Below are 143,293 nucleotides of genomic sequence, written 5' to 3' on the forward strand. Positions count from 1 at the left end.
GGGAAAATATTAAATCAAAGGAAAAGGAGGATGTATGTACATATGTATGCACTTGGAAAGTCTTCTGCTGAATTATGAATACCTTTGAATCATAAACCCCAGAGCCTGTCAGTGGTTTCTATCGAAGTTTGAACATGTATTTTCACTTGTTCACAGCACAGCCTGTGTGTGCCATCGCATTAAAACCAGAGAGGAGTAAGAAAGACGCAGAAACATCCTGTAGTTAAAACCAACACAACACAAACCTGACTGACAGCCTGAGTAATTATTAAACAGAATCTCAGCATAGATAGACATGTAGAGCAGACTCCTCGAGGAACTGGCTTTTATTACACAGTAGTCAGTAGATGAATTGCAAGAGGTAAGGTTCTTCCTGCCCTGGGAAATTCAGGGAGGTTGAAGATGTGAAGGGTTACCTACAGCAGGGTAGATGTAAGCATGCAGCAGCTGTCCCAGTGCAGTATAGATGCTGTGATGGGACACTGGTGCTGTGCTGGCAGAAGCAGTGGCTTGTGAGGCAATCCTATGGGCACTACTGCTGGAAATACTTGAGGGGGGCACCTGGTCCTGAGGAACAGTGTGTTGGGGACCAGCAAAGCACACAGAAGCTGTGGGTTTGGGGAGGGTGGTGGGGGCAGCAAGGCCTCTGGGTGCACCATCAACCTTGACACAAGCATCAGGAGGAGTGATGTAAAGAATCAGTCTGTTACATGGAATATGTGTGAATGGATGAGATGTGCTGGGTGGCTTTTCCCATCTGCACACAGAACTTGTCAGCAGCTGCTGTTTAGGGACCCAGGAGGGATGCCAGGGATGCTTTGCTGCCATGGTGGAGGATGCAGGATGGGAAGTGGTCCCATCCATCCACAAAGCCTCCCCTTATGGTCACAGTGATTCCCAATGTGCTGTCCCAGCCCCAAGAATGTGCCTTATGCCTGGGGCTGCCCCCAGTGCCTCCTGGCCTGCCCTGCTCACTGGCTGGGGTGGTGGGACACATCCTGCCTGCTGGGTGCTGCCCTGCCACCCCAGGAAGCTCCCTCCCAGGGCTCCATGACCTGGAGGGACAGGGAACCAAGATGCTCTCATGAACTGCAGGCAGCAAAGAAAAGCTTCTGGCAGGAACTGTGTCAGTGAACCTCAGGTCGTGACTGTTGTCTGTAATGCAGGGAGGGAAAACCGTGATGGGAGCTGAGACAGGGTGTGCAGAGCAAGGAGGGTGATGCTGTGTCTGCAGCCTGAGGAGCACAGAGGTCTGCCCAGGAAGGAAGAAGTGCTGCAACGCGAAGGTGGAGGAGGAAGCAGCTCTGACACAAAGAGTGACCTGGATTCTCAGATCAGTGAATTGCAGGAAGACTTGGAGTGTGATTGAGCAGCCAGCAGAAAACAGTAGGAACTCTAATGTGAGCCCAGTGGGAAACTGGAAGCGTTTCACCCAGCAGCAAAGCTTTTTGGAAGGAGAAAAAGGATGGCACTGTCTGAGAAAACAACTTTGGTGTTGTCCAGCTTGACCTCAGAGGCTTTCCAAAGCACTGAGAGGAATCTGGTTGAACCAGAACCAGAAGAAAGTCTCTCAGCTGGACAATATACGGGAGCAGATCCTAAGGGCAAGCCTCAGCATGTGGCCAAGGTAGGCAGAGACAGTTACACTGCCCTGGAATTGCAAGGGACAAAGCAACTGTCGCCTAACTCCGTGGATGCTCCTTCTATATTATTAAGGCTGTGAAGCTTCAGTAAGTGGAAACTCTGTCATTCAGTAATTATATGTCATTATTACATACCATTGTATCATATGGGCATCTTCTATTGATTTTTCATTGCTGCTAAGAAGAAACTAGTGTGAGATGAAACCGTTGGTTCAGAGAGATGTATGGCTTTCCAGCAGCAGTGCTTGGAAATCAGATTAGAGCTCTGCAAGGGAAAAACCCTCTTGCTCTGGAGAGTGTGTGTGCATGTTGGTGATGCCCGGGAAGGCCTGGAGACAAGGCATCTGAATGACTGGAAGGCCTGCAGGAGGGGTTCATGTTGCAGCACTCCTTCCGAGCTCTACAGTTCACTGGTGCAAACCCTTACGTGGATGCACTTGCATTGACTGCAGAGATTCCCATCTATTTAGCTTGTCTTCATGGATGTAAGGAGCAAGTTAAACTCGGTTAATATTACCAGGATTCAATACACATCATGTTCAGAGTTAGCTGGTTTGAAGCAGTACCTTGAGGCCAGATTTCTTGTGCCCCCCCTGCTAACAGATTGTGCTGCTCAGAGCAAAGGCCTTTGATGAAGCTGTGTCCCTTACATGGCATTTGTCTATGTAGAGCTGACAAGCTGATGGGAATCTGGAGAGATCTGGGGCTTGTTTCCCCAGGCTGAGTGCTGGGGAAGGTGAAGAGTTTTCCTGGTAATGCGTGTCCAAAGCAGGCTGCTTGTGCTGCTCCATTTACACAGAGCACACAGAGGTACTGATGCTGGAGCCTTGTGCAATCCCAAGGAAGATGTCCAGAATTACTGGATGTACTGTTAGTGATGGACGGACACACATAGCTGAGGTAGGTGACCGGCCCAGGCACAGCAATGCCCTTGGGGAGACCGGGCCAGCAGCACAGAGTGCTGTTAACAAAGCACCATAGTAAAAAGCTGTAGGTAGGTAGCACTTCATCCCCAAATGCTCCTGCTAAGCAGATATGTGCTGCCTCTTGGGTCCCTCACGCCGAGCCAGAGCGGGTGATGCTGTTCAGTCATGGGGTAGCGCCCAGTCTCCACTTGACACTTGGGAAGGTATCAGTATGGAGAGATGCTATAGAGAGAACACGGGATCCAGGAGCTCGCTGGGAGAGCACCGCAGCCCCAGCAGCGGCCGGTGCCGCAGTGTCACCTGCTGTCGGGGACCGGCAGTGCCACCGCTCCGCTCGGCGCCTCCTTTGTAACCCCTTTGCCACCGGCCGGGGACGGTTTGGTTCACTCCCCCCTGCAGATGCTGTAGGATTCAGGCTGGGTTGCCCACTGAATTCCTTGGTTTCGGTGGGAGTTTTGCCTGCCTGAGGATCTGAGCCATTAACTGAAGGGTCAAATGGATGCAGAAACACCTACTTCCCACACACACTCAGTGGATGGCAACAGCTCATTAGGATGTTCTGCATGGAGCCCTGGCCCAGATCAGAGAAGAGTTGCAGCTTGACAAGAGTTTGCTTCCAAAGCCCAATCACCTTTGAAGTATCTCTGCAGTGATAGACAAAGCAGACATTTTTCCCTTGCATTCACTTCCCCAAGATAAGGAGGACATGGAGCAGTTGGAGCAAGGCCAAGAGGATGATCAGGGGCTGGAGCACCTCCCGTATGAAGACAGGCTGAGAAAGCTGGGGCTGTTCAGCCTGGAGAACTGAGGTGCTGGCATAGGCTGACCAAGGAAGTCGTGGCTGCCCCATCCCTGGCAGTGTTCAAGGCCAGCTTGGACGGGGCTTGGAGCAACCTGCTCTAGTGGAAGGTGTCCCTGCCCATGGAAGGAGGTCGGAACTGGATGATCCTAAGGTCCTTTTCAACCCAAACCATTCTATGATTCTACTTATTCCAGTTGTGCTGGTAGAGTGGCCTCATGGAAAAGGAACGCTTTCTTAGGAGTAGGATAAAGCAGTGGTTTTATAACAACTCTTGGAAGGTACCAGTCAAAGGCTGCAGTCATCTCTGCTCCATTTCAGAGCATGACAGAAAGGGTCTTACTGGTTTCCTTTGCTCTTCCAGAGAAGTTACCTATAACCAGGTCCCGAGCACGCTTAGTCCAGGCTGCTCCATGTGCCAGTGGCCAACCCCAGCCATTGTATTGCCATGTGGCCATGATTGGGGTGTTCAACTGTGCTTTTGTCTTCCTTTGCAGGGCTGTTAAAACCAGAAGATGGTGCCAGGTGAGCAGGACAAAGCTGGGAATGTGGCACATAGCACAATCAAAACCCAATGAGCAAAGAACAAGGCACTTGCTTATCCCTGTGCCCTGGGAACACCACTAGCAGAGGTGATGGATGGAGAGCGGGTGCTGGGGAGCCTGGGATGTGCTGAGGGTGCCAGGCTGGATGAGCTTGCTGCCTCCTGGGTGCTGCAGGGAGTTGCCTCCCTCCTTCCCCACCTCCTGTGAGGGAAGGTGGGATGCTGGGTATGGAAAGAACATATTAGTGGCCATCTTCCAAAGACCAACTTTATTTCCTTTGAGGATCTGGTCTCTCTTTTCTGCTAAAGCATATGGAAGTTGACTGCATTGTGTCCTGAAGCCATGTGGATGTTGGGTTTTTTTTGATGTAACTAAGGATTTAATAGTGTGTAGCTCCCTGTAATGTGGTCTGATAGGGCATCTTCAATTTGCCAATGTAGACAAGTTTCTTTGATTGCCTTGTGCCTAGTGCAATTGGAAACATATTCCTAACACAATGATGGGAAGAAAGGGAGGCCTACATTTCCCTTTGGCACTCCCCATGTGATCTGTCTGGATTCTGTACCCATACGGTTTTCTGTGGTTCTTTTGCATACAGCTACCCATTGAGTGAAGCAAGAGTCTCCTTTCTTAACATAAAAAGAGCTGTTCTTTCAGAGCACAGGGTTTTACAGGTTAGTAACAAAAGTATCGTTGTGTTTTTAAAGGTAGAGCTTCTGGAAGTGCAGTTCATAAACGACAGTGTCATGGGATGTTTTCAGAGTAACTCAAGGTCTGCTCCACTTTCACAGAGATGACATATCTTGCTGTTGACAATATCCTGCTTCACCTCCCATTGTTATCCCAGCAGAAGAGAGGTCTCTCATGGTCCTATGTCACATCTGCAGGCTCTTCTGGCTGTGGAACCTTGCCCTTTGTGAAGCTGTGCCAGGCACTGATTTATCGGAGGTGCAGTAAAATGCTGCAACTCACCTTAAAATTCCTAAAGACAGAAAACTAATTCATAAGCTTTGGTCTGCAGGTGTCAACATAGAAACTCGCCTGTGTGGATGGGAGAGCTCAGTCCTCTCCATTGGCTGCATTCAGGGATTTCAAAGTCCTGCATCAGCATCTTTTCAAGCCGATACACACTTGAATGGGAATAGGAAGAGAACATCCATCAAACTCAGATGGAGTGGGGAAAATACCTTGGGAGACCTTGGAGTGGAGATTCAGGGAATGTGTCTGATCCAGTCTGGCTTTTCCATACACTACCAACCACATTATCTTGGAGTAGTCCTAAATCTGCACCAAGCAAAGACACGGCTGTGGTGTCCAAACCAGGTGGTACATGGCAGGTTGGCATCCCAGAGGTCCATATACTGCTACACACACTGCATGTCAGCAGCACAGTTTGGATTAACTTTGAGACAAACTACAAACTATAATCCAGCTATGGGCCTGCTTCTGAGAACACAACGAGCTTGTCTATGGATATGGTTGCTTGTAGCTCTTTTCCAAATGATCCGGTTCTGGGAAAGGGAAATGTAAGGGTCTCGCACTGATGCGAGCTCAGGGATTTGGGGATTTTGCTGTACTTAATGGCTCTGCTGATTGAGCCGAGTGGAAAGACCATCACCCCTCTGCTTCTGCTCCTCTTGTTCTCTCCAGGCCCAAAGGGAGGAGGTGAGGGCACAGCCTACCTCCTGTGTGAAGGCAAATGAAAAGGGGAAGAGACCATGCTCTCTTGCTTATGTCTCACATATCCATGGCACCAGCAGTGTGAAGGTCACCCTCTTTTTCCCCCTTCCTCAAACGCAGCAAACCAGCCAATACTTCTGAGCCACGTTCTGATCATTCAGATTTAGGAACTCCACACAACAGATAACACAAAAAGAGTGCAACTGAGTTGTATTTAAGTGTTCTTCAGCTTCCCTCACTCCCAGGTTGCTCAAGTTGGGACTTCATCCCAGATCATTACATGCTTAGCCAGGCAGAGCAGAGATCAGCTCTTCCTTCCTGTTCATGCAGCCCTGGGCAAACGAGTTGTACTTTGTTCGGAAGAATAAACAGCAACCAGCATCACGGTCAGCTCATTCCTACCATCATCACCCATCTCCATCTGTCAACTGCTTTTGCTGCCTCTTATTTGCTGGCAAAGACACTCAAGCCAAAGGTCCTTTGGGAGATGCAGAGACAATAGAAGGAAACATTTGCCTGATGTCTGATGTTACCGCAAAGGGCCGGCCAGTGCACATAAAAATATTGGGCTTAGGATGGAAAATGGCAGGGATTAGACCTGTGCTTCTAAGGATCTATCTGCTCCACTGGTGCATGCTCCAGTTCTGTTTGGAATCAGCCTTTCTGAACAAATTCCCATCCCTAAAGCTGAAAGGTTTTTGGGCTCAGGTAGGGCAGGGTATGAGCCACAGCGTTCCCTGTTTTCCATTCCAAATCCCATCTTGTCACTGAGACTTCTGAAAAAGGGCAGCTTTTCCCATCTGACTAGTCCTGACATGAAGTACAATTCAAACCCAAGACACCATCCAATCCTTCCTGGAGTCCTTCCTTTGGTGTATTTTGGACTCTTCCCTCTTGCACCAGAAGCACCCTAGTTCAGACACAAGCTGTGACTGTTCTGTGCAGCTGATGATCCTTTTGTATCAAATAGACCCTGTCTGTGAGTGAAATGAAACCCAGTTATAAAAGAAGATGAAAATGTGGGTTCCCTGGGGTTGGGGATGAGGCTGTGGGACTGTCTTAAATTGTGAGAGGTTCATCTCTGGTTCTGCAAACAAGATCTGAGTGGGAAATGTTGCCTCCTGGAGCCAGTTCCTCCAGTTACAACTGATGTGGTGTATGTGAAAGTGTTGTGATGGACCACTGTCAGTGCAGGAAGCCTACGGAATGTTGCATGGTCAGCGGGTGTAAATTGGAAAAGCCAGCCTGTTTTCAGTGAATTTACTGTAGATTTAGTAACATTTCATTGTTATTTTCTATGTATTCAGATTTAGCAATCAGTCATCCAAGCAAAGGGGTTTGCAATGGAATCAACTGCAGATCAGGAGGACAAGGTATGAGAGGACGAGCCAGAGCTCACATCCCAGCACCAACAAGCAGAGGTTCACATGAGTTAGAAGTGTGGGTACCTGTCTCCCACCCTCTGTTGCACTAACCTGTATTTGTTTTGCAGAAGAACACATACAGGAAAGGCCTGTGTGGCTGTTTTTAAAGAGGAAAGACAGAAGAACTAGTTGATAGCATGATGGCAAAGGCACAAACGCAAGGGCAGATTAAAGATGGGTTCAACAACAGGTATTCAGATGTGAAGAAGAAATTCTACAGTAAGCACAGCTGAGACAAGCTATTCTATACAGGGGAGCTGAGAATGAAAAAGGCAGCACAGAAAGAGGTATTTTTGCAGAGGTTTGGAACTAAAAGAGAAATTTGATATAGGGAAAACCAGGACTATAGAGCTGCCAGTCTCCTCCAGGCCAGTATCACCACAAAATATTTGGAAACTAGAGAGATATCAGAAGCTTCCTCAGATACTGGGAATCGGGAAAGAGATGGTCACAAAGGTAACTTCAAATGTATCCAGGATGCTGTTCAAATAGAGCTGGAAATTTGGAGTCCTCACATATGGATAACAGGACAACGCAGTGTGCAAAAAGCACCTAAAAGAACACTGCAAACAGGCTTACAAAAGACTTGGTAATGTGCTGATCTTGGGTCCAGAGGTGCCACTATGAAATAATGAAGTGCTGTCTCGCTTTTGCTGACTTGAGAACACACATGCAGATTACTCCAGGCTGTATTAACAAGGAAGTGTGGACCTGAGACTCCAGCAATGCATAACAACACATGCCAAGCTAGCAGCCAAATGGGTTCGAGAGTGGCAGGGCTGGGGGAAGGCTCCAGGGCACATTCAGCTATGAGACCACCTTGTTGTAAAAAAGAGATGAGCAAAATGGGGAAGCACAAGCAGACTGTTAGCGTTTTGCTGAGTTCTCAGATCTGAGCCTGCTAAACGAATGTTTTAAGTAAAATAGCAAGGTTTTATAATATGTTTCCAACTAGTAATTTGTCAGCTTTCCACAGATGGTCTGAAGAATGTACGAAAATAGAATACAAGTAGAAAATTCCTTGTCTAACTTGCAGCATCCTTATGTGCTCTCTCACATGCGCATCATCTGTACGTCCCACAGCAACAGTCTAAATGTAATGATTTCGTGACTAGTGGTGGTGGCACAAGGCTGGAGAAGTGGAAGAATAAGAAACCAAGGAAGAAAGAGTGATGTTCCCAGTAAGAAAACAAGGGACTTACAAGGAAAAGCGAGGGATCAGTGAAGATGGCAGCAGCACTCAATATCTGGGAAGGGGTAGAGGTTGGCTGAGGTGCAAGATGGGGAGACACCCAGTGGGAGCGGGGACCAGCACAGCTGCAGATGCTAGCTGAAGCTCTCTAGGCAGATGAGATGGTTTCCAAAAGGAGCCCCAGGAGACATCTGTGTCCTTCACACGGGAGGAAGGAGAGGGTAGGGGTGCTGGAGGCTCCCAGGTTGACAAGGCAGGGCACAAGGAAGGATGGATAGTGTGCTTGGTGTGGGGATGGAGGGAATACACCAGGATCCTGGTCCAAGGGGCTATGTGGAAAGGGAGAAGGTGGCAAAGAGGAAAAGCGACTCCTAGAGGGGGAGTAGGACTTCGAAGGGAATTTGCAGTCAATGGCATCAAAATCAGCAAGACAGCCAGGGGAATGGGGATGGAGGAGTGAGAGGCTGTGAAACTAGGTGGCACAAGCACTGGAATAAAGGTGTAGACCAGGGCCGCTAGGGCGAAGGAGGAATTGGCTGTGGTGCTGGCTGGAATTTCCCATTCAGAAGACAAGCAAGAAGAAAGGTGGGCCAGGGAGGGATCTGGGGACAGTGAGAGATTATAATGTGCTTACATTTGAGGGCTTGATGAAGGACCCTGGAGGAAAGTGAGGATTCCAAGAGGTAAAGGGTGGAGTAAGGCTAGAGGTACAAGCTATTAGGAAGTGGGAGGAGATTCTGTTTCTGGGGTGTTTGGGTAGACAAGAGCAGAGAATGAGAGATGCTGTTGACTGTATAAGAGCCAGACAGTGCAGGAGAAGAGCAAGCCTGGCTCAGCTTCAAAGAAGCCGGCACAGGGGTAGAAGAAAGAGAAGAACTGTGTGAAGGAGTAGCCTGATGTAGTGGGCAGCAGGTCTAAGGGGAAAGAAACTGGAGGAGGAAGACTGAGAGAGAGGGTGGAGCAAGAGGCACTAGGTAAGAGCACAGGGGAAGAGGAAGGAAAGGGTACAGCAGTGCAAACAAGGCTTTGTGTGGCGGAGGAGTGTGGAAGAAAAGGGGATGGGAGTCAGAGAGCAGAGCTAGCGTGAAGGTGGAAAAGGATGGAGACATGGAAATGTTCCAAGGTGGGAGGGAGGGGGAGAGACAAATGAATAGGCTAATTATAACTAATGCAATAATTAGCTGCTACAGCAGTAATCTGATTGTCACCCAAACTGAGAGGATGAGGCGGGGAGCTGGTGAGTGAGGAGGCACGAGCAGAGATGGGTGAGCACGTTGGGCGCAGCAGGCAGCAGATGCTGGGGCTGCAGTTCCTATGGCAACATGTGCAGGCGAGTGTGAGCAACAAGTGTGCAAACATGGTGGTGTGAGCAGGGCACAGCATGGCACGTTCCCATGTCACGCTCCTCCAGGTGGGAGCAGAGCCGGGCACCATCCCTGCGTACCAGGGTGCACAAGATACAGGCATGTTTTGAGGCCAGGCCCCCTCAGTGCTGAGAAATGGATTTCTTGTGCTTTTTCTCCTCAATCCTGGCATCCAGGAGCCCAGCACAGTGATTGCTGCTGAGCATCTTGTCAACAGCGCGTGTGTGCTGCATGGCGAGGAGGCAGCTCTGCAGCTCATCACCCCTGGAGAGGGCAAGGGGACAGCAAGCATCCGTCCCTCTGGCAGGTCCCTCATGCCCAGGCACCATCTCCAGTGCCCTGCTGCAGTGGCACATACCTCCAGGCACCTACACTGTGTAGCTGCATTCCAGTGAGGCTGCCATAGTGTGCTTACAGGAGGCAGAAATAGTACTCTATTCCTGCCTCCTGTAAGTATTCCACAGGCTGGGGCCTTATTCTTCACTCCTCAGCCATTTTTGCAGAATTTTCCCTTCCTTTCCCACTGTATATCCTGTAACCAACTTTATGCTTTGGGTGTGCAGCTACCCCGCAGCGTTATGCTGATGTCCTACACTAAATAGTTGGAAGCGGAGCACAAAGGCCAGGTTTTCTGTGCAGAGAAGCAGTGTTTCCTAAAGCACTGACACTCCCAACAGTAAAGGACATCCCTGCAGGGTGCTGAGCAAGGATGCTGCTCCTTTTGCCTTCAAGAGGCACTGCGGCCTTGCTCAGACGCCCCAGAGCAGCCGTGCTCCTGCATGGGCTGCATCAGTTCTGCATCAAGCATCAATCACTCAAGCATCCAAGCGATGCTTGGGGGTTCTGATGGTTTAAAGCCGTGTTTCCAAGCGCAGCTGCATCCAGCAGCAGAGGGAGCTCTGGGAGAGGAAGAGGAGCAGAGGAAGCCTGGCTGCAGCAGCCCTGGGAGGGCGGCAGGCAGGGGTTGGCAGGGTAACTGCAGGCAGCTCTGCTGCACCAGGTAGAGACCTTTTCAACAGTGTAAAGGAATGAGGAAAAAGGGGGCCTGAGAGAGGGAGAAGCGGTTGAAAAGCAACGACCATGGAAACAAAATGCCAGAAGGACTTTAGGTATAAAAAGACGTGAAAGAGGCAAGCAAAAGAAGTGTCTGGGTGCTCCTTCTCTTGCGAGATTTAAGACTTTGGCTAACTTCAGGGTGTCTGGTGCTAAATAGCTATAAGGGGGAGGAGGGCATCTTGGTTACTCAGGGAGTGTTTTCTGTGCATTTAAATGTTGAAAAGGTCTGGCTACATTTATTTTGTTGAGCACTGTTCTCATGTCAAAGTAATTTCAGCAAGTTTCAGTAACGTTTTGAGAAGCTACAGTGCCATCGTTTCACACCAGGATCAAAGCACAGTGATGAATATGCCTTTGTGGTTGTGTAAATGCAGCCATTAGAAGATGATGGCCATTTCTACCACATGGGGGATGACAGCAATGCCAACCAGCCACATCACAGCGCCTACAGAGCCAGAGCATGGGTATGGCTCTCTAGCCACAGACATCAGAGCTGGAAAATAAAGATCCTGCTCTTCCCATCCCTCATTCCTCATGGTCTGGGGTGCAGCACAAGAGCAGGCATGATTCATTCTGCAGTCTCTGGGCAACCCAAGGCGAAACCGCCTGCTAATTTCAGTTCCTGATGTCAGAAGGTATAATTAATCTGACAAAGCAAAACCTTATTTTGGGCTAAGGCATGATCAGACCTTCCTTCTCCTGCTACCTGTTTCCCTGTGGTGATAAAATAAGTTGGAGGTGTTTGGGGGGGCTGGGGGAGGTATAGGTTTAGTTGTGTCTATACAGTGTTGGCAGTAAATTCACTGCTGTGTAATACATAAAAATAGCTCCAGTGCTTTCTCCAGTTAATTTTCATTCAAGGTAAACACAGAGAAGATGGAATGATTTGGAGATTACAGTAACCTACTTCCCTACTGCAGCACATATGTGCAATACTCCTCCCTTGCATGTCTTTGGAGCAGGAGATGAAGCAGGTTTCAAGTGAGCATGCTGGCTGTGGATAAGGGATCACAGGAATACTTGGGATCTTTAAGATGTGCCATGTTAAGTAGAGGGGGGAGCGTGATGCTAAACTGATGGTAGATATTTAATCGTAGAAGCTCAAGGGAATTGAATACTTTGGTTTATTGTCATTGTATTTGAAAAGGCATTAGGATGAGGACCTCAGAGGTGGAGTTTTATCATCTTGTTGGTATGTTTTCCCTCGGGTAGAGTCTCTAGAACGGAGCACTTGATTTTTTTTTTGATCTATAATATGTGCACCTAACTAGAAGGTGCCACGGTTAAAATGAGAAGATTAATCTAGCCACTTCAAGCAAAATTGACTCCCCTCAGTGCTGTGTTGGCAAGCCTGGGTTCTGCAGGCTCCCAGGCACAATCACAGCAGCCCTGTTGCAGTTCTGAGGTAGGAAATGAGCTCCAAGTCTCTTATTAAGGATCCCCATTTTAAAACAAGCTTTCTCTACTCTCCTACAGAATGACCGGTGGTTTCTTTGTTCCTTGGGAAAACAGGAAAGCAGAGAGAAGATGCAGCTTGTAAAAAGTAAATGATATATTAGTCCCTTGCCCCTTTTTTTTGCTGTTTTTGCCTGGTCTGCCTCAATTTTACTTTATTTTTAATGGTCCAGCTGTGCGAGTCCTTAATCTTCAGCCATTTGAATGAGTGGGGCTCAGTCATTTCCAGGCTCGGAGCATTTTGGTCCCACATATGTTCTTTCTTTTTTCTCCTGCTGCTCAGAGAGCTCTGTCCAGCTGTGCACCTCATTATGCCCTTGTGGCTAGGCTATTTTAAGGAAACTTCTTCTAAAGGGTAACAAAATCAGCAAGCTCTAACTACCGTAACTGTGGGATTGGGGAAGTGAAGGTTGAGTGCTAGCACAGGTATAGCTAAGCACTCTGAAGGTAACTGGCTTTCCATTTCTTTAAAGACCACCATTTATAGGTTCAGGTAGGGCACTTAGGGCTTGTGTCATGCTCTGAGAGCCATTTCACTGAGAAGCCAATCAAGACCTGAAGAGGCAAGAAGGGCTTTCAGGCTTGATTTGAATAAGGAAATAACAGACTGAAATGTCACAGGGAGAGGCAGAGAAATCATTCCAGGGAGCTGGGCTGGATGAGCTGTGACAGCTGAAAGCTTCTTTTTGTCTTACTCTGCTAATTCTGGCTATGACAGGATTTTAATCTGCATTTCCTATTCAGCCTCTATGCTTAGTGTTTAGTGATTGTGGGAAGCAGGGTAAGCATAAGAGGTGGAGATAAGAGAAGTAGTAAAGTGCAAAAAAATGGGAAGAGCTAAGTAGATGAAATGGACTAACTCAGTCCTAGACTAGCCCCCAGCCCTCTGGCTCTAAAGATCTGAAGGTGGTACCTGGTGTGTTGCTGGGCTGGGATATGAGTATGGAGATGCCACGTTACCAGGCACTACATTGAACTGACATAGCCTCTATCTCAGGCTGACAAAGCAATGCATAAGCTTATCCCTGCTTCTGCCAAATTAAAGCCCTGGTCAGGCAAGCAGCCAGGGTGAAGGGCAGGTGATGGTGTTTGCCTACAGCACAGCTTCCTGCCTTCCTGCCATCCCTTCCACCTCGGATGATGCTGTGTGCTTTGGGAATTTATAGTCCTTTATTGATAAGCACAGAATGAAACAGGTTGGCCATCTGCTGGTATATCCATTAGATGAAAAGTGATTATCTCATGAAAACTAGACCTTCTGTATAATGAGAAGCAGCCAGCAGAAGTTGTTCTGTCGTTCCCTGCCATCACTTGAAAACTGTGCTGAGCTGCAGTGTGACAACACACACTGCTTACCATGCTCACCATCACGGCTGCTCCTCTTCTTGTTTCATAATACAAAGGTACTTGCTAAGAATGTGGCCTCATCCCCCAAATCTCCATTCCTTTTTTAGATGGCTGCATTGCACATTGAGTGGCTGACTTTGAATTATAGCAAACAGAATAAAAGAACCGGTGAGCACATTGTGGAGCTCTGGATATAATTAGAAGGGGAAAAAACCTGCTTTTTATCTACAATAGTCGTTCCGACATTGTAAGATAGAGAGGCTCCTCCTTTTTTTCAGCACAAAGACAAGATAAGGAAAGAGGGACTTTTTCCAACCAGGAAGTTTAGAAGATGGGAAAGAGTCGCAGCTCTAGAGCAGAACAGACTGGCTCACAAGGCCTCCAAAGGTCACCATGCTTTTAACATAGAGGCTGCCATGCCATGTGTTTGAAGACAAGCAGACAAGTGAAGAGTCTTCAGAAAAACATGGTAACATGGGTCTGGATAACTATTTCAGATGGAGTTATAAAGCAGTAACGAAAGTTGGTTGGCAGGAATTTAAACCAAAAAGGAATGATACGTGAATCTAGCATGGTAGGAACAATGTTTGGCAATACTTTTTACAGTGGGAAAACATGCTGCTTTGGTTTTGTTGGGGTTGCCAGTAAAACTGTAGCTAATGGAGGATTGTCTGACATAATCTAGTTAGACCTCCTGAAGGCTTTGCCATGGTGTTCTGGTCACAGGGCACACTGAGCTACAGCTCAGTGCAGGAGTGCAGCCCATGGGTGACAGGTTTCCCTCTCCTCTCTGGAGTCCCTCACCTCTGGGCTGGCTCTCCAAGCAACAGCCTCTCCACAGCCAGCTGCAGGCACAAGCAAAGCTGGCCCTTGCCAACATAATCTGATTGCAGGGCTATAGAGGAGCTGCCAATACATTGCCTAATTCTGCCTGGAAAGCTGCTGTGGGAGGACATGGGGCAGAGGTGGCATTAATGGTGGGTGAGTGGCAAGTGGTGGATAGGGGCTGAGGAGTGTGACTGCATCCCCAACCCCATCTTCCTGCCCACACGTCCTGGGTGAGCACCAGGGGCTGAACTGCTTAGCATGTAGAAACCCATTTCTTGGGAAGAGGTGGCCAGTATCCAAATGACTCATATGCATCCTCATCCTGTATTTAAATTGGAGTCTTCCCCTTCAAGCATTGCCCATTCCATGAAGCCAAATTGCTGTGTTTCAGGAGAGGGGAAAGCCAGTTCCCTGCCCATATCTCTCTTTGATGTTGCCATCTGTACTTTTTCCCAAGTAACTACCTCATCTACCTCTTAATATTCCCCTTCATCTTAAGTACGCTTGAGAGAAAAACCCATCAGCTCACTCAAAGCCAGGACTGAAATATTTTCCAGTAGGCTTTTCTAAGGAACCACGGGTACTCACTGTTTTTGGCGCCAGCTCTTCCTTATGTTCACCTTCAGCTGGTGTCCTTCCTGTGCCTGGTTTCCTTGGACTGAGTTTGGAGACCTGCTGGACAACATCAGGCAGGCATATCTGGGCATGCACAGGATGGCCATTCGAGTGAAAGAAGGAAAGAACTGGAAAACATCTTGGAGTAAACTGTCAGCTTTTCAACCTTGCCAAAACCATAACTCTATTGGAGGATAGGTATTTACTAAGAATTTGTAATGATACAAGGATGGGGTTGATGTTAAGGTGGAAAAATCTGACATCTTTGGGTTGGTCAAGGCTAGGGAATTTGAAAACTATAAGCTAAAATGCAGTCATAAAACCAAACAGGACGAATTCATCTTAGGAGGCATATGGCTGCATTGCCATTGCTTGTCAATGTAGTCGCTAATTCAGGCCTCTAAGCCTCAAATTAACAATATTCATTTATTTCAATTGTAAAGGGCCAACATCAAAACTGTGCAAGTGGAAAGAAGCCATTTTTCCTCTGCTGTCCCCATTTTTTCTGGCACCTCTTCTATCACATGGAGTAACTTGGAGCTGGCTGACTTGTACTTCTCCTGAAACAACCCCATAGCGGCATAACAGAACAGCTGGGAAATAGATTTGCCCCAAACTGAGCTCTTTCAGGTTTTAAGCTCCCCTCCTCTCTCTTCTGTCTCACCTCAGCATGTCCTAGGTAGCCAGAGCCACAGTGACCTAGGAAGAGCTGCCAAGCACCGAGATGCGAACCCAGAGAAGACCAAGCCTGAGACAGTGGCAGAGGCCTCTGCTAAAGAAGCTTTAAAGGCAGGAATATAAAGAGTATTAAACTAAGTCAATTTGAGTTACCTTTAAATACATATCACAACAAGGCAAACGGGGGGAAAGGCAAACCAAGCAACCCAGCATATGTTCTGTAGGAGGTTAGTCCTTCACGCTTGTGTTTGCCCCATCAAAAAAGGACTCTAATTGGATCTGGATCTATCCAGTTCCAGGTGTCTTCTGCCTCGGGTCCTCCAGAGCTATTTGCTGGAGTGCCTCAGCTTGGCAAGGTGTCTTGATTGCCAAGTGAATGTGGATTCAGCTAGCTCTGACCAGCTCTGGCATCTGAAATGATCTCTTTTCTTCCGCTTGAATCTCTCTGCCAGCTGCCTGCGAGTCAGGAGTTCCCAGCCAGCAGCTCCTGTTATTATCTGTTTTCAGTTGCCTTGATGTTTACCAGATTGGGCTGCTTTTATCTCTATTAACCCTACATCACTGCCCCAGCGATACACACCCCTTTGTGGCTTGGCCACTGGGTCAGAGCACAAGTAAATAAACAGACAATAAATTCACCTTAGTGAGGAAAGAGCGAGGTCTAAAATGCTGTCCAAAAATAACACAAGTGTTGGTGATCTCAGGGAAGAAAATAACTAAAAGGCCAAATGAAGGTATTAAAAAATCAAAGCTTAAAATAACTGACAGCTCATTAGACTAAATCGGAACTCTGCTAAAATTCTCCTCCAGATGAAAACTCTGGTATGAAAATAGTGTTGAACAGCTGAGAGCAGGACAAGCTGGCCTGATTTCCTCTGGTCTCAGAAGCTGAATTGCTGCTAAGTGCTTTCATTTGTAACCTTAGATACATCTTACAGTCATTTAGACCAGAAGGTCTGATTAAAAATGCATCTAAAAATATAAAGGGGAGATTCTCGAGCTTTTAAAGGGCCATAAAGCTATTCTGAACAAGCATCTCAGATCACTTCCCATCTCCTCTCATTCCTAGAAATCGTGGGAATGAAGTAAAATTACGAGGATGAGCCACTTGCCAGGTCAGCTTAAACCACGACAGTCAGTGTTCAACAAGGACTTCAGGATATTGGTGCCTTTTCAGTTAAAGGAGGAAAACCCCACGTTCTGTTTCCCTCCAGGGCTCTAGACAGATGCAATAGAAGTAACTTTTTTCTTTCTTTTCTCAGATAATATTTGAATAATCAAAACACACAGTTTGAACTTGTGGCTGTTTTATTTACCTTGTGTACTACAGTTCATTTACCCGCACAAAGAGAACAAGCCATGGCTTCGCTACCAGATGTTTCCATATTAGGGTCAGTGCTGTTTAATATCTTCATTGATGATCTGGATGAGCGGATTGAGTGCATCCTCACTAAATCTGTGGATGACACCAAGTTGGTGGGAGTGTTGATCTGCTGGAGGGTAGGAGGCTCTGCAGAGGGATCTGGACAGGCTGGATTGATGGGTATGAGGTTCAATCAGGCTCAATGCTGGGTCCTGCACTTGGGCCACTACAACCCCATGGAACGCTCCAGGCTTGGGGAAAAATGGCTGGAAACTGCTCATGGAAAAGGGGATGCTGATTGACGGAGCTGAACATGAGCAACTTGTGCCCAGGCAGCCAAGAAGCCACCAGCATCCTGGCCTGTATCAGCACCAGTGTGGCAGCAGGACCAGGGCAGTGACTGTCCCCCTGTGCCGGGCACTGGTGAGGCTGCACCTTGAATCCTGTGTTCAATTCTGGGTCCTTCACTGCAAGAGAGACATTGAGGTGCTGGAGCGGGGCCAGAGAAGGGCATCGGAGCTGGTGCAGGGCCTGGAGCACAAGTGTGATGAGGAACGGCTGAGGGACCTGGGGGGGTTTAGTCTGGAGAAGAGAAGGCTCAGGGGGGGACCTTATTGCTCTACAACTGCCTGACAGGAGGATGGAGCCAGGAGGGGGCTTCTCTCTGATCCCAAGGAACAAGGGATGGGACAAGAGGAAATGGCCTCAAGCCGCACCAGGGGAGGTTTAGATGGAGATGAGGAACAATTCCTTCCCCAGAGGGTGCTCAGACATTGGAACAGGCTGCCCAGGGCAGTGCTGGAGTCACCGTCCCTGCAAGTGTTCACACACCGTGTAGCCGAGGCCCTCAGTGCCATGGGTTAGTGGTGGCCTTGGCACCGCAGCCCGGCGCCGTGCGGAGACCAGCCGGCGGGACACCCCTCCCCCCCCCCGGGGGGCACCTGAGCGCGGCGGCTGCGCGGGGGGCGAGCGGGCGGAGCGGCGGGGCCAGGCCCGGCCCTCACATGCGCGGCGCCGCGGGAGCCATTGGCCGCCGCCGGGCCGCGGGCGGTGCTGTGGGCCGCGGGGCCGGGCCTCGCCGCCGGCAGCCGGTGCTGTCCGTGCGCCGAGCCATGCGGGTGTGCGCTGCAGGGCGCTGCTAGGAGCCGAGCCCGCCCGGCCCGGCCTCCCCCTCCGCTCCCCTCCGCGCCCGCATGGCAGCGCCGCGGCGGTGACCGCCCCGGAGAAGGTCTGCGTCCCTCGGCCGGGCGGCTCTCGGGGTCCCTCAGCCCGCGGGGCCGTCCCTGAGGTGAGGTGAGGCGAGGCGAGGCGAGGCGGGCGCGGGGCCGGCGGGAGGCGGGCGGGGATGGGGCGGCACCGGCACCCCAGCCTCTCCCTCCCGGCGCTTTGCCTTCCTTCTCCCCCTCTTTTCTGCCCTCAGAACGGGCTGGTTCGGCCGCGTTGCTGCCATCACCGGGGTGCCCGGTGGAGCCGCTGGCGGGCCACGGATAGCGGTAGTAGCCGGCCGCGGTGTCTCCGCTTCGGGGTGTCCGGACGCGGAGTGCGGTGTGCTCCGGGGAAACGCGAGCCCCGAGTCCCGCTTCCGAGGCCGGGGGTGTTAAATGCATGTGGGGACCGCCGGCTGTGTGCCTTTTGTATGGGGTCAACTGCTCCGGCGCTGCACCACACGCAGATTGGAGGGGCCTAAAGCGGTCCATAAAACACATCTTCATGAGGAAAACAGCCGTTGTCACAGAGAATCATGTGTGGTTTAGCGAGGCACGGCTCCTCCCTTCCCTCTGCTCCCCAGGACGTGGCAACCCCGGTTCCTGCTCCTCGAGGATCCCTGAGCTTGGCACAGCAGCTCTTCTGTCTTGCAACCTCCATTTCCCCCGTTACAAGTGCTGCCACTGCTGTTAAACACGAATTGAGGCGCAGAAAGCTCGTGTCTTGCCCAGCATCCTTTAGGGAAGCTGGTCTGTGGTCGGTGGGGGGGATGCAGGCTGTGCATTCGCAGCACGCCAGCAGCCCGTGGCAGGTTCTCCTTTGGGCGCTCCCAATGTGTAAGAGCCATGAGGTAGGTTACTCAGACTTGAAAATGGAGGACGGTAGTGGTAACCAGCCTGTTGTTTGGTGGAATAAGTCTCAGCGGTGCTTCCTGTAATGGTGGTGCTGAAAGTGATGTCTTACTTGGCTTAGCTGCTGGGGTGGAGAGCAAAACATCTTCGGTGCTGGCTTTGGGGTACGTGCTGCTCATAAGCGTTGTCAGTTACAGCTTTAAAAAAGAGAGATAGTGTAGGGAAGTATTTGGTGGTGTTCTTTTTCAGCGTGATCTCTGTCAGCCGTGATGGGAAAGGATCATCTTTTCTGCCTCTAAAAATGGAGGTGGGGAATAGCCATGCCCCCTTGTCTGGGGGAGAGGGCTTTAGGATGTGAGAAATTTGCAGGAACAGCACAGAGATATCAATCCCACGGCTCCGAGCTATCAGAAAAGCACTCTTATCCCAGATGGGGTAGCAAAGTCCCTTTCTCTGAGTCTTTTTTTCCTTCCTTTCATTTTTTTTTTCCCCTCCCCTTTTCGTGGTGGCAGAAGAAACCCCCTATCTACCAACTTAGGGTAAAGATTGGTAGTATAGAAGGTTAGTGTTACGTTATTTGCTCTTGATTGCCATCTTAAATTAATTCACCAAGCCTTGCTCAGAGGCCAGGATCCTATTCATTCTTTGTGATTCTTAAATCCCCTATAAACCCTTTTATTGTTAGTTGAAACTGATTTATGAGGTCCTGATCTGGGAATATGCTACTGTGGCTATTTTGTCTGTGGCTCTACACCATTTTCTCCTGTGTTTCCGAGCAAGCATTACCTTCATAGTAAACTCATCTGGTGCTTTGCCTGTGTCTTGCTTAGTGTGAAAAACACTTGTCTGTTGTGTCTGCTGTATCTGTTTTCTCGCACGTAATAAGCAAGGAATATTTAAATAGATACTGTTATTTGCAATCAAGATCACTTTGATAAAGATCCAAAGTTTACATGAGGTAATGTGGGGAAGGGAGCAGCATTAAGCAGTAATACTGTAAGCTGCAGATATGCACAGTAGATATCCATACCAGTCCTGACATCCTTGGGGGGACGATAATCTGTCCAGCGTGTTCAGACCTGGAGGAGGAATTCTAAAGCAGCAGCACCAGCAATGGAGAAAGTCTGCACGCTGCCATCGCAGGAAGGTAATTATTAATGGGAACAAACCTCTGTAATAACAATGCAAAGAGAGTGAAAGCACTTGGATGCTTGCTGTGGGAAGATTATCTAGTGTACGTTGCACTAACACATAGCTGCACACCTGAAATAGAGTTCTTATATTCCAGTTCTTTCTTAGTCCTGTGTTCCTGTCACCTCTGACAAGCCTCTTGTCAGCAGCAGTGGGTAGGTGGTGGTATGGAGATTCCACAGCGTCCTGTATATGGACAGTTTTCTTGACTGTGTGTCTGGAGAGTGAGAGAAAAGCTAATGCTGTTGGTGATATGCTTGCAGTAGGTCCTGCCAGCGACAGGAGGCTAAGAAAGTAAAGGGTATGTACATCCCTGTGGTCAAAAGCGCTTGTGGCAATGTGTGTTGTGGCTTGGTGCAGTTTTGTGCTGAAATTTCCCATCTTGAAGTTAGCTCTTTTAATTTCTCCAGGTCTTCCTGTTCCTTCTGTGTATGAAGGTGCCATTCAGAGTCTGTTGCAGCCCATGTAGTAAGTGGATTTTGAATCGGGTCCTGTACCCCTGGCTGAGTTTCTTCCCCTCCTTGTGTTTTCTGATGGCACTGGCTGCTGTGTCAGTTCTTCTTTTTGCTGCTTGGGATGTCTTGCAGGCACAATGCTGACTCAGTGCCTCAGCCCAGCGTCTCCCTTTGTCCCTTTGCTTTCTCCTGCACCGCTAGGAGTCAGAGGGAAGTTTTGATGCATGGACACTGTGATCACTGAGGATGAATCAGTGTCCTGAGGCTTAAAGCATTTAATCAGTGTGAGGCTGGTGGTGGCTGTTTTACTGAGGAGTAGTTTGAGCCACAAATGTCGTGCAGGGAACCCAGTAAACTGGTTTCTCAACTGGACGCAAACAAAAGGGAGTTCCAGAGTTAGTATTTTACCAAATAATGAGCTCGGAAGGTTTTTCATTTGTTTTCAAAAAAAACCAATCTCTCTCTTCCAGTTAATTCATAAACTGGTGTAGATCCCTAAATATTCACAAGACACAACTAGCAGTATTTACATGATACTCAAATGTTACTCTATAAAGAGGAAAAAACACAACACGTTGTTTCAGTTCCTGCTGTTTAGATTTCTCCATTTCTTGCTAGCATTGAAATGAGACTACACAGTTGGTTTTGGTTGTTTTGGTTTGGGGTTTTTTTCTCCTTTCTTACTATTTTATTTATTCATTTCTTGTCTCTTGGTGCTGGGAAGATTATATCCTAGAAAAAAATCCCAAACCAACAAAACCAAATAAACCCCCCAAAAGCTATTAAGAAAAATGGAAATAGTTTCCCCTAGAAACCTTATACTGTAAGACTTGTGTCTGTTCTTTTGCATAACTGACATTTTAAATGCTTTTTTATAACAAGCAGTGAAAAGTGTGTGGACTTCACCATGCAAAGGCTTGTGCACATGACTAATTTTCCTCACATGTATAGTCTCATGAGTACGCACGCATGCATAAGGCTCTCTGGTGTCACGGTAAAGATGTTCAGTCTTGAAAGGGTTTATTCTTGGCTGTGATGTTGAGGTGCTGTGGATCTAACCGTGTAAGTATTTGCCAGACAAGGACTGAAATACGGAGAAGGATGTTCGTGAAATGCAGTTTTCTAGCAGCCACCAGCATTTTATTTGTTAAAGTGTGTAAATATAATCTGTATAAGCGTGTAAAATGAGTGTTTCAGAGCTGTTCTGTACCTCTTACCTTGAGAACACTTTGAGCTACATTTTTTCCCCAAAGTTTGGCTTGCTTGTGTTGGGGATGGGTTTGGCTCGAAATCTCTTGGTCTAAGCAAATTGAGTGCAATTTTCTTTTAACCATGTAACAAAGAATAGGTACTGGTTGCTTGCCAAACAGTTTTTCCCCTCGGAGATTCCAAACAAATTTAGGAAAGAACAAAGCCGGTATTTCTAGCGTTTAACTTCTTGAGAATCGTCTTGGGTTTTGGCATGTTAAAAAGGAAAGTGCATCACAAGTCAAGTTGGCACTTTCTAATACCATCAGTAATACTAATTTCCACATCATCAATTTTAACTGACACTGCTTCAATCTTTCTCTCAGCACAGATATCTGTAATTAAAGGAATTGAAGCTCTCTTCACTTACTTCTGTATTCTCTTCAGCTCTGTTCTTCCAGTCTTGCAAGAACAGGTTCCTGTTCCCTGTCAGGAAATGGATAGGAAGAGAAGCTCAAAGCCCTTCATGTGGCAGCTGTCAGAGTGTTCAGGGAGATATCCTTGGGAGGAGGAAGTTTGTGTTCTTGGGATCAAGCCAGCAAAGTGCCACTTTTGCCCAACACTTGAAGGCAAGCAGCGGTGTGGGAAGAGAGTGTGGCTGCACCAAGGACCTGTTTGTTGGCACTGTTTTAGAAGAAATACCTTCCCTTCTTCCTCCCCCTCAAGTATAAATCAGGATATGAAAACACGCTGTTCATGTAGTCTCAAAAATGTTGCTACCTATAATTTCCCTTCTTTCCACTTGAGCTCTTTCCTCAGAAATGACTTGTTCTAAGACTGAAGGAGTTGTGATACTCAAGACTTCAGGAATAGTCATGGTGTAAAATACAGCCACCCTTAGGGGAGGAGCAAAGTTATCTGTTGCTCAGATTTCTTGTTTCAGAGACCATTTCCTTGGTGAAGGTAACTGGTTAAGAAGCAGACAAAATAACCAGGCCGAAAGCATGTGACAGCCAGCAGTGGGTGAGAATAGCAATTGCCTTCATTCACCATGGTCCTGCATTCTGTATTGTGTGATCAATAGAAAACAAATTGCCTGGTTCGTGTGATGAGAGTCACAGGATATGTGCTACTTGTTAAGAGTTTTGAAATCCCTCTCTCTTCGTTAGCTCAGTATTTGTCTGTCTGAGTCCCATCTCCTGATGATTTCCACTGTATGTCGAGACCATGTGTGGGGCTGCCTAAATACAGGTGTCTATTGCTCTTCCAGATGGCTTATTAATGACACTTACATGGAGCTGGTAAATATGACAAGACCTACAGCAACAGGACCCCTTCCCTAGATTCATTATGTAAAGATATGCCACAGGAACAAAAAAAACCCAAACACAAAGGCTTTTTATAGCCCTTGCAGTGAAGCAGTGAGGCAGGCTCCTACCCACCTCCATGCAGCCCAGTGGCTTCAAATCCACAGCCAAGGTGCAGGGTTGGGTTTTGTTGTTTGTCTGGGTTTCTTTCTCCCTTGGACTTCATTCTTTAAAGTCACGACTGAGATAAGTTTCTCTATAAAAGGTGTTCCTGATTGCCCTTGGGTTCTGCAGAAGCCAGGGCTGCTGCACCTCTAGTGTTTTCAAGTCTAGCCAGTGCCACAGATACCAGCATGCTCACTAAAAGCAGCACTGTTTTTTTGGGTGGACTTTGTTTGAAGCACTTTACTCTTGCTGCAGTGATTTTCCAATTTGGGCTTATAGCTTTTAAGGACAAAACAAGTGCATAGGATGTGACATGAAGTCTGAATATCTGCGTGTTCTTTGGCTATTTCAGGGTATGAAGGAGACAAAACTCATGCACTTTCAGCTGGTGTGAGAACTCGCACAAAGAGCTACCCTGGTGCAGGCTTGCTGAAGCTGTGTGTGCTAGAGATGGAGGCAGTTCCATAACCTTGCAGTACTTTAAGGTCAAAAGAAAAGCTGATAACCCTGGGGAGATCTTTCATATACCTTTGATGAGTGCACGTGCAAAGTTGATTTTGTCCTATTTTGTCAACAGAAAACATAGTCTGTTGCCTGTCTCAAATACTCTGATTGAAAACCCACGCTTATACAGTGCTGATTTGCTAATGATTGAAAATAACCTTTCAGTGCAAAGGCTTCCTCTGTGAATATGAATATTTTATAAGAGGTATTATGCAATAGGTATTTTGTCGCCTTTGCAGCCCTGCACAGAGGAACACAGAGTTAAGCTGAAATCATTTGGATTGTTCAGTATAACTTTGTCCACTAAACCAATGAAAATGTCAGTGGATGATTAAAAAGTGTCTATCTTGCATATTTGTACATAGTGTTTTGTGTACAGATCATGGAGGGGAAGGGTGGGAATTGGTTTGGTCTGACAGTCTGTGCATTGAAACTTGTGGTGAGAAGTATGAAAGGCAGTGCACTAGCTTGCTTTGTTGTTTAAGCACAACTATGGTTACAAACACTTTCCACATGCATTAGCAATTGCCTTCATCAGAGATGCACAGAGGAACCAGACTTCACGCTTAATCTGACTGGTGCTTAAAAATACAAACTGAGAAGTCTACATACAGGGTTCCTCTCAATGGCTGCCATCCAGAAACTTTCATGGACTTGCTTTCTGTCTAATTGAATTAAGAAGTAAAGCCTAAACTACCTAGCTTAGGAGAGGAACTGACAAAAGGGAAATGAAACTTTTCATGCACTTGATTCTTTTGAAGTCATGTTTGCTGTTTCATAACCCATACTAATTTCTTTGCTGTTTTTCCCTCATTGGCATTGTTAGCAGGGAGAGAGGGAAGACTGGCTTGATGATTTCGCTCCAATCCTTTCTTATCGCTCTGACAACAAATCTCTTGGCTCATGAAACAAGGAAGTGGAGGAATGCAGATACACAAATGCTCGTGTGTGCTGCAGAAATTGAGCTGGGTCACTGCTAGTGCCCCTGTGGAAAGTGGGTAGGAAAGAGTCTAACAGGAGAATAATGGGAGAAGAGTAGACTGAGAATGAGACAGAATTGTACTAATAATAAATCAGGAAAATGAATGATGCAGTGGTTTGGACAAGACTATTTCAAGTGGTTGAAATTTGTGGTTACACTTTGTTTATTTATTGTGTAATTCGATTTAGGATGTACCTAGATTGAAAGGTGAATTTAAGACTGTCCTTGTTAACGTCAGTCAGAGTAATCAGAGCAGACTTTAAAGAAAGAAACTGCTGGGGCCAGAGTTATAGAGAACAAAAACAGTAAAACACGTAGAAAAGCCAGAAGATAAAAGCATGAGAGGCATGCAACAATGCAAAAGAAGAGAGTAACAGTGTGGCAGAGGAAAGGAGGTTAAAAAATTGAGATAAGTATGAGTAAATATAATAGAAAATCTTAAAGCATGAAGTTGTACATACTGTTCTGCATGTGGAAAGTGTGTGAATTCTCTTTGTTTGACATCTCCAGAAGCAGGGCTTTAATGCTCACAGATGAATGGCCAGGTTTGCAGTCAGCTTGAATGCATGTTGCAAATACAGACCCATGTGTGGACTTAAGAATTCATTACAGGCACCTATAAACTTTACAGGGTGAGCTGGTACGAGTGTGGTTTTAGCTGAATGGTTTTGCACCTGCCTAATTTGAGTTGTAAAACCATGGTGTGTCCACGTGTACAGCAGGCTGGTCACAACCAGTGTGCAGCTGGTCAATGCGAGGAGCACAGAGTGCTCCTCCTCTGCTGTCTCTTGTGAATGAAGAGGGGATGGTGGCCTTCCATGCTCTGATAGCTGCTGATTTCTGTCACCTCATCCATGTTAAGTGTGATTATTTACCTGCTTGCTGTCTGAACTTGTAAGATCTTACATTTCTGGCTTGCTATCTGCTAAAGAGTGTAATACCAGAGCTACCAGCAGCAGCCCCCTCTCTTATTGCTTGTGGATCAAACGACAGGTTACCTATAGCACCGGGAAATTCTGCCTGCTTGCCCAGCAAGGTTTGATTCGTTTATGTCTTGGTTAGATTCTTGACATCTGCCACAGAAGAGAGGAAGTGAGGAGAAGCTTGCACATAGCCCATGGAGAGGGGAAGAGGAGGTGGCCACAAAGGGAAGGAAAGAATTACAGGGAGCTGCTGAAATAAAGGGGGTGTTGGGTGGCATGCGAAAAGCTGCAGTGAGGCTCTAGCATGGACAATGAACTCTGCAGGGAGCAGCAGTGGGATCCTGTGAGCTCCCTTGGAGTAGGAGCAATGCCTAAGGTGCTTTCCAAAGGGAGTGTGGTTTCAAGACCAGCTGGAGCAGATTTGAGCTCACACTACTGTTGAAAGGGGAAGTCCTGCCTCCTGCCCACCCGCCTGTGCCTTGGTCAGGCAGGAGGCTTCTTCCAGGCACACACCAGGGGACAGAGTGGGAATGTTAAGCAGCAGGGTGGCCACAAATCAGCCTGAGCTGATTGTGAAACCTCACTCAGATAGCAGCAAAATCTGGTGTTTATCTGGTTATGTTACATGCTACTCCTGACAATGCTTCTGCAGTAGGTTTCTGGGCTGGTTTGGGGTTTTTCTTCTCTCTTGATGGCATGACATTTTTCCTGTGTGGTGGTTTGTTGTTGTTATGCAGCAACAAGGGAGGAAGATGGCATTTAACCAAAGTGATTGTCAGAAGTCTGCTGTTGGCTGGGTGCTTGGAGATACGTGTAGAACGGAGTCGTGCTGAAATTAAACCTCTAATGACTGGAACTGCTTCATTTATTTTATTCCCTAAAGTTTTTTTCCAAGATCTCCACTTCTTCCTCAAAATACTGTGATTTCCCTCCCCTGCTCTTTACAGAATTCATAATTTGCTCTGTTAGTGCATCATCTTATTTCTTTCACTCTGTGGCCAGTGATTGTTTCCCTGTTAAATTCAACCTCAGTTAAGCACGACAGAAATAGGGTTTTCCTTAGTGGAAAAGATGTTTGATCAAGTGACTGTACGAATGGAGGTGGCCACATGTAGGCTTCAGTATATAGGATGTGGCATTTGGAGGTTGAACATTTTATGTGCCAAGTGCCTGGCTGTGGTTCAGATCAAACTGGCACTGGGTGATGCCAACACCCCAGTGTAAATGGGGTGTAAATCTTTCCCTGTGCTGAAGGGGCCTCAAAAATAGAGGATGAAAGGGAATGAGTGCCAGAAGGGACTAGGTTATAAGAGAAGCAGTACATGTGCTCCTTATTTAATCTCCTTTGTACTCACTGTGCCCCATACTGGCTCTTTAACAGTGGCTATGTATTCTTGTGTCAGAGCAGATGTTTCTGAAGTTGTTGCTTTGTCTTAATAAATTGAGGTTGTCACTTCAAAAATGGGAGGGAGAGCTGAAGGGTGAAGCATAAAGAGAATGCAAATGGGATTGGGAGCATAATCCAGGAACGTTTCAGTGGCAAGAGCTGTGGGGAAGACTCCTTCACTGGCCTTGGCTCTGCCCAAGCATCTACTTCTGCACTGTTATGGTTTATGTGAGATTTTCTGCTTTAGGTAGGGTGTTTTTTTGTTTGTGGGTTGGTTTGGGTTGTTTTTTAACCACTATCTGATGAGTGTGCTTTGTTTCCCTCCATCTCTCCTCCAGGTATGAGCCAACTCTTGTGCTCAGTCTGTTCTGGGCAGGGGAGGGTGGTGGTGATGAACCTCCTCAGTCCTTCAGATTGTGATACAACTCTTGACAACAGGTTCTCCTGTTCTTCCATGCCTTACCAAGTGTGGTGGTGGTGCTGTTTGGCCTCTCCTGACACCTTTTCTTAAATGCTGATGCATTTTCAAGAAGCACAGCCCTCCTACTCTGGAGGTGGGAGCTGCCTTTGCCTTCTGGTTTTAAAAGCTGCTTGTTGCCTTTGGGGTGGCTGCCAAGGAGGGGTTGGAGGGCATGGTGACCTCTGTTTAGGCTCTTCTTACCTGGGTCTGTGACCTCGTGAATAATCATTACAGAAACTACCAAGGTGAATGACCCTGTGGCTATTGAGAGTGTTTTCTGTCAGGATCTGGAACATCCAAAGGTCTCTTTGAAACCTGCGTGCAATAGACCTTATGTAAAGTATCTAGGCAGAACTTTTTCCCCTCCTTGTGTATTTAAAAGACAACAGTCTCTGAAAACTACGGTTCTTGGTGATACATGCTGCAAAAAGGATTTAGTTCTCTTGAATACTTGACCACCCCAACCCCTTTGAAGGAGGGAATTCTTTAAGATACATGTTTTATTTGTGTATTTGGCAGTGTCTTCCCTATGTTCTTTTTAGCAGTAGACACCCAGGATGATAAACCTGGAACAGCAGGTTCCTGCTGACCTTTAAAGTGCTCTCAGTGGAAAGCACGACACAGGGCTTGTTCCTGTGGGCTTCTGAGTGCCAGCAGGGGCCAGCCCCGAAAAGGCCTTGGAAAATAAACTAAGAGGGAAGCCTCTCTGTGTGTGTTGGAGGGGTCGGTTTGCCTTTTATTGTGCAATGCTTTGGGAGCAGCTCAGGTGGGTGCTTGGCCCTGGGCACAGACCCTTATGGCAGAGCAGCTCCCTGCGAGTGTGAAGGCAATGTGCTGGGGGCTGAAGCAGGGGATGCAGCCCATTGTCCCTGCTTTGAGCCCTGGCTGCGGAGCATCCCCACACTGGCAGCAGCGTGCAGTGGTCAGTGGTGCTGGGAAGGGCTTGGGGGACAGCCAGGGCAGGAGAGGCACAGGAAGGGCAGCGAGGCAGTGCTGGCCAGCCTGCTGCGCACACAAGAGTTGTGTGGAGTCATGCCTGTTGCTGGGGGACTCATTTCAGCTATGAAGCAGCATTGGTCTACGTAGCGGCTTTCTGGGTGTTTGTTGATTGGAGGCAATTACTGTGGAATACTTGATCTATAAGGAGGCATACTTAATAAGCAGCAAACTAAAATAAATACTCGTGAATTACCTGCTGGAGTCTGGCTGTTCGTTTTGCTGAGTGGTTGCTTTGCATCTGTGAGCTCTGCTCTGCCCTGGAGCCTCTGAGTCACTGGAGGTGAAGGCAGCCACGCTGTGGTCTTGGCTAGTGGAAGTGTTGGGCTAAAGGAGGAGGGGGAAGAATCCCAGTTCTTCCCCATTTTGTCCATCCTGGGGTTAGAGGTGTTTTCCAGAGGTTTTCCGGGCAGCTTATTGAGTCGAGGTGGGCTGCTTGCCTGGCATACTGCTGTAATGCAGCAATTCAAGTGTCATCGAAGTGGTTATGTGGAGCATACACAATGTGCAGCTACCACGTCATTGGGATCTGGTCTAGCTTTTATGGTGATGTAGGGGAGCAGTGGTGTAGAAATAGCAGTGCCCTTGCTTAAGTTTGGATGAGCCAGTATATTTGAGAAAATATGTGGGAAATGGCAAATTGCTAGTTGGAGGAATCTCTGCTGTTCAAGAACAGGGCAGTTCATTTAGAGTGTTTCTGAAACTGCTAAAATCAGGGTGTGCTCAGCCTTCCCCAGAGATCAGTGGCAAAAAGAGGACTGACATTCTGCTTCTGTGTTGCAGAGGCATTTCTCTCACTCCCTGCTAGCGTCAACGTTTTATTTGGCTGCTTTGACTCACAGCAGTTTGTTTTTATACAGGAAGAGTCCGTGGTGCTTGTCAAAATGAGAAAGTGACCATCAGCGCCTGGCTTGGTGTTCCAGAGCCTCCTGGAGCCAGCACTCAGCCCAGCTGAAGCCGGAGGAGGAAGGAGGAGAAGCACAGCCTGATCAGGTACTGAGCCAGGAATGGGGATTGTCTGATGCCGAGTTGATGTGAAGCTGTGAATTAGTTATAAAACCAGAGTTCTGTTCCTTAAAAAGTCTTGCTAACATGTGTGATAGGATGGTGGGCCAGTAATGACAACCCCATCATCTGTGGCCTAGCATCGGTGCATGTTGTGTGGTTGAGTTTCATGACAGATCTGAGGTAAACGTAAATGCAGCTCTGTGTTTTCTAGGGTATTTGATTTACGCATCTAATGTGCAGTACAGCTCAGTCTGTGTTTGCTAATACCTGTATCCAGGCTCCATGTGAGTTGGAAAGAAAGGACGAGGAATACTCTTACCAAATGTTTTAACGTTGAAGAGCAATTTGATGTTTTGAGGAAAGAGTTTTTCCTCAGCTTTATTATTTCTTGTAGCAGGGAGATGTAAGTGCCAGCTTTTGAGGAGCACGCTATTATGTGGCAACCGTAAGAACACAGAAAAGTAACAGACTAATGGGTTTTAAGACAAAACCAGCTGTCAGCTTGGTAGCTGTGTTTTCATTTGCTGAGATTTCCATAACTGTTCCTGGAAACAGGTATTTATTCTTGCACTCACGTCTTTCAGGTTGTCATAGTTAAGAAGACTTAGTTCATCTGGTTGTATGAAGATACTTGGAGAAGTTCAAGGTTTTGATTTATTGTATTCAATTTATTGGGGTTTTTTTCCTTACATAACTGTAGTTTCCAGTTTAAGTGGAACTCCTGCTCCGAGGACCATGAAGACTTCTATGAACCTTTAGAGATTCCTGAAGAACAGGGCTACTACTTATACGTGCTTATATAATGCTTGGGTTGGCGGTGGCCCACAATTCACTTCTAGAGGGAAGCCTTCTTTAAAGATACAGTATTTTTCATTTTGAGTGATGCTTTCTCCCCAGAAGTACCAGCATCTGTCTGAATTTATTAGTCACATTTTTCTGTTGTTTTCTATTTATTCACCCAGCTGGAAACAGTGGGGGTTTGTGTGGATAATCTGTGCTGAAAGTTATTCCTTACGTTCTAGGGGTAATTTCCAGCTCTGCTGGGTTATATCTTTCCTTGTGTGGTTATAAAAGGGAAGTCCTTTTCTAGCTTGCATTGGGAACCCGTCACTTTTATGTCTTTGGAAACAAGAATCTACATTTATTTGATTGAACAACTAGCTTCCTGCTTCCCAGAGAAGAGATAGTGGCTCGTTCACCTGCAAACATCCCTCCTGTGGAGAGTGTTTGTTGGGGAGTTAAAGGAAAGCTAGCAGCTACTAGTAAAATACAGCACAGCAGGATGAAGAGGGATTATTGGAGCATTACTAGGAAATTCATGGCTCTGTGCAAGATCTTATGGACTCTGCAGACAAGCTGACCTAAATTCTGCAGCCAGGCCTTACTGGTTTCTGCATTGATGTAATGTGGCAGGCTAGATAACCTGCAGCAGATCTGTTTTGCTTTGTGGAATGGGACAGAGAAGATTCATATTTGAGTAGAAACACAGACAGGGCAGTCTTTATAACTGTACTGAATCTTTCTTAATCTTCTTTGTTGTTTTCTAGCCCACATTTTGCTACTCTTGTGTACTTTTCATGTAGTCAGGATGAGTCTGCATTATAAGGATGCTCATTCGGAAGAGTGGAGGGGTTGTTTATGCCCAGATAGGGAAATACATGAATGGTTTAACTCAGGCTTTTACAGATGGTTTGTAGTTGTGAGATAGGTTTTAGCAAGGAAATGGTGATACCTATCTTATCAGTAGTGAAACAGTTAACCCAGCTGAAACTTAGTCATCTCTTAGGGGGGGAATAGGATTAGTATCTACTTCATATAAACGGCGTTGCTTGCACTTAGGTTTTCAGGCAGTCTGTTTTGCAAGGTGATACATTACACACAAAACAATGTGCAAAAACTCAAACAGAAAACACTATGCCCACATGTGTCCAAATAAAGTTGGTCAGTCCTACCACTGAATTCTACTGCTGTTGCTTCTTGTAGTAGGATTGTGACTTTGCAGTTTAGTTTCTGCTGGCACAAACCTGGTGTGATGGCAGTTCCTGCTTCCTCCCCTTTGCTGTAGACGTAAGCTAGACTGATGCAATGCTCTCCTTTGCTTTCACCCCTCCTGTGTGCCCAGTTACCCAGTCTCACCACTTCCTCCTGAGGTGCCCCTGTGACTACTGCAGGAGTTTTTCTGCTAGTGCTGCTTAAACTGGGTCCTAGGAAAGAAACATTTTAGGCAGGCAGAAAGATTTAGCAGCCACTTAAAGGGCTTCTGCAGTAAGGTTTCTGCTGGTGTGGTTTGGAAGCAAGAAAAAACACCCATCTTGGCTGATGCAGCTATATCAGCAAAATGCTTAAGTGTGGCTGGGGGCTTTCCCAGGCGAGTGTTCTGGTCTGGTTGCTGTTATGGAGTGAGTGTGTGTGTGTGTGTATATATATGTATACAAAATATTTGTCTGGAAACCTTTTTCGTGGGAGCATAAGCTTTAAGCTCTTTTGATTTGTTTAGAGGAATTTCTGCAGCTGCAGAACCCTGAAGCACCAGGGGAAATAGTGATATCCTCAAACATAGCTGGTTTATTTTAGATCATGTTTCACCCATGTGCCTTTGGTTTGTTTTAAGAACAACTTGTCTGTATAAGCTATTTGCTTATTATATGCACATAATAAGCAGCAGTGGTACACCAGGTATGGCGATGGGGTTGGAGAGCAAGGGCTGGCTCACTCCTGTGTGTTCCAATGCCAGGCACAGTAATTAGAAGTGTATTAATTAACAATAAATTAAAAATTCACTTCAATCCCCCCCCAAACCGTTAAACCAGTTATTCTTTTGCTTGCAATAGTGTTATTTTGCCAAGGCTGCCTCAAGGCAGAAGTAGACTTTTGCTTAGGTGTAGGTGTAGATGGCATTTTGACTACTCTTTTGCAATGAAAAGGGCTTCTGTGTGCCTTGCTCCACTGTTACAATTTTAATGTCAGCTTATCTTCTCTTCCTTCCTGTCCTCCCAGCAGAATTTTCAATGTTAACTTTAGGTACAGAAGCTGGAAATAGCCCTACTTTGGTGTTATTTTTCCCACTGGTTTTGCTCCCATATTTCTTTGCCTAGACGGGAGGCTTGTCCCCAAAAGCCAGTCCCCACAACCACGTGTCCACGAGCATTGTTGCTTCCAGCCAGCTTGTCATCCTGCGAGCCTGACCTCAGCCAAAATGCAGCGGTGCTCTCTTTGAACCATCAGTGGAGTAATGTCGTGTTGCGTGTTTTCATGTGTGTGGACCTGTTTCCTACTGGATGGGTCCCAGATTCAGTAGGCTGCGGTAATCTTAGCTATGTGTTTTGACACAATATGATGTTGTTTTGAAGTATTTACCTGTGCTCAAATCTCGACTGAAATCTCAGAAGGTGCATTTTGGATAGATGGGAAGAGATTCTCAGCGTGTGGTCGCTCCTTCAAGCTTTGTCCATTGCCTTCAGTAGGTGATGCCCTCTTGAATAATATAGCACCATCACAGTGTGCTTGTTCTCTTAGAGCCTGGCTGTGGATGCTGGAGCAGCGGATCAGCATAGTGAGGTTCAGCATCAAAGGGTAAGGTGTGCCCATCTTTGACCATACCTGATGTGGTTTCACAGGGAGGTGAAACACTTCCAGCAATTGAGAAACCACAGAAGGGACTGGACTGGGATGGGGAAAAGTTCGCCATTCCAAAACCTGGTTTTCCTTGTGTAGATGGGCCTAACGTTGTCTTGGAATGCTGTATTTGTACCATAGTATGGAAGTAACATACCATAAGCAGTTGGTGACATTATTGCCTGGTGCCTCAGGCAGTCAAGACAAGGGGGTATGTGTGGAAGAGAGTGAGATTTGCAAGGAAAAAAATGAACAAATAACTCTTTGTTGCCCAATTATTTTAGTGCTGCTGTGGTTTAGCTCAATATTGCGTTACTCTGTCCACAGCTTTTTATGAGCCTCTCCTAGAAAAATTTTGAATTTCAATAAATAATACATTTCTCTAGTTGTATTTATTATTTCAAGTGTTAAGAGTTTGCTTGCAATTATAACATTCCGCTGCCTCCGGTGACTGAATATATAAAATCCTGGCCTTTGTTGCTGAGCAATAAACTCCCAAACTTTCCACTTATCTGACTTTGCATTTCATGACGTAGCTCTTGCTCAGTGTGTTATTGGAAGCTGTGGAAAAGTTTTCTGTGGATAATTAGAATTGAATTGATCAATAAGGCATCAGTCTCATTGCTGTTCCCTTAACTCTTATGTTCTGCAGAATCTGGGCAAAAAATATGTGATTTTTTTTTTTTTTTTTCAGCTCATAAACTGAATCTGCCACGTTTTGAAGTAAAATGGTTTTCCAGGCAGGCTCCAAACCAATTTTTTATGGGCAGTTAAAGTAATTATGTAAGAAACTTAATGATTGTTAACATTACTGATGTTTGAAATGCTGGAGGGGTTGGGGGAATCCATGAAAGAAGATTTTGACTATCATTCCTGTGGCATGGGGGAGATGGGGAGGGATGTGGAAATAGGGATGTTGCATGTGATTTTCTTTAGGTGCAAGAAGCAACGGGCTGTGGTAGAGCCAGACTGTCCCATGCCAAGTTACCACCTTTTGGTTGGTGAGTAATGGCTATTCCTTCCCCACGTCTGTTGACTCACTATTCCCTGGGCAGCAGCTGATTGGTGATAACTTACAGTCAAGATCCACAGCAATGCCAATATTTCCTTTTCCAGCTGAGGGAACAGGATGGGAAGTTGCAGGGAAACTCTGCAGGGTGTGGATGAGTGTTTGGGAAGGCAGAAGTAGGTGGTGGTGAAGCAGAGAGGTATTAGAAGGGACAGCAGTGCGGAGCAAAAAGCATGGTTAATGGGTTGATGTTATGGGAACGTATTGGTCTGCTCCTGGATTGTGCTGTCCTGGTATGTGTATTTAGGCTGAGACAGTCTGGGGTAACTGGCTGTCAGCTTGATAAAATAATCAGGTTGCCAAGAACTCCATCATCTTGTTAAACATCATTTCAGATTTATGGCACATTTGTCCACCTTTAATGTGGCTAATTTAAGATATGCAAACATGCTTTTTAGCACTTGGCCTGTAGTCTCTCTCCCTACAGCTCATGTAAATTGGTTTGGTTTGGTTTTGCATTCCTGCTCTGTCTCAACCAGGCTGCAGTCTGAAGGCAACAACTGAGAAACCCATTCTTTCACTGAAAGGGTATGTCTAGGTCGTAGGGGATGGGAAAATGAGAAGTGGAGCGCTCATCCATAACCACTCACTAAAGCTTATTTCAACAGTCACTTCTGTCTTTGTTAGATGGAGCTGTGCCAAACTGAAAAGCCCCAAACTTGCTTTGCTTTGGCTTTAGCTCGATCTTACATGTAATATCGTAATGAGGGGTAGAGTTACTTCTGTTTTCCTTGTATCCAAGCACATCACTGGTAGAACTTGGGTGGGATTTTTCTGCAGTGTCATTGAGTTTCTTTTGCTTGCGTGGGTTGCTCACATAGCTGTTTTAGTGGGAAGGCAAACACTTGAAATAGGAAAATATGATGAGTCAAAGGCTGTCAAGTATTATGCATATATCCTCTACCTTGCATGCTGAAGCCTTGACCTACTTGAGGCCTCTAGGTACTTCTGTAGTGTAAGTGTTGGCAATGATGAACTGCAGTGTCTGGCAGAGGGATTCAGTGTGCAAGAACAACACCTGAAAACAGGAACTTTTAATCCTTTCACTAAAATGAGCCAGCGTTGAGGTTTCTGTTCTTTTGGGAGGGGTTGGACAGCGTGGCTCTGACCAGCATATGCTGGCATGGTAATCAGTGGCCAGCACTTTGTTTTAATACCTGTCAGCAAAGTGATGTTGATAGAGCTGACTTATTTGACCTATTTTATCCTGTACGTGTGCTGGAGTAACTCTTTTAGTATATGTATTATTTCTCTTTTTGGTTTTGTTTTCAGAAATAGCAAATATAGCAGGAAAAGCCCCACTCACCACTAGCATCTGAAAGCAACAACAAAGAGCAGAAAACCAGAAAGATAGTCTCTAAACAACAACAAAATGGGCTATAATGTGGTCAAGGAGAGAACTGCTTGCAGCCAAGGGCACTTGCTAAGGGGGAGAAGGGTTGTGAAAACCCGACAGAGACCTTTGATTTTTTTTGAATGAGGACAAATATAGTTGTGTTCTCCAAGTAAATGCTGAGTAGTTACTTAGTGTTCCTTATAATATTAAATGCCTGAGTTTCACAGCTTGTCACAAAAGGCCTTGGAGCTTATTCTGGTTAGTCTTATGACAGATGATGGAACTAGGCAGGCTAAAGGGTCATGGCATTTTAGAAAGAGATTCTCTTAAAAATAACTCAATGACCTTTTAGTGTTGGAGGTACCCCCAAGATAAGCTGTTTCTGATTGATCAGAGGCCAGTGAGATGAGTGTTTCTTGCTTATTTAATGCACCAAACATTAGATAGATGTGGATAGGGTTAAAAGGTTCTGTGGATTAACACTGGTTGAAAATGTTTTCTGAAGTTTGAATGGGTTAAACTGTTGTTTCTTGACGCTTTTTTTTGGGCTATCATCTCCCATATTAAAAGTGTATTTAGGGGATGGGCATGTTTTCACTCTGTACAACCAGAGGGCACATGAGGAATGTGCATCTTGTTTTCAGAGCAATCATAGACCAGTCCTCAGGAGCTGACTCACTGCTATTTTGTAAGCAGGGTTTGCCTTCCTTTCATGCGGTTCTGCATTCTTCCGTTCCCTAATCCATGGTAATTTAGATCCCAAGTATGCTGGTGTCAGAAAGCCTGCTTCCTTGAGTAGTATCTTATCCCCATGTGCATGGTGCGTACTCGGCTTGATTTGATACTCGCAAACATCATTTTTGATAGTTTCATTTCTTTCTAGTTGGGTTTTCATTGAATTACGGCACAAAGGCACCTTCCATGCAGCTGTGTAACACGAGCGTTAATAAATGGTTATTTGAGGTATTGTATTTAGTCTGTTACTGTTTTACTGTCTCACTTGTATGGGCTTTTTTTCAGGTTTTTTTTCCTACACAATATTTGAGACTTTCCTGAGTTTCAGATTGAGTTGTTCGCTTTGCATTTTAACTGAGCTTTGCTATTGGAATGCTGTGCTAGGGTGGGACTGGGAAAAATGGCCCGCTGGAAAGAGAGAAGGCCACAGCTCCATAGAACTTGAGCATTCAACTTACTAATACATAGCACACCTTGAGTAATGACACTGTATTCTACAACTGACTGACTTTCAGAATCACTTAAACTTATTCTCGCACCTTAGTAACGTTTTAGTTGTAGCAGGTCAGGTATTTCCCTGTGATTGAGAGTAACTTTTAATTACTTTCTTTTAGTTGGATCCATTTTTACTTAGTGTTTTTCTAACTGGCAGCTTAGGAGGAGGTAAAGTGCCAGAAATCTTCAGCACTGTCGTCGTTCTTATTTTCCAACTAAAAGCTTTGCTGAAAATAACTGTGCACCAATGTGTAAATCAAACTCCTCCGAGAAGCTTACCTGTCATTTCTTTATAGCTTTGCCAGGTTAAAGTTGGAAGGTCTGGTTGTTTTAATTGATGCTTTTGCAACACTCGTGTGGCTGGAAAACTGACAAGAGTCATGTGAATTTCATGTTACTTCTGCGTGATTAAAATCAAGGGCAGCAGCGTGGGCTGCCGCTAGAAATATTCCCATGAAAACCATATGGGAGAGACAACCCAGCAGAGACTCTTTTTTTCCTGTGCTTCCTATTCCAATGTAGGCCTAAGGCTGAACATAGGGAAAAATGGAAACCATTTTCATGGGAAAAGGTGGCGTGATCCCACTTTTCCTGACAGTAGCCAGGAGGTTGTGGAGAGGGGAGAAACAATAGGAAGCTTTTTGTTTCCTAGGTGGAGTTTCACATTTGACACTGGTAAGTGGGAGCCTGATAGGGAGGCATGGAGCTGATAGAAAGGCAGCACTTTCCCTGGGAGCTGCTGGACTTCAGCCTGGGTGTTCCTGCAGGAAACTCCACCCTCTTGTTCTATCTCTGTCTGGTACGTGTTCGAAGCCTTGATGTCGTCCTCTTGTTACTGCTGGCAAAAAGCTGCTCGTGTGGGAGATATGTAAATGTCTGATATGTAATGTTCTGATATAATTTTAGCGCAGGAAAAGAGCAAGCTCTGTACATGGGTATCGCCAACCGAGCTCCAGTCTTGCAGCTTAGATGATTTAATAGAGCTGTTAACTCTGGGAAGAGGTTTACAGGGATGTGGGGTATAGGATCAAGCTTAAAAAGCAAGCCATGCTTCCATAAAACTAAATTCCTTTACAGACAGTAGGAACTGTCTGTATCAGTGTAAAAGAATTTGATTGTTTGATGACATGATTATTGAATGTTTCTGATGATGTGAATTCTCTCATTTGGTTGCAGTGCATACGTCACTAGGAGAATACTGGGGTGGGCTTTACCTTTTGTTTCTCTCAATGTAAAAGTTCTAAACACTGTTTTGCCTTATGTGGGGTTGTTTTTGAGATATTCTTTCAGGTTCAATGAGACATGATCTTCTTGTGGGAGAGAGAAATGAACCTACTAAATCCTTTCTCATATGCAGGCTTAAGTATTGCACTCGGGAGGGTAATGTTCCAGTGGAATTGCAGTCTTCTCATAACAATTTAGACTTTGGTAAAGAAAGTGGATGAGTCATTGCAGGGGGTTGATGGCTGAAAAGATTGATTAATAATTAATTTGAAAACAAGAAGGCCTTTCCTCTGTGTCCCAGCTTTCAGCCATTCAAAAGATCATCAGATTCCCACATGTAGAGTAGCATTTGAGTACTATGGACATGTTTGTTTTGATGTCTTTCCCTGAACTGCAAATGTTGCCTTTTTTTTTTTTTCCCTTCTCTTTGCTTTTGCTTACACATTATTTATAGAGAGATAAATGTCAAATTTGGCTCAAGCGTTTTGATGAGGTTACAGCACTTGGAAAGAGCCAAATGTTCCCATTATTTTGGTGTGGGTGTTAGGGTTAATTACAGTTGCTTTATAACCTTTGTGAGTTGTACTAGTTTGCTAAATGCTTCATGGGTGAAGGTATTCCAGTTTTCCAGTGTTTGTGTGCTTGTGCATGCAGGTTCATTTGCTTTTCCTCAACAGGCATTTGTCAGTCAAGGCCTTTTATTTCTACAGGTCTGTGTTTGAGCTGAGTGTCCAACAGGAAACCCGAGGTCCATCGTGCCTGTTTGCCTTTATGCTGGGATAGTGGTGGAAGTGAAGAATGCTGCAGACTGCAGTGTGACTCTGAAGGGATGACTCAAAACTGGCCCTCTGAATTCAGTTAAATTAGCACAAATGATCTCTGTTTGAGGAGTTTTTCAACTGCAGTAGGCCCAAGACAGGGGATCAATCAAAACCAGCTCATGAAAGGCATGGAAGCTTCAGCAACCTTTTGAAATCCTTTAATATGTAAATGGGTACCCTCTGAGTGCTCTTCTCTGGGGCAGATCTTTGACACAAGGTAGGTCTTGTGGCTCTGATCCTGGAAGAGGTAATCAACTGTTTTGTCTTTTTGTTATTTAAAACCATGCTGTGTGCAGCCCTGTGTATTTTTTTCGGTGCTGAATCTTGACTGTTTAGTGCCTGGTGAATATATGTCATGGCATTTGTTTGCTGACAGCATGCAAAAAGCCACTCTAACCTTTCTTTCTTATTTATTCATAAGCATGAAGGGGGAAAGAAAATGTATAATTTTAACTTGAGCTGTCGTTATCATTCATAATTTAAACCTGAAATGCATCACATTTTCAGCTCGATGGTCATCTTAGTCATTAAATCCTGAATTATGGCTCAGCCATAGCGTTCTGATCAGGCTCCTCTAAAAAGGAGATGGCTGTCAGCTATTTGGCACTGAGCTGTAGCTACAACCTTCTGGTGTTGGTGTTTGTGACACTGTTTTGTCAGATATAGAGGGTGCAGCAGCTGAACCTTGCACTTCTCAAGGCCTGAGTCTGTGAAGAGTTCTCTAACTTTCCCAGATGCAGACAGCGATACACTTTGGCCTGCTTTAACTGTGAGCTTTAATTCACCGTACTCAGAAGTTAAGATTTAGTTGCACTAAAACTGCTGTGTAAGTTCTTTATAACATTTACCATGTGGTGCAGAGTTATCACGAGTAGGGTTTTGAGAGTGGAAAAAGAGAGGGTGCAGGGCTGCTTCGCAAGGATAGCATTGGAGTTAGGCTCCAATTAGGTTTGTAAAAAGAGATGGCTTGACCTTTGTAATAAACCAACCACTTGCCTTGGCACGGAATATGGAAGAGGAAGGCTTTTTTCTCTTTAATTTGTGTTAAAAGGATTGAAAGTGGGCAATGTGGGGACGATGAAGAAACCCTAGCTGCAGGGAAGGATATGCAATGTTGTTTGTTAAACCAGACCTCCCTGAATGCTTGCTTACTCCAGTAAAACCTCCTTGGGTGAATGTCATGTGCAGGATTGACTGGGTGTTCACCTGCTGGGTGGTGGAGAGAGGACAACAGGCAAGCTCTTGAGAGGTGCTGGGAAGAAGTGGATGATTTCATGGCTTCAAGTAGATAAAACTTGCTCTGGTGGCAGTAAGGGCAGTGGAATTTGACAAGAAGTGGGAGGGGAGAAGGATATGTGTGACTAGGGTGATCCTTCACGTTGTGGAAGGAAGAAGCAGGGTCTGGAATTTGTAGTCCTGACATTTTTGGATGTGTGAAGTAAGCCAAAGGAAGCTGGTGGGTGTTGAGACATGACTGATTTGCTCCAGTTTGTAGAGTAGGTGTGGACAGAAAGACAGCAAGAAATCACTGAGCTCTGTTTTAACATGAGAGACAAAAAATTGTGCAACTGCAGTGGTCAGAGGGAAATGTCCCAAGGCACCCTGGCCTTACTCTAGGTCCTGACAGTGTATTCAGTTCACAGCTCCAGAACTGCTGCTCTGGATTCCTGCCATTGGAAGGAAACCTCCTAACGTAGAGAAGGCCCTAACCAGAAATAGTTGCAGTTACATTTGCTTTTCCTGTGGGATCAGTGCAGAAGCCCTGGACGGGTGAGAGAGGAGTCAGAGATGACCTGTTTCCTCCAGAATTTAGTTCTTCCTACTCACAGACTTGCCTGCAGAGAAGGACTTGTGGGGTGAGCAATGATGCTGAAAGGGGATTCTATGCGGGTGGATCTGGCTGTTGAAACTTGCCCCAAGGAGCAGGGCTCACCTCCTATGCTTGCTCCAGAGCCTGTAAAGCAAGAGTTAGCATACCCAAAGCGTGTGGCTAGGCAATGCTTTTGCATTAAACCTTGTAAGAGTGTATATCTCCTGCTAATGACTTCACTGCTGAATAGGTGAGAAGTGAGATCGTTTGGGGTGTTTTTCTAGTTCAGCTTAAAAGAAAGGAAGTAATCCCTCTAGGTTTTCAGGCTTGGCTGCGAGAACATTGCTTGTTATGTGGTGTCACATCAGCTGAGGACTCCTCAGACAGTAAGCCTGCTTGGCTTTTCTGACACTTGCCTTCCTCCTAGTCTTGTCACAATCCTTCCATCATTCAGACTGACTTCTCTTGTACGTTTTGGTTATGGGGGGTAACAAAGCCTGTGAAACGTGACTATCCATGAAAAAGAATACTCTGCAGTATTCTTCCTGCTTTTCTAATGGGGTCGTTTTTCATGTGTACATTTGCATTAATAGCAGATGTCTTCTAGTTAATAAGTACAGTGCCCTGTGAAAATAATGGGTTATTAGGGTTGGATGGGTTCCTACAGTGCCCTCAGTGCTGCAGCTTTCACTAGCTAGCTGTGCCTTTGCTTGTGTGCACAGCACAGTTGTTTACATGTTAGGAATATGCTAGAGGCAAGGAGAAAGGAACAGCTTTAATGTGATGCAGCTTAGATGCTCTGTGGGGGAGGCTTCGGAATTGTTCATAACAGGATCAAATGTCGATCAATGTTTCAGGAAGAATAAAGTTACTGTTTATGAGAAAATTGGAGAATAGTAAATTACATGCTTTCCAGCCATCTTAAAGCCATCTATTTCTGATCCTGTCTAGGAAAATGTCCCTCTTGTGTGGTTATTCTGAACCCTAGAGTATCAGTGGTGCCTACTAGAAGCATCTGTCCGGACCACTCCTGTTTGGCTCCAGCAGCTTCTCTGGGATGCCTTTGGTAAAGAAACAAGATGCCAGCTTCTTTTAGCTCTTCTGTGAGAAGCCTGGTGATCATATTGTTGAGGGTGCTGCTGGAGCATTGTGGCTACTACTAAATTTGGGGATCGGGGGATTTACTGGCTCCATAGAGTAAGGAAGCAGTTACTCCAACATCAAGCTGCACGCATGAGAAAATGACTTCTCCCTAATTGCAAGGTATAAAAGCTGGAAGGAGGACAAAGACAGAGGAAACTGCTAGAGAGTACTGGGGAAGAAAACAGCTGAAAACCTCCTCCTCTCCCTCCAGAGCTATTTTTTGTCAGTGACAGAGAACTGTGGGATGAGCAAAGCAGATCTGTATCTGCAGCAGGCCGTGGCTCTGATCTGAAAATGTATCCCCAGGAAAAAACAATGAGAGCTTAGCTCATCCGCAGTCAGGGCACCTCTCTGCTGGATCTGAACCTGCCATTCCTGTTCCAGGCTGCTTTGTGTTGTATTCAGGTGATGCTTGAAATCTTACAACAGGGGACTATCACGTTTTGTGTTAGATTGTGCCCTGTGTCAGCAGGCTGGGGTTTGGGAAGAGCTTGCGGAGAAATCGTAGGGACAGGGAGGGAGGGAATGGAGAGGAGTCTTGGAAAACGCTGTCAGAATAAGAGGCTTTTCAACCTTAAGGCTTTGGTGCTTGTTGAAAATCCTTCTCTAAAACAAACCCGGCAAGTACACAGCCCTGAATTTATTTACCAGGATTCAAGCTTTTCTGATTGTGTGGCTTCTTGCATTCTTCTTGGGATGGTTTGGTGCTGAACCAGCATCCTGATTTGTTGTGTTGTCTGGGCCTGTCTCCTGAGGGAGTTATTTTGGACAGTTACTCCTGAGTAAATCCTGTGTGTGGTTCTGGAGTTAAGGGCTTGTCTTCGCATGCCGTTGAGAAATTATTGGAGTCAGCTGAAGGTATGACTTTAAAGTGGATTGCTTCAATTGCCCTATGTCTGTGAGGCAGAGTAATTGAGAGTCACTCTGGTTCTGGCAAAGAGCGTCTGAAGAGGGTCTCAAGCAGTTTAATCAATCAATTCTTTAATTTGTATGGGTTTTGTCTCTTAAGGAGTAATCCAAAGGGCCTTAGGCAGACAAAGCCCCAAAGTGGATTATGTTATATAGGAAGGCTGTTCTTAAGGATTTGGGAGGGTTTATGTGGCTGCAGATATATTACTCATCAGGAATAGCACTTGTATTTTAAAGTCACTCTGTACTTTCATCTGAATTTGATATTCGAACAACTCTGCTAACCTTAAGCAGAAGTTACAAGAGGAATGTGAACTGACTTTGGTCTTTGCAGTAGACCTTTGAAACACTGCTGTGGCATCTTAAAGCTGTCATTAACTGTGTGATGACTGAGAAACTTGTAGTTAACATATTTAATCTTTTGCAGTGAGTGGAATGCACTTCTTAGGTGGGTAAAACTGCTGATTCCTAGTGAGATATGTCTAAAGCCGATGGGGGAAGGATGGAAGAAGTTAGAAGAGTATGAGCCCTCCCAGCAAATCTTGGACTTTCAGCCCAAACTGAGATTCTTCCCATACCATACAAAGCTTTTTTTAGGTGTATGTGCATGAAACATAGAATTTGGGTAAAATCTGGGTAGTAGAAAAAGGCTGAATGTTTTAGTATCTGAGGCTTTTGGCAACCTGCATAGTTAATGTTTACCTTGAGCCTGAGAGGAGGGGACAGAGCAATCCAGCACAGGGAGTGTACACTTGAGGCTGAACTGTCTGTGTGACTGGTGGTTTTGAATATTTGCTGCCTAATTTGGGGGGAATTTGTAGAAGGTATGGTTAGGGCTCTGCGTGTTGCTTTTAATGTACTGCTACAGTTCCCATTTTGTTGTTTAAATAAGGAAGAATGACTGAACTACTGTATGTATTTTCCCTTAGTCGTTTTTGGTTGTGCAAATTAAGTCACAGTGGCTTAATATACAGCAAGAATCTGGGTTATTTCCTTTTCAGCTGTTGAATTTAGACTCATCATAAGGAGTTTCTATTCTAACTAAATGCATGCTGGTATGTGCTTCAGGAGCCATGTGGGACTCCTGGTTATGTGGGAAAGTCCATCCTGTGTGTTGAACTGCAGAATTGCATCTGTAGACTACTACCGCCGTGCTTCTAGGATACTTAAAGGATCACTGTGTATAAATAGTTAGCATATTTATTTAAGTAAAGTTGTGAAGCTGGAAAGTTCTGGATGTTTTTCCTACTGTTGTGGCAATTACAAAACCGAATGTGTTTTTCTTGCTGAATATGTAAGTTTTATTGCCCTGTGAAAGATTCTGTCTCGGACTGATTCTGTGCTAAAGCTTGATAAACTGCATGTGCAAATCCAAGTAGAGCATAGGTGCTTCCACCTTGGACAGATAAGGAATGTTGTGTCTACACTTGGAGTGCGTGTGCTTCATACTGCTGAGGAGGAGCCTAAATGTGTTCATTGTCCAGCCTGGTTGACTCACCAAGTTGGTGACTTGGTAAATGCCTTACCTTTACAGAACTTAATATTAGCTCTTTTCTTAAATGCTTTTTGGAGATGGCCAAAATGACTAATCAGCAAACATATGGGTTTGTTTCCTTTTGTTTTGTTGCTTCTGAGGTGCTGAACATGCTCTTGGCCTCACGGGAAGGTGCTGAGTGTCTTGGAAATTCATCCCATTGCAGGTCAGCTCTCGTTTCAGCTCTTCAGCTGAGACAGCTACTGTGGACTTTGGTATCACACAACTGGAAGTCGGTGGTTGCCATGGGACTATTGATTGTGACCCAGTTACGTACAGGATGGACAAACAGAGAACAGCCCCAAAGAAAATCATACTTGATGCTTCCAAAGAGCATATTTGTTGTCCAAGAGAACTCGGTGTTACTGTAGGAAGAAAAATGTGAATGGAAAACAGAGGTACCTTGAAGATACTAAATAGCCCCAAAGCTGAAATTCTGGTTTAAAGAAAAGAGACAACAACTACACTAACAGCCCTCTGGCTTCAGGACACATCTAGACATTTCAAAGCAAAATACAGTAATTAAGGGACAGTGGATCCATGAGAATTAGCACACATGAAGTTAAGAAGTAAGTTAGAAAATATGCAGAGTTAATTCACTACAGCTGAAGTATGTTAGGAAACAAAGAGATCCAGTTACTAGATGGAGATAATAAAGTAGCTCATGCAAGAAAAGTAGAAATATTTGTTAATACTTTTCGACGTTTGGGAAGGTGCAGAATGTGATACCATGAATGCCATTCCAACAGAGAATTAAATCCATCTTAATGAATAAAGGTTTATTACCTTCTAGGGCTAGACATGTGTAAATCAGCAGGGTTCGGACTGGGTTGTTTTAAAGAGCTTGCTGAAAAGTCTGCAATCAGAATACTGGACAAGTTAATGCAATATTCAATTGATAAAACATTAGACAGACTAATACCAGTCTTGATATGTGTCTTAGCAAATGTGGTGACATGCTGGAAGTTTTACTTGAGCAAAGGACCTGCATGAGATGTAGTAAAGCTGTGTCTTCAAATGGCATCTGATGCAGGGGCAGGGAGACAGTCCAACCTTTGCAGACCCCTGCTACTACCTATCTCCTTCCAAGTGCTGCCTATAGTTCCCTTTGTTGGCAAGAGCAGAGGCAGTCAGTTAGGACTTCGACAATACCCCTTTGGGCCTCATGTACTGACATGTAAGTGCTATGTGGTATTGCAAAAGTAAACGCATTAAGAACTGACTAACTGATATTTAAGAGTTAGTCACTGATGGTGAATCATTATCAAATGGGAATGCTTCTAGAAATCTGCTTTAAGGATTGAGGTGAGGCCGGATTCCATTGGACCTTTTCATCAAGTACCTGGAGACAAGGACAGGATCTGTGCTGATACAGGTGGCAGGCCATATCATGCTAGGCAGCGTGGCAAGCAGGGATAAGGCAGCTTGTGCAGGGATATCTGGGTATCCTGGTGAGCTGGTATCAACCCAGAGTGTATTTTAATCCAGGCTGATGCAAGATCATGGCACCTGCAGGCATTGTACTTAAATGTAGTGACAGAATTGGGGAAAAGACTGTTTGGGGGTACAGTGAGGAATCAACTGGACTCTTCTCGCATAGGACAGCAAAGGTGTGTAAGTCTGGGTGTGTAAGTAGGAAGTTAATAGGCAAAAGAAAGTGAATTGTGTATAATTCCGAGGTCATGAGCTCATTGAAAAGGGGGTTCAGAAAAGAGTCAGAGGAGATATCTGAAGGCAGGGTGGTGTTCAGGTACCGCAAAGGAGAGCCTGAAAAGCTCATTCTGTTGCTGAGCCTGTTGTTTGTTGATAGATAAATGATGTGACTTGGTAATTGGTGGGAAGCACCTTCTGAGGGAGAGCATGCTGGAGGCAATGGGGCTGACAGAAACAGGCTTAACACTGCACTGATGGCTGGGAGCTGAAATCACGCAATTGGCAATAAGATGTTCATTTGTAATGGTGGGAGAGTGTAAGTGCTGGGACAAATAACTGGCAAAGGAAAAGTGGTGGATTCCACACAAGATGTTCCCAGGGCTGAAAGCTGTTCTGAAAGTGTTATGTTAGGCAAAGGAAGGTTTGGTTTATAGTTATATGTGGTCCTCTGGGCTGAATACAAGAATAATTGAGAAGAGTGGTCTGTGGTGTCCCTCTGGCTTCAGTAAATCATAGATGGGACTATACAAACCTGCAGAACAAAGTGTTCCTCAGGTGCTGAGTGACTGAGCACTCGCTGGCCTCTCTGACAGAAAGTCTATATTGCGTGTACATGTATACATACATTCATATGAGGTATATACATGGGTGGTGTGAGATATGTAGTTCCTCTCTTACGTATTTCAAGAGCAACAGGAGAAATTGGAGTCACAAGTGGCTGCCAAGAGTTTCCTAAACATGCATGGTCTCAAACCGGGAAACATGGGTGCGTTTCCACTCGGCTCATGCTAGGAAGTGATTCCTTCCTGCAGGGTGGATTAGCTTGTCTGAACTCTGCTCTTCTCTCTCTGGAACTGATCTTTCTTCCTTCTAACCAGTTTTGGAGTCTTTGTGCTGCTTTTCTCTTGCAAAGTAGTAGCTCAAATCTTTCTGTTCCTCCTCTTGATGGAGCATCTAAGGAAATGTCAAGAGTGGAATGGAGTAAGTGCAGCAGGAGGCTCATAAGCAGTGAGTTTATAAGCATCACTTTTGGAGGGTGTTCTTTTTATAGTGGACAGTTAACCTCTGGAACTCACTGCTGCGTGATACCGTTGTGGGTAAGAATTAATGTGATTCTAGGATGTATTAGGCACCCAGGGAATCAGAGTAGCTCTGTAAAAGTCTATAAAACCTCTTGTTGTAGGGTTTAAAAACATTTTGTAGCAATGGGGTCTAACACGGTGGGCAGATCGTTCTATAATTGTTTACTAGGAAACTTCTTTTGCTGTAACATCTGTTTCTAGCTACTTTCAACAACAGGAACTGGTGATTCAGAGATCTGTTTCTATATTTAATGTGAGAAGGAGCGTAGTGCCGGCTGAAGGAACACTGAGGGGGTTGTGTACGAAGGGGAGGTGGTGATAAAGGGAGAACGCACCCTGCATGCTAAAATGTGCCATTGTGCCTCTGACTGCAGGGCATACGTGCTGATCTACAAACAGAATAAACACGGATCAGTAACAAACTGGTTTTGAGCATTCAGCTTCTCAGTGTTCGTACTTGAGTGGTTTCTCTCCTTGAATTGATCCGCAGAGAAAATGTATGGTCTTTATCTGAGCGTTGATGTCGTCAGAAGTGGGGAGAGGAATGGAATGGAGCAAGGAGATGGAAGATGTGGGAGGAAGAAAGCCTCGCTGTGTGTTTTATCAAGCAAAAGTCTCTAATTTCCTTTATTAACTACCTCCTGACACTTGTTTTGGAGAAAGCTTCTCTCTGTTCTTAAATTGAGAGTTACAAATGTTTCAATTTCCATTACTTTTTCTTTTCCCTGTTTAACTCCCAAGGTTACATGTAGGAGCACACAGACACATCCACAACTTCGTGTGTGTGTGACAATAGCATCTGGTGGATAGTAATGGACGGAGGAGGAGGTATAAGTACAGGCATGACTGTGAGGGTTGTTTCACTGCTGCTTCCCTTTCCTGGTCTCCAAGCACTGGGATAGCTGCTCACCTTACTGACGGTGTCTACTTGAGTAGATGCTCCTGAGATGTCCCTTGAAGAGCAGAGAGTTCTTTTGTGCTTGTCACTGTTTGTGTCCACACAAAAACACATGTATGTATGCAAGGAAAACCAGTCAGCTCCTGCATGTGTCTTGTGACCCGTGTCTTTGTGCTGTCCAAGAGTTTTGGTGGAAAGGAATCTGCAGAATTGCAAAGAGAGGGAGAGAAGTCTTAAAACAAGAGCATCACAATGTAATGCAGTAGAAGTTATATAAATTGAGCAAATGCAAAAGATCAAGCGTTTTAGCATCTCTGTCCTTGTAGGTGGGAATGGTTATCTTGCGGTCAAGCCATTCATGGCCCGAAGATGGGACCAGTGAATGGACTTCCTTTGGAGCTCTGAGCAAGGATAAAAGTAACAGCTCGGTTGTACCTCCCTGGGCTGCCTGTCTAGCTTAATACAGCTCTAATCTGACAAAGCATCAAGTAGGGATACTGGGAACAGAGGAAAACACAGTGTTAAAATCATAGGTGCTGTGGATTAGCTCTTAAGAACTGCATTGTGAAGCAATGTTGATAAGTGTGTTATTTCGTGGCTCTTGTCTGAATGCCATATTTTCACCTGCGTGCAGTCATTCCAACACAAGTTAAATACTTCGTTGTAGAAAAAGCCTAAGTGTTTTGCAATGCTGACGGAAACACAGATGATAGATTGCAGCAAAAGACTCCTGTGGAATTTTTTACGAGATGGATTTTATTTGCTCAGTGGGTTTTCAGTAGTTCTTCAGTAGATGCTATTGTATTGCTTGTGTGATGTCTCGCAGTGTCACTGGTCTGATCTGGACTGTGACGACTGAGTAAATTGCATCATTTGCTAACAACTGTGGAAAGATGGCTTGATCTGTAAGACACATTTGTGTTTATATGTGTTTTGTAATGTTAACTGTAAATCGTAAGTATGTTTAGTGAATGCCAAATACGAGCTCTTGGTGTTCTTGCCTGCCCGCAGGAGTTCCAAGAGTCAGAAGGGATCATAGAGGAAAATAAAGCTGCTTTTGTACTTTGTTGGGGTAGGGGGGAAGTAATGAAATAAGTTATGTAGTCTGAGACATCTTGAAAATGGAGACTTTTAAGTGGTCTTTGGGCTTCTACCAAAGAACATGCTGCTGGCATTTTGGTTTTGTGCATTAGAGGATAAAGAAAACACTAGAAATCCCTTGGCTTCCGTCTATAGAGAAATAACTGTGCTTTGCCGCTATGTTTTGGCCGCGTTGGGTTGTGGTAATTTACAGGTTCATACCCTGTGGGTTTTCAGTGACTTAAATTACTAAGAAGAAACAGTTTGTGCTGCGGTGGTTGGTGAGCTGGTGCTACAGTTGGCAGGGGGACCTTGTCTAGGAGAATCAGACCTGTAGTCTCTTGTGGCTTTGACAGTGACGCTGCCTCGGAGGAGGACTGGAGAAGACTATAATAGGTGACATAACCCGGTTGGTTGTTCCTTGCTGACCTTTGCATTGACTATAGAGGTGTAGAGTTCCTAATTAAAAAGCTTAAATGTAAGTCTAACCTGGAAAGTTTGAACATTTCATGTTAATCTGCTTATGCTTTTGCTCGTTGCTAGTAAAGTTTCATTTTGAGTCCGTGTTACAGTGACCGGAGTAGAAGGATCTTTATTCAGATCTCTGTTCAAATTGTAGCTGCTTACAAACAGCAACTCAGAAAGCAAGAAATAATTTTATGTAACTGGGAAATTTCAAGTGTGCCATCATCACACAATTGCGTTTTGTGTTTTATTAACTGAAGGCAGTAAAGATTCCCTAATAAATGAGTCACAATAGCGTTATTGCTTTTATTTATATAACTTGAGGTCTTGCCTAAGCCTGTTGGCCTTTACCTCCATGAGTGTTTTAATTCTTGATGGGGGTTTTGGTTTTGTTTTGAAGCAAGCCACTTACTGGTTACTCACTCGTTTTGTTTTTCTTGTACATATACAGCCAGTTTGTATCTTCTCCCTTTAGGCGTGGAAGTAAAGTTTTATTACAGCTTGCTTCGCTCAACTTGACATAGCAAGTAACAATGAGTATGTCCAGCTTCAGCAAGTAAGTCTATGCAGAGCATTAAGAAGTGTTACTTGCAGATTAACTGTATGTGGAAACCTCAGCTACACTCCTTGAGGAAAAGTTCTAATACAAAGAGAGAAATAATCTTATGTGTGAATTGTACACCCATATGGAAATAGGAAAATTTCCTGCTAACTTATATCTTTAATGATATCTTTGTTAAATCACTTCTCAGAATAGAGTCCCAGATTAAGGAATAATAGCAACACACTACTAACACTTGCAAACTTTTTTAGGATGTCTTTGCTCTGACTTTTGCTGTGGTTGTAGTGTTGCTAATGTAGAAGATAAAAGGAGATTTATTCCTGTTTCTAGCCCACGGCATAGACTTAAAGATTCTTCCTTGTATAACCAGTCAAGCTCAAAACTTCACCTTCCTCAGACACGCTGCTGTGTTATACAGTATGAAATCCTATGCAGTTCAGCTGAATTTTTGGGCTGTAATCTTTTTGAGACAGGATTACATAATGCATAATGCTGTAATGCTTTAATATAGAGTAGGAAATGGAACCTTTTATGCAATATAAATATGAAGTGCTAGCAGAATCTAGCTTTTTGTCCAAAAATCACTTTTTCGTTTATTTGAATATGAAGGAACTTTAACCAAGATCCAGGAGCTCAGCACTGTACAAGGAGCATAGAGCATATAATGCAAGTATTGTGAAGGGTGCCATCTGAGGCATGGCATAATGAGACAGAGAGAGGATGAGTCAGGAGCAGGATTGCCACAATGGTCTGTCACATAAAGAATGTTTTAACCCAAGATGAGCTCTGCCTCTCGTGACAGTAAGCCTTTAGCCCCATTTTGGGACAAGGCTGCAACTTTCCATGGAGCCTAAAGAATGATATTGGCTGGCTCTTCAAACCCCACATAACAGCTATCTCATGCCTGCTTACGTGTAGTGAGCAAGGATCTGACTCTATTTCTGCAAAGGCCTTGTGATCCAGGACCGCTTCACTGTGGATGTGGCTGTGTCCATGTGCAAGAACTTAGAGCTTACAGCAGTAGCACATCGCCTTCCTCCTCAAAGTCACCATTTCGGGTCTGTCCTGCAAGGTCGGTTGATCCCAAGTTTTGTGACGGAGTAGAGAACGGTCTTTTGCTTTGGCTTTCTAAAGCAAGTCTGTTCTAAGGAAACTGAAACCAGCGAAGGATTAAAGGAATGATTTAATTAAGTTTCGTTAATCCAAAGTTGCTCAGTGGTTTTATACCTAAGAGAAAGGGTTTTTACTGTTAGCCTTTGAGGAACTTGAAATGGAGATTAGAATTGCTGTTTAGCCTAAAAGGGAACAAAAGCTATTATGGATTTTTGGGCTTTCATAACTTTTTATTTTAGCAAATGTGCTCGAGGCGTAATTTGGCAGGCAGAATGCTTGGTCAAAGGCAGGCTGTTACAAATCTTTGTAATGAATTAAATGGCTGGTTTCGTTCCTGTTTTGGTCTGGCCACGACAACTCCTGAACTCTTAACTGATGGCTTATGGGAATGTAGTCATATGTATATTATTGCTGTACACCCACATGCACAGGCAGTAATCCAAGTGTGCAGATGAGATAACAGGAACATATAAATAAAGTGGCTGGCTAGTTGTCCTGAGGTTCCTGAGTAGATCCTTGTTAAAATAGTGCCAGTCCAACTCATGAATACATGTGGTGTATCAGAGATTACTCGCATTCAGCTATGACGTGATGCGGGTCACTGTGTGGGCAATTTGTGGCCATCCTTTGTTTTTGTTTTGTTTTGAGTCAACAGTTTGAAACGCAAACTGAGCGCTGCAGTAATCCCTGCTGTGCCCTGGGAACTGCAGGTTGCCTCCAGGCTACCCTGGTCCAAGAGAGGGCTGTTTGCAGACACATAGGACCTGATCACTCTGGAGTATGACAAGGTCTCTGCTTGCCTGTGAGAGAGGAACGCTGTAGTTGTCCTGTCTCCCATCACTACACTGTGTTTTCTGGTGCTGTTACAAGGTAAAAGCAACATTTGCTCCATTGTTCCTGTTTCGTCTCTGTGAGTAAGCAATGCCCCGTCCATCATGTGTGCCCGTAGGAAGACTGCTGGTAAAGGACAGTTTGCCTTAGGACAAGTAGTGCATCTCCACCTTGTCCTGCACAGGACACCAGGGCAGCAAGCGGGGCTGGACTGCACCTCTTTCTGAAAGCCTTGCATGGTGGAGATCCAGGACTCTGAAATCAGGGTGATGTACTTGCACAAGCTCAAACTTTGTTTCCCCTGAAGTTTTTGGCATGCTGTTGGAAGGGCTTAGAAGATGATTTAGCAGGAAAGGACCCTTCTTCTCTCAGGTCAATATGAACCTAGTGCTGCATCCTGAACTCTCCATGCTGGTTACCTGCGCTTGCACAGAACCTCCTGGCGACCTGACCGAGGCCTGCTGGAGGATGTGAACATTACCTGTATTGTAACAGTGGCAACAAGGAAACCTGACTGTTCTGTTTTCCTCCAGTTAAAGGGCACCTCTTATTCCTGTAGCAGCTGAGGAGTGGCATTTGTGCTGCTTTCAGTGATGAGTAACTTGCTAAAGCAAGTTCAAATGGCAAGCGCCAGGGGCAAGGGGAGGCTGCCCTCTGAGTAAGAAAAGCTGCCTCTGGCCCCATTTGGCCATCCAAGCAGATAGCACGTTGGCTGCAGAAGTCAGACAGTGACACGGTACATGACTGCATGTCTCTGAATGTGGATGCCAAAAGTGTTACTGCGACTGCATGGGAAAGGCTGTAGTAATCGTGGTAAGATGGTAAGTGCTGGAGCAGGAGTGGCATCTTGTCCGTGGATGAGATAGAATAAGATGTCTCCTCTCTGTGTTGTTATTTCCTTTTGAGTTGAAGTACATACTCAGAAGGTTTCATTGTCTCTTTTAAACCATATTTGGCTGGAAAGGGAAGCTTCATTGTGTGTTTCACTGGAAAGGTAGGCTTCAAGAGCTGTTACTATTTAGTGCCTTAGTTTTGAGATAGCATCATGCCCGAACCAGTGTGAAGGAGTACGGCTCAGTATATAGGAATGCTGTAACTGTAAATGGATTCATCTGGACGTAATATTAAAGCCTTTTCAAAGATAGCAGTGCGTTAACATGTTAAGTTTGATTGTACTTCTAATCACACTGTGATCCCACTTTTCTTCTGGAAGCCTGATGGGGTTTTGGTGTTTTGCTTTGAATTTTACAGCCACAAACATGCTTGTCATTGCCTAACAAATAATCACTTTGAGATTGTAAGCCTTCAGGGGCAAGGGTTGTCTGGCTGGAGAGAGCCCTCAGTGCAGAGGTTACAATTCCAGCTGGAGCATTTGGGTCAAATAGTAATATAAATTTAGCAATAGTAAATATTTATACTGGGGGCCGTATGGATCCGTTGGTGTTGGTGAATGGCAGCAAGCAACACAACAGAGCCTCGCTGAACCTTTTGGCAGAGCTGGAAGCTTGCTTGTTAGAGCAGGAATGCTGCAGTCACAAGTCTTTTGGGACGTTATTCTTAAGGCAGGGTGTTGAATGGGGTTTTGAGAAAATAAAGCATGAAAAGGAAGGAGGTGATCTGAAGGCATCAGCAAGATTTCAAAACAGCCTCCAAAATATGCATTGTGGCATAATTCCTCTTTATGCTGAAGTACTGAGATTGATGTACACACCCTGACCCAAACAATTAGGAGACTAGATGGACTAAGTAAATAGCTTACCTCTTACAGAAAGCAGCTTAAGTTTAGAAAAGGAAAAAGAAATACAGTTAAACTTCAATAAATCCCTTTCAGGATAAACGCTTCAGCTGCAGGCATTTTTCCTGGCATGAGACCAGTGGAGATTCAGCTATTGGAAGCCTGGCAGGAATGCGGTAACATTAATAAGTCATCCTTCATCTGTTGAGCTTTACCTGAGAAGTCCTCATTGTTACCCATCCAGCAGGATGTCTGAAGCATAGAGGATCTCTTTGCTTGCTAAAGAGCAGGTAGGGTTGGGAACGGGCTGTGTGGTGTGCGGTGTCTGCCCGGGGTGGGGGGACACAGGATGGTGGCAGGGGTGTTGAAGGAGCAGTTGTCTCAAGTGGTTTCTGTGACACGGCTTTACAGCTAGTCCTTGGCTTGGGTGAGGAAGTGTCCTCTTCTCCCTAGGGAGAAAAGAAGCTGCGTGACATTTAAGTAGGAACATAGTTTACTATTGTCCTATAAAGAGGCTGTGTGTTTGAAAACTGAGGGTGCATCCTATTTATTGGGCTATAAACTTGCCCTTTTGTATTTACTTTTTATTTTTATCAAGGCAGCTCTCCATTGGCATCATGGGCAAAAGGAAAGATGGAATTAAAGGATTGGATATGGATATATGGATTTTCCATATCCTGATTCTCAGCTGTGCTTGATGCACCTTCCTACTGCTCTTGCCACAGAAAAGGTCTTGGCAGAAATAGAGGAGCTGTGATGTGCAGGTGTTTATATGTAGCTTCACGTGTTGCTGGGTGCTTTTTGGTGTGTTTTTCTGTGTGTGTTTAATTTGCTTTTGTTGTTTTAACTTTTTAATTTGTGTGACCTTTCCTAGATGGCTTTTAGCTAATGGATATCATGGAAGTGTCACTGCGGGCACTTGAAAATACGGCAGCTTGTATGTGTGCAGATCTTGTATAGGAAACTTGTGTTTAACGTGAAACCCAGTGAGAGTCACTGTGTTTGCTATTCTGTCTAAAGAAATGAACCAGCTCAGGTAGGGAGTAATGGAGCCTGTTCTGTAGTTAAAGGAATTTTGTCTGCTCTTGGCTCTAGATCTCCACGAGGATGCTGTAAATGTTCCAGTGCAAGGTTGCTGGCGTGTCCATTAAAAATACGAAGAAGGAAAGTATTAATTGAAAACAACTTACTTTAGTTACTCAGTAAACCTGCTCCCATTCTGATGGGAATACAGTTTAGAAACTAAGTAAACCTAGACTTTAGTATCCTGAGTTAGAGTGGAGAGGTCATTTTGCCCTTAAGAGAGGTTATATTAAACCCTACAGTAATATGAACTTCGGCAATGTGTTTCTTTTGGTAGGCACTCCTTCCTATTCTTTAGGTGTGTTTAGGGTGTGTAGTTAAAGGTACTAATATATCCTCTAATAAGATTTCTATCTTTACATTCTGTGGCTTAAAATCACTAAACTGGCAGCTCTGTGCCAAGTTCCATTTCTTACCGCTTTTGAAGTTGCCCCAGTTCCAAGTGAATCCAGAACAAGATGAGACAGAGACTGGCAGCGTGTGTGGCTGTGGATCAGGAAGGAGGACTTAGAGGAATTGCATGAGTCGCTGAGTGCCATCTCTACCTGAGATGGAGCTATTTCATATAACAAACTCTGTGGGCATGCAGACTTCCTCATGTAGAAGTGAATTTAAACATCATCTCAGGGTCTAAACCTTTTTTTAACTATTCTGGTTTTCAGATTTTTGTTATATTTTTTCTTGTAATTTTCCTCTTCCAATCCTTTTGATTACTTTTTAATTGAAGTTGTATCACTGGGATATTTTTGTTAGTGATAAAAAGCAGCCTGTAGGGACTAGAGTTACCAGATGTGCTTTTATTTTGGTGCAGCTTGCTTTTGCATCTTGATAAATTCCCAAAGTGCTCTGGTCAGTAGAAGCACCAGATGTTTACTGTGTGTTCCTGTACTTCTGACAGCGGTCATGAAAACACTGCAGAAACATCACTGGCTAAAAGATAAGGGAACAGCAGATTTGGAAATGGCAAAGGGATTAAATGTTTAACACTTGGATGCAAGCAGCTGCTGAGAGTTGCACCATCCAGTAAACTAATTGCATTGTACATGTCTGGCAGCACAGGTTAAATCAGCTGCAGTGACTCACTTGTGTTTGTACTTGAGTAAAAGTGCTTAGTGTTAAGATGGGGGTCTTGCACACACGAGTTGGGCTGTCTATTCAAGAGTGCTGGTGTGGGGATCTTTTGGGAGTTCTCTGAAATGAGATACCGAGTGTCTGCTCACTGATTTTGCTCTAGTCTGGCTAGGTAAAACAGAAGGTGCTGTTGGAAATCTGATCATTCAGCCTTAGAGTCACTGCTTTGGTCCCTGGTGATGTGCTGGGCCAGGTGAAAGAAGGTATTGAATGAATAATGGTGGTTGTAACACCAGTGTAAGGTTTGGAGTGCATGTGCTGGGGTACACTAAGGCGTATTCTTTGCCTTCATCTGCAGTGCCCATGGTACTCTGCTGGAGGGTTTCTGTTCGGGCAGTTGTGCTGTGCAAGACTCATGTTCTTCCCCAGAGAAATTGCCAGTCAAATGCCCGCACATTCATGGACTCTTGCAGACATAAGTTCAGTATCTACCCCGGATGAGGTCTAGCCTCTTTAGTCATCTCTCTTGGTTTCTTGCATGTTGCCTTGCTACATGGCTTGTTTTATAACTGTAAAATCACATGTGGTGGACTGTAATACATGCAGTTTTATAATACTGAGCTCATCACCAGCTACAGAGACCCATGCAGCGGGATGCTGAAGGACCACTCTCCTCTCCACTCTTCTTTCCCTCTCCCCTCTCTTCTCTCCTGCTGTTTATGATCTCCAGTGCTACCAACCTGTGTGAAGTGAGCACGGAGCATCATTGCTGAACATTCAGCGTAGGATCTCTTGGAGCTTTTCAAGGTCAAAAGCTGACAAATTATGTTCTGAAAGAAACTGAGTGCCTGGGGATAAATGTGAATAAAAGCTGATGCTTGTACTTTTGGCCAAAGCAGCCTTCTTGTAAGAGCATGGCTCAGCAGTACTGCACTTGCTCATTTTCTGTACTGTGTGGGCTCAGAACTTGCGTGTGGTGAACACAGAGTTAATGGTGGTGTTAATCTTTGAGTGCTTTGGGGAGCTGGTCAGAAGTACAACATTGGGCTCCTGTTTTGAAAGTCATCCTGAGACAGACCTCTCTGGTCCCTTACAGCAAGGCAAGAATGAGGTATGGCTTGAGAGTTTATTGTTAGGGAAATTACGGTCACTAATGCTGCTTTTCACATATCACATTGATTCCAAAACCATCTGCGTAGGAGTGGCGGATAGCACTAGACCTTCAAAGAGCCGGTAAACAAGGAAGAATCAGTGTAAACACTTAAATAGCAGCATCCCAAAGTGGGTTAGAGCGTTTGTTACACAACCTGGAAAAGCCCAGCTTGGAAGGGAGGAATTTTTGAAAATAAAATAATACTAATAAAAATAGATTTTAATTTTTGCAAATGGATTCTAATCTGACATTGATTATAGAAATCAAGATTCATATTTCGATCTCTAACTTACAGAAGCCTAATATTTCTGTATGCAGTCTGGGAGAAATGAGATCCTGATACTTCTTTGTTTACCCAATTACATTCAGTCAGATTAATGTTGTTCATCAAGATGATTCCTGAGTTGGGGAATTGATTTACAGTCTCTATCAGAGATTATCAGAGATTATCAGAGGTTATATATTCCCTTTAAGGGGAAGGTCAAAATTACAGCTGTGCAATTGGGCAGTGGGATGGATGAACTGGGGAGATTGGTTACTTGTGGGGGTTTTAGTTTGGAGGTTGGTTTTTGTTTGGTTTTGGTTTTGTTTCCTAAATAATGAATATGTGAGTGGTGTTAATGAACCCTCCTTAATCGTGTAAGTGTGATATCAAATAATAGCATCATAGTTTTCCATATATATTTATATAATGGTATTTAATTAAAATGAAAACCTATCGTGGAACCGTTGTCCCCTAGTTGAAATGTTTTTCTCTATAGGAAATCTCCTTTCAGCTTTGCGTTTGTTGCTTTCTCCTTATTTAGTTACACTCATCCATTACACTCGCTGCACCACCTCTAAAACACTCCCTTCAGGGTGTCATGCAATTAATTTAAAGTCAAATCATGCAGATAAATATCCCATCCCATAGGAATTTGCTTAGCCTGGCATATTAAATAGGCCAAACAAATAACAATTTGCTCAGTCAAGGGGGAGCCAGGCAAAATTAAACCAACCCAGATCTTGCAGATTGATCTAAGACTGGTAGATTTGGTCGCTGTCAAATGTTCGGAGAATAGTGAGTGGGAATTGTCATGCAGGTTCTTAGGTTAAATCTGGCTTGGATCCTCCTAGAAAAAAGCACTAATCGGGACGTATCTGATTCCGTAAGCTGTACTTAGTACACGTGGTCCTTGTGTTCTGGTGGTAGTTAATGTTCTGCAGTACCTTCTGCTGCTGAAGAAGTAGCAAAACATTTCGTATAGTAGAGAAACACTATAAAAACATCTATGTTGTATCTTGCTGTGGAATGTTTTCCTGGGCTTTTCAGGCTCTCAGTGCATGGTCTGCTGCTTCCCAACAGCTAACCAGAGGCAGTGCCTCAGCCAACACACTAGGAGCTGCAATCTGGGCTAGGAATAATGGTCATATTCCCAGCTACGTTAGCAGGGACAATTTCCCTCTATTTCTAGACCCGAAGCCTACTGGTGTTCTGGTTAAACTGCCTTCAGTTTGTTTTTAAACTTAATCTCAGAAACTGAATAATCAATGCAGGCGATGAATGTGTCTGCTCAGAATGCATAAATCCGTTCATAGGCTCTCCTCTGAATGTCTTTATGCATTATTTCACAAGGGCTCTGGGGCTCCTTACATGTGCTTCTGTGGGGAAGAAAAGAAAAGGGATGGTGCCAACTCTTTGATCTTTGCAGATTGTCTGTGGAACAATTGATGTTTGCAGCATCCTGGCTAAGAGGAATCTCATAATCCGTTCTTATCACATTAAGGTCTAATTGTCTGCCTTAATAGGGATGGTGCAGAAGCAGAAAAACAAAGGAAGTCGAAATGGTTGGTGGAAAGAAGAGAGTAAACTATACAGTGGAAATAAACTTAAACCTATGGTCACTTGATCAAAAGCAAGCTAGCAAAGCCTTTTAGTTATGGGAAAACTTTTTTCCTCCTTACTTTCCTGTGGGAAGGGAGAAAACCATTTTGTTCATGGCGACACTTTTTCTTTTCAACTAGAAATGTTTTCTTTATTATTAGGAAATTCTTGACCAGTTGTGGTGACAAGGCTAATTCAAGAATCTTTTTGTTTCCTGGAACAAAGTGGGCTTGTTCCGAGTCTTGGGAACCTGCAAGTGAAATGAGAGGTTCGTGTGCTACAGTTAGGGTTTTATTTGTTTGTTCTAACTTCAGATTTGCTTTAAGTTGAAATATGCTTTTAAAACAGGAGGGGCAGTGAGTTACAGGGGCAGACATGTTTTATCAGTAAGTACAGGAAGAAGTGGGATGTAAATAAACATTAGTGACATACCAATCTGCTGCTTCCTTTTCCTCTAACTTCTGTATTTAAGCTAGTTTCTTAGGAAATAACCCCAGTATGTCCACTGTGTATTTCAGCATTTATAGCCTGAAATATGTCAGGAAAATTCAGTAGGTTAATCACATTCTGAGCTCTTCCTCTTATAGCTTTTCTTTAAGACTAATGAAAGGATTACATTTGGCTAAGCGTGACTTATGAAACTGGTTGTTAACCTTTGATTTAAGGTGGGTCTGTAACTTAGAACAATTGTATTGTCAATGTCAGTGTTTTCTTTTTAGATTCTGTTTTCACTGTAACTTACATAAGTGCGAAATAAAGTGGTTTTAGTTCTAGAGCTCCATATCAAACAGCAATGAAAAGGGAGTTAGTATTACGCTGCTTTCAGAATGTCAAGCTTTTCTACCCAAAATCGTAGCAAGAAGCAGTTGTGCTTAGAACAGTTTATTTGTTTAGGTTAAAGAATTATCTGTTTCTTTTCCCCAGAAGACAGACTGCACCCAATAGACAGCGGGAGGTAATGGATGCAGCTGGGAGAGGTTCACGTTACCCTACAGCATCATCCAAGTTACAGAACTGGAGACAAAGAGTTTTGGGGGGAAAAGCCCAAAAGGTCATACTGCAACAGGCTTGAATTAAAATCTGTGCTTATGAAAACTAAACTAAAATACGCTGGTTTAAAAAGGAGACTGCGTCCTGAAATTCCATATTGGGAATTAAAAATCACTTCAAGAACCACAGTTTTGTAGTTTGGGTCTAGAGCTCCGTGTGTCAAAACCCCATGTTCTAGAGAGCCTCATGAAGGTCCTTTCGGTGTCTTGTAAGCCCTGAAAAGGGCTGAATGGTATGTATGTTTTCGCCATGAAAAATCAGACATTCTTCTTATTTTTTCCCTCTTTATTCCTTTTCCTTACCACTGTCATCACTGCAGCTTATCAGGAAGTCCCAGCCCCAATCTGGCACCCTTAAAAAGAGTTGAATATTGGCAGTGAAAGCACAATCTACCTACTCCAAGGAATAGTCTGGACAGTCGGCTTTAAAAACAGGTTTTAAAAGCTTTAAGTAGCTTAAATTTAACCGTGGAATAAAGAAAACCCAACCCCACTACAGTGCTGTTGTTCTGAGTAATCCTTAATAATTTGATTTCTAAGCATGGGCAAAAATAGGTTAACTTCTATGGTTATTAGTTTAGTAAAATTAAACACCAATACGTGTAATGATGGATTTAAGACACGAAATACCACATTTATTTGCAGTCAGTCAGAATGTCTTATGCCGTGTGTAGGTTTACATTCTTTCATTTGTTTTTTAAGACTCAGAGCATTTAAATGTTTTAGACATGTGAGGACAGAAACCTGTTCTCAGCTCCTGGAATTGATTTTCACTCGCTAGAAAAAAAAGTCTGCCTCTCTTTTATGAGACACAGTGTTAGTAATACCACAGAGGGGTTTTTGTGTTTTGTAACTGCTAATCTCTGCCAAAACAGCAGCTCTTCTGTGAGTATCAGTAACTTGAAAGAAAAGACATGTTTAGAGCATTGAATGTGGTACTTCTCGGTGTAAAGCTCCTGTTACACCACCCTGCCTACAGCCTCACAAAGAGGATTACATGGGCTCTGTTGTGCCTCCTAACCTCTTTGAAATCATTCTCTGTGTGTGCAAGGCGAGGTCTAGTAGCGGTGATTTTTAGCTTTAGCTTTTTTACTGTTCTTTCTAAGCCTCTACCTGGAAACCACTTTGTGCTCTCTTGTTTCTTTTCCATTATTTCAGGTGCTTAGAGCAGCGCTTGGGTTTCGGTGCTTTCTCCATGTGTTCTCATGGCAGAAGCAAAAAAAGCCCCATCACCTTCACACTGTGAAAGGAATTCTGCAGGTTGTGCCCCAAACCACAATGAAGTAACTTCCCATGTGATTAGCTAGTGAAAGTTGAGGGAAAGGCTGGCCCCAGAGGAACAAGCAGTAGCAGCTACCCATCTCTGTCACAGCAGTCATCTCGTTCCTCCTTCCCATCCATGCAGGAAAAACTTCCACCTCTGCTGCTGTTACAGAATCACAGAATGGTTCGGGTTGGAAAGGACCTTAAGACCATCCAGTTCCAATCCCCTGCTATGGGCAGGGGTTGTGTGGTTTTCCTGCCCTTGGGCAAGTGGCAGTTGTGCCTCAGGAGTAAGGAGGGTCCTTTTCTAACTATCCGCATTAGTACAAATGACTAATGCTATTCTTCTGCACATGGATGTTATTTAAATGTCAGTTCTAGGGCAAGCAGTCACGCTGTGACTCAGTCTAGGTAAGCACCGGGACACATTAAAGAACATGGGAGTTTGTAGCTGCCTTGGAGTAAAGCTTTGGTAGCTGTGGGGTGTGTTACCTGCTCTGTGTCTGTCAGCACCTCCGGTAGCAACTACAGCCCCGGGGTGGTGTGTGGGGAAAGGCTCGGGAGCCGTGCTGCTGAGAGGCAGCTCTTGTGGAGCTGGGAGTGCTGCGAGACCCCGACAGCTTTTGTGACTGATGAGGGAGGAGGATTTGGCTTTCATTGGAAAATAGAGAGAGATGGAAGTTCCTTCTGCCCGTTCCCTGAGGAGCTGAGCCTGAACTTTCACGTTTTGGCAGCTCTGCCCAAAGTACCGGTTGAGATGAGTGCTGCAGTGAGATAAACCCTCTGTCTCTGGTTGCCTTCCCCAAATCCCGGGCTAGGTATGCAGTATCTCCCAGTAAATGCTGCTGGGGGGAGCAGGGGAGGCTGGGGCTGGATCCCTCCCTGTGGTGGAGGAGATGCTTTCATCCTGAGCTCCATGCTGGGCTCTCCAGTGGTGACCGCTGGCCTTTCCTGCACACCAGCACCATGGGAGCTGGTGCAGGGCAGGGGAGAGGCTGATGTGTGCCTTGGACCATATGGGCAATGGCTGATACTTGAGTTCTGCATGGAGAAATGTCTGATATCTTCAGAGAAAATAGGCTAGAAAGAATCTAACTATCATGTTGTGTATTCCTTCCCTGTGACACTGTCCTTTAGGGTTTGTAAGGTGCTGGTCTGCACCTATTGGTATGCTGCATGGATCTGATGCATCTTTATACATCCTGCTTTCATCTCCTGGTGCTCTGCTAAGCTGGTCTTCTCCCAACCAAAGGGAGCCAGGCTCTGTGTGAATCATGTACATCCTGTCTCCTTCCCCGCTCCGTGTGTACACACAAGCTGCGTATTTTACTTTAGAAATGGCAAATTTGGGTCACAAGTTCAGCAGTTAAATGATGATTTTTACCACATCCTGCTCGCACAGGAAGCTTCTTTTTTATAAAGCTGATAAGTCGAGTCCTCTAGATTTTGTCAAAACAAAAAGCAAATGAAGCTATTTAAAGCTGCAGAGAGTTCTGGGTTCTCATATGATTGCTTTGCCACTTCGTCTCACAGTGCATGGTTAAAGTGAATTAACTTAGAGTGAATTATAGTGCATTAACTTCAAGTGAAACCCTTGCAGCCTGCTGCTGTGCTACCTGGACTAACCAGCTTCCTGTAATCACCAGGCTGTGATGATAACCTGAAAAGATGAATTCTTTTAGTAGTACTGTGTCAATTTTCCCCCCATTATGTTAAGAAGAAGTTATGGGAGGTGTTTTATTGGTTGGCTGGGTTGGATTTTTCTGAGGAAGGATTATTTCTTAATTAAATGGGGAAGAAATTGTTACAGGCCCAATGAACTGATAACTGTTTCTCACTGTAAAATATCCACATTAAAAAAGTTATGCCAAATATTCATGTCATAGCTGCAAGACTTGTGCAGTGGTACTGAAGGGAAAGGAGCTAATCAATCTCATAAGCAATGTCAATGCTCAGTAGCAAGGAGTGGGAACCTTCTGAGGGTCTGTGTGTCATGGTGTGATTGTCATTCCAAGGTGAAGTAACCCGCTCACCAGTCAACCATCCTGATTTTTGTCTTTGTTCTCTTGTAGGAATGTTCACCCTTGCAGAAGTTGCATCGCTCAATGACATCCAGCCAACTTACCGGATCCTGAAACCATGGTGGGATGTATTTATGGATTATCTAGCCGTTGTGATGTTAATGGTTGCCATTTTTGCTGGAACCATGCAGCTGACCAAAGACCAGGTGGTCTGCTTGCCAGTTCTGCAGTCTACTGTAAATACAAAGCCACAACCCGGCACGTCAGGGAAGGCCGACTTCACCGCTGTTGAAACAACCACTGGTCAAGGAGAAGTAGCATCAATGGGAACGGTTTCCTTTGGAAGTGCCCCTACTGTAACACCCGATGTACTTCTGAGCAGAGCTACCTCTTCTCAGTATCAACCCACTGAATCAGGCCAGGAGCTGAAGAAGGAGCAGAAAGATTCCTCAGGCCGTAAAACCAATTTGGATTTTCAGCAATACGTATTTATTAACCAGATGTGCTATCATTTGGCTCTCCCTTGGTATTCCAAGTATTTTCCCTATCTTGTTCTCATCCATACTATCATTTTAATAGTCAGTAGCAATTTTTGGTTCAAGTATCCCAAGACTTGCTCAAAAATTGAGCATTTTGTCTCTATATTAGGGAAGTGCTTTGAGTCCCCTTGGACCACCAAAGCCTTGTCTGAAACAGCATGTGAGGACTCGGAGGAGAACAAACAGCGGTTAACTGGTGCCCAGTCCCTGCCCAAGTATGTTTCCACTAGCAGTGATGAAGGAAGCCCGAGTGCCAGCACTCCCATGATAACAAAGTCTGGCTTCAAGTTTTCAGCTGACAAGCCAATGATCGAGGTTCCCAGCGTCACTATCTTAGATAAGAAAGATGGAGAACAAGCCAAAGCGCTGTTTGAGAAAGTGCGTAAGTTCCGGGCTCACGTGGAGGACAGCGATCTGATTTACAAGCTCTATGTTGGCCAGACTGTCATCAAGACTGTCAAGTTCATATTTATTCTCTGCTATACTGCAAACTTTGTCAACACCATTAGCTTTGAACACATCTGCAACCCGAAAGTGGAACACCTGATTGGTTACACCCAGTTTGAGTGCACGCACAACATGGCTTACATGTTGAAGAAGCTGCTCATCAGCTATATTTCCCTCATTTGTGTCTATGGCTTTATCTGCCTCTACACCCTTTTCTGGCTGTTCCGAATACCTTTGAAAGAATATTCCTTTGAGAAGGTCAGAGAAGAGAGTAGCTTCAGTGACATCCCTGATGTCAAGAATGATTTTGCATTTCTCTTGCATATGGTAGATCAGTACGACCAGTTGTATTCCAAGCGATTCGGGGTCTTTCTCTCAGAGGTAAGTGAGAACAAGCTGCGGGAAATCAGTTTAAACCACGAGTGGACTTTTGAGAAGCTGAGGCAGCACGTTTCCCGCAACGCCCAGGACAAGCAGGAGCTGCACCTCTTCATGCTGTCGGGCGTCCCCGATGCCGTGTTTGACCTGACGGATCTGGATGTGTTGAAACTGGAGCTGATTCCTGAAGCGAAAATCCCAGCAAAAATCTCCCAGATGACAAATCTCCAGGAGCTTCACCTGTGCCACTGCCCTGCCAAGGTCGAGCAGACTGCCTTCAGCTTCCTGCGGGACCACTTGAGATGCCTTCACGTGAAGTTCACAGACGTTGCGGAGATCCCTGCATGGGTGTATCTGCTCAAAAACCTCCGTGAGTTGTACTTGATAGGCAACTTGAACTCTGAGAACAACAAGATGATAGGGCTTGAATCCCTCAGAGAGTTGAGGCACCTGAAGATTCTCCACGTGAAGAGCAATCTGACCAAAATCCCCCCCAATATCACAGATGTGGCCCCACATCTGACAAAGCTAGTCATTCATAATGACGGCACTAAGCTCGTGGTACTCAATAGCCTTAAGAAAATGACTAACGTCGCGGAGTTGGAACTGCAGAACTGTGAACTGGAGAGAATTCCCCACGCCATCTTCAGCCTCTCGAACTTACAGGAACTGGATTTAAAGTCAAATAGCATACGCACAATTGAAGAAATCATCAGTTTCCAGCACTTAAAAAGATTGACTTGTTTAAAGCTGTGGCACAATAAAATAGTCAACATTCCTTCCTCCATTACCCACATAAAGAATTTGGAGTCTCTTTATCTCTCCAATAACAAACTCGAATCCTTACCAGCTGCAGTGTTCAGTTTACAGAAACTAAGGTGTTTAGACGTGAGCTACAACTCGATTGCGTCGATTCCGGTGGAAATAGGTTTGCTTCAAAACCTGCAGCATTTCCACATCACGGGCAACAAAGTCGACGTTTTGCCAAAACAGTTGTTTAAATGTGTTAAGTTGAGGACTTTGAGTCTGGGACAGAACTGCATTACCTCAATCCCAGATAAAGTCAGTCAACTGCTGCAGCTGACTCACCTGGAACTGAAGGGAAACTGCTTGGACCGCCTGCCAGCCACGCTGGGGCAGTGTCAGCTTCTCAGGAAAAGCGGGCTCGTGGTGGAGGATCACCTCTTTGACGCGCTGCCCTCGGAAGTTAAAGAGGTGTTGAACCAAGACACAAGCATTCCCTTTGCTAACGGGATCTAGGCGGAGGTGAAGTGCTCTCTGGTAGCTGACTTCCGAACGGCACATGCTAGAACAGTGTGGTGATTGTGAGACCGTGCGTTTTCCTTGGGAGGCAGGACTGCTTATAGCAGGGGTTAGAAGAGGTGTAACCGAGTGTTCCATGTTTGCAGTGTTTTAAAAGATTATTTCCAAGATTTTTGAGAGGATAAAGAACCTGAATAATCCCAATTCTTCTCTTTTTTTTTTTTTTTTTCTCTCCCTTAAATTGTTTGTAACTTGGATGCTGCCGCTTTTGAATGTTTACAAATTTGCTTGCCTGCTTAAAGTAAATGATTAAATTGATGACCTTTTCTTACTATGCAAGTTGTTCCTTAAGGTCTGGATTTACTTTAGTGCATTATGGGGGGGAAACACAATGATAAATGTCAACGGTATGGTCCTAACAGCACTCAGAACACATGTTGATGTGTGGTGTTAGCGGTTTGCCATCCTCCAGTGAAACCAGTTTGGCTGTGCTTTGAACTGCACCAGAACCACCGTTTTCCTGCGTTGAGGTATGTGGCTTGCATCAGGCCAAGCGTGTTTGCCTTCATTCGTCATCCTCGAGGCCTCATGTCGTTGAGTGAGATTTCTTCTGTGGTCCAGTGTCTGGTCCTTCACGCTGGCAAAGACTGGTCACATTCCTGCCACTGGTCTCCCCCTCGGTTTTCCATAAGGCTCCTCTGTCCCACCATGGGTGGGTGGTAAAAGGGAGAACGCTGCTGCTCGGCTTTCAAGTTGGGGATAGTTTTGGTGTTTGAACTGGTTTGCAAGGTGACTTGAAAGCCATCAAACACCACGAGACTTTACTGCTCATGGTTTGCTTCTCCTCTGAGTTTTCATCTGGGGAACTCAAGGCATTTTATGAGTTGGCGAGTGTCTGCTCCATTTCCTAGACTGATGACAGAGGCATAAGACTTATGATTTACCCAAACGTGATTTAGCTTTACCACCTATTGTGGTATGTCTCCCACACCTGAACTTTAACCATAGGACCACCTTTCTCCCCGACCCCATCCCAAATAGTTTGATGGTTTTGAACACTTAAGTACTGTTAGAAAAGCCTAACTGTGTGCCACATAAGTCATCAAATAAAGGAAAAAGCAGACAGCAGTGAGCCTGGGATTCCTTTTTGGCTGTTTTCTTTGGTGGTGCTGTGTTTTTGGTTTATAACTGAGTTTGCATTGCCAGAACCATTAAAGAAATATAATCCATTAAATCTGCAAAATCATCAGTTGTAAATCTTGGCCATTTACATTCCATGTGTGCAGAAAAGAAGTACTATGCTGGGAGATGATTACATGATTACTCATGGTTTAAACACAATTCCCCATTGTAGTGCGGTCAGGACTGAACTAGTCTGTAGTTCAAGGGACTGTTCTCACACAGAAATCCTCATGCACAGTGATTTCTACTGTACCATCACCAGAGCTGCCCTGACTTACCCCCCTGTTAACGAGGGGATAGTTTAGGCCTGGGGGCATTGAGCAGTCAGGAACACTTCAAATACTGCTCTTATGAGGCTTGTTGTTAATCATTTACTGTTAGTCATGCTGGGAGGACTGTTTGAAGCTGTAGGTAGCAGTCTCTATGTATGTATGAATACATACCTGCACTGTATGTTTGGGTGTATCAGAAGACCCATTTATGAGCAGTGGTTTTCCCACTCTTTTTGGGGATACAGCCTGTTTTCCACTTGCCAGCAGGTAGTAAACCTGAGATGTTGACTGTTCTGCAACACCAAGTCATGGGTTTGGCAGCACACTTGGGAGTTACTGATCCACTGGGAAATTCAGTGCTAACTGATCCTCAGAGTTTGTGTTTCAAGTAGAAGTTGAGGCTGCAGTGGACTTATTTCTTTCCCTTTTATTAAGACCCTCTTTCCTGCGTTTATTTTTTGCACATAGATCACTTTAAAATCGCTGGACTATTGACCCTTTAGAAAAACTGTGGAGCATACTATTGGTGTACGCTTTGTATTTGCTGTTGAGTGTCATCTCAGCTTCCATTGTGTGTAGAGGGAGGAAGAGTTGGAGGATGACAAAGTGATTAAAATATTTAGAAAAATAGTTCTAATTTTCATCTTTTCCCCCCTTATTTTAATAGTGGAGTGGCACAGAATGTGGCCCTGGATTGATCCAGCTTTGGTGTTTTCAGATTCTCCTACTATCCCTACTGATGTTCAAAACTAAGCCCACCTCCACTTCATAGAAGTATGGTACACATGATTTACACCACTGTTTTGACTAGTTTATTAGCCAATTGTACTTCTTTAGACAACTTCCTCCAAAACAAGTATGTGTTAAAGGTAATTTCAGGCTTGTGATGCTTGCTCAGCATAAACTCCGTTCTTGTTTTCAGGAGAGCTTTCCCAGCGTGGGGAGGAACTGCCCATCGTCCCCATGCTGCCTCCCCCCAGTCCTTCCTCCTCGTTGTGACTGTTCATAATGTTCCCATTTCCTGCGTGTCAACTGGCACAGTCTTGCTTTAAAGTTTTGGAAGCTCATCTCCTTTCCATGTAAGGCATGTGGAATATATTTTGCATTTCTTATTTGATTTAATAAATAAGATGTTTGTATCTTCCTCTAATCTATTTTTGTTAATGGGGGGAAAAGCATGTTTGCGTAGCGAAATCTCTGATTTCGGGTGTCTTATGCTATGAACTATGACATAAGAAGGAAGAGGTATGAGTTGCTGCTCCTAGTAAATCCTGTAGGTGTGGTTTCTAACTACAGTACAGTACTTCAGGAAAGGGTTTTTATTCTCCCTCAGGTACAGAATCTAAATGACCTACCACTGTTTCGATTGGGCTAATGGAGTCTTGCAGAATATATGTATGGCCCTAAAGAAAAATGACTGTGCTCATTCAAATGAGAGGAAGTAGGAAGTTGCTCCTGCCACTATAATGCATTTCTGTGAAGATCCTTTAGTTTTCCAATAGATTGTCCTTTTGGAAGATGCTTCCTGTGGTGCTATACCTGTCCTAAGCAGGCATCAGGCCTCTTGGTGTGAGGGAGGATGCTGACACTCATGAAAGGCTCTCTGCTGCTAAATAAATGGCTTTGCAGCCCTGAGCTGCCCTCTCTCATAGCAAAGGGGGAAGCCCAGACACTCATAAGTCATGTCTGGTTAAGGGGGATCTGCTTTGTGACCTGTATTTTTAATCAAACCCTTCCAGAAGTAGCTGTTCTGTGTGTTGTGCTTCCATGGATGCACACAGAGATCAGTGGTGTATGGTCCTGTGAAGGCAATGGGCTGGACTGTGTTTCCTTTACTTCAAAGTCCTATATACATCAATCTGATTTCTTGCAGGAGCAGGTTTTGGCTCTCAGACTTCTCAGTTCTCCAGACAGGGAGTTGTGCAGGAAGTTGCCAGTCCCGAGTGTAACCCTTCCCCATGAGAAATGAGGCTGCTGTCGGGTCTGTGGGATGTGAGGTGCTAAAGGTGAGAACAGGGGAAAAGGACCTTAAAAAGACTTACATTTGCTGTCTATAAGCTGGGGGTTGCTTAATGGAGGTTAAATACATGAATGATTGTGAAAAACACGAAGCCCGTAGAATTGAGGTCTCATAGAAAGATCCAAGAGGCACAGAGGCAGCGTCATCATTAGCTGCATGGCAGAGCCCTATCAACGTGTGTCTAATGTGTGATCCCAGAACAATTTGATATAGGCAGCAAACTGTCATAGGCAGGACTAGAAGATACCTGAAGGTGTCTTCAAGCCTGCCACCCTGCCTCATGCAGAAATCAGTTCCCTAACTCATTCCTGCCAGATGTTTGGCAAGATGTAGGAATGGGTTAGATGGAGATTCCAGCCTCTCCAGGCAAGCTGTTTCCTTAATCATCTTCCCTGTTGAAGGAACACAGCTAGAACCTTTGTCAAACAGCAACTGCTGATGCTCTGTTTAGGCCAAACCAAAGCATTAGAAAGGTACTCATCTATTTGCTTGCAAAAGTACAGATGGAGACAGACTTCTGTGCGGATGCATTGTGTCCCAAGCAACTTTGGAGGACTTGGGTTTGGGATTCCTTTGGAAAGAGCTCTAAGGGAGAGCTAGTGTCAGTTTGGTTACAGATGGAGGCAGGAAAGTTGCATTCTCCAGTGATGGCAAAGCCACCCGCAACCATGGGGCTGCTCTGCCTCATCTCAGGCTGGTGGTTGACATCCTCACCCTTGCAAAGCCTGCGTGGTCAGTGTTTAGAAACACATTTTGTGAAGGCACTTAAATGAGGTGCTTCTCAAGCAAGTTTGCTGTAGGAACATGCAAGGTGATCCTTAAGGTTACCAGGACTGGAAGAATTGAGACATTCGGCAGTGGTTTTAGTCTTGGCATTAGCCCCTTGCCTCCAGCTGTGAACTGACGGAATTGCCGCATGAACTACTGCTGAATTGTCAGGGTTCTCCTAATGATTGGCCATTTTAGCACTAGAGGAGAGTTCCCAGTTCAGACAGTCCACTTGTGCTTGTACAATGTGTTCAGCACTTAAACCAGATGCATCAAACACTGATGTTGCAAAGCCCCGGGGGCTTATGCTGCGACCAGTTTCCCAGGCCAGCAAATGATTCCCCGTGCTGCTGAAGGGAGGGAAAGCTGCGTTACTGAATACAGTTGTTTCTGTAGCAAAGATGAAGCTTTAGAATTAAGCTCAGAAGCAGATTTTCCAAGCTGATTACAAGCATGCAACCCATTCCACGATAAAAGTCAGGAGAGATGGCGTGGTTCTGGCAGAGATGCTGAAAACAGTGCCTGAAACTCAGCCGGGCATGGGTGCAGAAGTGGCAGCTCTTTAGCACTGCACATCAACACAATACAACCCCAGTGAGGCTCTTCCAAACCACACGCACTGGAGTTGGGCCAGGCTGCATCTCTCTGCCGTCCCTGAAGAGAACAGCCCCTAAGCCCTTTTGCAATTACTGCCACTAGGACCTTTGTTCTGTCTTGCCTCCAACAGCACGTTGCCCCTTGATGCTGGAGGTAATGTGGGGTTATTGGTTTAATAATGGCTCTTTGGGAAGAATGCCATCTTCTAAATTAACACCACAGTGGCTTGCAGGAAGTCTTCCAGCACTGAGCAGGTCTGTTCCCATAAAATGAACATGTTGTGCCCATAACCAGCACTATCTTGAGTTGGGACTGGGTTGCCCAGACCATTAGGAGCAAATGCATGAACACGTTGCTGTTCTACCAACCAGTTCTGGGTAGTTCTGATGCTCCAGGTGATTGTAAAAGCAGATTTTAAGACCTTTTCCCTAACGCCATCCTGCAACGTGGCTGGTTTGGCCCAGAGAGCAGAGCTGGGGTGGGAGAAGTCTGGGTCCTGCTGCCAGCACCCTGCGGAAGCCCCCATCTGCTGGGGTGGCTGGATTTATCCTGCTCCTCCTGAGGCATCGTCTATGGGAGATGCCACATGAGGTTGTGTCCTTATAGCTACAAAATAAAGGGAGCACTGTTGGATGTGACCTACTGCCAAGTAATGTGTCTGGAAGATGGGGAACATGATAATAGGAGGGAATGCAGAATAAGTGGGGGGAAAAAGGGTTCTGAGAGGAGGTGGAGCCCCCATCCCCAGCTTGAAATGTCGGCAGTTAGAGAAAGAGGGTGTAAAATCCGGAGCTGAGCTCCTGTCTAGAGCCAAGCTCAACCCCTCTGGGCACCCTATGACTGCCTCTTATTCATTTCTATGCTGCTGTCCCGCTGTCTCTCAGACAGGCCTCAGGGTGCTGTGTGGCTGCTGCGTGCTCTGCTCCTGCTCCCATGCAAGTATCCGTGATAAGCTGGTCCCTGCAGAACCGTTAATGCTTATCCCAGCACGGCCGTGCCCGGGGCTGCCCCTGTGCTGGCTGCCTGCTGGGCAGAGCTGTGCAGGGGAACCCCGGCGCTGTCAGGGTCAGAGTCTAATCTTGGGGCTGCAGCTTCCCCTTGTGATGGGATTCTCCTTCCTCCGGCTGGCAGGCGATACCCCAGTGCTCCCTCCTGGCTCTTGGCCTCCCATTCCAGCTGCATGGAAGTGATGCTGGGGATGGTGAGGTCCTGTCTACCTCCAGCTCTCACACAGCCTGGGGGACCCACGTGCTTCCTGCGGCCCTCTGAGGAAAGGGTTTCCATAGCATCCTTAAATTGCAGTTCCCACATGCATCCCCGCGCAGTTCCTGTGTCTTTACAGCCTCCCTTATCTTTGTTGGGAATGGGGCTATGTGTTTCTTGTCCTGTTTGTAAAGGGCGCAGAGGGCACTTCATGATTGTCACAGGCCTCCCTGTAGTGAGTGCTGTTTCATCACCTCTTTATTTTTGTCTCTACCCTAGGTTAAACCCTTTCATTCAGCCTTTCGTTGTGTGGTGTTTGGGTGTGTTTGGTTTGCTCCCTCCTCAATTTTATCAAGTTTGGTAGCATTAGGATGTGGGACCTGGTTCAAGCACGGCCTCAGAGTGCCTCTGCTCAGGGGCAGGTGACTCTGCTGCCCTCGGTTGCTGTTTGGCTTCTCTGAGGTCCAGGGGATGTATCTGACAGGAGTGGTTGGTCTCCAACCGTCTGGGTTGTTACCATGAGAGTTCTACCATGGAATTCTTCCCATGCTGCAGGGTAGCTGCAAGGATGACCTATGGATGTAAAACACTGGGCAAGTGGAGGCTCCAGGTAGACACCCAGGTCTGGAGGGCTGTAATGCACAATGGAGCAGGAAACAGATGCCTCTCGGGACCAAATATTAACCTGTTGAAACTGGGAAACATGCTTAACAAAAGGCAAAGGCCAGCTGGGTTGTAAGTTGGTTGCTGTCAGTGTTTATGTGCATTTGAGACCTAAGAGAATGCCAGCATGATCCGACCTAGGAGAATGAGATCTATTTCTAGCTACCTTCATACTAAAACCTAGTGAAGTAGATGGGCTTTAAAATGGAGTGTGTTAAATGGGTGTGAGGTGGCAGTGTTCCTGTGAGCAGCACTGCTGTAGGTGAATTAATGCTCTTAGTACTTGGGAAAGCTCCTCAAGCCTTCAAAGCTGTTTATGGCTGAGTGTGTGCCCCTCTCACTGCAAGCATCAGCCTTCACTCATGGTATTAGTGTTGTCACCGGGTGGTGCGGAATCACAGTGATCCAGTGTCATCGCTGCTAGAGAGGTTAGCTCCAGGAGTCCGCGTCGGCATCACATAAGGAACCTTAGCACTTCCTCTCTTGGGGACCATTCTGCTTCCAGTTTAGGACCAGCAGAGCTGTCAGGCTGCAGTTTGGAACTAGAACTGCACTGAAGAGGCCTTAATTAATTCATTTTCCTGAAGTAATTAAAAGACTGCAAAATGATCGTGTAGACAGCGGTGCTGCACCACGGCTGGAAACCTGCCTTGCTCCTCCCCACCAGGCAGCCAGGCTAAGCTTGGCCTCCTCTTCCCAGGCAGGGCAGGCAGGATCCCAGACGGATGTCTCTGTGGGAGTTAAACCCACTGTGAAAGGTAAGTGCACACAGACCAAGGCCGTGTGCCTGGAGGGCTTTGTTTATCTTTGTGCTTGCACTGATCAGCCTTAGCAACATGTTTAACTCTGCATATATTCATTTAATTAAATGGTGTTAGCATTCATTATGGGGCTGTTAATTGCGGACTTCCCCAGAGGAGCTTGCCAGCAGATGATGGGGAGTGTGAAACACCAGTGAACAGCCTGGGTGGGACTCACAGTGTCCCAAAATGAGCGTTTCAGCTTCACAGTCTGCTGCTCCTTCCTCACCAGGCTGCGAAAGGGCTGGCTTGGAGGAGACCTCGGAGATCCAGTTTTGTTAGGCTGTAATCAGTGCTTGAAAGCCTGAAAGCTGCTGCTATTATTAGCCAAACATTGGCAGTGTGATTAGCTCTGTGCAAGACTTCAGTTCAAAGCAGCTTAAAGGATGAACAGATGCAGACTGGACTTAGGTATTATACAACTATGGCAGTTCTATGTGATGTGGGACAAGGTGTGTAGATGCTGATTCTCCACTTGTTACCCTGCTGTGCATAGCAGCTGAGCATCCTCTGTGTGAGCTGCTGCTCCTTGGTGTATGAGTGGAGGGACTGGGATGTGCAGTGGGGCTGGAACTCCTCGTTGCAGGATCTTGGGGATGTGATGAGATTTCATAGTCTCAAGAGGATGCAAAGGAAGTTCGTGGGAGAGAGCTCCAGGGAGCGTTACTGAATGCATGGAGACCACCTCTGCCGTGGCATGGCCCTGGCTTTCGCCCTGCTTTTCCTATGATGTGCAGCACCTCCTCTGCTGTCAGAACAGGAGGTTCTCCCACAGAAAGGCCTGGTGGAGAGCGAAGGGCCGCTGTGTGCTGTGCAGGCCTCCTTCCTCCCCTCGGGATGCACCTCAACAACAGCATCCGCTCCTGCCCTGGAGCATGGCAGCTAGCCACGGGCACGGCTGCGAGTCCTCCATGGAGACAGCTTTATTGCAGGCTGCTGGATAGCTTTCTGTGAGAGAAAACGAACTCCTCTGTCCTTCCCTGCCTCGCTTTTGCCGATCTTGTGTCTCACTGGTGCAAAAGGACACACGATGGGGCTCCTCCACTGCCTGCATGCTGGGGTTGTGCTGCCTTTTGGGGCAGAGCGAGCTGAGCTCTTTGGGGCAGACTTGTAAATGCAAAGGTGTTTCTAGCCTAAGCAGAGCAGTTCTTGCTCTCTCCTGCAGTCAGCACGTTTGGAGATGTGGCTCTTGTTGCCTTCTATGAGTACACATGCAAAGTGGCTGTCAAAGGCTGGGTTGGAGGAAATCTGTTCCTGACACTGCAGTCAGGCACAGCTTGTGAGATTAATGTGATGATTAGGAGGAGGTTGGAACTGGTCCTAACACATCACAAAGAGCAAAGAAATGGTGCAGTTGAACGTGCTGACTGTTCTCAGGGCTGTTCTGCCTCTCCAGGGCTCAGCATTCAAAGCTCTGTCATATAAAGGGCTATATAAAGTTATACGAACTCTAGTGAAACCACCCTCCAAAAAACCTGGGATACATCTCAGGGCTTGCTCACTAGCTGAGGGGTAGAGGTGAACTGTCTCTGCCCTGACCCCTCCTCATGGGCTTCTTTCTGTTACCAGAAAGAAAGCTTAGTTTTGACTCCTTTGGCTTCACATCCAAAACGATTCGAAGCTTGTTTTTTCCAGATGCCTCCTTTGAAAACGGAACACTTGAGCCATTGTGCCCGGCAGCTCCGATTTCAACCTGCTGAAAGGTTGACAACAATCTCTGCAGTCTTTATTTGCTCTTCCTTGGGCTTGGGGTTTGAGTTGTTTGGGGGTTCTTTTTCCTAGCAGCGACTTCTTGACAGAGGCCTACAACATCACTGTTGCATTAACAGCCATATGGCATTCGGGGCGGTCTTTTCTGTGTTTCTGAATCCCAATTATTTCCCTGTAGGAAACTACAGCCTGTCCTGGAGCTGCTGAAATGAATCACTGGGGTAAAGTGCTGCCAATTTGAAACTGTAAGAAGTCTGGCTAAATCCTTCCTCCCTAACAAAATCTGGTGCAAAACTTCCACTCGCTTGGAGGACTCACTCCACCACAGCACCCTATCAGTATGTGGGGACCGTTTTCTTCCTGAAAGGAGTTTACTGTAAGTTTATGCTAACTTTAGCAGAAAAAGGCACCCTCTAAAGCTCAGGGCTGTTTTGGAGACGCTGCCATCTTCATTAACTAATCTGGTGGTTTACTGAAACTACAGACTTGCGGGAACTCTTCCGTGCCAGAGCTTCTCAATGGGCTGGTTGTGCAGGTGGGTGCTCAGCGCTGTGAGGGTTGCACAATCCAGCTCTTCAGCTCCTCTAAGAATATCCTTTTACAAACTCTAAGATCAGGAGAAGTATCTGTGACATTTTCACTTTGGTGCTCTCTCTTTAGCAATGAAAGACTGTGTGTATGGGATGTTTACTGGGCAAACACCGTGGCTTCAGACTCCTGCAGGTGAAACTGCCTTTATTTTCACTGAGGCATGCCAAGAGCAAATCCAGCATAGAATGTGGATCTTCCAAGTGCCATTTGGGGATAAATGTATGCAAGGACATGAGTAACAGGCAAAGGAACATGCTTGTGGCTGAAAAATTCCCAGGCTTTATGTTGTCTCTGTCTTTGCCCATGTGGTTCAGCCAGGGAATAGCAGTGAGTGTGTCTGAATCCAGAACTAGGCAGGGAGAAGGTGTAAGGCTGGGGAGACAGGTCGCTCCTTGTAGCTGTTCCGAGTGCTTTGCTGAAGCTCTCCTAGAGCTGATGGTACTCATTCTGGTGGCACTGAGAAGCAGACAGTAGCCTGCTGGGAAAAGATCCAAGACCATCAATTCATTTTCATTCCCTGTGCATCAGTTAGATGGCCAGAGGATCGATTCAAGCCGAGAGCTAGAATCGACAAAGCCATATTCATGGTTGCTGATATGTAGCTTTGCTTTTCTTGTGACTTGGAGCACCTGGGAAGTGGTTTTAAATGGACAGCTTGTGTGTTGTCTTTGAGGAGGGAAATGATGAAGGTGCATGGAGAGACAGTTGCTCTGGTGCAGCCCTTGCTAGGCTGGATGGATCCCGGGCAGGTGGGACATTACCTTGGTTGTTGTGGTCTATTTAACGTGCTGAAGAAATCGGGCCCGAAAGGGCTATAGGACTCCATAAACTGTCCTTTTCCTTTTCCCTATTCTTCCTCAGATCCCCAGGTGAACACAAGCTGGGAAGCTGTGAAACTGATTCAAACCCCACGTCCTGTCCCGTGTTTACCAGCAGTCTGGTTTTTATGTTTTAAATACATGGGGATCTCTGACCTTTTCACTTGAGGTGATGTATGTGCCAAAGGAGGGTGCGATCGCAGCACAGAGTGATGTGCCAGTGCAGCCTTGACTTTGGCTGGCCTGACTGGCAGGGACACGGATGTCAGCGAGGGGTGTTGAGACCCTCTACCTCAAGTGTCTGTGACAATACCTCTCCTAACGTTGCTCTGCACACACAGAACCCCACCATCACTTGCTGGTAGGTGGCTCTGATTCCCTGTGCTTCCAGCGCTGAGGAATTCCGCAATGGTTTTCCTGTTTAAGTTGGATGGAAAGTGGTATTTTGGTAGGTTTTTCTGTGGTCGCTGCTTTCCTTCTCCTTCTGCTGGTATGTGTCTTGGAGAGTTCATACATCTTAATGAAATTATGCAAAGGGGAGGCGTTGCCCAAAGGAAAGGAGAAAGTGGGGGGGAAATAATACATCAGCTTCCAGAAATAACATGGAAACCATTTTATTTTTGTCTGTAGCACTGAAAGCCTGTTCTAGGTGAGTAAATTGGAATTATTTGCAGTCATACACTGAAAAGGCAATGTAAGTGTATGAGTGCCTGCTAGGAACACCCGCCTGAGCGAACCCCCATCTGTACAAGCACTGCCACCAGAGAGATCTGGTGTAGCCTGGGGTTTTCCAAGGGACAGGAACTTGGGATGGCCCCTTGCAAATGCCATCTGATGAATCACGCTGTTCTGAGGTAGTTGTGGAGCAACCGTTGGCTCCGCATCCGAATTCCACTGAGCAAGCACAGTGCAGGAGAAACTCACTGTACACAGGAGAAATACAAGGAGAAGGGAATACAAGGAGAAAGCTGGGGCCAGGTTCAGGCTTTATCCATGGCGTATCCATTTCCAGCCCCCAGTGTTTTGCATGCAGGAATGTGGCAGGAGGCAAGGCAGACCGATGGCTTTGTGGAGCGCTAATCCTGGTGCTCGGAAGCTGGCCCTGTGTGTCTAGGCCTAATGTTATGCCAGATGCATATGTTTGCATACGATTTTTGCCTCTCATGGAAGAATACTTAAGGACATATCTCTCACGCTGTAGCGCTCTGTAGTTGCTGGAGATGTAACTGGGAAAAGAGAGAGAAAAAGGAACAGGGATGTATCTCAGCCACAGGGAAGATCTGGACCAGAGCCCGTAACAAAGCCAGTTTGCCAGTGTCCAAGGCTGGAGGTGGCTGAGCTGGGTGGTAAATGTTGACAGAAAAGGAGAAATGTATGAATTTGGTTTTTGTTTGAATCCTGATTTTGACCTTTCTGTCCCAGAATGCTGAGCATACATCACTTACTTAGAAAGGAGAACTACAAATCCTCACGTCTTGCTCCTGTAGCTACCCCAGATATTCCTGGGCTTTGTGCAGGAGAGTCTCAGCAGTGCAGGGGGTGAATCCATTAACCCAGCAGGAGCTGAGGTTACATGTCCCTTGGTATCAGAAATAGGTGATAAAAGCTGCCTTTGAAGTCCCCATCATGCCCCAGTGCTCACTCCTGCCCTGATTCAGCTATTTGTGTGGCTGCACATAAACTGGATGCAAGAATGAGATTTTAAAAAGCCCTCAGAAAGGGGGTGGTGGTGCACCCTCTGCAGAAAACCTGTGTTGTGCATCTCTATTAAGGTCTATACCTGTGGTTAGGTGAGGTTATCTGCACTTAAAGTGCTCCTGGATTGGGACCACAGACAATGAGGTGTGCTGGAACTGTGTGCCCAGGAGGTACGTGACCCTGAAGCATGGAATTGAGTGAAATCTGTGTTTCGGTGGGATTTTTGAGGCAGGCAGTGCCGGTTTCAAAGTGCTCTCAAGTATAGCAGAGGAGATGTTGACAGACGCTGCGATCCTCACGCTGATGAATGTGCTCAGGATGTGGAGAGCATCTCCACTTTCGTGCCAGAATGTGAGACCTGGAGTAACAAGTGTAATGGAAAAGGAGGAGGAGGAGGAGGCAAACGCTGATACTGGGCAGATGCTTTCTATCATTTTCTGGGCGAGCTGCTTTGGGCTCAGCAGAAACAGCTCTCTCCTGGCAAGGCAGAGGAGCAGAGCAGGCAGTTACCAGGGCAGAAGTCACTTTTCAGACCCTGGAGTGAAGCTTCCCAGGGCAGAGCTGGAGGGCTGCAAGATCTCCAATGCCGAGCCACTTGTCTCTCTGACACTCACGTTTTGCAGTGAATAAACCTCCCCCCTGTCTCCAGACCAAGGCTCCAAAGCAGATTTAACAGCACAATTACTGAGCTAACCGTGTGTGCAATCATCACATGCTTCCCAGAAACCAGAAGGTTTGGATGTGAGGCTCCTCAGCGCAGATTAATTCAAAGCACAACAAACGGAAAGCACAGAGAAGCATTAATTCCAGTGTTAGATTTTCAGATGGTACTAAGCACACACTGCATGCACAAACCTGATCCAGAAACATGCAGCATGTGCAGGTTTGATGAGCCTGGAATGGTAAAGTGCTGAGATTTCTGAACTCCTTGAAGTGCATGGGAAGTAGCATGCACGCAGGGTGAGAAAGAGAATTCAGCTATTTTCTTCTCATACAATTTAAAGGATTCTGCATATATGTTCCTTTACAAAATCATGCAGTGATTCCCCTGTAAAATGCCAGTAACCTGGAAATAAACTGTTCCATGAAAGTTTGACTCTGTGCCACAGTGTACACATTATAGCATAGACCCAGCAACATCAGGTGGCAATTTTCCCTTCCTGCACTATGGGAAAATGCCTTCTGGAGATGTAGTTTTCACCAACACAACACGATGTAAGGGGAAAAATGGAGGGCACTCTCATGGCAGGATGTGTTGGGCCATGTGGAAATTGTTCCTGGAATGAACTACTTTGGAAACACAGGAAAAAAAATAGCTGAAATGTTATGTCAAACCATATGTTGACATTCTGGTGATTCTATCACAAAACTTGTAGCAGTGTTTGCTCTACACCTCTGCAGTCTGACTCGAGAGCATGGAAACCTGAGCTTTAAATAGCAGTAAAAGCTAAAAATGAGAAGAAACATTGCTCGGAGTCACACTGAAAAGCTCAAGACTAAAGCCCAAGAGAAGAGGCTCAGAATGAGGCCTGCAAATGCAAATAAATATACCTTCAACTTTATTTTTTCTTCGTCTTTTCACTTGAATTCTGTGTGAGACCAAGATCTTTGGCCTTAGAAGCCTCAGCCATTTGAGCTGTAGAAGAAAATCACCCACTTAGTTATTTTTTCCCTAGAAGATGGCATGCTTTTTCAAATGTCTCTTGTTGGACATTCTTGTCTTCAGTCACAGTAACAGTATTCTACTTAATGGTGACTTTTATTTTCAAGGGGCACATATATAAACACGCCTCTCTACTCTGAGATAAGTTGTCTGGCTGCTGCTGTGTGATGCAAGTGTTACTTATCTTCATGGGGTTTTATCTTGGAAGCTCACAGTTTCTCATACATGCTGCTTCTATCTAAAAAGTGTTTCAAATGTATGTGCACTGGCCAAACTTTCTAGGAAAACAGTTCAAATAGACCCTTGCTGTGAACCGCATGTTGCTGTTTCAGCTACTCTGTGTGAGAGAGGGCATGTGCATAAAATCTACTTCACTGCAAAGCTGCTTGTGAGGGAACAGCACATAAACAGAGGGTTTGTGCCCTTTCTGGTACAAAAGTACCTATACAGAAGGGTTGCAAAATATTGGCAATGAATATGTATGTTTGTGTTAGTTATACATCTTGTTTGGCTTTTTGTTTTTAAGGACAGAGAAGGTTAGGCAGGGGTATGGCACAGACAGCTCTAACATAGAAGCAAATGGGCATGTAACAGGCAACCGAAGGAAGTGCTCCAGGACATCGGTGGGCTGACTGACAGTGGAAGGGCAATGAGCAGTAAGCCCAGGTCAGTCTTTGTTTAGGGCACCTGCACGGCTCTGGCTTGCCCAGTGTGATCTTTTCTGCAATATCAGATCATCACTAGAGCTGGCCTCCAAGGAGTGTAAAGTAAAAGTAAGTTGTAAAGCTAAAAAGCAATAAGCATAATTGCTCATGAGTGTTTGCATGCAAGAAAAGTAAGACACTTCACTGATAATTTGCCAATTACCAATAAATTGCTCTGCAAAGATCCTTTTCCCTCTAAGGTTGTGTGATACTGAAGCAGATATTCTCTATTTCCAACCAAAGAGCAGTTAGAAACCATGCCAAAACCCAAACCAAAGCCTGAAGTGGGTTCTGCTGCTCTCACTTCTGTGTTCCACGGTGACCCAAAAGTTCCAGCAATTACTGTGTCCAGCAAGAGCCCACTGCTGCTTGTGGGATGCTGATGGGGCTGCAGCAGGGCTGTAGCAGCACATGAGCTCCAGCAAGTCTGTGCTATGGCACATCTGAAAGCTTCTGGTCTTTCCTGTAAAGGAGCTATAGGAACAAGTTTGTTAAGTGTGATTGACTCAATCTATATTCCTGGTGTCGTTGGGGGGTGGTGGTTGGTTTGGTTTGGGGTTTTTTACCTGTAGGAGAGGATAATGTGATTACTATGTTTCTGCATTAGGATGTTTCCGCTCCCTCCTGCTGAGTTTTAGGGCATTTTTTATTTGTGTTATACAACATATACATACAAAGGCCATAATATTTCAGTTTTGGAAATCCCATATGATAGCTCTGATTTGTGCTGTGATGACAGACATAAGAGCCCACTGGAATCAGCATGGCTCTGGATGGTTACCATGGTTCTTCTGCGAGGCTCAGAGGGAATGATCTGCTTCTGTGTTAATATCTAAAAAGAAACAAAAGGAATTAGGTTTCATGTTCTAGAAAGAATCATGCAGTTTTCATGTTCCTGCCCCACTTTCCATCATCCTAAAATGCAAATAAAGCAATGTCCTGAAAATGTCAAGTGTCAGTGGAGATGTATATTAAAAATTAAAATATCTATATATGTATAATCCACTGCTGTGAATGCTGTTTCAATGGCACTGGAGAGATGTGCTGTCGGAGAGGTGTGTTCCTGTAGATTCAAACATTCTGTCAATCACTGCTGTTCTAAACAGAGTTAAGCAACAGAAAGATTTCATCAAAGGCCAGAAGATCTCCTTTTCCTCTTACTGTCAATGCGATAAATCAACTCCAATGCAATGCAATACAGAGGATTTGTTAGTGTTAGACCTCCACAGTTGCTAGTACCGGGTTGCCAACCACTGTTAGCAGCAATTGAGAGTGATCTTACAGAATTTCTTCAGGTTTTAGACAATGCTTTAAATGAAAGGATAGCAGAAAACACAGTGCTTGGAAAGAGGAGGAGAGGGTGTGGGTAGTTACAGTACCGAACTACAGAAGAGCTGTATTTCACAATAACCATGCTGCTGTGTGTGCTCAGAGAAATCACTGATTGTTCTCTTATCCCTGTACTGCTCTGAAGAACTTACACAGAGAAGAAAACAAACCCAAGGAAGCAGCAGAATGTGAATTGAAGAGCAGAACAGGATTGCACAGGGTGAACCTACACTGAGCGGAAACATCCATGTTTTGGATCATTGAGAACAAATGAAGTACAATACTGGTCTGTTCCCTTTCTCTTCTTACGTCTCCATTTTGTTTTGCTTTGCTTAGCTTAGGTTCTTTTCCTTTTTGGAGTCCTGCAGGGAGAAAAGAAGGAGCCTTTGTTTTAAAAAGCCTGAAACCAACAGTGGCCCATTGATCACAATTAAGTCTAAAATAACACGCTTTGCTGACCTGTTTGTATTGAATCCAAAAAATTGTCTGTTATACCTGCTAGAGCCCTGGTCTGCCTCCAGATCCAGTTTCTTCTCCTTGTGCTTGTGATTCTGGGGCAGTATACTTTAAAAGCCCAAAAATGCTCTGTGTATTTGTAGGGCTGCATGTGAAAGCACCTCCTCTTCTGTCTGGTGCCTGAAGTGCCTGTTGGTATGAGAACAAATTCTTCATAACTGGTTGTTCTCTTTGTCACATAGCCTCTTCTCTTTGACAGACTGCTGTCCCCATAACAACCACCTCTGTTGTCAGTAACTTCCTCAGTTTGTGAAATGACACACAGGATAGCAGTGATTCTCATCATGGCACTGGGGGGTTGCATACGAGTTGTAAGTAACCTTGCCATAATGTGCACGGGCCCGGTTCGGAGCTTCCTGAATGCTGTATGAACCTCTCTGCTGATTTAAACTGTCACTGGTTTCTTCAGGGGCTGCATCTAACCTTCTGCAGTCAGAGTTTTAATATGACAAAGCATAGAGGCTTAACCTCTCGGTAGTCTAGTATGCTCTAGTAAGTAAATATGCTGATGGATTAGTCACAAAATAAATGTGTTTTAGGAGAATAGTAGATTCACCAAAAAAAGATGCCTTTTTGGCATCAAATTCTTTATCCTACAAGTGTGAGGTGCCTCGGTCCTGTTTCTGCCCTGTCTTTAGAGACCCACACCACACCTGCAGGCAGCATGCACAGCCTGATCCTTGTTCTATGGATGAGTGCTCAGGGAAACCCCCCTTTGAGTGTCTCCAGTACCTGTTTGCCAAACTGCTCATTCAACTCACCAGCTAGTCTGGCTTGGAGTTCATGAGCAGATCACATGCACAGACATGGAACAGAGAGCACGATCACATGGAAAATAGCTAAACCCAGAACTTAAAAACATGAAACAGACAGTGGCAATAAGTCACAGGTCTCAGCCACAGAAGCGTATTGACCAGAAGCTTGCTTACATGAAAACAGTCCTTTTTATTCCCTTTCTTCAATCTGCTTCGGTCTGTTTTGTTCCTCCCTTCCTTGTCTTTGGCCTTTCTCCCAAACATTTCACAACAATCCTGTATCATTTTAACAGTCTCCTGTTCAACCTCAGTGTTTCCCTCTCAGACACTGCATTATAAATCCCGTTCTCCTTTATGCAATAGTCCCCTTAGGTTGCACCAGAGAGTTTCATCTGTTGGATCCTTCCGTAGGGTTTGCAAATATTCACCTTTGATAGTCCCCTGGGCAGCTGATGCAGATGAATCATGTATCCTGGATTTTTGTGTTTATTTTGAATAACTATTAGCCAGATATTCTTACAGCGATCACAAATCTATCTACCCATTCTGCATGATTTCCTCCCTTCAGAACTGCTTATTCAATAGCATTTTCATTAGCCATCTCATTTGGAACCAGCCAAACGCATTGGAAAGGGGTGAGAATCCACTTCAGCTCATTCCTCAGCAACTCATCCTGCAGCACACATTGAGATGAACTTTACAGTTTTGACTGCTGTGTATTTCAGGCCACTTGGGAAAACCAGCTTATTCCCAGCACATTTGTACTGAGTTGTTACTTAGGATAGCCTTTGGTTTCTGTGCATGTATATGCTATTTCTTTTAATTCCGTGTATTCTTTATTTTGCATACGGCAAAACATGTTCTGGTTCACAAGAAGGGTACAGCTACACCCAGCAATGCAAAAAAAGGCTGCTACATTGCAAACATGAGGCATACAGCCCTGAATGTACAGGAGAATGCCTGTTGGATAAATCTCACTTTCAATGCAAGAAACTTGTCTGGGCCTTAGGAAGGTGCGTGTGTAAAGGGATGGGTGCACAAACAGGTCTGCAGGAGGGCTGTTTGGACCTGGAAATCACCGCTCTGCCCAAGCATGATGTACCAGTGGTAAAGCCGAAGGAAAGATTCCCTTTGGCAGGGAATATCCGTTTTCTCTGCGTGTATTTATCCGCAATGCTGGGGGAGAGAAGGGAGCAGGGAGCTCCCAGAGGAGCGGGACCATGGGGGAGCACTGCCGGCTGCCGGGCTCTCCCCTCGCTGTAGCGAGCCTGAGGCTCAAGTACATTCGCATCTGCTGCCATCCAGAGCTCGGGGAGGGAAACTGACTGCTCTCCCTCAGCCAGCTCTTCCTTTAATGCAAAACTAGGACTCTGCATCTGCGGGAGTGAAATCTTCCTTTCCTGCCATGGCGATTTTATTACTTTTCGGGTGGGCAGAAATTAGAGGGTTTTGATGCCATCCTGTCAGCCACCCAACGCCAAAAGGAGCCCTGTTTGCCCCAATCAATCAAACCCCAGGAGACAGTGGCTTTGCCCGCCCTTAAAACCTGAAACTTCACACACAGCTTGTCCTCAGAGACGTGTTCCTAGCTTGAAACTATAAGGAAAGAAATACTCTGCATACAATCTTTGCACAGGGCTTCACTTCTTTTTCCCCCCACAGCAGTGTAAGGGGCAAAGTCATTATTGTCCTCAACTCCCTGGCTGCAGAGAGGCACAGTGTTACCTCACAAATTCAAATGGAAGTCTGTGTTTGCCCTCAGCCTGTTTCAGTGTTTCAATGCAGCCTGTTACAGGCGCTGAAACATTTTGTCTTGAGATTGACAGATAAACCGCTGTTACACACTTAGGTTCACGGAAGGGCGACATTACAGCGGTGGCATTGCTTAAATAAGCGTTTTATTTCGCAACCCGGTTTGTACAGCGCAGCAGCCCGCCTTGGGAGCTGTCAAAGCCTCCTCACGGCCAGGGCTGTGGGGCTGCAGAGAAGCCACCTCAGGCGCACTCCCGCCAGGCACTGCCTGACTCCTAGCTCTGCCCAGGGGCGGATTTTAGTCCTTGTGCACCGAGGGGAGTGTTTTCTGCAGCGGCAACTTCACCAGGGCGCAAAGGGGTGTGCTTGTGAGGGTAAAGGTTTGAATGTTTCTCCACTAATCACCCCGGATCAAGCCTAACAGGGCCCTCTGCCAGAACGCAAAATGGCGGCTGCCAGGTCCCAAGATGGCCGCCACGAAGCCCCTCACTGGTGGCGGGGGCGAGGCAGGCACCCCGCGCCCGCGCTTCACGCGACGTCGCCGCCGGTCGGCGATCCCGTCTTCTCATTGGTCGGTCTGCTCACGTGACGCGGGCCCCGGGCCAATCGCCGCCCGCCGTGGCTGCGCGGCCGCACGCCGGTCCCGCCTCTCCTCGCTGTGGTGGAAGGCGCCATTGAGGGAAGCCGGAGCCGCCGCCGCCACCGTCGTCGTCTCGTCAGGGAGAGCCAGGCCCGCCGCCGCCATGGACTACGGGGAAGGTGAGGGCGCACCCCCAGAGCAAGGGTAGTGCCCGGCCGCTGCCACTTTCTGCCGCCGCGGGGCCCGGCCGTGTCTCAAAATGGCAGCGGCCGCTTTGTTCCGCGCAGGACGGAGCCCCCCCTTCATCCACCTCCTCGCCGCCCCTCCCGGGTCGGGGGAGCGGCGGCCGGCGGCGGGAGGGCTGCGCGGGACGAGGGCCCTCCCGGGGGGCGGCGCGGGCGGGATGGGCGGCGCGGGAGGGGGTGGCCCTCGGCGGGGCGAGCGGCGGGGGAGGGCGGGAGGCGGGCGGGGGGCGCGGGCTGAGAGCGGGGGGAGCTCGGGGCGAGCTCCGTGAGGGGGTCGTGTCAGGAGACTGGAGATCCGACAGGAGAGAGAGCCGGCTCTTGGTGCGGCTCCCTGTCTCTCCCCTCCGGCTCTTGCTAAGCACTAAGTCATTCTCACTGACCCATCCTCTCCAGCTGAAGACAGAGATTGGAGATTCCCAGATACCCCCATGCATTGTGGTGTGAACATGCCCAGTGGGTCAGTCTCAGGTATGAGCTATAAATACGTCTAACCTGTAAAAAGAGTTGGGGCTAAACAGTCAGTGTTGACAAAAGCAAAACTAAAAAAAAAAAAAAAAAAAAATTAAAAAAAATAAATAATCAAACGGGTTATTAAAAGTACGTAACGTGGTTTGACTGAACATGTTGTTTTCTGGAGGAGTTATGACTGGCTGGGAGTGAGACTTGATTTTCATCTTGGGCATGTCAACATGAACTCCTGCGCATTCCAAATCAAAATAGTGAGATCAAGGAGTGGGGATGGGGCGGGGAGGGGGGAGTACAGACTTTTCTCATGATGATGCTTTTTACATAAATCAGTATTTTGTTTTCTTATAGAAAAAGAAAAACAAGTCTTATGGACTACTGTATTTGATTCTTACTACTTCTGTTGTTCATATAGATGTGGAAAAAGCAGAACCTGAAGCTGCTTGATTTCTTTTTTTTTGGTTAAGTTTACTTTAACAGTTTGGGGAGGAACAGAAAGCATGTGAAGTAAATGTGATACAGCAGATGGTCGCTCTTATTTTTATACTAACAAAAATACCGCATAGATACAACAAAAACGAATGCATATATATTTATAAGGTTATGAGTTAGTAAGACTCAAGGAATGTTTTGACATCTCTTGCCAGGATACAAGCAGATACTAAAAGGACGTTAATATAAAAACTTTACCATAAGCTTCATTTACAGATGTCATCAAATAAATGTTTGCTGGTGTATCTCTTGCTGGCTGTTGCACAGAAATAACAAATTGGGTTACAGATGCACTTTGATTGCAGTACAATCATTTTGATGATACATTCCTTGAGTCTTAGCTTGCTGCCTTTTTTTTTCGATGCTGTTATTTTGCATTTACTTCATAGTAAAATAAAGAAGGCTGTGGCCCTGCTTTTTTAATCTTCTGTATTGATTCCTAGTTAAATACCCTTTAGATTTTTAGTAGAAAAGGTTCTTCTTAAGTTGCACTTTAAGGATCTTATTGCAATATTCACTGTAGCCATTAACCAGAACCTGCTTTTCTGAGATATGATGACAATAGTATTAAAGTGAATCCAGGCTCATCCTATGGGAAGTGACCAATCAAATGCATGTTGTACAATTAGATTGTTCTTTTCACGTACCTCTGTAATAATAGTTTTCATTGTGATAATGAAACTTTCTGTTATTCATAATTATTAAACCAGTTTAATTGTGATGTGTGCTGCTTGAAACATCTCACATTAGTGTTTATGCATTGTACGTATGTCAGTAAGGCATGCATAAAGCTTTGTCTTGCCTCCATTCTGTACAGTGGGCTAAAGGCTGTTTTGCAGGGGTCCAGTAGATGGCAATAGAGGATGGATGTTGAGAGTTTTCATCTTGGCCCAGTTTTGGGTTCTTGGCACGGTTCTTCCTGTTGGAAGCTTTTAGCCTGTGTGAAGCACTTTTCATTGGATGGCTGATGACTGCTGTAGTTCCACTGTTCCCTGTTGATGGATGACTTGGTTTGAGACAGAGATGACAAGGCCTGCAGAATAAGTTCTGTTAATAGCATGTTAATATTTTGATTACTGTAACTGTTGTCCTTTTAATCTGGAAGGGGAAAAGGCTTTCGCTGCTATTCCTAAAATTCATCTACTTTGTCGGATTGGTTCCTTGTTTTGCATAGGATTCAATGATGTGTTAAAACTTCTGTAACTGAGGATGAGGTTGTCATCTTTGAAGCAGGCATGGTGTTCTGAAAAATGCAGTGTGCCTGGAAAAAACGTTGCTTACTATTACACAGTGCATCCTTAAGCTTGTTGTGGTCATTGTGGGTCATGATTACAAAATGTAGGAAATACAGCTTGTTTCAAGCTGCTACTTCTGGTTTTTTTTTTATTGTTTAGTTTATTAAATTGAAGTTTATTAAGTTAATATTTATTAAAGATGCAAGATATTCCTCATTTCTCATCTTCCTAGCCTTTTCATATGCTCCACATGGAGATCACTGTTGAAAATTATTTTGTTTCTTTGTGCTGTAAATATTATTTCAACATTTTCTGATCTTAATCTTTTTCTTTTAAATAGAATTCTTTGTACCAAAGGATTCTGAGTCTTATCTACTACATGTTTAACTTCCTAGTAGTCTTCCTAAGGAAAAATTTAAAGAATCTCTTTACCGGATAGGGCTTTTTTTTTTCGTGAAAGAATGTGTACACATTAATGTTTTAAGATGTAAATTGAACTTGTCTTTTAGTGACCCATTCTGTTTTTATTTTAGAGGTAATACATTCTTTTCCCCTTTGACATAACTCTTATCCCCTCTCCCTTACCCCAGTACTTTTAAGTATGATCTTGAAATGAAAAATGAGGTCGTTCTTTGCAGTTCTGTTTCTGTACTTCAACAGCTCATTCATCCACACTGTTTATGCAAGAGCTGCAGATACCAAAGCCTGGTCTATTCATTCAGAAAACTATTTTTTTCAGATACTTCGTCAGTGCCTTCTTCAGTTCAGGGGTAAATATGAACCACTTTGTTCTACTCTTTTTCCGTCTGTAGTATTCATAGATACGCAGATACGATATTTCTTCAAAGGTTTCTTTGATACATAGTTGCTCTTTGAACTTAAATGAAGTACTACACTTTAGAATCTTCTGTTTGAGACATTGTAGTACAATTCCTCGTGGTTTTTCTCTAGTGCTTAAGCCCATGTTCTCTTTGCATGTGAAACAATTTCACGTGTAGTCTGAGTAGTTTCCACAGACAGGCAGCTTCTCTGTATCTCCACTGGTGGTGACAGCCAGAGCTAACATAAGAGTGAGCAGGGAGCAGGCTACAGGCAGGGGAAATTGTTCAGTGCAGATCAAGTTTTTTTAATGTCTTTCTGTCTTGCTTTAGTTAGCAGAACAAGAATCAAAAGTGTGAAAGAAGCCAGTGTGAATAGATTTTGAGGTCTGTGATTGTGAGATTTGTCGACTAATGAGCTATTTACCTTGAGATTGTAATAATTAAAGCTATACGAGTGATTATTATTCAGCTACCACGCTCAAAAATTGAAATACTTTTATTTTAGTTCACCTAAGTGAATCTTTACTGTCTGCTTGTGCATTTCCCCCCTTTTTAAAATAAAGCCTATCTGGAGAATGGACTGTAAAAGTAAGGAAAAGCTTAATTCCCAAAGAAATGCTGCACTTCCTTTTTTTTCTAATGCAGTATCTTTGTCAAGCTCTGGGCATGAAGTGTCAAATCTATAAATCTTTGGTGAAGTTTACAACTGAAAGAGTGAATGAACCAGGAGGCCAGTGGTTGGAATGATAGGTTAACTGCTCAGCAATCTGGAACAGTTTATGTAAGAGTTGGAAGGAGATCATAACATCACCTTTGTTAGGTCAGGTCAAAGATGTGTCTGTCTCACCTCACCAGTATCCTGTATGTCGCTGTCTGTCTGGAGATGTGGAAGGAATAGTGCAAGTACCCCTTTGGTATATTTATGTGCCTTCACTGGTTTGCAGCTCGGAGGCTTTCTGAACCAGAGATGTAGTCTTTGTATTCAACATCCTTTGAATTTCTTGTCAGTGGATTTATCCAATTTTTTTTAAGTACACGTAGATTTGTAGTAACTTCTTGTCACAGAGCAGTTTCAGGGCTGTTTTGTGAAAAAGGATCCAATTAATTTTTTAGCTTGTTATTTTTAAGTGTCTTTTGTTGCAGTTTCTTGTAATAGATAATGATGCAAGTATCATCCCTCTTCTCAGTATCTTTTGTATCCCTATTAAACCTTTTCTAATGTGGGTTTATTATAATTTGGATAAATGCAGCTCAGCGAGTCTGGAAAGGATGAGTAAGATGTTCACTGTTAGGGAGGAAGTGGTGATGTCTTAAAGGCAGTGATTTGAGGATTTGAGGACTGGCATAGCTGTACAGCAAGACTGCTGGTGTTAGATAACGTGAACATGGATGACTTGGATGAGTAGGGAGAATGTTAAGCAAAAGGGAATGTCGGAAGTTAGCCTGTGATTGTAAAACATATTTTAGTATTTGCTGTCATGCTAAAACTTTGAGACTAACAATTTATTTCAAAGCTGTGCTTCAAACCTGTCTTTGGAAGAGTTCTTTTGTGTGTGAATGTTTTTGTGTTTTTCTCACTAGTGAACTTCTGGCATGTGAAGAGCATTGGTCACTATTCTATTACAGTGTAGTAAACTACACTACACTGTAATAAAATTGGATTGCAATGGCAGGGATCTTGGTAGTGTGTTGTGTTCTTCCTTGTTGAATGATTTTGGTTCACCTCTTCAACACTTAACCTAGTTACCTTTGTTCCATCTTGGGGCTGTAGGTAATGGGGAGCAGGTGAAACAGTGTAAATTGTTGGGTGCTTTCAGGTCAGATATTTCAGTTTTCAGAATGTCAATGTCTTTTGATTATATATACTGTATCATTAAAACAAACCTAAAACCAACCAACAAAACAAACCCAAACAATCAAACAAAACCCCCTTTGGAGCAGAGATTGACCATGGGATCATCCAACCTTAATTTCTGTGCAACTGAATTTATTTTATTGATTACCTTTATTGTATATGCAGAAAATCAAAGGTGTGGTGTGACTTCCATGCTCAAAGTTTTTTTTTCTTGAGATTTTTTTATTTCTTTTAAAAAAGTATCATCATCAGAAGGGAAAAAAAAATCAGCAGGAGATCTTACTTTGCTGCAGTCTCTTAGCATTCAGGCATGCTAAGAACATCTGTGATACAGTCAGCTCCAATACAGAATGTGCAGAATTCTTGTTGTTGACAGATGTAAGAAAGTAAATGCCAATGGCTGCCTGGTGCTAACAAGAAGCGGGTACGAAGAGAAACTAGAATGTATCCTTATTTTCATCACTGCAGTGATTTTCATGGAATGATATGCAGGGAATGACTGTGTTTCTTTAAAAAGGAACATTTTCTTCTGACTTCAAGTGAGCTTATTGTCCTGTTATCTTCTGGAAAGTCAGTGGTTTACAGCTGAAGATTTTGAACTGTATAAATACTCTCTGGTTAGAGTGGACAAGTCTTTGTGTGGTTTCGTTTTTATCCTTCCTGTGTTCACTGTGTTTTCCTTCTCTGTGTTACCTTTTCTGTGAGGCTTGACTTGCCAGGCTTTCTTTGTGTTATCCAGAAGTTATTGTTGGTTAGTATTGGGAAGCAGTTTTGGTCACTTCAATGCCAGGGAAGTGCAAATTGTGTGTGTTAAGGAAGACAGTGGATCATACTCATTAGGCAGATCTGTGACACTGTTTCAGTGTTTTGAATTGTGGTTATTTAGAACTTAGGACTTCCAGTGTTGAGGAAGAAGTTGGTTCTTTTGCCAGGTTTCATTACGGGATATAAAGATGTCATGAAGTGACATCAGTTCAGCTATGAAATACCAACGTCTTAGTGCAGTTAGTGAGCTGCAATTCAGTGCTGATTTGGGTGAATTTTTGCTTGTGCTAGATGGAGAAAATTCTTTTGTTTGACTGTAGCCTATATACAGTCTGCACTGCAGCATGACAGCTTGTAACCTTGAGCTAGGGTCTCTGTCAGTGTGGGTGAAGGTTTCTTATGGTGTTGGATAGAGAAAGCAGATGCCTGTGAGCTATGTGTATTATTAAAGGGTGGGAATGGTGTTAATTCTTCACTAACTTCTGACATAATCTATGTTGTGCTGCTTCATTTAATTCTCTTAAATTAACTCATGTCTGAATTCCAGCTGATAGAACAATAATCGCGAGTTACCCACTACTGGGGGGAAAAAATACAAACGTGACCTCAGTTAAGAGGTGCTCAGATGATGACAGACACACAGCTTCCCTAAGCACAGTGTCAAAATTGGTTTTCAACTGGCAGTTTTGTATTTTGTTTGTAAGCATTCTGGCAAAGAGTTAACCTTTTACTTAAGAATTTAAACTAGATTACTTAATAAGACTTCTTGCTTGCTTTCTTTATAAACATTTTTCTGCTCTTTTTTTAGACATGGACCGTGATTATGGGCATGGAGGCTATGGTGGCCCACGATCCATGGACTCTTACCTTAACCAATCCTATGGGATGGAGAGTCATGGAGGTGGAGGCGGAGGAGGTGGTGGTGGTGGTAACAGGTAAAATAATCCCTCAGTTGTCCCAAGAATTGATCAAATCCAATTTAAGTTGAAACCATTGTCTTCTAACTTAAGTGTTCCTGAGGCATGTTGTTACGATTTTGTATGAACACTTATGTTCTGAGTCTTCATCTTCAGTAAATACTGGCAAACACTAAAGTGTCAGAGCTAGATTCTTGTCATAATCAGCATTTTGTGGAAAAGTTTGACAGTGAAACAACGCGTCTTTGAATGAAAATGGAAAAAGCGTTCTTTTTCAGTAATGGCTGGCAATTTGTAGCTGATTGGCCTGGCATCCCATTTTTGACATAGCCGACTAGACCTAACTGGTTTAGTGCCTTAGACTGAATCTATCAACATTCCGTTTTCAAGGAACATTTAGGGTATGTGTTCTTTGGTTTGAATGTGCAGTGCTCAAATGATCTTGGTATTGAATCTGAAAGTCATGTCCAGATTATTTCATTGGCAGGTACTGATTACACTCAAAACTGTGTGCATGTTCTAGGCTGCTTTGTAAGATGGATTGGTCTTAAAAATTCTGATGCAGTGGTCTTAAAGTTGTGTATTTAATGCTAGGATACTATTACTGTTACTCTTTCAGATAAAACCAGTAGGGAGCAGCTGATTTGATTTAGGTCTTAATATTGTATTTCAAGAAGCATGCTTTTCAGAGTAGTGATTCTATCTTGGAGGAAATAAAATGTGAAGAAAACTTAGATAATCTGATGGTTTTCTTGTGTGCGCCCTTGAATTCTTGTTTGGCTGTAGCCAGACTACTGTATGATTCTTGTCTGTAGTCACTGTGGTGCCACAGGGCAAGGACAGTACTAAGCAGGGAGGCTGGAGAGGTGGTGCGTTTTGCTGCATGGTTCTGTTAAACATTTTAGTTAAGTATAATTTGTTTAATGATGAACATCAAGATCAACTTAAAAGTCTGAGCAGAGATTCAGGAATGAGCTGTACCTACCATATAGTAATCTGCATATGATTGAGGTTGAATGACTACTTGAACACTGAAATGTCTCTTGCCATGTAACGTTAATATTGTGCATGGGCTGTTTCTGTAGATAGTGAAATTTCTGTGTAGCTTTGGGTCTTCTGAGACTAACATGTCTTAAAGTGAAGACATTCAGTTTACTGTAGATACAGTTAGTAATTTGAGTCTCTTCTAGTTCATGTTTTATCAGTCAAGGGGTTGTCTTTCCCAACTCCTACTGAATCACCCTATTTTAACCCTGCAGGGACACTAATGTGTTTCCCTTCCAAGTGGTTACAAATATTGATGATTTCTAGCATGACAATCCTCCCCTTCTCCGTCAGGCAAAGCAAACTCTGGGTCAGTAACTGAAGATTTCAGCTCCTTGTTACTCTACTCTGAAATTCCAAGGACTGTTTTCACATCCACTGTGCATGCATTGGGTAGACTTTCAAAATCCTTAGTTGCTAATGGGCTGCAAGTGAAAGATGGGTACACTGAAGGTCATAAACTCTTTTGACTGGGAGACTGAATTTTACAGGGAAGAAGATTTCTAGAAAGTACAGATATGAATGGGAGAGCATGTGTATTTTTCCTTAAAAACTAGAACTGTGGGGTGTTTTAAGACTCACATCTGTACCACTAAAACAATATTTTTTCTTCCTCAGTTCAGACCTAAGCCGCCTTTTAACTGCTGTATAACTGTTAGAATAAGAGGGCATGATTTTGAAGAAAGGAGAGCTTGACTAGCCTATGAATGTCTGCAGGTGATTATTTTTGTGAGACTAGGGCTGGGCTCTAATGTTTTAGTAAATGAATGTTGCTGAAAATTGTAAGTCAACAAAGTTCAGGCATACTGAACTTTAGAATTGTTTGTAGCAAAAATGGCTCAGATAGCTTTCTATCTGGTCATGGTGTGATTTGCCCAGCCCTAATCAAGATTTAAACAATAACACAACTGTACGGACCAGTATAGTAATAAATTGATTTTTAGTTGATAAATGTCAACTGATAACTTGTCTTTTGAAATGTATAACATTAGTAAGCTTACTTTTTTTTCTCCTCACTGTGCAACTTTTTCAGGTTTGGACCTTATGAGTCTTACGACTCCGGGTCTTCTCTGGGTGGGCGAGATCTGTACAGATCTGGCTATGGTTATAATGAACCCGAACAAAGCCGCTTCGGAGGTAGTTATGGTGGTCGATTTGACAACTCCTACCGGAATAGCCTTGACTCTTTCGGAGGTAGAAACCAGGGCGGGTCTAGCTGGGAAGCACCTTACTCCCGTTCAAAATTGAGGCCTGGGTTTATGGAGGACAGAGGAAGAGAGAGTTACTCTTCCTACAGCAGTTTTTCTTCACCCCATATGAAGCCTGCACCTGTAGGCTCTCGGGGGAGAGGAACGCCTGCTTATCCTGAAAGTGGATTTGGAAGCAGAAACTATGATGCTTTTGGAGGACCATCAACAGGCAGAGGCCGAGGCCGAGGAGTAAGTACAGAATCTTTTCAGATTCTTTTCACTAGACACTCTTTTAAACCCTTTCAAGACCACTGCTTTAAAATGAATGCACTGTTCGATACAGTGTGGGGTTTTTTTGTCCAAGCAAACTGTCGTGGTTGACAATGTTGTTTACCCCCTTGAAGCTGTCTTCAAGTAGAACCCAGTCCCTCTTTCTGTTGAAAGTAATGAGTAATAGAAGACTAGTTGATAAGGTTTGTTAAATCTCTCCTTTTGTTTGAAAGGTGAAGATAATAGGTTTGGTCTAAAAGGGATTAAAAGGACTTGCATTTTTCCTTGTAAACGCTAGCATCTTTGCTGCTGGTGGGGAAATTCTTGGATATTGTAAAAGTTTAATTCAAAGTCTGTTGAAGTTTTGAGTAGGTTAAAGGTGCAATGTATAAGCAAAAAATAAAACCCAGGTTGTGAATGCTAGAGTAGTTTTTGTTTCCTGTAAAGGAAAATCTTAGTTAATTCTGTAATATGTTGAACACATGCTTTAGCAACCATCAAGTCTTCTTTTAAACTTAATTCTTATTCTGACTTGTGTGTTGGAAGGGTGATGGGGAGGAAATGGCAAAGGTGGGTGGGCAGCAGTCACAGTGGTTCTTTTTCAAAATCAAAGCATGGTTAAAGGGACACCATCAACTTGAAATCAGGTCCTTTCACAGAATTAAGATTAATTTCCAAATAGTGTGCCTAGTCCTGTTACTTGTATTCGTCTTGTTTTGAAGACTAATGTTCTGACTCCTTTTCGGTGAATTCCTTTCCAGTGTAGGATGTACAAACTGTATGACCAAGAAGCAGGAAGATTAACTGTACACAAAATAGTGGGTCAGAGTTTGAAGAAGTAATGTTTGATGTTAAATGAGCTGGGGAGGGGGGAGAATACAACAGAAGAGAATAAAAGAAATCCTGACAGAAGTACTAACTTTAAGTTGATGGTGTCCCTTTATCTTGGTTTTATAATCCCAATTATGATTGTTTCAAGCATAAAGAGTTCAGTGAACACTTTTCTGCCTGTGCCTCTAGGTGTAACTTATCTTTTAAATTGTTAAGCATGCCATATTTCTTTGGGAAGCAATTCTTTAATGTTCAGACATGCAGCTTGTTCGTAGCTTGAAGTGTAGAGAAAGATTATTTTTCACTGGGTCTTTTAAGTGCCTAATTGTGTGGTGGTTTTGTTCCAGAAAGTCTACTTTGCAGCATTCTTGAGTACTCTAGTTGCCATATGAAAATTTTAGCTCAGATTTGCACATGGCTGCTAGCTAGCATGTAGCATGATATGAGAAGTAGACTCTAACCTTCATGTTTCTCTGCTGGTGAAGCTGAAAGCATAAGATTCTTAAGCTTAGATGCCATCCTTTCAGAACTCATTTAGATCTGAAAGTTTTGTGCAGTTACAACCAAGTAGCCTTATTTCTTTTTCGTTCTGCTTTTGAAATGTCTCTCTTTAGTCTTTCATGTAATAAAGGAGAATGTAAAGGCTAAACTACTTACCAGATGTAAAATGCATTGCACCTTTAATAGATAGACTGTCTGTTAAAAAACAAAAGGAATGGAAATTATCCAAGTGCATACTTCATGTCAAATTTGTATGTGTACAGTGTAAATATACATGCTAGGTAGTTCTGTAACTATGTCATCTAAATAAATTAACATGGAGATCTTGTGCATGGACCTACCATTAAGAGAAGTGCCTGGTTTGGTACATTCTGTCATTTAAAATTTGCTTAAAAAAAGAAGTCATGCTTTTCACAAAGTATGTTGAAGTTATTGTTACGTTCTTTTACCTTGATAGTGTAATAGTGTAGTACTAATTCTATTCTCATGTCAGTACAAATATTTCTGCTTATCCAAGTCACCCATCCAGTCAGTGGGCGCTCTTCTGCCCTTTATTAATTCAGTAATTGTTAAAATTAAGTTGTATGTTAGAGCTTTTGGAAATACTGCAGCCAGCTAAATTCTCCTTCTTCAGATTACACATTTATTCCATGCTTTCAGAGAGGTAACTTTCATAAACAAGCATCTACAGCATTTTAGAAATAGTAGAAAGGTTTTGTCTTTCGACTGCTGCCATGTGTTTGTATCGCTCCCTCCAGGCCAAGCTTTTACATTATGAGTTTACTGAGTTCAGTGGAAAGATAAGTAAAAGAAAGAATGAGCTTCCTTCAGTTAATCACCGTTCCACACCAGCCAACCTTCTTTACTCCATTTTTAAATCACTGCTAATCATTTGGCATAAAGAAGCTTTTTCTTTCTTTTTTTTACAACTTTATTTTTAGTAGCTGCTGTCTGAAGTGTAGAAAAGTAGATTGGTTAGCTCTGCTTTGTTCCCAAAGGGAGAAGTCATTTCTCATCTAGAGAATCTGAAGAGAGGAGCCAAGGTGTTAGGCTGAGATACGAACCCTGATAGACATGTTCGTTGTCTGGACAATGGTTCTGAATAAGCAGAAACACAGTTTAGACATCTGTATTCATTCTACTGGACAAACATCCACAAAGCCATTACACAACACAACATTGAACCGGGAGCTTGTATTTCCCCTGCATTTTGCTCTAGGATGCAGATTTTCCTTAGCTCATGGTTTTGTTGTACCAAGTAAATGTTTTATTTCTATTGATTTAATATACTAATACCTTTCTCTTTGATTTCACAAATTTTCAGCATATGGGAGACTTTGGAGGAATACACAGACCTGGAATTGTTGTTGACTATCACAACAAACCCAGTCCTGCAGCAGTTGCTGCAAGAGGAATAAAAAGAAAAATGGTACCACAGTCATATAACAAACCTGCTGGGACATTTGTCAAGAAACCCAAAATGACAAAACCTATTTTGAAGCTGAGCCAGAAAAAATCACCAAGTAAGTAACAAATGCCAAAATTCTTATACGTGCTGGTTTGTAATTCTAGGAATTTACTCTTCTACTGCAAACATAATTTGCTGAATGAAATATGACATTTTGGTGTGTTTAAATAGGTACTGCTGAAGACTGTTTAATTCAGATTTAATAATACTTCCTGGAGACAAATGTTCACCACTGAAAATAATTTCAGATCTCAGGTTGCCTTAAGTGATGATGGTTGACAAATATTGATATGTGCCTTTGCATGAGCTGGGGCCCTGCTGTCCAAATACATTGATGGATATAAAAAGTAGTGCATCAACTGCAGTGCAGCTAAAATAAAAGCATAAGCTGTGGGTGTAGAGGAGAGGGGAAGGGAGACAAACTGAGAACACAGTGAAAACTGCTACAGAATGATTTCTGAATGGCAGAGGGAGATTGTTCTTTCTTGTAAATGAAACACTGTAATGAAGAGAATAACTGGAAATATGATGGATACCCTGGAATTACAAATTGCAAAATATTAGTAGTGCTTGGTTTATTTAGCTTTTCTAAAGGTGTCCTACAGTTCTAATAATTTTGATGTTGGAGGCAAAGAGGGAGAAAAATATCAGTTGAGAGCTGAATAAATTACTTGCTTTGAGGGAATGCCAACTTGAATCTTAAATATTATGAATGGCATGTACAGCAGTCATTTTATTTTTAGGGGCTTCTACTTTCCTCAGTAATTTGGATCGGAAGTGTTTTATATAATTTGGTTTTAAATCACACCTGAAACGTGTTCAAAATTACTTTAGCTTTAAGCTTGCAAGGTAAAGGCACAGACTGGGCAGAAACTTTCATGTGAAAATTGTAGTTCCACTACTGTGTATTACAAAACTGTTCCCTTTAATTTCAAGAGTACTGTAAAAATTTCAGGCACTTGGTGTGTAGAACATGTTCCTCTGTCTTTCGGATAGGGAATGTTATTGCTGGACTTGGCAGCTCTGTAAAATACACATCCACGTATATCAAAGATGGGCATCTTGAAGGTCTCCCTCTAGCTCTACTTCTTTCAGTACTTCTGTAAGCTCTCCTTTTCTGAATTACCTTCAGGCAGAGCAGTTCTAGATTGTTACATTTCCCCTCACTGATTTCCACAATCCAAGGACCAATGTACTACTTAATATTGAAGTTACCTTTAAGAAGTGGAGTAGATGGTGCCTACTAGAATGAACTTTTAATCAACCTGTCCTGTGGCACTGAGACTGGAAGGAAGAAACTGTTGGGTGGCTTATCACAATTTTCTGAGACTTGAACTGTAAAATGCTCTTAGCAGTGTCGTGTACTTGAAAACTAATCAGTGGGTGACAACTAACAGAAAATTGGATGCACTTGGTATACAATATATGTGCGAAAATAGATCTCAAAATGATATTGTCCTTTCTGTCATAACTTTCTTGTTTTGTGGTGTTAGATATAGATGGTTGCTTCTAGAAGACTGACTAGTTTATATACCCAAGGATAACTGAGTATATGTTTAGTATTATTACTGAAATATAATAAATTGTAGATGTAGACCAATTCTTTTAACTATCTTATTGCCTTAAAATGAACTGACAGTGACAGCACTATCACATTTTTATTTCTTCCTTGCTTTGTTTATAGACAGAAAGTCATCTTTCCAGGATTCTACGATAGAGGTAAAGATTCCCAGAGTTGGAAAATGTGATTCTTTCAGCAGTTTGCACAGTGTACCTTAAGATGAATAATTATTGAACTACAGTTATAAAAACTGAGCACTTAACTGTATAAATGTTTTCTAAACTTTTTTCTTCACTATATCTAAACCTGTCTTATTTTGGTGGCAGTCTGAAATCCTTACTGATTTCTAGTGAAAGATATAGCTTGTGCACATAGCCTGGAAAAGGAATTTTAATGTCTATTTGTAGACCCTACCTATTCTTGTAACGCCCAAAGAGCTGTCATGAACACTTACAATAAGATATTAGACACATCAAGAAGAGGGGGTGAATAAAAAAGGAACCAATGTTAGCAGATGTTCTTTGATAAGGTACAAAGATTAGTTCCCATGTACAGAAAGATCAATTGCAGTGATACATAGCAATGTGATTACTAAGCTAAATGTGTGTGTATATATATCCTGGTTCCATGTTGAAAGACTGGGATGATATTTTCCTTTTTGAGTGGAGATATTAATGTATTCTCAGCCAAGTATGTGAAAGTCTGAATTGGAAGTGAGAATATTTATGTAGAAGACAGATTTTTGATTGTGAAACTAATTCTCCAAGACTTTAAGGTGTTAAGGAGAAATGCATAGCTTGAAGTGTTTATACACTGAGTAACTAGATAATCAATTCTATTTCTTCCATTGTTGTATTTGATAATGAAGGTCAAGTAGTAGATTACTGGAAATAATTAGCACTGTCTTTGTCTGGATTTAGAATGGCATTGTTTTGTTGGTGGGTTTTTTTCTTACGAAGTTTATGAATTTAACTTTATTAGGAAATCGAAGTGGACACAAGTGGTGCAGTTGTTATATATGAAGACTTTACAAGAGATGCTTACGATCTTGGATATCAGACTTTTGGAGGTAAGTCAGTTTGCTTTGTCAGGTAAGGTATGGAAGTCAGTTTGCTTTGTCAGGAAGGTATGTATTTGTGTGACTGAATAGATTTGGTAAACCTGTATGTATGACTTCTAATTGTTACTAAGCAGCATTACTTTCTTTTTTCTTGTAAGAGTTTATACACGTAGGCCATGGAGAAGATAATTGTTTGTACCATCCATCAATCCGTCACCTCTTTTGTTCTTTACATGCTTATTTTCTCTGCTTTCTGATCATCTCTGCATGTTATTGTTGTTTGATTTGTTTTTTCTGAAATGATTTTAAATGCTCTTCCATACTTAGTGCCATTCTATTGCTTAAATGTTGTTAATCCCACTGGTTCCTCACCCATATCCTATTATTTATCCTACTAGCTGATCAACCTCATCCTTAAATTCTAGGTGAGTCATTTTTATGAGTGGATTTAGTTAACTTGGAGAGCTGCTCTCAAGAACACCCGGTCTATTTCATGTGCTGTCTTAATGAAACAGGTTAATTATTAGTCTATATAAATCAATTGAAATGTATATTAACTGTAGCAATTTCAAACAAGTATACAAAGAAATCTAGTGTTAATGCTGAGACTGTCTTTAGTCCCCTTTCCCTTTGTAAGCTGCCCTGTTGCACATGTAGTCTAATCTGATGGTGAGGACTGCTGGGAGTTTGCAGCCAACTAATCAGAGTTTCTCTTCTTGAAGTACTGAAGGAAAGTGGGAGCCCCACTGCAGAGTCCCACTTTATCTGTAGATTCAGGCCATCCATTTCTCAGCTTGTAACAGGATGGGCACTTGAAATTGTGAGCTTGAGGGGCAAGACACAGGCCATTTCACTCCACAGAATGTCATACAGATGCTTTTTACAGCAGTAAAGTGAGATCCTTTGCACATTTCCAGGAATGGTGGTAAGGTACTAAGTGAAACTTAAATCCTGAGATCAGTGATGGGAATTGGCTCTAGGAGTTTTTCTCCTCTCTGCATTAGAATAGTTTTTGAAACTGCTACAAAATGAAAAACCTTGGGGTAATCAGGAATGGAGTGAAAGCTGTTGGTGGAAATGTTCTCAGTACTCAGTGGCACTTCTAAAGCCTTACTTTTGCAAGTCTTACTTTTCCTTGCATTATGCTGCTGTATGTTCCTTTCTGTCACTGTTTGGATGGAGGCAGTTTTCATGGAGGCTGACCTCTCTCCTAAGGTAGAACTGCACCCTCTTTTTCCTGCTCTAAAACTACTCACTGAGTAATGTTCTCATTGTTTCCCTTTATCCACAGGCTTTTAAAGCAGACATAGGAAAGGCATAAGTACACTTAGGCAAAAGTTAATGTCCTTAGAAGTCTTTAATGTTGCAAAAGTAGTAATTTATTTGTTTGTACCTGCACTGGCTCTTTCTTCACTGGTTTATTTCTTCAGCTCAAAATCTTTGGAACATTTTTCTGTGAAGTCTGGTGGGGAAACATAATAAAGTTGCTGAAGTTCAGGTTGGGTACCATACCTTAATCAAACACTGCCTCATCTCCTTTATGAAAGCCTTGCTTTTGGTTTTGGAAACTGCCTTTTCATCAGAAAAGGATGGCTTTAGATAGTTTCTTTTTATGTAAGGGGGTTGTAGCAGTGGTGCTCTAAAACCATGGAGAGTTTTAAATGATGTGTTTCTTGCCGTGCATCCCCAAGTACCCTTTCCTGGTCACTTCCTCTGATAACTAGGCACAAGAGTGTAGGGTTTGCTTTAACTCTGAATTCCCTTCATTTCATGAGTGTAAACTATAGTGTAACCCCTTAGCTACTAAGTTGAAGTTTAAATTGGTTGTCTTTAGAGGAGGAAACCAAACCAAGACTTCTATGGCATTTAAATATGCCATTGAACCACTTTGGTATAGAGTCTTTCTCTGGGTTCTGAGGTGTTCCTGGAGGAGACAGGAAGATGGAGACTTCTACTGGTTGTTTTTTTTGGTGTATGGTTAGTTTTTGTGGTTGGTTTTTTTAACGTAAAACTTTTAAATCCTTCTACTGTGTGTAAAGATGGCAAAGGAGAAGCTAAAAGTGAGGAAGAAGAAAAGCGGCGAATTGAGGCCAGAAGAGAGAAGCAAAGGCGTAGAAGGGAAAAGAACAGTGAAAAATATGGTGATGGATACAGGTTGGTGTTGTAACTTCTGTCTTGTGGATAGTGTTTTTCTTCCCCTTTATCCTTCTATTAGAATATGTCTTCTTTCCTCAAAGTCCCTTTGCACTGATTTTAGGAAAATAAAATACAGTGAAGAAACGAGCAAAAAACCCACCCCCAAAGCCCCCGCCCCAAAACAAAATCCAGAAACTAACCCAAACAACCAAAACCATCTTGAACCAAAACCCAGCACCCAAATCCAAACTTCGAAGACTGGATGTTTCACTGGACCTCTTCTGTATCAGAAAATACACTATACTGTGCATCAGTGCATACTCGAGAAGCAGCTTAGAATGGTACTGCTTTTGAAGTATGTATTTCAGTCAAATATAAATTCGTGCTGTTAAGAATTGACTTTGTTCTGATTTTCTGTGTATGGTGAGCTATTTTGTAGCAAAAAACAAATAGATGGTTCTTTAACTTAGTCTTGCCACAGCCAAGCAATTTAATGGCCAGCACTGTACAAAACTATTCTGTGTCAGTGCTGCATATATATGATAGCCGTTGTTCCAAAGTGGCCATATTTCCTTCGAAAAGATTGTATAGGTTTTTAGTTTGAAAATGAGCTTTAAGTGAATTATTTTGATTATTTGTAGTTAGGAAATCATGGACTGGGCTCGACCGTTAGAACTACTACAAAAGGTGACACAAACTAGAGAGCTGTGATAGATAAACTCACAGAATAATGTAGCTTTTAAATGGCTACTTTCTGATTTCAGCAGTTTTCATCTTCTGCATAAATAATTCATCTGAGACTGGCCTCATTTATGGTTGGTTCTTTAGCAGTTACCCTTAAAATGGTAAAATACTGCATTTTTGCTTCTTTAAAGAACTCTTTCCCATTCCTTTTCTGATTAGGTTTGTCAAGTCTTCATAGTTTTGAGGAGAGATGGAAGAATGTCCCTGTAATAGTAATACTGTTTGCTGTATTTCTCCTGATAGAATGGCATTTACTTGCTCATTTTGCAAGTTCCGAACGTTTGAAGAGAAAGAAATTGAGGCACATCTGGAGAGTGCAGCTCATCAGGAGACATTGGATCATATCCAGAAGCAAACCAAATTTGACAAAGTAGTGATGGAATTTCTTCATGTAAGACAACTGTTTTTTGATCTATATAATACTTCTACATTATAATGTACTTAAAACTTACCAATGCTCCATTTATCATTGCAGATAACATTGCACAGAGCACGTTACTAAAAGCTGAATCAAATTCAGTCTGTAAAGTAGTGTTACTTTGACAATTTAAAGTAGATACTTAAGAAGTTAAAACAGTTAGTTGCTATTTATTACAGAGCTATTCTGAGTAATGCTCTAAGTATAGGTTCCTACTGGAATATAAAGCATCATGCATCAAAGGTGTTACAGGTTTTTTTTCTCTGACTCTCTGTAGGAGTGTATGGTGAATAAATTCAAGAAGACAGCTCTGCGTAAGCAGCAGACAAGTAACCAAACAGAAAATGCTCAAGCTGCTGAAAAAGATATAATGGAAGGTGAGTAATGGTTTTTGTGTGAAAGTGCATACCGTGGAGCTCTGCTTGTCCTTTTCTCCTTTCATTCTTCTTTGATAAAATTAAAATGATGAGTTTTCACACCTGGTGGGGATTCCTTGCTTTGTTTCTCATACAATGTGGGATGTCAGCATGGCGGGAGATGGCAAACCTTGTGTATGTTTGCTATCCGGGTAGTGATGTCAGAAAGTAAGATAACATTGTTCTAAGTACTTGGCAAACAGAATTACGTGAGCTTTGCCGTCATCTTACTCAGTATAATGCATGAGGAGTGGCAACAGGTGGATGCAGATAGATTGTAAGTGTGTAATAAAGCAGTAAGGTGGTCAAATATGATGGCAGGGATCTGGATAGTGTAAATGCAATAGTGATTTTGAGGGACACTGACAAAAAAGAGCTTGATTAATTTCTTGGCTACCCAAGATGCATCTTGGCCTGAATTCTTTTCCCCCTTGCTTGCCCCACAGGCAGCTTTCTAGAGCATTTTGTGTGTCCCTACCTTTCTGTGCCGTATCATTCCAATTTATCCTTTGCTTGGGGAGTTTCAAAAGATGTGCTAGAGCTAGAGGGCATGCTGTTTGAGTGCCTTTACTTTAAGCAATAACTGTGTATGGATATTACCTTAATTTGAATTTAAATTCTAAAAGCTACTTAAAAACTGGTATAGTCAATATCTTAACAATCTTTCAAATCCTTTTTGTGTACTTTCCTTAAGTGCTGGAGGACTTGTTTGCTTTCGTGATCAGAATGTTTTGTTGGCATGCAAATATTTAAAATTGCAAGAGGAATTGGATTCATGCACCTCCTGGTGGTGAGGGGAGGCAAGGAAATAAATCAGTTGTTTTTAAAGAGGGAAAGTAAATCCAACTGCTTTGGTGAAGCTCTGATTGTTTCTTGTGTCAAAATGTGTATTATTAAGGATATTAGTTATTGTTGATTTTTTTAATAGATGGCATTTTTGTACCTTAAATAGTTTAATTCGATTGTTGTATCATTTTAATTTCCCTCTTTAGACAGGTAGGGGTTCATATAACTGCAGACAGCAAACATAATGCCTGGGTCTCCTGTATAGTCTGTGGAGAGGAATTGGAGTATCCAAGTGAAAAACTTCCTTCTTTGGCATTGCCTTCAGAGAGCCTAGTTTTGATGCCTGAATTTAGGTGAATATTCCCATGTGGTTCAGTTTGACATGTTTAACAACTGGAAGCTCTGGTTTTATAGCATCAAACGATGAATCCCCTCTTCTGCTTACCTAGAATAACAACACGTTTTGTGTTAATTTGTTGAATCTTCTTTGGCAGGGGTTACGGCTGATGACCATATGATGAAAGTTGAGACTGTTCACTGCAGTGCTTGCAGTGTGTATGTTCCTGCGTTACACAGTTCTGTTCAGCAGCACTTAAAATCTCCTGATCACACAAAAGGAAAACAAGTAAGATGTGCCCCTTTTTTTAAAAGGCAAGCATAATCTAATAGTAGGTGAGAAGTGTTAATGGAGCTCGGTGCAAGTAACTTCTAAGTTCTTGTTGGTATTGTTCTCTAGGTAGCTAGAATGTCCTTGTTACACGTAATGACCATAAATTCAATTTTATGTGACAGTTGTAATAGGTGTATGATAATTATTCACTGTAAAAATTGTTTCCTAGGCCTACAGAGAACAAATAAAAAGGGAGAGTGTTCTTACTGCCACCAGTATCTTGAATAATCCTATAGTCAAGGCACGATACGAGCTGTATGTAAAGGTAAGATCCCAATAGGAAGAAAGGTAATCTGTAATGTTTGCTGTACCATTATTTTCTCCATGCTGGTACAAGTTTAACCTCAGTGCTCTGTGTTCTGGTTTTGCCTAGTAGGTAGCTCACAGATCAAATATACTTTTAACTTATTTTGCCAGTCTCAGATTGTTGTCTCAGGTAACTTTGTTTGCAGCCAGAACTGGGATTTATCGGCTTTTGGTTTAACATTTATATTTTTATCTAGTCAATTTTTAATTAGATGTTCTTAGTAAGAAAATCAAGCTTAAAGAAAGCATCAGCAGTATCTTTAACTCTGTATGTAATACTAACTATAGAGCACAAAGCACTTTACAGGTGAGTCAGTCTTTATATTTAGAAGCACAGGCTTCAGCATGTGTCTTTGTACTAAAGTACAGTGCACATACTACTCAGCTACTTTGTATTCTGTAGAATTTCTAGGATTCATGGCAGCATACAAAAGATGAAAGCTTATAGCAGTAGTTGTGATCAGAGAATTTAAAAGGCACAGCAGGCAATGGTACAGATACATGGCCTGAGAAATATAAGTGAATTAATTTTGACAAAGTGTGGGGTTTCTTTCTGTTAGGCCAGCAGAGTGACCTTTTCTGTAGTACCGTTGTTAGCTATTTCTGGTAGTTACTATTAACTGCTTTATAATTTTTCTGTGCCCAAACAGACTCTTTCAGACAAAGCACTAAAGCAGAAATATGACAAGGTGTGAGCCAGTGCAGAAGTCTGTTGTGGTTTAAAATATCAAGTTAGTCATGTCCTGCAGAACTGTGTATGGTCTGAAACTGATTGACACCCAACAACTATTCTGTATCTGTTCAGAAAAGGTAGCAAATGACCAGATAGCACAGCCTGGAATGTGTGTGCTATTTCCAGCCATCACTTCTGGTATTCCTTTTGGCCTGGTATGTGTGTGCTTTGTCCCGTACAGCCCCCTAGTGGGGGACTGGTTAAAGGGGAATGGAACTTGGCCATTCATGAGTTGGAAAACTGAGGAAGATAAAATTTGCAAGATTGCCTTCACAAGGAGACCACTGCCAGAACTGGTATTTCCTGGAGAAAATGATTCCTGAATTTAGTACACTTTCAGCAGCACCTGCTCAGCGAGATGTATCTGGCTTCTTGTTATGCAAATCCCTGTCGTCCTCACCCAAATGTGTAATCAATTGCAGGCTGAAGGAGTCCAGTTTTATAATACAGCATATGATGAAAAGGAGCATGTGGTGCATTCATTTGGTGCCTGCAGTCTTCGAGGAGAGTAGGAAGTCCTTGTTACAGCCAAAAATAGCTTGTTTTGAGGTGAAGGGCAGACTGGCTTGGGGAAGCACGGCTCCCCACCTCCCAGCCAAACCCAAACAAAGCAACCACCCCCAAAACAAACCAACCAACCCAAACCCAACATTGTTGTGGAAAGTGTTGTCTATCCTGCATGTATAGCATGGAAGGAGGAAATTCAGAGCAGGGAAGATCTGTGAGGCTGTTGCATTGAGTTGTACCAAATTGCAAGAACAGGTCATCAACATCACAAATGCCTTTGAGAAAAGGAGAACAAAATTGCAGGTCAGTAACTCCTGATTTTTATGCATCTGTATTAATATAGTTTCACATGAGCAAATAAGATTAAAGATTTTTCTATTACACTGCTGAATTTCTCTGTGCATTTTGGGAAGTTTGTTATTTTAATGTGTGGCCTAGAAGAGGTGCATATCCCAGATGAATTAGGGAAAGCTCTGTTTCTGTTGAGGCCAGTACTGTCTTCTGGAACCACACTCTGCTGAGAGTTAGTAGTCCTCCATCTCTACCACAATTGGTATTTTGGACCCACCTTCCCCCATTTTGGTTTTGTGTGAAAAATTCAGCTTAAGTTGTTTCAGTTGCCCCACGAAGCTGCCAGGTTACTGCTTGGAGAATGACTATTGAATGTAATTTAGGCAGGAGGTCATCAGTTTTGAGGATGTGTGCAGCGTGTTGCACTGTATAAGACTTCTCAAGGTTGAAGGGTCTGGCTAATGTTTGACTGAAAAGGAGGGAGTGGATCATGACTTCTGATCTGGAGGAAGCCAACTGATAAGCAGTAACAACTTGCTGTCTTACTTGGGACACCCTTCATTTGAATAAAATGCCATTCTACCTGTTGTTTATTTCTCTACCCAGTGCTTAATGCGAAATCTTTCAGGCCCTTTGATTTCATCTTCTCTCCAAATAGAGACTGTTCCACAGGTTGTTTGCTCCACATGGTGGTGGTTGTATGTGCAAAAGGAAAGCAAGATGCATCCCTTTTAAATGAAGTTACAACTTGGAATGCAGTGTTCTACTAACACTCGACTAATGTTTTTTCTTTAACTACATGCTTCTAGTTTGCACTGTGAAAAGAAAAGCAGAGATATGAAATATTTTCATATTTAACTCAATTCTGGAGAGTTTTTTTAACATGGTGAAGGTGCCTATTGTGTTCACTGAAAATGGAAGGATCTATATGGAATTAGCCTAAGATAATCACTTGTGTCTTGTATGTGGGATTTTTGTTTGTTTTAAGTCAGTTACAGTTCATGTCTAACCTCCATGGAAGACAGCATCAGTAAATTAGATGATGTGGCTTTAGTGGAGCTCCTGGTGTTCTATAAAGATTCTGATCTCTGTTACGCTTCTGGTCAGTGACTAGAGTTAGGGACAGAAAGGAAAAGAACAAAGTTTCCTGAAAACTAGTGTGCCAGAGCTGAGGATTCCAGTTGTCAAACATTGCTCATAATCTTTATGGTCCTGATGGTGTTGGTGACCATCTTTTACACTTAATCCATGATTTTTTTTTTCCAATTCCTGTATTTGAAAATCAATTCAGTGCTTCAGTTAACAGCATATTGTTTGCATCCTGTCCTTTGCATGCAAGGAACCTTTCCTCTTAATCTCATGTTTGATATCTTCATCAGATATTTTAATCAAAGACCCTTGAAAGGATTGTGTTATCTTGGCTATTCTTTTAAAGAGCCCTCTCTTACCCCGGTGTTGGTCTTGTGTGGTACCCTTTTATGCTTCCAGTGTACTCTGTGTTTTGAAAGTTCTTCACTTCTTATTCTCCTCCATCCATATTGTAAAGAGGGGAGGAATTGTACCACAACCCGCCTGCTAGCCACTCTGAAACAATCATCTTAGAAGTTTTATGAACCTGTAGCAAGTACATTTATAGTAAGAAAGAGAAAAAGATCATCTTGTTTCTCAGTCAAAACATTACTGCTTCATGAAGTCATGACTGTCTCTAATTTTGGACCATTTAGAGCTTCCTAAATGGATGTCTGTGATGAAAAGCTGCTTGGATGGTGCTCAAGAGAAGCATCGTAGAGGTCGACATTTTCTAACACATGATCAAATAGTCCTAGGATATAGTCTATTAGTAAAGCCATTCAAAAGTTTACCAGTTAGGTAGGTGGACTTTGGAATCTTTGGGTCAGGTTTGTGAGACCTTTTATAAATAGATACAATAGATATAATAATAGATAGGGTGGTTTCTGAGAACATAGGAATCCCAAAGCTTTGGTTGTAAATACCAGTTCACAGTCTTAAGGCTTTCTCTGCAGTCTAAATATTCTAGAGACAAGGAACTCAAAGAATGCATCTCTGGGGAATAAACTACTTACCTGCTTCTGTTTTTATGCTTTGTAGGCATCATAAAGTCTTTCTGCAGCAGTGCAGTGGTGTGCCTGTGTTCTTGGCTTCTTGTTTTGTTTTGTTTTTCTAAAGCCATCTGGGAAGGTGGGACCAGTGTGGCTGTCAGAATCAACTAGCATCAAAATTGACTCTGCATACTGGGCTGGATGCCTCTGATGCTACATCAGTGGAAAAGAGTGCAGTCGTTAGGACCTTCCCCTTGAGGGCAGTAACTTTTTCCTTAGTTCGAGTACTTGAAACATGCATTTTTCTCTGAAAAAAACAGTTGGGGAAAGCAACCTTATTCTTCTTGTTGTTGTTATTGTGTAGAGATGTGTTCAGGCAGAAGTAGCGTGCTGAATCCAGTTCTGCTAGGTTAGTCGTACTGTCTCCACAGGAATGAAATGTAACAGTTTCCTGGAGTTTGTCCCCAAGAATCAGGGACAGTCAGAAGTCATCTGCAGGATTGTGGAAGTAGTCAGTCTTTTTAGAAGTGCAATCTTTAGCTACAGCTCATCATTGTGCTTAGTTTAGACATGAGAGGATTTTAATCTTCCTTTTTGTATCAGACCTGTAAAAGGGCTTCTGATCTCCTTGTGAATCATTTACAGAGGAAGGCCACCTTCTGTTTTCTTTTGCTCTTAATGTGCCAGTCTTCCCTTTGTAAGATCTAGTGATGAGCGTGTATTTGAAGCTGACCAGGTGGAGTAGTTGTATCTCAGTAGTTAGCTTATTTCTGTCTGGCTTCGGAAATCCTTGTTTCAATACCCAAACGTGATTTACAGTATTTGACTGAACCTCATAAAAATGGCACCAGAAGCTTTGCAGTCAGAAGAACTTTCACACTTCTGTCCAAAACGAAAAGTACAGTTTTGGGGAGTTGCACTAATCTGAATTGAGGTTTGGATGCTCGGTCTTCTTCTTTCTTTCCATTGATGTTGGAACTGAAGTGGTTTGTGCACTCATTTTTTCACGTGGTTATTTTTTTCATCAAATGGTTTACTGAGCTAGCAAATGTTTTTGGTATTTCAATGTTGGAGTCTGTAGCTATTCAGTGAAATACTGCTTGGTGTTCTATAGCCCCATGGTGCTTGACAGTCATAGTGGATCATCTACAAGCAGCATGAGTTTTAACCGAGATGTGGACTTTTCTTGTATTCATGGGGTTCATCTAAGTTAAGATACCAGCTTTTTATGTACTTGACCCTTATCTGTGAGAGTCTGTTCCTAACCTCTGAGGATCTACTTGAAAAAAAGCCAAGCTTAGTATCTTAACGAAGCTTAAATACTTGATGAGGTTTGTACGTGGCAGCTACGCCTTTCATTAGGCTGTGGGTTGATTGGGCTCAACAGACACCACCATAGCACTGCGCAGCGCTGGCCATTAGAAAGCACATGCTTAAGATTATCCTGGGACTTGGAATGACGTGGTCTCAAAGAATTCTGTTTGCTTTGGGTTACTCTTTAAGTCTGAATTTATGATTTCTCTTCATTTTATAGTAACAACGAAACCAAGCTTTTGTTAACAGGCATTTGCTAAATGTTTTTAAAGCTTTCTAATTTTGTTGGCGATTTGTAGGCCACCTGCAAGACCTGAATGAAAAATGTAACTGAAGTAAAAATATTGAAAGCAAACAAAGGACAAGGGGCCTAGTACTCAATTTTTTCCTTTTGGATCCTCTTTTAAATACTATTCTTGAAATCCCAGCCCTCATGTAGTTGATGTGATATGTTCAGATCAGACTTGCTCTGTCAGCCCTTTGAACGTGAAAGGAGCTTTAGCGCAGGAACTCTTAATACTTCCTGTAGTGATTCCTTATTGATAAATCATAGTTCTTCAATACCTGAAACAAGGGAAAGCTTGAACTGAATAATTGCATGAAATAGAGAAAATACGAAAATAGAATCCCAACAGATTTAAAATACGGTCTGAGAAATCTGCTTGATAATTTTTCTAGATCAGCAAAGGAATGAATTTCAGCCTAGTCAATGTAGTTATTTCTGGATTTCTTTTCTGCTGGCTGAAGAGTTTGCCTTTTTGATAGGATTATTCAGAGTGAATAAAGATTGTCAACAAGGAAAAGCAGAACGAAACTGTTCTGTTCAGATTTGGTTTTAATTGGGGAGAAAAAGGAAGCAGTTAGAGTTCTTTACAAAAACATGTTGAAACTTAGCCATGTAATTTTAATTTACTGAATGTCCGAGTTAGACTGGAGTTTGTGTGTAGCATACTTTGACTTTTTCTCAATGCCATTTCTGCTTTCATTAGAACAGTTTATTGGGATCCCAATGAAGTGTTGCTGATTTAAAATCAGATCTAGTTATATCTTCTCAGGGGGGGAAAAAACCCCAAACCCAACCAACCAAAACACCCAAAAGCAAACTCTTAAAAAGCTGTATAAAATACCACAGTGTTTCTTAGTGGCTGACCTTTTCGTTCATTGAAACAATGAGTAGTATTCTATGTTTCAAATAAATATGAAAGTATTTGTTTTCAATCTTCTGCTTCAGGGTGAGAATCCTTTTGAAATGAATGATCAGGCTCCGGAGCAGCAGGCGGAAGAAGAGGAGAAAGCTGAGGAACCAGCTGAGGGTGAAGAAGAGGAGGAGGAAGAAGAGGAAGAAGAAACTGAAGAACAAACTGACTTCACTTTAGACCACACTGAAGATAACTAAGTGCAAGAAAATCAAACTACATTAGGGGGGCAAAACACCTTTTTATTTGTGCTCTAAGGGGGCTCAGACTTTTTAACAGTCTCAAATGAAGTTGTTGAAGATTCCCCACCATATGCATGCATTCCATTCCATGGAGAACTTGTTTATGTAATTCCTCTGTGTTTCTGATTTTGTTTCAAATGAAATTAAGAACTATTTTAGTTGAGCTTTTTATAGACAACTGACTGTTAAAGCTGATTAAAACCTTGTGTTGTATATTTTTTTAAGCATCCTATTTTTTCGGTGTGTGTATTGAAAGTTGGATATAATAATAATTCTTGGTCTAATCAGTTGAGAAGAAAGGCGGGTCTGTGGGGTAAATAGATTACGTGCTGTATGGCATAAACTTATCATATTTACCTCTTAGTACAGAACGAGTAACTTCCGAAATGGTGCTGTTGAGTGTGGCTGTTTTGGGGACTGCATTGCACTCTGTATAATAGAGTATGTGTTATAATATGCCTTGTAGCTTTTTTTGTGATACGATGTACCAGTTTGTAGCAATAAAACACTGAAGAAATGTTACTGTTTAAAGTGTCTATAGTTAAGGGTATTAAGTGTTTCGCCCTGCTGAATACCAAATTGGTTTTGAAATGAAATCTTGATTGATACTATGATTGAAATGATTTAAAATTTGTAGTTGCATCCTAGTGACACATGGTATTTATTGCAGACTTATTCTACATATTCAGACTCTATCTACCAGGCCAGATAAGCACGTGAGCCTCCATAGTGTGCCTAGGGGAAGCATACTTGCAGTATATTTACATGCTGTGCACTGTTGTCTATCTTAGAAATTATATATAAGTACAATTGGATTTTTTTTGCCCACAGTTCCCTCTAATCTAGCTTTTGACTAAACAGTACTGGAAATGTCTGATTTAACTATTTTCAAGTCCAGCTATGTAATTTGCAGGAGTTTTCCCTGAATGTGGTACCTTAACAGAAGTAGCTGTACAATCTTGTGGTCCTTATGGGCAAGTTTGCTCAAAATCTCATCATACATGTATTTTGTGCACCTTTCTGTTGGAGAATCTTTGTGTTGAATGGCAGCCACCACTGTATGCAGGTGGTATAAGTACAAGTAGAGAGAGGTTAGGTGGAATTAAAATACTTCTAACCTCAACTGTGAACCAGTTTGCTTTTTCAGTGATCTGCTGTAGAATTGGGTAAGTATTGGGTAAGTGCAAGTGTTATGGGGGAATACTTGATTTGGATGTTAAACTACCAGAAAGTCTAGTAGCAGTCAGCTCTGAAGAATGCTGTGCATTGTACTTATTTGTCTATTGCCTTTAATATAGCTTGAAGAATAGAAAATACAACATTGTGAGGAAAGAGAGGAAGCTGAGTGTGGTGCTTTGACCTGTTTTCTGTATGGCTTGTGTTTTTCCTTTTTAAAGAATCAGCATGATGTAGGCTTGATTATTGTACCTAGAAGTGTTAACTTGGAGCTAAAAGTTAGCATGGGTTGGTTGAAAGATGTGTTAAGCCTGCAGCTGGTTGAACAGTGTCTCCTTTGGATATGTAAGCTTAAAATAACGAAGTATTCCCTACATCTCTAAACACTTATTCTCTCGTTCTCCATTTTAAGGCTAGGATTAAGATTTGCATTTTCATTACTTTTCAGGTGTAATCTCCCCTTCTGTCTTACAAGCTGGCCACTCAACTGTTTGTGTTCTATTTGTAGATCCCTTGCCCTACAAGAGGAAGCTGCTGGTCTCTTCCCAGACAACTTAACAGGAATTGTGTCAGTGTTCTAGAAACTGGCGAGAGCTTTAGCATGAGAACTTGTTTGCAGTAGTTAAGAGAACTGAGATGCTGCCCAAATATCTGCAAGTGGTGGGTTTTTAGTCTTTGTCTGTGGTTCCTTTACTGGTTGGAGAGAATTAAGTTGCCTCTAAGCAGCTAAGATAAGGCTTTCTACCAGAGATCTCAGTACTTTATTTCCATTGCTGTAGTCATTGCTGTAGTCATTTTATCCACTGTGACCTCAGGAACTTTGGACTCCAAGCATTCTCGACTTCACACTCCTGACTAGTAATCTGACATACATAATTGACTTCTGTATACCGACAGTTCTCACCTATGAAGTGTGTTCAGCAATAGCTTAAACTTAGATTTGGGAGTGGAGGGGCAACTGCTGATTGTAATGGACAAAATCTCTCTCCTAGAGACCCAACTTAAGCAAGGAAAGGCTTGGCAAGTCCTGCATACTCTGGGGTCTAAAGCCTTCAATGAAGTCCAACAAGTCATGTGAAAGGATTGAAATTTCGCACCAGGTTAGCAATACAGGTTTGTTCTGAGTCAAGTATAAGAATTAGTAACATATCTATTTAATTTGTTTTTAAATTAATTTCTAAAACTGTCTTAAGTTTTTAGGTTTACTATATTGTACTTGCTTTTAAATACCTGTATATAAGTGCTGCAGCTCAATTCAGCTGCCTTTAAACAGATGTGACTGGTTTTAAATACAGCTAGCCAATGACTAAGCCTTTCTGTATAAATAAAAATGTGTATAAACTGAAGTCCAACATCTAAAACAAAAGAGCTTCTGATCTTACTCTATAAGTCTAAGCTTTTCTCATCCCATCCTTTGGTACTTCAAAGCTGATGCCCCCAGGAGAAGGAATAAATACCTGGAGGATGAACTGGCGCATCAAAATCTGCTGAGGCAAAAGCATAAAAGAGAAGGCTTCTTAACAAGACCCCAAGACCCCTTACTATGCTGTGATACTGATTTAAAACAAAGTTCTGCCTGTATGCAGAAGTGTGGTTGGGTTCTGTGGGGTTTTTTCGGGATTGAAGAATACCAACTGTTACTGGAGAACCTGGAATAAATAACCTGCTTGCCTTTGTGGTCCCCTGCAGGTCAGACATACGAGTCTTCCCACCAAATGTGCCAGCGCTTTTAGGGAGGCTTGCCATCTTCACTCCTTTTTAAGCCATACATCATGTTCATGGGCTCTAGAACATGCGTATTCCAAACTTTCTGTATTTGTAGGGTTTTCTATATATCCAGAGCGTGGAGGTAAGTCAAGAATGTTGGGAGCTTTTGTGGGGTACCAAAAAAGCTACGAATGGACAATATGGGGGCACGAGGAATGCATATATTGTGAATAAGCACAACCTACTGCATATTTAAGTGAATTATTTGTCAAAGATGAAGAGCAGAACAGCTGTATGGCCTTAGGGAAAAGAGCCACAAGCATCGATATACTCCATTTAAAAAAGAGAAACTTAGTTAACGTGCAATCCTTTTCAATCTTCTCACTTCAGAATGGTCATAAGATAGATATCCTTCATCAGCAGCTAATAATATTGTGGTCCAGATCCTTTTATTTCCTCTTGTTATCAGTCTGTAAGGTTGCTGTATCATTAAACCATCAGTTGATAAGGTTCCTTCAAGAGTACCTGTGAATCAGTCTTCCTCTTTTCACACTGAGATGGCTGAAGCATGTTAAGAATAAGAATTTCCTGGAACGTTGTTAAGGTAAGCGTGTAGCTACTACATGAGGCAGTGGACAACTTACAGTTGCCTTAAGATCTAAACGTGCTTTATATTATCTGGACACTTCAGAGTGTGTTAAAGGCATCCATCTGGAAGCAGATTACTCTGAGGAAGGGATCTGCAGATTACTCTGCAGATCAGCAGTTTGTTCAGCATGCAGTCACTGTTCATGGGGAGTACAGTGGCACACTCTTATGGCCATAGATTTATAAGGCTGGAGAAGACCACTGTTGTGTAGCCATCCTAGCTAATGCCAGCTGATTTCTGCTTGCTGATCAAATGTCTTTCTGTTAGGCTAGAATAGATACTTTAGAAAACTAATTTATTTTAACTATTGTAATTCAGACAAGGGTGAATCTTACACAATCTTTACCACATTTTATTTTAAAAGCCTAAAACTGATTTCAGTGTGGGGCTCCATATGGCATTGTCTGTTTTTAGCCTATGTCTTATCGCTATAATGTTTTGCTTCTCTTGGTAATAAATAACACACTTGTTACATGCCACAGTAAACAACTTAATAGGATTGTTCTTCTCTCTCCCTTTTTAAATACTAAGCAATCTGTGATGCTACATGGGCATCTCTTCCCTCAAAAGATTGGCAGAACTATGAAGTTATAAGCGCTGAGTTCTCTGCCAGACTCAACCGCAAGTTTCCCACCCTGTGTGTCATGTGTTTTCCTTTAGAAATATTGAATAGTCAGTTCAGGTGCTGTGAGTCTTCAGCAGTGTTGAAGAAGTGCAGCTGACTCTGTGGAGGGAAAGACCTTTCAATTTAATTATTGGTAATATTGATTAGAGTTCATCATTGGGCAGATGTAGTTGCCATCCTTAGTTGTGAAGGTTTGTCTGGTAACGGGTATGGTGCGCTTCCCAGAAGCAGGGATACTTTGTTTTGTGTTGTGCTAGTTCTCTATGTGGCAATGCACAGAATATGAGGTGGGATTAACCAGGGCTGAAGGTCTTACTGTAGCGCTCCTTAGAGCTTCTTGTCCAGTCCTACTCTCCGTAGGGATCATGGGGGCTACTAGAGTCATTGGGATAGAGTAATCTATGGCCTGTCCCCCTCCTGAGTATCTAGAACATATGGGCAGATTTTGCGTTTCTCCCTGTCTTTCCTTAGGACTATCTGTAGGAATCGGGGCCAGGTCAGTTTGCAGGCCAGTGTTGTAGCAGTTCCTAGTGAAAAGACTACACAGGATCTGTAGTGTGTCACAGTTCTGAATGTGACTGACTGAACACCCTCTTGGTAAAGCATAATTGTCGTGTGAAATGGGTGTCTATAAAGAATGTTAGCCTTCCTGCTTGGGTGCTCAGCCCTTAAATACTATGGTGTAAATGTTTTTTTTCTCCAGTGAAGAGTTTATTCACTGAAGGGTTTATTTGCACCTTTTGAAGACTGTAAATGTTTCCATCTACATGTTTCTATAAATACATTAGCAATGAAAGGAGGGCTAAGGGGAACTTCCATTCTTTACTGGATGTGGGGAAGAGGGGGAAATAGTGACAAAGGATGAGGAAAAGGCCAAGGTACTTCATGCCTTCTTTGCCTCAGTCTTTAATAGTAAGACCAGTTGTTCTACAGGTACCCAGCCCCCTGAGCTGGAAGATGGGAACAGGGAGCAGAATGAAGCTGCCATAATCCAAAGGGAAATGGTCAGTGACCTGCTACACCATTTAGACACACACAAGTCTGTGAGGCTGGATACGATCCACCCAAGGGTACTGAGAGAGCTGGTTGAAGTGCTCACCAAGCTACTTCCCATCATTTATCAGCTAACCAGGGAGGTCGCAGCTGACCAGAGATAAGCAAATGTGATACCCATTTACAAGAAGGCCCGGAAGGAGGATCTGGGGAAGTACCTGTCAGTTTGACTTTAGTGTTGGTGAAGGATGTTGAGTAGATCCTCTTGAATGCCATCACACAATACATACAGGACAGGCTGGGGATCAGGCCCAGTCAGCATGGGTTTATGAAAGGCAGGTCCTGCTTGACTAACCTGACCTTATGATAAAGTGACCCGCTTAGTGGATGAGGGAAAGGCTGTGTATGTGAAGCCTCAGACACTGTCCTTCTGATGGTTTGAACGGGTGTAGTGTTTGTTTGAATACAATTCCATGATTCTAAGACTGTCAATAGCATGATATTAAATGATATCACAAGTGCCATTTATGTACAGCAATTATAATTTGCAAAATAATACCTCATTCCATCTGCTGCTTGTCTGAAGGTAGAAGCTTCTGTAGGCTGTACTGTAACAGTGCACAGCAGTCCTAACGCTGGTGTTCTCAACCTGCTGTGTACCAAGGGGTTAATTTGTTTCCACCACTGGGGATTTGAATTGCTCGTCAGTGCTGAGGTCACTGTCACTGTTAAATGACAGATGTCTTTCTGAAAATCCCTTGCATCTTCCCTTGTGATGTAAAGTTCAGTGACTGCAATAACAGGGTGTTGTTCTTTAATAACTGTTAAATTTATTCTTTAGAGAATTTACAAAGATGTCCTATTGCCCTGGGAGAGCTCCCTTGATGCCCAACTCTGCATTTTCTTTTTGCATAATGCCTACAGATTTAGAGCCACTGTACTCCCAGTTGTATAGCTTCTGTATCCCTTGTTCAGTGCTGCTGAAATACTCGTAAATCTCCTTTCTTCTAGTGTCTTTGTGCAGCAGCTGGGGTATGACAATAAGGTCCCTGATCTATAATTCCAGACAGCCCCTGAGGGTGAACAGATCGACCAATCCTCATCCCCAACGTAAGCCCGAGGAACTCGCTGTCCCTGGGAGGTAGTCGTCTAATGCTCTCTATTTGTATTCTGCATGAAACTCTTCTTGATGCTGGACTGTTGTTCACTTAGAGAATTATCCAGTGCACAGTATATAAACTCCCACTAGAGATTGAATGCATGTAAATAAAGCATGCCTTAAGTCTGGCATAATGTAACTTTAAGTGAGAAGAAATAGACTGAATCTAAGCACCTTGTAAGGCTGCATTCACTGCTCAGATCTGCACAATGCAGTCACAATCTGCATTTCTATGTCACATGGATAAGAGGTAAGGAGGACAGCTGTATAGGTTTTCTAATGCCAAGGATTTCCTGGCTTTTTATTGAATTTGATGAGAGAGTACAACACTGACTTGTTCAAATAACAGCTGTTTTTGAAATACTCTTGTGAAATAGCAACATTCATCTTGTAACAGAAAGAGACATAGCTTGAAAAATGTGATTGATTGACTGACCTTTATGCTACACATGCCTCATGAAAATGTTACTTTATACTAGGTGTTTTCACACCGCTCAAAAGCCTGGCAGGCATTTCGGGGTGCAGACAGAAGATGATCCCTGCCCTACAGACTTTGCAATCTCCTCATGATCTCTAGCTATATTCACTTCAGGTATATTATTTTTGCAACTTTCCTCTCTATGTAGCAGCACTGATGCATATTTTAACTATAAATTACTTGAAAAGGATCTACTTGAAAGCCAGTACTCATTTTCTCATAAACCTCCGTCATCTGTTTTAAACGTCGAGATTAATGATGTGTAAAGGGCTATTTCTAAATACAAGGTGTTACACACATGCAATCAGTCTTTGATGATGCTTGGCTCATCTAAGCAGCTTTAATGGTGGCACAATTGTCAGGATAATTTTATGTTCTGCAGCAGCTTTAAAGGAGATTAAACTGCTTCTGTTGAGTGATTTGTTATTTGCCAGAAAAATACATTCATTACATGGACCACAACAGTGGCATGTTTGGTGGCAGCAGCATGCTCTGTGGGATCCTCCCAGTGCATCAAGGCCAATGGCAAAGTTGCCATTGACAGCGACACAGCCAAGGCAGCAGCCAGCCTGGTTTAGTAAGATCAAATGTTGGACACTTCATCAACATTACTCTTAGGAAACTCGTAGTTCTTCTGGTATTATAGAACTACAATTCCATACATAATCCGTGAAAGCTAATCCATAAAGAAAAGATGGAACGTTAATGGAACAAAACTATTCAACTTTTTATCTGTCATTTCACATTGGTTTCTTCTGCTTATTTTTGAGAACTGATAGTCTTCTCTTCAGCTCCTCCAGAAAGGTAATGGGACACTGGTCTGTCAGGCAAAACTAAGAGTAACTTACTTATGGAGGGCAAACCAATGGGAATTTGAAGTCGTATTTGACTTGTATTTGTCTCCTTTGTAAAGATAGCTCTAGATCGTGGCCTTTGGCCTGTCCTTCCTCCTTGTGGGAATTCAGGAAGGCAGAGAGAAATTCCCCTTTAAGCTTAACTGTCTCTCTCCGCAGAGACTCTATTTTGTATTTTAAACAAAGGACTTGGTTGCCCAAATTGAATGTGGAAGCATATAAATTCATCCCTAATAAACTAGGATTTGTATTATTAAACTGCAGTAGGCTGTTTGAATTAAGGTGGGGTTTGTTACCAAATTATCTAAATATTTCAGGCTCTGAAAGTAAGTGTAAAATAAGCACTGTCTCTTTAGTCTTGCGTAACTACAGCACAACTCGGTAAGCACAAAGTCCTAATGAATGTAAAAACATGTACGTAACACAATGTTCAGAACATGCAGAGTTCTGTGCCAAAGCACTGTGGTTTGCTAGTTCCTTTTACATAAGAGAAGCACTGTGCTTGTTGAAGATGGACGTTGCTTGGTTCATTATGTTTATGTAAGTATCTGGTGTAACTAATGTAGTCCTAGTTAGCTAAAATGAACTGTGAGTCAGTGTCGGTTTGTATTTGTTTTATCCTTGCTGCTCTCGAAAGGTTTCTTTTAGCTGGAGATTCATGACAAGGTGATTTTTGGGACATTAAATATGGCCAAAATAAGGAAAGACCTTTGGCAAACAGAACTAGGTTGCTTCCATTTCACTGTTATCTTCAAGCAATCAGATTTTCAATTTTCTTCCCCAAAATGCTTCCAAAGACTTTAGCAAACTGATTTAATAGTGTTCTAAACATTTTTCTTTATGGTTCAGAATGGTTTTCAAAACAGTCAAGCTTTTCATAATGAGTAGACATTTAAAGTGTAAAAGATAGCAGTTAACACAGGAAGTTATAAATGCAGTAGGGTGTTCTCTGAAAGCTTTGCTCTTGCAAAGAGGAGTTACTTCAAGCAGAAACCAACAACTTCCTGCTTTACAGAAGTTGTAGCTGTCAGAAGGTGAATTTTGCCTGATATTTTTCTGGATGCTGTAGCCTTTTACTACCACTGCTCATCCATGCCATAAATATTTACTGAATTTCCCTGCAAGTGCTCTGGAGAATACGGTACAATCAGAGGCAGCGAAATTGCACACATATGTTAGGATATTATCTTTCTACTTCCTCTTTTGTTCTGTTCAGACTCTTTTGTGTCTTAAGCCTGTGGAGGGTGCCATAATGGTCATTCTTTCTGCATACTAGCTGTGTTAACCACATGTTACTTCTTAGGTTGATATCAGTATTGTAAATCAAGATGGACTTATTTTCCCTTCTGCCCCTCTGATTCCTTCTTCCCCGATCACATTTGTTTTACCACTCATGATCTTGAATTTCTCATCAAAGTAGTAAGGATATTTTATCTGGACTGATTTCTTTTTCTCCCTCTCCCCCAGTTGTTTGTTCACTATTTTTTCCAACCTTTAAGTCAATGATAAATGGTGCTGGAAGCAGAAGTATGGATGGAGAGGCAAGTATTAATCTTTGAAGGAACGTACAAAAGGAGTTATCCATTCTTCAGCTCCTCAGTCGTCTTGTTTCTAGTATTTTTAATGTAGAAACTATATTTAAACCCAGATGGAATTATAGTGTGCAACACAAATCCAGACAGATACAACTTCAGTGTACCTTTCATATTACAGGAACTAAAGTGCCTAAGATTTTAAGTGACTAAAATAAGACACTCTGAATGCAAAACAAGAATGCGAGGTTGCATGAGCACTTTGATTGTACTTCAGACCTCTTCTCACTTCCTGTAAGACACTTTGAGCTGTTTAGTTCCTGGGACCCATATTGTCTTTCCAAATGGAGCTTGGCTGTAACTTACTGTATTTGCAGACTCACAAACCCAAGCTGGTCAGCCTTTTTGGACACTACAGTAAAAGTATACAACTGCAGAATGTTTGTACGATGTTTCTCTAGTGATAATCCCTAGCAATATTACATTTCTGCTTTTAGTTTTGTTGCGCTTGCATGATGGAATGCAGTTGTGATGATACTACTCTAAAATCCTTAACTGTGCTCATAAAACTGTTTGTATCTGTTCCTGTCCTCTGCATGGGTCAGAGAACAACATAAGCCCTCCACAGGAGAACAGACTTCAGGTTGCTCTGATTCTATCAATGGAGATAAAATGCTTCCTTAAAATCACAGGGGTTAGGTCCTTTACGTTGACCTCTCAATTTGGAGAGCTTCTATGGGTTGGGAAAGGATTGCTTCGAAGAGTTTTTGGTCTGGTACTTCTCATTTCTTAGTTTTGACTGCTATTTGGTATCACTGATGATTAACAAAACCAAACAAGAAAACCCCAAATCAACACTACCCCCCACCCGCCCCCCAAACCGCCATGAATAAATGGTGGCATGAGAGGGAAGTATTGCTTTAGAAGAAACTGAACAGGGGTCAAGGATTCTCTGCTTGTATTTAGCTCTTCCAAAGACTTCTGATGTCTTGTAGAAATTCATTTAGAAATGGTTAAACTTCTCACTAGAAGGAACTTAGAAAAGTTCGTAAAGCAGCTTCCAAGAGAGAGATCCTACCACAGAATCACATACTTTATTGCTACCATAACTTAATAACCCCAGGACTTCTGTTTCAATGAAATGCCTACTCTGTACCTGTGTTCCTTTGTTGAAGAAGATGCTTTAACTTAATTCCTATTCCATGAGGAAAAGAGGTGCTCTATCAGTGTTTCAGTCCTTCTATTTCTGTGGTGGCTCTCCATGGTTTCCATTGAAAATCTGTTATTTTGTGGCATGTGAAACTCAGCTGGATTTCAGTTCCTGTGGAAAGCCCTTTTTCACTTCTTTCCCTTTTTTGGGGGGGGGTGTTCATGAAAAGGAGTTTTCTTGTTGTTTAAAACAAACTCAAACCCACTCCGACAAAGTCTGAATTGCTGAGTCTGTCTGACTGTCTTAAGGCTGTATAATGGAGCCCACTGGTGTAGTTTCTGTGTGGCAGCGTGGTTAATAAAATGAGATCCCAAGTGAACTTGTTGGAGGCTTTTTATCCTCTGCAGTGGTAGGCAGCTGAGCCTGGTGTAATCCTGAGATGAGCAGTGTTGATTTGTTAGCTTTGCCAGGGAGTAGAACCTAGACCATGACTGAGAAAAGGCCGACTTGTTCCTGTCGCTCTCTGGGTAGTGTGTGCTCTGCCTATACCTTTATAAGCTGTCCAGAGCAGGAGGAATATTTCTTCCTCTGAAGCTTCTCGGAAGTTTTGCCATTAAACCTCATGAAAGACAACTCTCCATACAGATTCTTTGATTTTTGGTAACAGATGGATCTGAAGGGTCGTTAATGTTACTGGAATAAAACATGTTGGAGCAACCATCGATGTGGTCTCCTGTGTGAAGGAGGGCTTTTCTCAGAAGAGGAGTAAAAGAAGTATCCTCACCTTGTTTTGCTTCATACTGGCTTTCAAAGAGAATTAACAACGTGGATCTTGCTTGTGTGTTTATATGCCCTAGATGCAATCACTTCGTTATGTTTTAAAGTTAATGACATACTCTAGGTATTTGACCTGGTGTGATATAATGTGTGGTACAAGTAACCTGAGTAATCTGTCTTATTTTAGTAGTTCATTAAAATGCCGTGGACCTTCATTGTATTCCATACATGCCTACTTTTGGCTGATGGCTTTGGTTACCAAGAGATGAGATGACAGGGGATGGGAAGTGTCTCCTTAGCTTTTAATTTCATATAAGAATAAGATGGGTTATCTTACTTGGTTTTAACCACCATGATCTTAAGGACATTGTCTCAGTCTCCTTGTTTTGTAGAACTAACTGGGATATGGGAAGTGTTCACCGGAAGCTATTACCACTCCTCAGTGAGAGGGAAAGATGCATATACTGCTGGGGATTCAAAGAGAGTTTGTTTTTCTGGTGTTTTAATTAAGTGGGTATTAAGAGAAAGCAATGAACAAACCACAGGTTTAAATAGGAGGAGTAAAACTGTTGCCATCTAAAATTAACAGTATTTGACTTGAATTGCTGGAATGATTGTGCTGATTCTCTGGTCACACCGAATGCAACTTGAATTGCACAAACACAACCTGAATTTCTGATGGGAGAAGGAAAGTAAGGAAGGGAGGTTTTCTCCTTCTGTTTCAGTGATTTCAATCATAATGTTCAGCTTTTTTTAGTGCAACAGAAGGAAAACGTGCTGAAGCGGAGGCTCAGACTGATTCCTTCTGCTTTCTTTTGCAGGTCTTGCCTTTCATAACACAGCAAAACAAGTCCAGACGGAGAAATGTGGCCTCTAAAAGGAAGCCTTTTTTTTCCCTATGAGAGAAAGTGTAGGTAAAACATGGCTGTTGTCCTGCATGCACTGAACACAGTAGTTAAACAGAGTGGCTTTGGCCTGAGGGAAGACATGCAGGTAGCCCCAGCAACGGATGATTAAACAAGTGAGTGATTTTGAGTTAGTGTCTTCCAGCTGCATATAGTTGAAAGCCTTTAACAATCATTCTTCCCATGCTGGTTGGCTTTTTTATTTTCCAAATAGTTTTATAGCATTCCAGCATTTAAACTCAGTGAATAGGGAAAATAATTGCGACCTTAATTTTTCTGCTTGATCAAGGTAGATCATGAAATGGTAGCTGAATTCCAAGTTCTTTTTAGTATCCTGTGAAAAGTCTGGGATTTGGGTCACAGTTCTGCTTCTTCTGTCTTCTCCCACAGTCTGGAAGTTGAAAGGTAGAGGGCAGCAAAGTCCTATTTTTTAAAGGAAAGTTCAAATCGTTTTTAATCTGAGTGTTTTTTGTCAAACTAAATAATGATGATCAGTTTGATGCATTTGGTCAGTGCTCTTTGTGAATGATTCCAAATTAATAGAACATTTTTCAATAAGGAAAAAAATCTTTACTAAAATACAAATAAACTTTAAAGAACCTTGCCTGCACTGTGACTTCACTGGTAGTGAAGTAGCTGCAATACAGGAAAACAAAACCAAACCACATTTGCAAAGCCAATTGAAGGACAGCTTTTCAACATCAGTAGTGAGAAACTTGTGCTGGTTTATACCAGAATCTGTAATTACAGATGAAATGATGAAATGAAAACAAACTAAAATCACACAGAGCTATCTCCCATTTCTGGAAGAAACAATGGAGTCTTGTGTGTGGCTTTGGATTGGTTTTTGGATATAAGCCCCATTTTTGCCTCATTTATCTTGCAGTGTGAAAGTATTCTTATTACTCAGTGGTGACATTCTATTCCCCTGTGATGCTTTAAGTGCAGTTATGAAGTGATGGCATTGAGTTTGAAATCAGTTACTCCTCCAGCATCAGTGTAAACATTTCACATGAGGAACAGGAAAAATGTTAAAGCAAAAATGTAAGTTAATTCTTATGAATTCACCCGAAAGGGAATACCCCATGCAGTACTTCAGCCATTCTTTTTAGTATCCTGTGAAAAGTCTGGGATTTGGGTCACAGTTCTGCTTCTTCTGTCTTCTCCCACATTAATGAATGTTAATCATTAATGCAGAAAGTAGAATTTACTTCATTAAATACACTGGAACATATATTTTATCATTTGGAGTGATTATCATATTGTACTGTTTAGCTAATACGGTTGCCTGGTACTACTATGGCTTATTATATACAGTGAGTATGCAGTGAGTGAGTTTAGGGGATAGTTTGAGCTCAAGCCCTGGATTGGTAAGGAGGGTGTCAGGGTCTGAAGCTGACAACAGCCCTGCTTTACTGTGACTTTCTGTTCTGAAACATATCTGCCAAAAAAAGCCTAAAACCCAGCCCTCAAAACAAACCCAGAAACCTCTATTCAAATGTTCTGGGCCCGTTTTCGGAGTTAACTTCTGTACCATGTGGATTCAGTGAAGACATGGAATTACTTAGGTAGGGAAGGACTTGCAGTGGCTCACCAGCTCTGACATGTTCGGGTTTTGCACCGCCTGAATAAAGCTCTCAGGAGCAGTTGCTTAGTCTTGTCCTCTATGGTTTATATTGAGAGACAATATTGAGATTCCCCTTAATTTGTGTTTTTTATTATTTTTGTGCATTTCTGTCATTGTCCTAATAGTGGTTTAGACCTATTGTGTTAATGTCATCTCAGATGTGCAGGACTTTCACTCCTGTCAACAGGTGCCCTCTTTGAATGCCACAGAAAGGACAATTTGGCTTCCACATTCTTATGTTTACTGTGCTTTAGAGTTTGGGTTGTCTTTTGCTTTCCCTCTGTTATTTGTTCAGTCACCAGTGGCTCCTGGAGAACTCTATACTGAGTTTTAAAATGCCTTTTTGAAGGACATGATATTTTCATTGTCCTTCCTTTGTATATCATTCTTCTTGCATCTCTCCCTGACACAAGCTTGAAATGCTTATTCTGGCTGAAACCGTGACCCCAAATTATTGCAGACATTTTGAAGTATCTCCTGCTTTATCTAAACCAAGTTTTCAGACATATTACTTTGAACCCCATCACATCTGGATAAATGAGGCAAGTTGTGTCTAGGTGATGGCTTTATTTTAGGTTTTAAAGTCTCATTGTTTCTTTATAGGGACAAGTTCATATCAGTTTTTAGCATTATAAAAAATGAATACACATTTGCAAACGTCGTGTTGTCACCTGATAATTTAAGTGTTAAAGCAGTTAAGTATTTAACTACTGGAATAGGAACAGTGAGTATTTAGGTATTAAAACAGTTATTGTATGTTAATTCTTTATATAAATGACAAATACTTGGATCTGCAAGAGAAATTGTAAGAAATGTAGTACCACTGTACATGATACAATCATTAAAACCCAACAATCCATAAATCAGAAGAATAACAGTACCAAGTGGGTTGCGTTGCGTGAAGTTACAGATACCCGAAACTTGAACCTTTATGCTGTAGCAGCATAAAGCAGCTCTAAGACAAATGGGCTGGTTTAATTTCTGCATGGCTAACATTAGGAAGTATGATTAATGAATTTTTAATGCATGTGGTGTTGGGTTTGGTGTTGGTGGGTGTTTTGTTTTTGACAGAAGAGAGCAAGGAGGTTAAAGCAAGACTTGAAGCATTGCTGCTTTGAATCCAAGGTAGGTCTGAGACATACATTTCTGTGACTGAATTGTATCATCTAAAAATAAGCTAAATTGAAAGACTGAGATGTCCTTTACTGTGTAGCATGACAAAAGCATAGCTAGTATAATGTGCAAAATATTGCATTTTTCATTGGCAAGCTAAGTCTGTAGTGTTGCTGGTAAAAAACAGATTGACATTTGGTCATTATTTCTTATCAAGGGTGTTTTACTTGTAATGCTATTTGACAGCTATATTCTAGGTCTGACAGCATTGAACCAGCTTAATTCCCACTGAACTGCTCTAAATACGTGGTATTGCAATCAGTTTAACAACCCCTGGAGGCAATAAAATCTCTCCTTTGAACACACACAAGGGAAAGAAATCTAAGATTTATAAAGGGCAGCAAGTATTCAAGATAGGGGCAAAGTTTATGTGCGAGCCTATAATTGATGTTTCCTTTGTTGGAAAAGAAAGCTTGAGGATGCTTTAAGAATTAATCTTTAACAAGTTCTAATCTGCACTAACAAGATCTGCTCAGGATGAGTGTGAGAGAGATATGATACCGAGTGTTTTGTCAGATTCAGCCAACAATGAAAATTCAAAGGTACTGTGTAGTTCAGGAACATTTTTGAGCAGATGAGGAAACTTCACAATTAGATGTGAAGTCTGCTAGAGCTCTCTGCCGCAGGTGGGTGAGTGCAGAACTTGTAACCTAGCCTGCTTGTTCTCTACCACATATCCAGGTGAGTATTCCTATGGCTCCAAGCACTTCCTGTTATCTACTGAACATACAGCATAGGTGGGAAGGTGCTTTAAGTTTGTCTGCTGCTTTTGTTCTTGCAACGTGTGATTTGGCAGATGAGGCAGTGACAAAATAAGGGTTAGATGCTATTAAATCGTGTCTTAAATTCCAAGGGATATCCAGTGCTTTAAAAAATATTGCACTGGATATCACCTATCAATTAAATGTAGCTGCCTCTAGGGTGAAAGCTGGTATCTCTCTAAGAGCATACACTGCTAGTCAGGGTTTAGGAATAGGAATATAAAAACATTTTACTGAATTGGCAAATACCCTTTATATCTTTATGTGCTGCTTTATGTCCAAAAGATCTCACGAGAAATTTCTTAAAAGGCAATTTGCAGCATTGTTGCAGAAAGACGATGGCCTTCTCTGCATTAACAAATAACTTCTTTCGCAACCTGGTCCAGTGGAAGGTGTCCCTGCCCATGGCAGGGGGGTCGGAACTGGATGAGCTTTAAGGTCCCTTCCAACCCAAACCATTCTGTGATGATTCTTTCACTATCCCCTGGGACACAGAGGTCTCTCATGTGAATGTTGCTCCCCTTGGTCTGCTCAGTTTGTAAGGTCTGAATCAAGGTGTCCAGGTGGCCCTTACATAAAGGGAAGGAAGGACTGGGCCAGCAGAGGATGAAAGAATGTGAATGTGGATTGCTGTGCTTCAGTAGCTCTCACAATCATTCAAAGGAATGAGTATTATGCAAAAATATGAACCCTGCCGTCATGTGTAATTTAATAAGATACTATTAATGCCATAGGAACGTCTCATTAAAATGTATACAAGAATCTTTTCCTTGCATATGTAGAAGGAGCATTAAGGGAAAAGGTTTTCAGAGCCTTCCTGGCTTGCATTTGCAGAACTACACAGTGCAGGGTTAAAACATAACTGTCTAAGAGAAGTCTTTGTGTTCCAGGTTACCATCTGACCACTACTTTATATCCTTAAAGCATCAGTCAATATGGGGAGCCTGGGGATAGTCTCCCTAGTGAGGGGGTGAAATAACAGTGTTATTGAAGAGGTCAGGAAATCTCCTCTTATCCTAACTTGTAAGAGGAGCTCTAAATAGGGAGAAAGTCAGCACATCTTCTCTGGTAGCATCCCCTTTTTCTGGTATCATAACGTTGGATCCTGGAATTGTATGTTAGCTGGTACCTGCTATTGCTGTAACAGGCAGTGGAAATTTGAAGGGGGAGCTGTCAGGCTTTCCAGGCAAAGATTCAAGCAGTGGTACAGTGGACAGTGTTCCAGTAAGAACAGCTTGTTCCTGAATGTGCTCTGTTCCATGTTCAGTGCTGCCATAGACTGATGCACACAAGACAAGGTTCTAGTAATTTTCCGTCTGATTGTTTCTGCAGAAGTTAGAGAAAACTTACCTGAAGGAATTTGTCAAATATATTTCCTTCTGGCTCTGGTGGCTCATCTTGTTTAAGTAATCATGTCCTGTAGCTTTTTTTTGTTGCTGTAGTTGAGACTTGGGGCTGTCAGTCTGCCTCAGCACTAATTCATTTTCCTGTAGAAAGGAAGGTAGCCTTCTTTTTAAGAGTTACATTAGCTGGCACTTGCCTTGCTGTACAAATTGAATTCAGTATCGTAATGGCAGGATAGATGGTTGCAGGTTTGATGCAGTAATTGTTTGCATCTAATTTTTCTTAATCAAAGTGGCCTTACAGTGTTACAGAAAGAAGCCACTTCAGTATGTGGGGAATAAATAGCTGCTGGTTTAGTACGGAAAAGGGGAAGAAGCAAAATCCCTCTTGCCTGTGGTGAATGGGTATTTTTAAGGCAGCATTTCTCTGCAATTAAACTTCTAATGTTAGAAAGAACTGGTAAGATGGTGCAGATAGCTGAGCATATCTTCTAGGAATACGAGAATTATCTTTACTCCAACTAATGTAAATAGAACTCGGTTTTTATCGAATGAGAAACTGTCAGGTGTTTATCTTTCCATGTTCAGTTCCATTTACTACATATGGTCAAAAAATACTGTATTCAAGGTTTGACTGCATTCTGGTATGCCCTTAAGTCACTGTACTGCTTCCATTTGAAAAGCTTCTCTTCCCCTACTATGAGTTCTGGGTTTGCAGACCTTTAATTTGGTTATTTGGGGGAGTGTTTTCATTTAGCTCATATGCCTGTTGCTGGGTGTTGCTCCCATGTAAGCCCAGCTATAGAACAGTCTTGATCAAATCATTACCATGATTGTCAAGTACACTCTTTAACACAGGTGGTTTGGCAAAACAGGCTAGCCATTTGCTTCTCTGACTCCTGTTTTAGTGCTTGTATTCTACTTTCAGTGGATAATTTAGCAGTGTAGTTCTATTCATAAGCCTGTTCATTATTACAACGTTTGTTAGATAATTTTCTTCTCATTCTCTTTGTGAAGCATTGCAGAGAGTAAATCACTGAGACCCAGGTGAATCTGTCTTCAGTCAAGAGCAATGCCTTTGCTTTTCAGGTTGTTACTCTTATCAAAAACCAAAGATCTTTTAAAATCGATTGATTCAGTGTTTATTGCCAATAGAGAGAAACTTAAAAGCTCCTGCCAATATAGGTATATACAGTAGAAGCTCAGATATTCCTTTCATGCCCAGTAGCTTTGCTTTATCCAAACACGTCCTACAGGAACACACTGTCCCTATTTGCTTGACAGTAAACTGTATTAGCAAAGAGCAACTGTGGTACTGATATAAAATTTACTGTAAGGTACTTATTTTTTATAATGCAACACTTAGGTTGTTGCAAAAGGTTTTGTAGTCTTTTACTTCTTACATAGCCAAAATATGGGGGGGAGGGAAGGCGGATTGTGAACAGGTCTCTATTCCTTAATGTGAATGAGAGAGGTTCTATCCGCAGTGATTAAAAACAAATTAAGTAGAGGCACTAAATCTTTGTCTCATAAATGAAGGTTTCAGTAGGGTGAAATTGCGTCTCATTGGTCATAGAATGATTTATAAATGAGGCAGTGAATCCAGTGGATCATTTCAAGTGACTAATCTTAGTCAACCAGGTAAGCGAAGCCGGCTATAAATTGGGTTAATTACTGTAGCTTGAGTTTTAGCTCAACAGCTCTTAATTTCAACTTTCAAAGGCTACACAAACCAATTTTGTACTCTTAGATTATAATGAGCAGTCTTTATTCTTTAATCAGTTCATCCAGTAGCTGGCTGTCTACTCTAACATTCCTTTGAAGTATGGAGAGATCTAACATAATTGAAGAAATGTCTAACTACTTGACTCTCTCTTTTTTAATATAAAGGAATTAAACATTAATCAGACTTGTGCATCTCAATTAAGCCAATTAAAATTATCACAGAATGTAGTGCACAGAGCAATAGGTAGCTTTAATGTTTGAATACATTATCAACTTTTACCTAATGTTCCTTATTTAAGATGTTTGTTACTCAAAAAGGAAATGCATGCAACCCATTAAAGAACACTTACCATTGTTTCAAAAGAGTTTGACTAACTTAATTCACTTCGTGTCATCGCCTACATTTATGCACAAGATATGCTAAAATTGGTTGCATTTAGTTAAAAGTAATACCGTGGATTACTTTAGGTCTTCCTCCACCCATCTCATTTCCACCTATTTTTTGGTGCTGATTAAGCTTTGTTGTAAGGAAAACATTCTGCACTCTATCTGAATGAATTTCTGTCACAGGGAAGCACGGCTTCGGCTTCACTGGCTGAAGTCTATACACAAAGTCCATATAATTACTAATAATTTGTAACAAGTGTTAATTGATAAACAACTCCCTCTGGTAGCTTAATTAAAGCTGTAGGAGAGCAGGGCGATTTACAACTGGGATTGATCTCAATTAGTCAACAAAATCTGGGTAGTCTGTTCAAAGGAGGAGGAAGAATTTAGCCCAGCGAGGCTTTGGGGAATTTTTTTGTCTTGTCTTTTTTGTTAACAAGAGAAAGAAAATCACAAAGTATAGTAATGTTTTCTGCAGTGATCTACCCACCGTATCCTATGCTTCTCTTTTACGCTCCCCAGCATTTGTTCTTTCAGTTGTTTGTTCATTGTCAGGTTACAGAACAATATTCAAACATGTCTTTTCATTGTACACAGTGCGATGAAAAAGTCATTTCATACCGAGATGTACATTTTAGAATAACACCCCCGGGAGACCACAAACTAGAGAATGAAAAGCACTTAAAATATGTCAGGTTTTGATCTTACTTAGAGATTTGTTTATAAACTGGCATTATGCAGCCTTAATTAAAAGATAACACAGGAAAGATGGCATTAGGGAATAACTGGAGATGTGGAAGCACGCTGATCTTATAAAGTCAGCGGCGCTGTTTCAGGATTCACTACTCTTTTATCATTTGGACTGATAGTAAGAATATAATCTAGGAGTACTTGAAATTGCCCCTGTGGAATAAAAAAAAAGTGTCATCTCTGTTTAAACGAGATCACAGACTGGCTGCAAACAGCTGCTGAAACATTAATTAATTTGTTTGCAAATAAATCATGGATATGTACTAGCTGCAAATACTGATAGAAACAAGCATAAATGTTGTGCTGCTTAGATTACCTATAGGATCCCTGGTTTGCTTTCATTCTTTAAGATAGCTTCATGTGCACCAACAAAGCCAATGCTGAGACCCAGTAATCTGGAAGAGCTGAGCCTTTTTATTAAACTCATCCTATAGATATATAGATGTGCTGAAATGTAAATCAGTTTCAGTGCTTTAAAAAACACACAGCCATTTTACATTTGTATAGGACTGAACCTCATTTAAGAAAGATTTGTTAATCAAAGAGAATGAAATATTTTGGTGGAGGCAAACAAATGTGAGTTTAGCAAGTTTGCAGCTGAAAATACAGCTCGATGATTTCAGCTGTGCAATTTATGTTCCTCTGTATCTTGAATGCTCTTTAGGTAACTGTGTGGCATCCTCTATAAATTCTGTGTTACTTCGTACCTGCTTTTCGTGTACCATCAAAGATGCTGTTTAATGTCCATGGATTGTTTAAAGAAACAGGCTAAATTCTAGCCTTGTATCTTCACTGACCTAGAGCCCAGGCAGATGTACCCAGACTTGTAACAACACATGCGCATCCTTGGGGCTAGCCTTGTAGCTGTTCAGCCCTTCTCATTGCAAGGGCAAATCCTTGACTCTTTCCAGTGCTGCCCTAGGCTCTGCATATGGTAGGCAAAGAGGAGGAAGATGATGCTGCAGGCCTTGCCCTCTTGACATAAGCTTTATTTTCAAGAGTGGAAAAAATAAAGGTTAGATTCTGCCAAAGGATGAGACTTGCATATGTAATATGAGCAGCACAGGGAGGCCTTTGGATTCTAATTACTAACCTTCAAGTGGCAGGCTGCTCTGTTGCAAAACACATCGCTGTGGAGGCTGGAGGAGTGGCCAGGGAAGACTCCATGGCCTGAATTCTGCCTCACAGAGCTGCTAGGGCTGGCTGTCTTATGTACATAGCTTTTCCCCTGCTCTTTTAAAAGGCTTTGTTTTGAGTCTTTTCTAACGTGGCAGGTGTCCTTTATACTCTTTGGAAAATTAAGTGTTTGCTAACAAGAAAAATCACATTCTGGCAGGAAAACATAAAGCCAAGACCCTGGGGAAAAAACCCAAAACTATTCTGTGGAGAGCTAATGCTGTGATTTGATGTGAATTTGATTTCCCTCCTCCTTCTAGGGTCTGTGGTTTTTGTACAGTAGCTGAACTATCACATCAAAGATTCTATTCCAAGGCAGATCCCACTATCCAGATATTCTTGTCAGTGGACGGATAGGTTTTCCAAGGTTTGGCTGATAATTATTTGAGCAATCTTGATCTTTGGGTAATGACAGTGAATTGTGCCTCAAGATCACCCCTTCTGTAGATAATGCAAGCTGTAGGTTAGTTCCAAGAACAGCCTTTGACTTCAGGGAAAGTACTCCTGCAGAGCACTCGGGAAGTACTGTTAGCACCCAGGTATCTGCTCCATGCCTACTACCTCCTGATAGAGAAAGCTTGAGATCATTTAGTCTTTTTACTTGAGTTAAGTACACTTTTGCCCTTTGCTTGGGCTCTCAGAAAGCACTGGCTAGAGCATGAGTTCTTTCCAAATCTGAAGCCCTCTGGGCCTTTTCAGAGGTTAATGTGGCCACTACAGGAAGTATGAGAGTCATGTTTGTCTGCTATCCCTGCCCCAAAAGTTCAACCACCAGCTGCTCCAAGTTCAGCTATTCAGCTTCTTATGGCATAGTATTTCCACTGATTCTTCAGTAATAGTATCTGTCTAGAAGTGTGACTTTCATGTGTTTAAGGAAAGAAGGAGGAACTTACTTTATTTCCACCAGTAACACCAGCTTAGTGCTCTTTTTGTGGAAGAGCTGAACCTTTGGGTTTTCCTTTGTGGAGTGTGGGAGGAAGCGTTCATCCATATATGCAGGCCAGTTACGTGGGGGTAGAGGTGTGCTTTTACAAGTTGACATGGAGGATGGTGATGGCTTCAGGAAGCCAATGTATGATCCTGGGCCAAACTGCTCTATTAGAGCAGGCAGAGAGTCTGGAGGTAGAGGTTTCACTGATGGTGCTGTTAGGAGAGATTTTATTAATGCTTCTATATTTCCAACTGGAAACTCTAATGAAAGCTGCAACCACCACAATTCCTGGTCAAATTCGGGAGGCACAGATTTGAGAAAGGCTATATTTTAATTTCTACTCTTTATACAATCATTTTGGATAACCTTTAAGCTCTCTTGTACTCATAGCAGCTAATAAAGTCAGTGGGCAGCCCAGAACACCACTAGCACAGAGGATTTTGACTTGCTTGTCTGCTGTTCCTGTTTACCATACACCGTGAGAGTTTTTGGCTGTTATGGTGACTGGATTCAGATATGGTGTCTCCTGACCTAAATGCAACATACTGTTTGTGTGAGGCATACTGTTTGGGGGTGGAACCTCACCATGTGCTTACCATTTGAACTCTCCAAGCTGCCAGCCCATTTACAGAATGGGGTTCAAGTGTTCAGTTTACCATGTTCTCTTGCCACAGTCCTGGCGAAGGCTCCAGTGTATAGCTTACAGGAAGGAGCCTCTGTTTTTACTTAGATTTTAGCATTTAATGTAGCCAAGGGACAGAAATAAGCCACAATATTTTGGGAAGGCGTGATACCAGAGTAAAAGTCCTGCTTACTGGAACAACTGTATCTCCCTGAAGTTGTTCTGGTGCTGAAGTTCCTAGTGCCGATGGCACTAATTATTCAAGCTTCTTTCCACTCTTTGGTTTGTGGTGAAGATACTTATTGGGCTCCTGTATCATCTTGTTGTTCTCTGCAAGGTCATGTAAGTGCAGCTTGGCACATCTTGGCCTGAAATTGTGTTGTCTTCTCAGAATTGACCCCTCCATGAGTCTCTTGGGGCTGCTTTTTTTGTATGTTATTGTTTGGGGTTTTGGTTATGTTCCCCCATCCTTTCTTTTCCCCTTATACATATGAATTGATGTAAGAAGACTTCAGGCAAAGCTGAAGCAAGAGTTGGGGGTTCAGCCTGGTAACCTTTTGAGTTACTCTGTGCTGCTGGTTTCTTCAACAGCTTAGTCACCTAGGGTATCAGCTTTAGAACACTTATGTATGTACTTGTTTCTAGCCAGTGTCCCCAGCTCCCCTCTCTTTTCCTTCTGGAAGCACAGGAGTCCCCCCGTTCAGCAGGACCCACAAGCTGTCTGGAGGGTGTTACTTGGGGGTAGGAGGTAAGGCAGGGGCTCTTGAAGATGCTGCCAGACCATGAGGAACTGTACTTAGGACCTGCACGCAGCCTGCCCTCTGGGTTTAGCTGCTTCTTGCAGCTAATTATAATTGTAAATTTGCCCTTAAAATCAGGTTCTGTTTAAAGAGCAACTTTTGCCTTGGGGCAGCCTTGTAAGCAGAAAATACTTATCCAAAAAGCAGTTTACTTGGCTTATGATTTCCTGTAATCCCTATATTGTTCTCTAAGATATTTGTATTAGAGGGAAGAATTGCTTTCCACAGCCCAGCCTCTCCCTTCCTCTTTGTGCCTGATCTTATACAGCAATCATCACCTTTTGTTTTATGGTATCACAGCCAGTTCCCATAGAAGTGGCTGGATGCTCCCAACCTTTATGTCTCCCAGCAGGGTCTTGCCTTTCAAGCTGCTGCTTCCACAGAAGAGTGGTTGGAGCACCGCTCATCAGGAATTTAGGCTCTTGGTTCTTTCAGCCTAGGACAATTTAGATACAATCACTTTGCCCACAATTGCAACTTACTGTGGGCTAAACCATGAAATTTATATAACCTCGTGGCCATGCTACTCAGTAATTTGAGGTCAAGAAGCAAAGAACAGCATCATGTTTAACTGAGGGGTCCCTTGATTGCTTGACTGTCTGACATGCGGATCACTATCTGAAACTGGGACAGGGTTATTTGCCCAGTGATGTAAAGTCCTGGGCTTCTTTGGGAGATTTAAATAGATCAGAATGCGTGAAGCTATTTGTGCAAAATAGGCCATGGAATAATTGAGCAGAGCAACTGCCAGTCCTCCAGCAGGTCTGGAAAACGGGGCTTGGAGCTGCATGGGTTCTTGCTGGGGAATGAGCCGCGCAGCTATTGGCAATCATCAAGAGGAAGAAGAAGGAAAACTAAGCTTAGCTAACCATCCTCATTATCCCATCTCTTCCTAATTCATAAAGAATGAGTTTGTGAGCAGTTCTGGCTCAGTTTCTATCTTTGTTTTCTGATTAATAAGTGAAAGATCAACTAATGCTTTCAGGGTCAGGCAGAAAAACAAACCTGCTAGGATTCGACCACGGGTGAGTTGGTATCAATTGAAGTGTAGTGGGTTAAAACTGATGTAAGCTAAAATGAGACTCACTTACGTAAGTGTGAAAGTGTACCTAGATGACAGTTGAGTGCAAGGTTTGGATGGAAGCAAGCTGAGAATAAGTTAACAAAAACATAATTAAAAAGAATAAAAAGGCCCCTAGAATGCCTTCGTGTTCCAAAATGCCATATGGTCAATTGCTTGGCATCATCTTCCCAAGTATGCTAGCAGGGCTCTACAGGTTGCTTAACATCAGTGCCCAGACAGGAGGCAAGGGCTGAAATAGCATGATGTGAGAAAGGGAGCAGCTTGAATGCTCCCATCCACGTGTTAGCAGCCAGGCAGCGTTGCTTTGTCGTTGCTTCAGAATCTGATGGTTGTGTTGGAGCTCACTTCTGTAAGACTTCAGTAGGAATTGTTGGGATGTCAGTGATGGAATGATGATTTAACACTGTCCTCCTTAGTTTGGGCGGCAAGATTTTAAGGGAAATCTCTTCAGGTTTCTTTTGTTCCTATCTTATTATTTATTTGCACAATGAATAGCTACCATTCTTTGTCATGGGGGCCAAAACATACATCGGGCTACGTAAGGATGAGGGGTAAACAAGACTTGTGAGTTATGCCACATACTCAGAATAATGCAGTCAAACAATGAGGGATATAATTGAAGCAAAACTAATTTCTGTTCTTGTGTAACATTCTGACCAGCACAGTGAAGGACATCACAAATCCATTCATTTATTTCAAAATTTGCAAAACAAATCCCTTCTTACACGTCGTATTTGTACAACATGAAATTATTATTCAATAAGTTGACATTTTAAACCTATTACCGCCTAAACCCATCTATTACTGAGCTATTCAGAGCACTAAGTTAACATTTACCAGAACATTCATCCTCACATCATGGGGAGATCAAGCTCAAATCCTTTATTTCATATTCAGATCTTGTTGGGTCAGGATTGCAAACTGCTACCTTTCTGATACTTTACCGAAAAGCCACTCTGAAATCCACAAAAGAATTATTATCAAGTTACTGCAGTTATTCAGCTAGATGTTGACTTTGATATGTCAACTCTCTGATCTTTAATAGAAAATTGATGGTCTTGCACTGAGGGTCACTCATATGCATGACCAGGATAGGCCAAGGTTTGCATTAAATTACACCCAGCCTTGCATTCTCATTCTCTGGCAGGCAAAGTCAAACAAAGCCAAATGGATCCCTTGTTAGTTTTGTTTTCTTCATTGTTTTCTGTTGGCATATGGATTTAATTCTGTAATGGGTGACTGCTGGGCACAATCTGCTTTATTGATTTTCAGGGGAAAGTTTTTGTGAGAGCACCCAGAAGTACAATAACATAAAAGCAACTGGTGCAATGCTTGTTTCGTTGCAGTGTGTGTTTATTCTAGCACTTATTCCACAATTGACTTTGTCACAAGAAATCAGGTTAAATTTGTGTTTCCAAAACTTGCTTCCTCCAGCCACGGGCTGAAGTTGTCAATCCCACTGTGGCTTTGCTGGTTCCTATGTATTTTGTACCTGTGGAGGCTGCAATGAATCACGCGAACTTTGGCCCTTTTCAGTGCTGCTGGTTGTCATTTCTTACATTAACTTGTGTGAGGAAGGAGCACTGTGTGGCAAAACCAGGATAGCCATGGGCTAGGACTGCATTTTGGGTCCCAGCTTCTAAACTGTCAGCTGAAGCCACAGGGGGTTGGATGAGCTACTGCTCCGTGCTTCATTTCTTTGATGGCTGTGGATGAATATGTTGTGTGGCAGCAACTAAAGGGAATGAAGGGAAGGGAATATATTTTCCATTAAAAAAACCCCCCAAACAACAAAACAAAACAAGATCAAACAAACAACCCTCCCTCCAAAACTGTTCTTCAGCTTCTGTTTCCTGCAACTGCTAGTATGTAAACACCACATCAGATATGCCTACAGAGATTTGAATGGCATAGCAGCATCTTCTGGTCTTATCTGTAGCTTCTTGCAAGGTACTTAGGTTTCCTGTTCAATTCATGCTCTTCAGAAAAATGACAGAAGATGAATATACATCCTTTCTCTAGGAGTGAAGCAAAATGTCCATACCAAATCATAGAAGGTGATCACAAGTTTGGACATACGCCTGTAGATAGCGGCAGTAAAGCAAGTCCCCTTTCTTTCTGAATGGAAATTGGCCAAAACAGTGGCTGGTAAAGCCGGGGTTATCTGGGCATCTGTGCGTTAAGAGGAGTATCCCTGTCCTCATGTGAAATCTAGAGAGGGTCCTGGATAGAGAGGAATGGCTTTTTAGAGATCTCACAGTTTTCTAAGTAGGCTGATCACGGAAAGACTCCATTTACACAACTTGTGTCTCTTGTTTGTGCTGATTTTGTGGCAGTGTTGTTTTGTTGGCTAGATCTTTTAAAAGCCTTAGCTGGGAGGCAGCCACCTCTCACTGAAACGCAATAGGATCTAATGTTCAGAAAACCTGACTGATTTAGGAAGACAAGTCTCATTGACTTCCAGTGGGACTTACATGCTTAAGTCTCTTAAGTGCTTCTGAAAATGCCAACCTTAGATTTAAAAGCCAACCTTGGATTCCAAGCATATGTGTTAAGCACTGTCACAGAGGCAGACTGTTCACAGTACACCCTGCAGGACTGAGTTGTTTCACAACAGATGCATGTAAGGCATTTAGCTGTTAGAAAAAGGGAGTCAGCCTTCAGATTTTAAGGAGAATGTACAGCCTAATGTGAGTATTAATACAGCTCTTAATGCTAAGTTAAGAACATCAGTGAACATATAGGAATGATTTTTAGGAATAGCCTTTGTTACTGCTTTGATGTGAATCTCCTTCATCAAACTCAGAATTAACTTTGCTGAAGTCAGTAGACTTTTGCACCCTTGTAAGTGACTGCAGTCAGGCAACCCTCTAACTGTATATGCTATTATAGAGCAAAACATACAGATTATAAATAACATCACAGGGAGACTGGGTCCACTTTATCTCTGCAGTAATTCTTCTGATGTGCTTTGAGTTACATCAGGATAAATTTGGCCCACTGAGATTAGTATAAAAAAGCCGATAGCGTTTCTTTGCTGGAAAGGTGTGTATAAATCCCTGTATCTCTAACTTTGATCAGCTTAACACTCAGCTTTCTGTGTGAATCCTTTACCTTCTCTCTTATTTCAGAGCAGCTAATGCTGGCAAATGCCTATTGGACCTACAAAATTACAGTGCTGTGCAGTGGAGGTGCTGTGAAACTCCCAGAGCATAGAAGGGATGCTCAGATCAAACTGTGTTTCTCCTCCTCCTAGTGTACGAAATTGTGCAGACGACCCCTTCAAATCTCTCTTTCATTTTAGAGCCTGATCCTGTGACCCACTGATTCCTCTCATCTCCCTTTAAAGCTAATGAGAGTCAAAAGTCCTCATCACCATTCATGGTGCAGGATTAGGCCCTTAATTATCCTTGGAAATAGTTATTCCCTTCTGGGTGATGAAGCGGTGGCGTTATCAGCCTTACCTGCTGATGGTGATATCTCTTCGTGTTCGTCTTTAGGTGCCTGGCCATAGATCCTGCTTTGTCAAGACAAGGGAAACGTTTGTTTCTGCCACCACCTCCCCCAACATCATACATATTATACAGCAACGTATGGCACCAGCCTGTTTTCCGTTTGTCCCTTAGGAAAGAAATGATTGTATCCACTCTTTAAAGTAGCTCATCATTTAATATTTTCTGTATAATTAGGAAATGATGTTCATCTGACAAAGTACATTCATTAAATAATTTCAAAACAAGCCAGAGGCATTGTTTAAACCTAGTGTCAACATAAACCGTAAAAAATGTGCAGAATAGTTAAATCGTAGCCAAAAGTGTATGTTAATGGAGCCAGAACACTAAATGTTTTTTTCTGCTTTTTTAAGGCATCGAACTATCTTTTAGTGCAAGTTCTGCCTCACAGCCAGATCTGGCCCCGTCTTCACCCTAGCCCTTTCATCTCCCTTTGTTCCATGTCTATGCTGAGACTGAGATTTTCCCACCTCTCTCAGTCTTACTGTGGCTCTGAAAGATGATTGCCTTCCGGTGAAGCCCTTTCCCCTTCTTCTGTACCCAAGCTCCATGTTCAATGAACATCAAAAAGCCTTATCATACCCTGATGGTTTAAATCTTTAAACAGAGAGTAACAGCCTGAGTACATCCAGACCCCTCACATCCTATGGTCTTGTCACTATGTGTTCCTGCAACAATTACCAGGAGAGGGAGGCTGCGGAGTGAATCAAGTAGCGTGTGTTGTCTCCCTGGACTCCATGCTGATGCTCTGATCAGGACTTCAGCAAAATTCTGTTTGAAATGAGAATAGACTAATTTTCATCAGACTCTTCTCCGAGGAATCCCATGTGGGCTAGCATGCCAAGGGTCATCATTAGAAAACTGCCTTCAAAAGAGCTGAGCTTTCTCGTGGCAAAGCTTTCTCCCTTTACTAAATTTATAAACATTTAGGTAAAAACGTATACATTAATTGTTCTTCTTCCTCCATACGCCTGCAAAGTGATGCCCAAAAACACGCTGGAAGAAAATAGACTTGTAAAAATAGCCCAAGTAAGGACAAAAATTGTCCTCGTTTTGACTGAAAATGCAGAATACCGTGATCAAAGGATGCTGTAACTCCCAGCTGTTCAAAGGGACTTATAGTACAGAAAAGAGAAATCAGATGTGACCAAGAATAGAAAATAACTCATTAAGAGCTTAACTAGATGATGACAGGTGAAGCCATCAGTTGCTTAAACACTGTAATGTTTTTTTTCCAAGCAGTTTCTGTTCTTTTTCTCCCCCCCTTTGCCCCCTGGAATTGATTTATACTTTCTAGAAATAATTATGAGATCAAGTAAAGTTTGTCTGCTGTGGAAAATAAACACGTACACAAGCCAGTGGGCTGTGGAGTAATTAAGACATCACTTTGCTGCGGTTGCAGTTTTGTAAGCATAGAGAAATTACTGGATTGGTTTTACACTTCCCATTTATCAGTTTTCTTCTGAAGTAGCTGCAGTTCTTAAAAGGTAAAAGAAGGATAATGGGAAGTCTATAGGAAAAAGGATGATCTCTGGAAGTTTTAAGCCTTCAGACATAAAGAAAATGTCTTTTCTCTGCCTTTTGACACTTACAGGCAATGCATAGGAGGTGGATGTGATTCTCTCCTCATTTTTATAGCTATTGTTTAGCTACTACAGTGTTTGTAAAATACATTAAAAAAAATCTATCTAACTCTCTTAAGCAGCTTAAATCCCTTTTCACTTTCCCCAGGCAAAACCTGATTCACTTGCATGTTTTTGGGCTCTGACCTTCACAATGCTCATCTCCCAACAGTAGTAGCCAGTTTCTTATTCTTTAAGTGCTAGAGGAATCATGAAAAATTCAGGCACTGGGTTTCCCTGAGACCAATCTGGTGGCTTTGTCTTTGTGCTAACTGCTGCTTTCTATGCATCATTCAAAAGGTACATACTGTTGTCAGCCCCTGAACTGCTACTTGGTGTTAAACATGAATATTTGTAGCTTAGCAAGGGACTAAATTTAAAAAAATTAATATTTGACAACCTTTGAGCAGACATTACTGGCATGAAACTGTACGAATGAAAGCTGGAATTGATGAAAAAGGCAAACTTTCTTCACTGGGGCAATTCTAACCATTACGAGGCTTGTTTTGAAAGAGCTCTGATTGCTGGGCTTTCTTCTGGATACCCAGGTTACGAATGTACCAGAGAAAATAGGCTGGTGGAGTTGGGTTGTTTTTTCCTGTATGCTGCAGGGGAAAATTCATTCTGTGCATGTGCCACTAATCTTGCCCAGCCGGAAAGCAGAGAAAGATGGTGTATGGCTTATTCCAGCTACACATCAGAGAGACATCCAATGGTAAAATTGCCTTTTTCCACATTTCTTAATTAGAAATAGAATCGGCTTCAACGAACAGAATCTCTTATTAGTAAAAAAAAGAATTGCTAGCTCTCTAGTTCAAGTGGCATATCTGCATAACTTATAGCCTTAAGAGCTTATAGAGTCACTCACACTCCTGGCAGAATGCCTTTTACTCTCCCATATTAATGAGTTGTTCTAAATTTAGTCTACTGTGACAAACTAATATTAATACAGTATTTTATGGCCCAGAGCATTGTTAATGCATAAGAATGAAACACTGAATCAAAGGAAGGGGAAAGGAGGCAAGATTACTTAGTATGATTGTCAAGATAGACGATAATCCAACTATGTAGATATTAAGACTTAAATATAATACTCTGCTTATAGATTTATATTATGTGAAACATTTTCTATTATTTTAAATCCTTGCAGTATTAGTTTCCTATTTTCAAGGGTTTAGAGCTTGGCCAGAAGAATTCGCTCTGGGCTGCAACTTGGCATACAAGGTCTTAACCTGGGAGCAGTATTTTAAGGAAATTTCAAACAAATCTGTATTTGCCTTTGGTAAAAACAGGACAACAGTCAACATATGGCTGTTGGCTTTGGAAACTTCCATTTTCATCACAGGTCTCAGGAAACAATAGGGACTAATAAGCAAAGCCAAGAGGAGTCTGTAGCAAGATTTAATTGCTCTTTTTGTAGTTTTTGGGAGGGGGGGTTAATTGCAAATATTAACAGGACAACATATTGGACAGGCAGTGGCTCTTCAGATGTCAGTTTCTTCTACTAAAATCAGGTGGAGTTTTGGGGAAGGAGGATTGGGTACTCTGCAGTGTTTCGCAGCAGTGATTTTACCATCTCAGCATTTGCCTAAATAGCTATTTGCCTGACTATTATTTAGATATCCTTTTGTAGGCAAAAAAGACTTTATGAAGGGTTTTTACACGACTTAAAGAGCTGTGTATTATAAACACTCACATGTGTATAAATACATTTCATCTGTGCAACCTAAAGCCAAGTCTGAATAGAGCTGATCCATCCCTTGTGTAAATTAAGATGAAGAAAAGCATATGACCCTCACTGATGGGAGGGACTCAGCTCTAAACTGTGCCAAGTAT

At 43.0% G+C, this 143,293-nt stretch overlaps 2 protein-coding genes and 1 long non-coding RNA gene across 9 annotated transcripts; 2 read left to right on the forward strand and 1 right to left on the reverse strand.

Annotated features, from left to right (window-relative positions):
• The first annotated feature begins 17,918 nt into the window (after positions 1 to 17,918).
• LRRC8D (leucine rich repeat containing 8 VRAC subunit D) lies at positions 17,919 to 68,383 on the forward strand. Of its 4 annotated transcripts, none has more exons than XM_030493789.1 (3): positions 17,919 to 18,203; positions 29,391 to 29,523; positions 63,204 to 68,383. In XM_030493789.1, the coding sequence occupies exon 3, from the start codon at positions 63,206 to 63,208 to the stop codon at positions 65,774 to 65,776; it is 2,571 nt and encodes an 856-aa protein (XP_030349649.1). In that variant the 5' UTR covers positions 17,919 to 18,203; positions 29,391 to 29,523; positions 63,204 to 63,205; the 3' UTR covers positions 65,777 to 68,383. The 4 variants fall into 4 exon arrangements, with proteins under 4 accessions (XP_030349649.1, XP_030349650.1, XP_030349653.1 ...); XM_030493790.1 differs by having other exon boundaries at positions 18,009 to 18,208; XM_030493793.1 differs by lacking the exons at positions 17,919 to 18,203; positions 29,391 to 29,523 and adding an exon at positions 38,496 to 39,050.
• A 12,713-nt stretch (positions 68,384 to 81,096) lies between these two features.
• On the reverse strand, positions 81,097 to 85,055 carry LOC115611223. 2 transcript variants are annotated; one of them, XR_003992505.1, is made up of 4 exons: positions 83,243 to 85,055; positions 82,293 to 82,442; positions 82,028 to 82,159; positions 81,097 to 81,300 (listed from the first exon to the last, which is right to left on the reverse strand). It is a non-coding gene; the product is annotated as an uncharacterized LOC115611223 (long non-coding RNA). The 2 variants fall into 2 exon arrangements; XR_003992504.1 differs by having other exon boundaries at positions 82,293 to 85,055.
• A 378-nt stretch (positions 85,056 to 85,433) lies between these two features.
• On the forward strand, positions 85,434 to 112,466 carry ZNF326 (zinc finger protein 326). 3 transcript variants are annotated; one of them, XM_030493794.2, is made up of 13 exons: positions 85,434 to 85,579; positions 86,039 to 86,113; positions 92,087 to 92,213; positions 94,273 to 94,678; positions 97,356 to 97,554; positions 99,184 to 99,218; positions 100,042 to 100,129; positions 102,160 to 102,274; positions 103,244 to 103,391; positions 103,696 to 103,795; positions 105,115 to 105,245; positions 105,460 to 105,555; positions 111,733 to 112,466. In XM_030493794.2, the coding sequence occupies exons 1-13, from the start codon at positions 85,564 to 85,566 to the stop codon at positions 111,895 to 111,897; spliced, it is 1,701 nt and encodes a 566-aa protein (XP_030349654.1). In that variant the 5' UTR covers positions 85,434 to 85,563; the 3' UTR covers positions 111,898 to 112,466. The 3 variants fall into 3 exon arrangements, with proteins under 3 accessions (XP_030349654.1, XP_030349655.1, XP_030349656.1); XM_030493795.2 differs by lacking the exon at positions 111,733 to 112,466 and adding an exon at positions 105,667 to 107,504; XM_030493796.1 differs by lacking the exon at positions 86,039 to 86,113.
• The last annotated feature ends 30,827 nt before the right edge of the window (positions 112,467 to 143,293 follow it).

The sequence above is a fragment of the Strigops habroptila genome, chromosome 8 (genome assembly GCF_004027225.2).
Source record: "Strigops habroptila isolate Jane chromosome 8, bStrHab1.2.pri, whole genome shotgun sequence".
Lineage (NCBI taxonomy): Eukaryota > Metazoa > Chordata > Aves > Psittaciformes > Psittacidae > Strigops > Strigops habroptila.

Excerpts from the sequence above, each read along its gene's own strand:
- ZNF326 (XM_030493794.2), top strand. Across the intron at positions 92,214-94,272 it reads GGTGGTGGTGGTGGTAACAG|GTTTGGACCTTATGAGTCTT; the intron begins GTAAAATAATCC and ends CAACTTTTTCAG. Across the intron at positions 97,555-99,183 it reads GAGCCAGAAAAAATCACCAA|ACAGAAAGTCATCTTTCCAG; the intron begins GTAAGTAACAAA and ends CTTTGTTTATAG.
- LRRC8D (XM_030493789.1), top strand. The coding sequence starts at position 63,206 with ATGTTCACCCTTGCAGAAGTTGCATCGCTCAATGACATCCAGCCAACT.